The sequence below is a fragment of the Coregonus clupeaformis genome, unplaced genomic scaffold, assembly GCF_020615455.1.
Source record: "Coregonus clupeaformis isolate EN_2021a unplaced genomic scaffold, ASM2061545v1 scaf0124, whole genome shotgun sequence".
Taxonomy (NCBI): Eukaryota; Metazoa; Chordata; class Actinopteri; order Salmoniformes; family Salmonidae; genus Coregonus; species Coregonus clupeaformis.
In genome coordinates, this window is record NW_025533579.1 from 333,155 (window position 1) to 477,333 (window position 144,179).

Genomic DNA, 144,179 nt, shown 5'->3' on the forward strand with positions numbered 1-144,179 from the left:
CACATAGGCACACCTGCTTATGGCCTTGTCTGAAACCACAGCTCAGAAATCACGTGGGACCTCTTCAGCAGTTCACTGCAGTATAGCTAAAACAGATGGGTACTCAAAACATGGTTAGAATGATCAACTTTTCATAACGTTTTAGCTTTAATACCTTTTTAGCCTAAAGTACAGTGGGGAAAAAAAGTATTTAGTCAGCCACCAAATGTGCAAGTTCTCCCACTTAAAAAGATGAGAGAGGCCTGTAATTTTCATCATAGGTACACGTCAACTATGACAGACAAAATGAGAAAAGAAAATCCAGAAGATCACATTGTAGGATTTTTTATGAATTTATTTGCAAATTATGGTGGAAAATAAGTATTTGGTCAATAACAAAAGTTTCTCAATACTTTGTTATGTACCCTTTGTTGGCAATGACACAGGTCAAATGTTTTCTGTAAGTCTTCACAAGGTTTTCACACACTGTTGCTGGTATTTTGGCCCATTCCTCCATGCAGATCTCCTCTAGAGCAGTGATGTTTTGGGGCTGTCGCTGGGCAACACAGACTTTCAACTCCCTCCAAAGATTTTCTATGGGGTTGAGATCTGGAGACTGGCTAGGCCACTCCAGGACCTTGAAATGCTTCTTACGAAGCCACTCCTTCGTTGCCTTGGCGGTGTGTTTGGGATCATTGTCATGCTGAAAGACCCAGCAACGTTTCATCTTCAATGCCCTTGCTGATGGGAGGTTTTCACTCAAAATCTCACGATACATGGCCCCATTAATTCTTTCCTTTACACGGATCAGTTGTCCTGGTCCCTTTGCAGAAAAACAGCCCCAAAGCATGATGTTTCCACCCCCATGCTTCACAGTAGGTATGGTGTTCTTTGGATGCAACTCAGCATTCTTTGTCCTCCAAACACGACGAGTTGAGTTTTTACCAAAAAGTTCTATTTTGGTTTCATCTGACCATATGACATTCTCCCAATCATCTTCTGGATCATCCAAACTTCAGACGGGCCTGGACATGTACTGGCTTAAGCAGGGGGACACGTCTGGCACTGCAGGATTTGAGTCCCTGGCGGCGTAGTGTGTTACTGATGGTAGGCTTTGTTACTTTGGTCCCAGCTCTCTGCAGGTCATTCACTAGGTCCCCCCGTGTGGTTCTGGGATTTTTGCTCACCGTTCTTGTGATCATTTTGACCCCACGGGGTGAGATCTTGCGTGGAGCCCCAGATCGAGGGAGATTATCAGTGGTCTTGTATGTCTTCCATTTCCTAATAATTGCTCCCACAGTTGATTTCTTCAAACCAAGCTGCTTACCTATTGCAAATTCAGTCTTCCCAGCCTGGTGCAGGTCTACAATTTTGTTTCTGGTGTCCTTTGACAGCTCTTTGGTCTTGGCCATAGTGGAGTTTGGAGTGTGACTGTTTGAGGTTGTGGACAGGTGTCTTTTATACTGATAACAAGTTCAAACAGGTGCCATTAATACAGGTAACGAGTGGAGGACAGAGGAGCCTCTTAAAGAAGAAGTTACAGGTCTGTGAGAGCCAGAAATCTTGCTTGTTTGTAGGTGACCAAATACTTATTTTCCACCATAATTTGCAAATAAATTCATTAAAATCCTACAATGTGATTTTCAGGAAAAAAAAATCTCAATTTGTCTGTCATAGTTGACGTGTACCTATGATGAAAATTACAGGCCTCTCTCATCTTTTTAAGTTGGAGAACTTGCACAATTGGTGGCTGACTAAATACTTTTTTTCCCCACTGTACAAGCACCATCTAGCTAGTCCACCTAACACGTCATAAATTAAAAGTCAATAAGTCAGTATTTTCCAGAGAATTTATCCAAAAGGCCTCCGGCTGGGCGTCATCATCCAGACTTACAGTAAAACAGTCTGGTCTCGTCCAGTCTGAGAAAATATGCACATCTGTCTAGTCAGCCATACACACACACACACACACACACACACACACACACACACACACACACACACACACACACACACACACACACACACACACACACACACACACACACATGGACGTCCCAGAAGCACAGTGAGCGGCCAGATGACCCAACCATCTAGTTATATTTTCTAAAGGGAGTCCCCAGTCCAGTTCTACCCCACCCTGATACCTAATCTTACACAGTACTACTCCAGTTCAGTCAGTGAGGGTGAAGTCAGCAGTTTCTTCTTCCCAGACAAAGTCTCTCTCTTTCTTTTTCTAACTCTGTTTCTCTTTCTCTCTCCAATGACACATACGCCTGGTCAGCAGTAGTCAACTGGCCCAGACCCCAGACAGACAGACTGTCCTGGGCTAGCCCAGGGAGTGCAGGAGGACCCAGACAGACAAACTGTCCTGGGCTTGCCCAGGGAGCACAGGAGGACCCAGACAGACAGACTGTCCTAGGCTAGCCAAGGGAGCACAGGAGGACACAGACAGACTGTCCTGGGCTAGCCCAGGCAGCGCAGGAGGGCCCAGACAGACAGACTGTCCTGGGCTAGCACAGGCAGCACAGGAGGACCCAGACAGACTGTCCTGGGCTAGCCCAGGGAGCACAGGAGGACCCAGACAGACTGTCCTGTCCTGGGCTAGCCCAGGGAGCGCAGGAGGACCCAGACAGACAGACTGTCCTGGGCTAGCACAGGCAGCGCAGGAGGACCCAGACAGACAGACTGTCCTGGGCTAGCCCAGGGAGCGCAGGAGGACCCAGACAGACAGACTGTCCTGGGCTAGCCCAGGGAGCACAGGAGCACCCAGACAGACTGTCCTGTGCTAGCCCAGGCAGCACAGGAGGACCCAGACAGACTGTCATGGGCTAGCCCAGGCAGCGCAGGAGGGCCCAGACAGACAGACTGTCCTGGGCTAGCCCAGGGAGTACAGGAGGACCCGTACAGACTGTCCTGGGCTAGCCCAGGGAGCACAGGATGACCCAGACAGACTGTCCTGGGCTAGCCCAGGCAGCGCAGGAGGACCCAGACTTGCACTACGACTAGAAATGCAGGCAAAAAAGCACACACGCGTACACACACTTTCTTTTTCTCACAAACACTCATACACAGTCAGTGTTTGAACAGTCACTCTTCCCATATTCTTACACACACACTCTCTCCCCGTCTCTCCAATATCCCATTTTTCTTTGTAAACAAGTCTCAGTGTCTCGTGCTTCAAGCCTGCACTCTATTGAAAGATAAAGAAGAAAAGCTAAATGCTGATTGGATTGGTTTGTGAGCTCAGGGGCCTTTGGCAACAATAGTACAACAGCCATTTAAGAAAAAGCTGTGGGCTTTTTAAGAAGACAAAGCAGCAAATGTGGAACCGGTTATTTCCCTTCTCAGAGGCATTCAGCTTCATCTGCATGCGCGTTCACATGGTGCCTTTTGTCAAAACTATTGGCTATGGGTATTTGACACCTTAGGGGCAAAATTCACATGCACACCCGACATATACAGTGAGGGAAAAAAGTATTTGTTCCCCTGCTGATTTTGTTTGTTTGCCCACTGACAAAGAAATGATCAGTCTATAATTTTAATGGTAGGTTTATTTGAACAGTGAGAGACAGAATAACAACAAAAAAATGTTATAAATTGATTTGCATTTTAATGAGGGAAATAAGTATTTGACCCCTCTGCAAAACATGACTTAGTACTTGGTGGCAAAACCCTTTCAGACGTTTCTTGTAGTTGGCCACCAGGTTTGCACACATCTCAGGAGGGATTTTGTCCCACTCCTCTTTGCAGATCTTCTCCAAGTCATTAAGGTTTCAAGGCTGACGTTTGGCAACTCGAACCTTCAGCTCCCGCCACAGATTTTCTATGGGATTAAGGTCTGGAGACTGGCTAGGCCACTCCAGGACCTTAATGTGCTTCTTCTTGAGCCACTCCTTTGTTGCCTTGGCCGTGTGTTTTGGGTCATTGTCATGCTGGAATACCCATCCACAACCCATTTTCAATGCCCTGGCTGAGGAAAGGAGGTTCTCACCCAAGATTTGACGGTACATGGCCCCGTCCATCGTCCCTTTGATGCGGTGAAGTTGTCCTGTCCCCTTAGCAGAAAAACACCCCCAAAGCATAATGTTTCCACCTCCATGTTTGACGGTGGGGATGGTGTTCTTGGGGTCAGAGGCAGCATTCCTCCTCCTCCAAACACGGCGAGTTGAGTTGATGCCAAAGAGCTCGATTTTGGTCTCATCTGACCACAACACTTTCACCCAGTTCTCCTCTGAATCATTCAGATGTTCATTGGCAAACTTCAGACAGGCCTGTATATGTGCTTTCTTGAGCAGGGGGACCTTGCGGGCGCTGCAGGATTTCAGTCCTTCACGGCGTAGTGTGTTACCAATTGTTTTCTTGGTGACTATGGTCCCAGCTGCCTTGAGATCATTGACAAGATCCTCCCGTGTAGTTCTGGGCTGATTCCTCACCGTTCTCATGATCATTGCAACTCAACGAGGTGAGATCTTGCATGGAGCCCCAGGCTGAGGGAGATTGACAGTCCTTTTGTGTTTCTTCCATTTGCGAATAATCGCACCAACTGTTGTCACCTTCTCACCAAGCTACTTGGCGATGGTCTTGTAGCCCATTCCAGCCTTGTGTAGGTCTACAATTTTGTCCCTGACATTCTTGGAGAGCTCTTTGGTCTTGGCCATGGTGGAGAGTTTGGAATCTGATTGATTGATTGCTTCTGTGGACAGGTGTCTTTTATACAGGTAACAAACTGAGATTAGGAGCACTCCCTTTAAGAGTTCAATTTTAATTTCATCAGACCAGAGAGTCTTGTTTCTCATGTCTGAGAGTCCTTTAGGTGCCTTTTGGCAAACTCCAAGTGGGCTGTCATGTGCCTTTTACTGAGGAGTGGCTTCCGTCTGGCCACTCTACCATAAAAGCCTGATTGGTAGAGTGCTGCAGAGATGGTTGTCTTTCTGGAAGTTCTCCCATCTCCATAGAGGAGCTCTGGAGCTCTGTCAGAGTGACCATCGGGTTCTTGGTCACCTCCCTGACCAAGGCCCTGCTACACCGATTGCTCAGTTTGGTCGGGCGGCCAGCTCTAGGAAGTGTCTTGGTGGTTCCAAACTTCTTCCATTTAAGAATGATGGAGGCCACTGTGTTCTTGGGGACCTTCAATGCTGCAGACATTTTTTGGTACCCTTCCCCAGATCTGTGCCTTGACACAATCCTGTCTCAGAGCTCTACGGACAATTCCTTCGACCTCATCGCTTGGTTTTTGTTCTGACATGCACTGTCAACTGTGGGACCTTATATAGACAGGTGTGTGCCTTTCTAAATCATGTCCAATCAATTGAATTTACCACAGGGTGGACTCCAATCAAGTTGTAGAAACATTAAAGGATGATCAATGGAAACAGGATGCACCTGAGCTCAATTTCGAGTCTCATAGCAAAGGGTCTGAATACTTATGTAAAGGTATTTCTGTTTTTTATTTTTTATAAATGTTCCCAATTTCTAAAAACCTGTTTTCGCTTTGTCATTATGGGGTATTGTGTGTAGATTGATGAGTTTGAAAACTTTCCGAATGCAATGTACATCAGAAGTCAAGTATTTAAACTGGTCTGATTTCCTTTGTTCCTTTTCATGTGGTGCGCAATGTTCTTCGTGAGCAGTCGAACACATATTTGGGTGAAGGATGAAAATGATAGCTCACATTGTTTTATGTAACCCAAATATCCCTGTTGCATTTAGAAGGGAAACAATGGGGCTGGTTGTATGGTTATAGAATAATGTCCTGAAGCTACTGTCTCCTGCGATGGTTGGTGGAGGTGGCCAGAAAAACAATGTGATCCAGAACAGAATGTACTCCAGGTTGTTTCCCTTTTGCTAATAGGTTTGTTCTCTGTCTCACAACCATCAATTAGAAATGTTATCGCCCACAATAATGACAAGCCGCCAGCCAAACCTGGATTTAATACTTTGCTTTTCACTTAATGAAACACTTTTAATGCATGTTCTGCTCTGGCGGTTTGACCTTATTTAGACTAGGTAAGCGTTGCCAACTAGACTGGTTGTTCTCTGTACAGGTGAAATAACTATGTTAGTGGGGGAACGGGAGGAGGAGAAGGAGGGAGATGTGTATTTTTGGCTATAGAAGACTTTGCACAGTCAGACATTGTGTAGACCCTTATGTTCTTGTATGGTCTTGTTTATTACCTGTTGATAAATGCAGATGATCAAAATAGATTTCGGGGAAAATCTCTTGCTCAATATCTGTGCATCAGGACAGGTACTATATTACCCTGTCCTTCTTCACTGACCTAACTAAAGACCTTAATGATCAATGACAATACAATTAAACGGTCCTATAATTTCCACAGCAGTATGTATCAGTGAGCCAAGCTAGTGCATAGCGACAGAGGTAGGAGGGTAATAACCAAGTTTGAATCTGAACTTTCCCACTCTGATTTACAATGAGTTTGTTATTTCGGGGAAATAGGTGGATTAGAACACAGAACAATCATGCCTTAGTGCTTTATTGAGTGTGTGGGTGTTTGACAGGAAAAACATAAGAAAGAGTTGAGTAAGTGATTATGCGTCTGGTTTGTTTTCATGCGAGTGTGTGAGTGGTTTGGTCCATTGCATGGCGACGGCAGTAAAGAAAGTTTGATTCAACATAGCATTTTTCAGTGGCGTTAATTCACGGCTGTTGCTTTTTAAGGCTTGTTTATATGGAGATAAGATTAGCCACTAAGTAACAGTGTGGCGCCTGGAAGGTGCTGAGGGGAAATATTTACACCTGTGACTGAGTTTCTGTCTCAGTTTAGTTGTATCACATGGTTCTTCTATTTTGGGCTTAGTGCCGTGACTGGTGCTGCCGCCACTTCATTCAGGGCCTGTTTATTTTGAGTTGATTGTATTGGTTAGTGCTCAGATATTCAGGGATTGGAATTCCTGACGTTCTTCAGGCACATATCTCTCCTCTCAGTTCACCTTCCCTAGCTGGTTCAGAGGTATGTGGCTTATATCAAGAGTGATAGGAGGAAAATGGCTTTGTGTGTGTGTGTGCGTGTGTGTCCTTGTTAACGTATGTCTGTCTGATTTAACACGATGTCTCCCACGGGCTAACTGCCCCATACATCCTCCTAACTATGAGTTTTATGGCGTGGGTCTTGTGTTGTGTCCTCAGAGCCCTGACCTTTGACCTGGAGACCACAGAGACCAGCTCAGATCCTCTACCCTGGCACTGCTCAACCACGACCCCCAAGACAGGACAACCTTTACCTCATCTCTACTCCATCTGTGTGCCCCCCTCTCTCTTTCTCTCTGACTCACACTTGTTACCCGTACTAGAGACAGTTGAACAACTCAGTTGAAGATGCCCCATTTTCATATTTTCCATTTGGAAAGTCTACCTCATAACCTATTGCCCCTCTTACAACTGGAAAAGTGGTGCTGGTGACAATAGGTGGGGGGCTGATTCCTGGAACTGACTCTAGCTCCCCCAGACCCTAACCCCATTTCTGCCACAGTGACCCCCTCATGACCCCCAGAAGAGCTGTGTCCTAGGAGCCAGGGGTGAGGGGTCAGTAGGGGGTGCCTGCCGTGTGAGGCGGACTGAGTGAGGGCGGACTGAGTGAGAGGGTCACCCAGCTGCTCTAGTCATCAGTTGGGCACAGGACGGCCCTATGGGACATCTGCCGCATGCCTCACATTCCGATACACACGCACACTATCGACACACAAACACACACACACACAGGAAGGACAGGAAGGTAATAGTGAAATCATACTACCTGTTGCCTTTAAGACACACCCATATCCTGTATTGATAAACAGTGATGTTTTACATGCTTAAAATGTAATCATACATCCTATTATACAAGTCATTTACGATATTATATTGATACTTTGACTCCAAGTATGGACTAGTCAGCTGTACCTGTGCCAAAACTCTGGTATTTTTCCTCCTATAACTTGTTCTCCATCTTCTTTTTAAATAGTGAGCCAACATGTTTTCAGCACTTTTTATTTCCATGACTGATCAAAACTTGTTTTCTCATGGCTCACTGTTGTCTCTCTGCAGCAGACATATAGTGAGCAATATGTTTGGAACATCAAATCGCAATTAAATCGCAGTATCCGAATTGCAATACATTGTGAGAATTGTGAGAATCTCAATAAATATCGTAAATACCTAAGTATTGGGATAATATCGTATCGTGAGGTCTCTGACAATTCCAAGCCCTAGTCTATTGTGCTTCTTCATTCCTACACACTACAGGCAACTTTGGACCTTGGGAAGCCGACATCACATTTATACCACAGCCCCCCACACACACGTATCAGAGCGAAACTGTACCTTCCTTGCACAAATATTGACAAAAGTCTGTCCGCTACATCACACGTGTAGGATCGATAAGAACTCCTCCACACCTCCCTCTGGTGGTTTTAAACCCCCTACAACCTACACACACAAAAAAAGGTGCTATCTAGAACCTAAAAGGGTTATCCTATGGAGACAGCCAACAGCCAAATAACCCTTTTGGAAACCTTTTGTCTAAGAGTGTAGACCTGTAGGACTCAAACAGAGTATCGGCATGTCTATTAATCTTCAACATGTAGTCCCCAGGAACCATACAGGATATTGGGTAATGTCTGGATTCCTTACATGGTGGTTGACTCGAAAAATTGCAACCATGCAACCATGCAGTATAGGTTGTCTCAGTCTGGTAAGGCAATAGTCTTGGCAATGAGAGATATTGGAATCCCAGCCACCAAAAACATTAAAAAATAATAACTTAACCGTCCACAGTTTTCCGTTAAAGGCAACTTGCCTAATGTCTACTGCGGGTGTCTGAAAGCTCCAACACCGGCCAAGTGAAATAAGAGACTCTGCTATAAGTGTGTGTGTGCGTGTGCATGTGTGCGTGTGTGTGTGTGTGTGTGTGTGTGTGTGTTTGTGTTTGTGTGATCATTTTAACGTTTCAGCACGGCCAGCTAGTGGTCCTAAATGTTATTGTGATTTTATTGCTCAGTCTCAGTTTTCGGGAGGAAAACCCACTATGAATATTTTACAAGACAGTTAAAATACTTCAGACAGATCACAATGGTAGCAGCGTGAGTTTGATGCCGGACACATGCACACACACACACGGCCACGCACACATTCACCAATTCACACAGACACACACACAAACACTCACACGCAAACTGTTGAGAGACATATTCTGGAGTGTGTATATGTGTGCCATGATGAGGTGTAGGGGCCAGGGCTCTTAGTCAGAAGGGCAGGTGTGGGTCTTCAGGCTTTTTGAACCCAATGAACGAAAGGTCAAAGGTTAAATTCTTAAAAAGGAGGTCAGTGGCAGTTAGTTTCAACAGCTTGTCCAAGAGCTGCAAACATGGCACTTTTTCATAGATCATGCAAGTCGAGTGGTTTGTGTCAAAGGACTTAAAACATGAGTATCAATAACATGGATTTTTCAACACTTCCTGCTTAAAACTCCCTCAGATGGTAATATGTCTGAAAATATAGTGCTGATTGAAAGTGCTTTTTGGTTCTCAACAATATTTATTGAGTTTTCCAACTATCTTCACGTAACATATCACTTTATGACACTATGAATTTGAGATAAACGATGGAATAACCTCTCTTATGATTGTAATTGGACTGTTTTACATATGACCTTTCTTACATAATGAAACGACCACAGATAAGATGCACAGTAAGAGGTCCCTTTCTCTGTAGTTAGTCCATAATGTTTTTTTTAAAGTGCTGATATCAGTTTATGCCAGATCTTGGAATGACACACGTTGCTTTTTCCCTCCAACATCACTTTTGTTACTGTGGTTATGTAACCCTTTTCCAGACCCTCAGATGAAGCAACTCTCCAATGGTTTCAGTAAGAGAAGACCTTGGAGAGAATGTGTGGTGGGAGGAGCTATAGGAGGATGGGCTCATTGTAATGGTGGAATGGAATAAATGGAACAGTATCAAACATATGGAAACCACATGTTTGACTCCGTTCAAATTATTCCATTCCAGCCATTACAATGAGCCAGTCGTCCTATAGCTCTTCCCATCAGCCTTCTCTGACACACACAATCTCCAAGATCTTCTCTTACTGATTGCTTTGTCTGAGTGTCTGGAAAAGGGTTATACAAAATAGATGTTGTAGGGGATTAGTCTACCCCTATGTGACTCTCTCTCTCTCTCTCTCTCTCTCTTTCTTTTCATCACCCTATCCTTAGGATTTAAATGGAAAACATCTGGCCAATTCATGGGTCGTTCCAATCCAGGCCTCTTTTGGAAGACTCCCTTGTCTGTGGCTACACCTGCTGCTAGTTTATGGACCTTACCGTCTTGATGGAAACAGTGACACCAACACACACATACCCACTACTGTTCTCCTGGAGCCTTTGATCTGACGCTTGGACCAACTCTTTCCCAGGCCTCCCAACACCCATACATTGACATTGTACTTTCCCAGTCAAGGTTGTCAACTCGTTTACTACTTTCAGACAGCAGTCCACCTCCACCCAACCACCCTCTCCCTGCCCCCTCACATCTGCTTTGCTGGCTAGACATGTCATTTCACCTGTTACGTCATGCTCTTACACTCAGGCACTCCAGACACACATACAGACACAGCTGTTAGAACCGTATGCACTAGCAGACAAAGAGCCTTTTCATACAAAACGTCAGCCTCTCCAGTCCTTCCCAATACCAGCAAGGTCATCTCTACTTTATTGCTTGTTAACGTGTATGGTATATGGGGAGACTATTGAAAACAGGGGAAAGCGCACACATACAATTGAAGCACAAGATCTGGACAAAAGATGAAACACATTATCCATTATCAAAATGTCTTCTTTTTTTTTTTTACATGAGACATTTCTTATTATATTGGGACTAGTCCTCATTCACTCAAACAGCTGTACTGTTGCTGCCCTCTAAGAGGTGAGTCACCTACTTTAGACTACAGTGGCTTTGAAAGGGGACCTGACACCTGTAAGTGAACACCAGAGCAGGATGACAGTAAACCCTTTCAGAGGAACTAATGAGAGACCTGAGAGCCCTTCCTTAGTTCCTGCTGGTTCAGGTTGCTGCTGAAGGAGTGGTTCTGGAGAAGTTGGGACCATCCATGACTCACCAATGATAAGAGTTGTGTGACTGTCTGTTCACCATCTGTGCTGAACACAAGCACTGACTGCTACTATTATGTTATACTTCTACAATGGCCTTAAAGACAAACATTCACTTTCATAAGGACTTTTGGATCCAAAACAATGACTTCTCTTATTAGATATTCTTATGAGAAATAGATTGGCTAAGTACAATGTCAAACAAATCAAGTGCAAAATGAGCATTCCACTTAAGTAAAACACATTTTCATTACAGGTTGGCATCGTGTGAGGAAAATGCCCTGCACCGTTTAACTGATTTCATGGAGTGGATACACCTTGTTGCAGGGGGGACGTGAGACCCAGGAGGCCAGAACATCTGTGGGGCTCAAAGGGACAGACAGGCTGGGGTCAGAACGGCCTGGGATAAACGCTTCTGGGAAAGGGGAGGGCAAAGCGGTTAAGGGGAGGGCAAGAGAAGAGATGGAGGGAGAAGGTACAGTAAGTACACTCTTAGAAAGAAGGGTTCCAAAATGGTTCTTCGGCTGTCCCTATAGAAAAACTTTTTTGGTTCCAGGTAGAACTCAATACCTGGAACTAAAAGGGGTTCTTCAAAGGGTTATCCTATGGGGACAGCCGAAGAACCCTTTACGGTTCTAGATTGCACCTTTTTTTCTAAGAGTGTACAACCAAACCAAAGGGAGAGAAATGTAATAGAGGGTGAGAGAAAAGGATGGAAGATAAAGAAAGGGAGGAGGGGAGAGAAAGAGGGCATAAAGAACAGGGGGAGGAAGAAAGGGAAAGGAAAGTCATCACCAACCAGGACGGCAGGGAGTGAGCTGGCCAGTGTGTTTGAACTGCCAGAGCCCTGGGCCCATTAGCTGTACTAATGCAGCGTTTGGAGGGAGGGAAACCGAGCCCCCAGAAAACCTTTTAATGTCTGCCATAACTCCTTTACCATGTGGAACCACCAGAGCCTTTTTAACATGTCTGCTGTATGCATTTGAAACTGGGCCAGATAACCCCTCCGCCACCCCACCCCTCTCCTACTAGACCTGCTATTAGAGGGAGTGTGTGTGTGTGTGTGTGTGTGTGTGTGTGTGTGTGTGTGTGTGTGTGTGTGTGTGTGTGTGTGTGTGTGTGTGTACATGCATGTGAGCACGCTTTAGGAAATGAGGCCCAATTAAACTGGGCAGTGTCTGCCTTATTAGAAAAACGGTGTTTGTACAGGGAGCACTGGAGAGAAAGAATAACAGCCAGGTTGGTAAAAAAAAAGCACTGATCAGCAGCATGGACACAAACATATGTACACCCACACACACAAAGACAAGACAGAGTCAATCATTCAGGGAAACTCCCAGCCTCCCACACCTACAGATATAGGATCTTAATTTGACCTATATTGTCACAGAAAAATAATCCTGCAGCAACAGGATTTTAATGTTTAGTCCATAATGTTACTTGATCGGTGGTTAGGCTATGAGCTGGCCTAAAGTAGGCTACATGAAAAGTGCAATACTGTTAAAGGGATACTTTGGGATTTTGAAGCCCTTTATTACTGATATAGGGATATTTTGGGATTTTGAAGCCCTTTATCTACTTGCCCAGAGTTAGATGAACTCACGGATACCATTTTTATGTCTCTGCATCCAGTATGAAGGAAGCAAGAGGTAGTTTCGCGAGCCAATGCTAGCTAACATTAGCGCAATGACTGGAAGTCTATGGTATCTACTGGAATGCTAACAATTACCATAGACTTCCAGTTATTGCGCTAACTCTAGTTAGCAATTGCGCTAAAGCTAGTTGGGTCATTCCAATTCTGCGGTACCTTTACTGTCCCCAGCAAATATCACTGTCCTTTACATTAAAAACACAAAAATATGGGAATTGTATGTATTTTGAACACTTTTTGTCAGTGGATGTAGGCATTTTTGCTATGTCCCTGGGAGTTATTCATTAACTTCTACAAGAAATATTAGCCATAAAATAATCAAATATTTTAAATGTTTTTTTATTATTTTATAGACCTAGTTAAAATCTTTCATCAAAAACGTTTTGTTCATGATTGTTGTATTATTATTGTATTTATAATTTTCTGTGGTCCCCGATTTCACTTTCCACCCTGTTAGTTTGTAGTAATTCCCCTTTTAAAAAAACAGCCCCTTCCCACAATGACATCACATTCAGCAAGTGTCATAATTTTTTTGGTGGGAAAACAACGGTGCAAAGATGAATAAATATAAACACTTGGCATCTATTATTCCATGTTTCATGATGTTAATCTGTCTCATTCCTGCATTTCCACCCTGTTAGGCTGAATTATAGAGAAAATTAATCCCATTTCAAAATGTTAAAATAAGTTTATATAGAATGTAAAATCCTCTTCAAGTGTTAACCATTATGCTAGCTCAATCTCAATCACCCACAGAGCTATGGCTAATTAGGTTCCACCCTGTTAGGATTATTTCACAGTGGTGAATTATATAGTTTTTTTTTAGGTGACCAATATGTTTGACCAATATGTTGTTCTGAAAGTCAAATGTCCTTTTTCTGATAGAATACATTGTTTTTTTATGTTATGAGGTCCAGAAGGCACCGGACCGTAGGAATGACCCAGCTAGCAACTTCCTTCAAACTGCACGCAGAGAGATAAAAATGGTATCCATGAGTTCATCTGACTCTGGGGAAGTAGATAAAGGGCTTTATTGCCAAAATCCTGAAGTATCCCTTTAATATAACCTTGTGTTAGTGTGAGTTTTCAGTGAATTTATGTACATCACGAAGCTCATCTGCAGGAAATTTTCTCAGCAACAAAAGAGTGTTCAATTTAAGATCCTTCATCTGTAAGGGCAGGGTTTAACAAGAGGAGCTGATAAACAGGAAAGATAATGGAAAAGGTGTGAAAATATGTGTGGGATGTTTTTGTGTGTGTGTGTGTGTGTGTGTGTGTGTGTGTGTGTGTGTGTGTATGAGTGTGTGAGAGAGAAAGAAAGGCAAAAAAATAAATATGAAGGTAAGTAATGAGAGAGAGGGTTACGCCGAAAGAAAAGACGGATAAATACAAATTGTCTATCCAACAGGTACAAAGTATTAATGTAATGAAGCTTGGCGTCTTCTTGTTTGAATGGCATGTTCAGCACGCTCCGCCTCCACTCGTATAATATCCAAACCCTGGGTTGTCTGCTTCCACTCCAACACACTAGAGTGCACAAACAAACACCCAGACTCCAATCTCCTCTGCTGTTATTAACGACTACTGTTAGACAAGCCCGTGGACAGGGGAGACCATAAATTCCAGGCCAGCGCACTCATTTGTGCGGTTGTTCGCATTCACGAGACACGTTGACCTCAAGCTACCAGAGCAGCAGCAGTCAAATGCAACAGAGGGGATACAGTAATGATCTCAAACACCCACGCATGTTAACAAGCCAACACACACATACGAGTATGCTAGCACACAACCATACACATGCATACACACGTGTATAGTGAGTCCACACACACACCAACACACACACTCTGTGTAACCCTCTCTGGGGATCACTTCATCCTGTGATTATGACTGATCAACGTGAGGCAGCAGCCAGGGAGGGGCGGACGGACGCCAGCCATTGTTCTTTCTTCCATTAAGGTATGTCTGTCTGTCTGTCTGTCTGAGTGCCAGGCCTCACTACCAGCTCAGCACGGTGTTGCATGGCCAGGAGTACAGGACTACTAAGGGGTTTGTAATGGATAAGGGAGGTTGGAGTGGACTACCTGCATTAAGTTGGATCGAAAAGAAGTGGGACAGGGTGAGATGAGGGGTTCGGGTGGGACACATGGCCAAGAAGAGGGATTTAGAGGGTACCCCTACCTACACCCCTTGGGTGGGCTGGGGGGGATGAGTGGGTTTGGAATGAAACATGGGAGGAAGGAGGGGAGTTGGAAATGAGGTACAGGATTTGTGTAACCCCCCATGCAGTAGGAACTAGGAACTCTGGGGTACTATAAAGCAGGTACATGGGGTTTCTTTCTCCAATCCACCTGGCCTGCACCTCTCATACAGTACATACCCCTGTAACCTCTCATACAGTACATACCCCTGTAACCTCTCATACAGTACATACCCCTGTAACCTCTCATACAGTACATACCCCTGTAACCTCTCATACAGTACATACCCCTGTAACCTCTCATACAGTACATACCCTTGTAACCTCTCATACAGTACATACCCTTGTAACCTCTCATACAGTACATACCCCTGTAACCTCTCATACAGTACATACCCCTGTAACCTCTCATACAGTACATACCCCTGTAACTGAGCCACCATGTTTTATCTAGACTTTTTCCTCAAGTTCAGTCCCAGTCTGAAGGAGGCCATTGTTGCAGAGAGGCACAGAGGTATTTTTGGCAGGCTCCTATCTCTCCAACGGAGGACAGACAAATTGTACCTTTGGCCAGTGGTGGAAAAAGTACCCAATTGTCATACTTGAGTAAAAGTAAAGATACCTTCATAGAAAATGACTCAAGTAAATGTGAAAGTCACCCAGTAAAATACTACTTGAGTAAAAGTCTAAAAGTAGTTGGTTTTAAATATACTTAAGTATCAAAAGTAAATGTAATTGCTAAAATCTACTTAAGTATAAAAAATTACAAGTACAAGTATAAATAATTTAAAATTCCTACATTTAGTATTTTATTTATTTACAGATAGCCAGGGGCACACTCCAACACTCAGACATAATTTACAAACAAAACATGTGTTTAATGAGTCCTCCAGATCAGAGGCAGTATGGACGACCAGGGATGTTCTCTTGATAAGTGTGTGAATTAGACAATTTTCCTGTCCTGCTAAGCATTCAAAATGTAACGAAGTACTTTTGGGTGTCAGGGAAAATGTATGGAGTAAAAAGTACATTACTTTGTTTAGGAATGTAGTGAAGTAAAAGTAAAAGTTGTCAAAATATAAATAGTAAAGTAAAGTACAGATACCCCCAAAAATGACTTAAGTAGTACTTTAAAGTATTTTTACTTAAGTACTTTACACCACTGCCTTTGGCTGCCCTGGTTCATATACTCACAAAGAGATGATTTAAAGTTCAGTTGATTGCTTGGTGTACTGGCCACAATGAGAAGGAGAGAGAGAGGGAATAGGAGAAGACTATGGTGAAATGAAGCTCTATCTTATCTGGTCAGGCCATCTAGCCTACACCTTAAGCTTGCCAAGCCATTATACAACAGGCAGACACACACGCCTGCAGGCACGCATGTCTTACAGAACGTTTGTAGCCTTTCTGTGAGAACAGACGAGAGAACATATCTGTAGTTCTTAGAGGCATAGCTATAATTGAACATCCAAAATGCCCTATGTCAACTAAAGGTCGGCCATAGAAATTGAATTACTAATTATAGTTCTATGAGGTCAAGATTCTTGCTAGGTTGTGACTTTTTCACCACAGACACACCTTGTTTACTAACTCTAATCCACCAGAGGAGACAGAGAGATCCCCCGGCATCACATGACAGATAATAATTACGCTATTACTCAACACAGAGAAGCCCAGACAGGGTTCTACAGTACTTCTTCCTCAACTCTGCCCAGCTATTGCCTGCTCTGCAGTCCTGTTTAGCAGGTATGATTAAGGCATGGTGAAGGCACAGCTCAGCAGCAGGGTTGCGTGCTAGGGGTAAATCTAACCTAACTGCCCGTCATTAGGCTATATCCCACTTCATCACCCAGTCACCGAGAGGTGAATCAGGGTGCCAGGATGCCGGAATCTGGGCCAACGACCTGTCACTCATACACCCCCGGAAGCTCATTGGATGACACGGGAGCCTGAAATACACACAACGAGAGGTCATGACCCCTGATGAGGAAACAAAGGACACACATGCGATGTTGTGACCCTGTTGGGTAAAAAACAAACATGCATGGGGGTTTGTGTGACCAGGTCAGGTCAGAGAAGTTGAGAGAACACTGTGGCACGTAGCAGTAGCACAGGCCTGTTAGGCTGCTGTAGTGATGGAGAATCGAGGGAGGATGCAAACATAGTTATCCCACCACCAACCCTCCATAGAGTTAAAAGGGGAGTGAAACACACACACACTCTCTCTCTTACCTCTCTCTCTCTCTCTCTCTCTCTCTCTCTCTTTCCTCTCTCTCTCATACTCTCTCTCTCTTTCCTCTTTCACTCACTCACTCACTCACTCACTCACTCACTCACTCACTCACTCACTCACTCACTCACTCACTCTCTCTCTCTCGCTCTCTCTCTCTCTCTCGCTCTCTCTCTTTCCCTTTCTCTCTCCAGGTGACTATGAGGTGTCCATTAAGTTGAAGCACATCCCAGACAGTTGAAGTCCCCATCGCCACTCTGTCTGATAATGCACGCCGCCTTACAGTCACCAGCCTACACTCTAAAAAGTAAAGGTTCCTGGAGGATCCTTTAGGGGATCTTCAAATTGAAACTGTGGGGGAACCCCTATAAGTTCTTTGAAGAACTCTTTAAAAGGGTTCTTCAAAGAACCCCTTTCAATGGATCCTCAAAGAACCTTTTGAAGAACCTTTTGAGGTTACTTTTTTTTATTCTTACCTCTTTGTTGATTGATATCCATTGAATTGTATCCATTTTCTGTTTTAGACAGATTTGCATATGAAAAGATAGATGGTATCATCATAAAACAATATTAATTTCGATCATACAAGGGACAAACCTTACCTTAAATTGTGGAGATCTTAACATTTTTCTGTTAAGTGCCTGCACCTGCTGTCCTTTCAAATTCAAATCCAAATGTTTCAGTTGGGCAGTTAGGTTCCTGCAAGAACCCCCACCAACTAATGAGGTTCCTCGATGAACCCCACCTCAGTGCCAAGAACCCTAAGATTCTTCGAAGAACCCCTAATTTTTGTGTCCAGGTTAGAACACACACACACATAAAATATAGAGCGAGACAGATCGCGAGATCAAAACAAAGTGATGATATATGAGCCTGCGATGAATAAAACAACAAGCCAACTCTTATGATGAGAGAGATCAAAGTGGGAGTGGAGAAGAGAGAGAGAGGAAGAGTGAGAGAGGATCTGGACAACATCAGTGTAGTAGACAGGGTCCAGCTCAGTAATCACTACAAATCACTGCCAAAAGAACCCAGGAGTGCTGTGAGGGTGTGTAAATATGTCTGCAGTGTGTCTGTGTTGAGTGTGTGTGTCAGCAACTTGTTCCTACAATCATTTGTGTTAAAGTTAGACGTTCCGGCGCCTAGAGAAACATCAGACGGTGGAGAAACAGAGCAGCACCTTTGAACAAAAGCAATAACCACACAGAGAGATATATAGATAGAGGAGAGAGGCGGACACAGAGAGGAAGAGAGATAGAGAAGGGAAGTTAGAGAGAGGGGGAGAAAGATGTGAGTCGTGGGGAGAGAGAGAGAGAGAAAGACAGATAGAGAGAGGGAGAATGGGAGGGAGGGAACGAGGGAGGGAGGGGGAGAGAAAAAAAGTGGAGAAGTACAGCTGTTTGGCCAGTAGCAGTAGCCCCTGTCTGGAGCTGGGGAACCTGAGAAGGTCCAAAGTGTGCCAGAGAGGAAATGGGAGAGAAGACCCAAACCACTGGTCTGCACGCTCTTCCCACTTCAGCATCTCCTCAGGAAACATCAGAGGGGAGGGGAAGTGAACTGGGACCCGGTCAACCAGCCAAAGATGAGGTGCTAATTGAGTTCATGGTAGATGAGTTTCAAAAGTACAGGTCCCTCGCTTTTTTCAAAGCGTCTCTTCAAAGGCTTCCTGGTCCCAGGTTTCAGCAGAGCGTGCATGTTGTCGAAGCAGCGGCCGGTGATACTGAGTTGAAAGGTTGTACAGCAGCTTTCGAGGTTCGGGATGGGGACGGAGCCAGGGAGGTTTTACAAGGTCTAAGCGCTGGAAAAATGCTGAGGGAGAGCTTTTCCTAAAGCCCTGTGTTGAACTAGTTCCAAATTCAGCAAGATAATTATTTATTTCACTTGTGTAAGCCGTTTTACCACCGGGCCGGCAATATCCGAGGTCTAGAATTACTGCATAAGGATAAGGTGAGGTGCAAGACAAGCCATTGAATTTTAACGATATACTGCAACGTTTTTATAATGTTGCAATAGACTGCAAAATCAACACAAATTTCTCTTAAGTTATTTTAGTGAACGATACAGCAGCAATTCTTTCATGACAGCATCTGTAAAATAAATTCATAGCCCTTTCTATTGGAAAAAGCTACTGCCCCACATCATCGTGCTGGTAATTTCAAATGTGTAGCATGTGCAGCTCTCTTTTCCTCTGCAAACAGAGGTATACCAGAGGTATACAACTGAAAAGTATAACCCCTTGTATTTCCCATTCTGACTAATTGAGGACATTAGTTAACCTGACAGTGTGTGTTTAAAATCAGCCGTGTTTGCCGTGGGCCTTTAGAAGACACTGTATCAAAAGCTTTAAAGAGCCCATCTCTCTTCTCCACTCTGTTTATAACTCTCGGATGTGTATTTGCAGGCGGATAAAGAATGACCCCTGAGCAGGTCTAAAAGCAGGGCTCACAGATCTGACTGCTGCCTGCCTGTGTGGCTCTATCTATGTTTGACTGGCTCACACAGGTGTTTGAACGGCCTTGACAACAACCCAGGTTTGATGAGTTTCAGAAGAGAACTCCTGGCCCAGGTTAAGAGCGCTGTGGCACGCAGGTCTGTTGTCTGGTGAAGATTAGATTTCAGCATCAAACTCTTTTGGCTTTTAGCTAGTTACTCCTCCTCTCTTCCCTTCTCTCCATCACCCCCGCCTTCCTTACCCTACGTTACACTCTTATAAAAAAAGGTGCTATCTAGAACCTAAAAGGGTTCTTCGGCTGTCCCCATAGGAAACCCCTTTGAAGAACCCTTCTTCAGGTGGAACCCTTTCCACAGAGCATTCTGCATGGAACCCAAAAGAGTTCTAGCTGGAACCAAAAAGGGTTCTACCTGGAACCAAAAAGTGTAGTCAGTATTCCCCCCAGTTTGTTTTCTACCAAAACTGTGCAACCACTCCTAACCCTCCCTCCCTCTCTCCCTTCATCTTGCATTTTGACCCATTTTGACTGGGGAATCAAAGGCAGGCTTTGCTGGGTAAACAACAGAAGCAGGGAGGCTGGAGGATCATTTAAGCAGAGAGTGGACATGGAAAGAATGAGTGAGTGTGATAACAGAGGGGATCCTGTATCACGGCCATCAGTTTAAAGAGAAAGACAGTCAGTCTGGTGATTAGAGCGTGCATCACGGATCACAGACCTTACTGGTGCTCATCTTCATAGAAAACTGCATGGCCAGGAGTTGATTCACAAAGCCTGACTTACGGCTCATCACAGAGAATTGGCAAAGGAGTTGATTCTTGAATCTTGATTTAAATGGGTTTGCATACAAGCGATTATGCGTTAGTAACGGTTCACATAACTAACTGCTCGGACTCATCATATAGAGAACTGGCAAAGTAGTTGACCCTTGATTTTAAAGGTGTTTGCATGCGAGCATTTGACTATGCTTTAATGCTTTTGGCCAACTCTCAAAATACAATGCATGCATTGTATGATATCCTATACACTGACTGCATCTCAAACTGCTGTACTGTCATGTGTTGTATGGAATAATAATGTCGGAAAAAGGTATAAATGTATGCTACTATACTGTACAGGAAAACAAGGCTAATGAATGATTCTTTCATTCTGCCCTTCTCTACCTCCCACTCTCCCTCACTCTCTCTCTCTCTCTCTCTCTCTCTCTCTCTCTCTCTCTCTCTCTCTCTCTCTTCTCCTCTTCACACTGGGGTGATAAGGGGCCTGGCTGTGTCGATCTCCTCTGGATTAGGCAGGAATGCAGCTTCACATTGAGGCTTCAACTGGACTTTTCTTTTCTAAAGCGGCTCCACTGACTGCGACGGACCCAATGGCTGAAAACAAACTGGCTGACTTAGTCTAGGCTTATCACTGCAGTGGCTGGCTACTGTATTTAGAAACCTCCCCTACAACACAGTTGGCTAAAAAAGTCCACACATACATATAAACACAGAACCACAAAGACAGATATTTCTGTAGTGCCAGACTTAGAATACGATCTATCACCCTATTTATCACACATATCACATGGCTAATGCAGTTATGACCTAATTTGGCCTCCTTTTGAATCCAGATTCCCAAACTAAGCGGTGCAGCTCTACTTATTTAAAGTATTGTGAAGCCTAAGGCTGCAGTGCAGCACTACACTGACATACAATGGGGTTGAAACTATGGGTTGAGCTATGAGTAAGTGAAGTAAGAAAAGGTTGTTCATCTATCAATCGTCGTCACTCAAACATTTTATCATTCCACTCTTCATCTCACTTCACAGCAGTAGGACGCCCTTCATTAGCCAATAAATTCCCTCAATCTCAGCTGTAATCTTTAGCTGTCTGCTAGAGAGTTGGTTATCGCCCATGAGGGTCGAAACCACCATGTTACATGACTACATCAGAGGGCCAAGGTGTTGTGCTGAAGCACACATCCATCCAATCTCCAGTGGCAGCCTGTGTGTTCTCTTCCTTAGGGACAATGAGAATCGCCTCTCTCTGTTGACTCTCCTGCTCTGTGGGACCAATTACCCTTTAACCCAATGAGATAAGACTAGAACTGAGTTTCTCAAGGACACAGTCAGTTTACCTAAGATAATTAATCATTTCCTCATTCTGCACCAGGGCAACTTCATGTTTCAAAAAATGCTTTGGTCTTTATCAGAGTCACAGGAAGAGAGCAACCACTCGCAATCCACTTTCAGGTAGAAATGGCTGTTGACTCTGTTCTTCTTGAACTCACCTGCCCCACCCCGGTTTAACCCAGAGCTAAACAACTTACATGTTCGTGAGAGTCATATTAGTGTGTAGCACAAACTGTTCGGACGCTACAGACAGAAATTGGCAGATCGGCTGTACCGACAGTCGTAGAGCAAATCAGAGAACACCATCGTGTTTGTGAGATTGTCATCTTTCCATAGAGGGGTCATAGGCGGATGCGGTGGATTGAGAAGCATCCAATGCAAAAAAACAGATATCTCTAGTTTAAACTGACAGATTGTTTTATTATGCTAATTAGATTTCCACGGAGGCGCGGACATCGACTTCAGTTTTTTTTTAAACAAGCGGAAGAAAGATATCTAAAACATAAAGACCTTGTCACGATCGTCGGAAGGAGTGGACCAAGGCGCAGCGTGATATGCGTACATCTCTTTAATATAGTGTACTAGCAACACGATAACAAAATACAAAACAACAAAACGATACGTGAAGTCCTCGGTCAATAACACAAACCAACACGGAACAAGATCCCACCAAAGACAATTGCACAATAGGCTGCCTAAGTATGGTTCCCAATCAGAGACAACAAGCAACAGCTGTTTCACGTTGCCTCTTATTGAGAACCACCCCGGCCAACATAGAAACACATAAACTAGATCGTGAACATAGAACACAACACATAGAGGAGGAATGCCCCCCCCCAAAGGCGCGGACTGCGACCGCGCCAACATAAACCCAACAGGGGAGGGGCCGGGTGGGCATTCCTCCTCGGAGGCGGATCCGGCTCCGGGCGTGACCACCACCCTCTAACAACCCCCCCGTAGCGCCCCTGGTCTGGTCCCGCTGGCTGGAGCTGGACTGGACATCGGTGGAGCGGATTGCTTAGGCTCCGGTGTGGAGCAGCTGACCGGTACCTGACCAGGCACCGGTGAAACGGGCACGGGCTGTGCCGGACTGACGACGCACACCACAGGCTTGGTGCGGGGAGCAGGAACGGGCCGGACCGGGCTGACGATGCGCACCACAGGCTTGGTGCGGGGAGCAGGAATGGACCGGACTGGGCTGACGAAGCGCACCACTGGCTTGGTGCGGGGAGCAGGAACGGGCCGGGCTGGGCTGGCGACGCGCACCACAGGCTTGGTGCGGGGAGCAGGAACAGGCCGGGCCGGGCTGGCGACGCGCACCATTGGCTTGGTGCGGGGAGCAGGGACGGGCCGGACCGGGCTGACGATGCGCACCACAGGCTTGGTGCGGGGAGCAGGAGTGGACCGGACCGGGCTGACGAAGCGCACCACTGGCTTGGTGCGGGGAGCAGGAACGGGCCGGGCTGGCGACGCGCACCACAGGCTTGGTGCGGGGAGCAGGAACAGGCCGGGCCGGGCTGGCGACGCGCACCATTGGCTTGGTGCGGGGAGCAGGGACGGACCGGACTGGGCTGACGAAGCGCACCATTGGCTTGGTGCGGGGAGCAGGAACAGGCCGGGCCGGGCTGGCGACGCGCACCATAGGCTTGGTGCGGGGAGCAGGAACAGGCCGGATCGCACTGGGAACACACACCACTGGCCTTATACGGGGGTCAGGAACGGGCCGGACCGGACTGGTAACACACTTCAGTACCTCTCGCCGTGCCTCTACACTTTCCTTCCCTCTAATGACCAATGGCCCCCGTAACCTGGTGGCCTTCTCTCCATGTCCACAAACTCGCCCTTTATCTGCCTCCAGCAGCCCCGTCATCCATGCCATGTGCCCCCCCAAAAAAATGTATTGGGGGTGCCTCTCGCCTGTCCGACGACGACCCGGTTGGCGCCGCTTCTCCTCTCCTGCCTGGGTCTCCCCTTTCATCGCCCTCCGGTAACGGACGGCCTCCTCCTCCGTAATCTGCCCCCAACCGAGGAGGACATCCACTAACGTTACCTCCTGTGTGTGCTCCTGGACACGCTGCTTGGTCCAGTATTGGTGGGATCTTCTGTCACGATCGTCGAAAGGAGTGGACCAAGGCGCAGCGTGATATGCGTACATCTCTTTAATATAGTGTACTAGCAACACGATAACAAAATACAAAACGATACGTGAAGTCCTCGGTCAATAACACAAACCAACTCGGAACAAGATCCCAATCAGAGACAACAAGCAACAGCTGATTCACGTTGCCTCTGATTGAGAACCACCCCGGCCAACATAGAAACACATAAACTAGATCGTGAACATAGAACACAACACATAGACACTACACATCCTGGCTCAACATAAAAGAGTCCCTAGAGCCAGGGCGTGACAGACCTAATCTCTGGAATCTTAACCTAAAAAAATTAGCCACTTTGAAAAGTCTAGAAACTAGAGTGGGCAGCCAATAACTGTGTTTTAATGAGGGCATTGAGAAAAGTTTAAAGAGGGAACTGTGAAGAGTTGTGCACAGTCCAACAAAAAAGAAACAACAACCAATGAATGAGCTCATATCCAAGGATAGTGTAGTGACATCAGCAGAGTATCGTCAAGGTTTAAAAAAGGGCCAATAAACTTTCTGTGACAGTCAGACCGTACTTTGGTCAAAACACTACTGTCCAAACTATAAAACCCTAGCCTTCTCCTTCATGGGAAGGCTTCACTTCACACAGATGATATCTCTCTAAAAAAGGTCAGATGAGCTTTTCATTGTTTGCATTAGCCCACTAGCCCCTTACTCCGCCTCTCTTGTCTCCCCCACCATGTGTAATATAACATGCAGGCCTGACATCAACCCTCCAGATTAAAGTTAATGACCACTTACACATTATGGGAATTTAATATGTTACTTTGGATGCTCAGCTTTTTTATTTATTGTTAGCATATTATGTTTTTTAGTGTTAACTTCATTGTGTTGTAGTTGTAAAGATATCATTCAATAACACTGTAAAAAATAACTTTATAGAACTGTCTTTGGTCCATGAGTTCATTGCTGGTTCAAGACACTGGTGACTAGTCCAATATTCAATATGGCAAAGAAACACGCTATCAAAAAATTAAGTCAGAAAATAGCATTCCAAAGGCCTCACATTATTCTTACAGTTAGCTACCCGTACTAAGTGAGAGGTGATTTCTTGACATACAACACTGTTCTTCATTCTTCAGCGATTCACACTGGTTCACATGGGATCAATGGTTGATGACGAATGGGACAGATAATGAATGATAAATGTCCCGGTTCGCTCTGCTAAGGGAAACCACATGTGCTCTCTCTCTGGCCTGATCTGAGTCACTCACTTCAGCCAGAGAAAGGGAGGGGGAAAAAAGTGTGTGTTTTCAGAAGCACAAAGGGTTCTTTGTTGTCACCCTAGCAACCACAGGTGAATGACATCACCCCCCCCCCCTCTCTGTGACTGCGGCAAATTGGAATTAAGCGGTCCGGTATGTGTGACTCTGTGTGTGTGTGTGTGACCTTGGTGATTGAAGCCATATCTCAGTGTGTGTGTGTGTGTGTGTGTGTGTGTGTGTGTGTGTGTGTGTGTGTGTGTGTGTGTGTGTGTGTGTGTGTGTGTGTGTGTGTGTGTGTGTGTGTGTGTGTGTGTGTGTGTGTGTGTGTGTTTTCCCATGAGCGAGAAACTGTGAAGACCCACACATAACCAGGTAGATACTGACACCCTACCCTAACCATTGCCCCAGCTACATTCAAATATTTGACCTAGAGCTAAAACAGGACAGTTGATATTAAAACACAGACACAGACCTTTAATGGAGATGAGGAGACATGAATACACCACATACATTCATGACATCATGCACACAGGCAAGCAGCTACGACCATGAGGTTGGGTTACACACTGCAACCATAGACCATTCTCACAATGTCACCAGGATTGTTTAACACACAAGCTACACACATGATAAACACACTACACAGAAGCACTGGGGTTAAGTTAGCATGTTAGCTAAACACACAGACTGACAGATGAGTGTGAGAGAGACGTTTGCAGCGGTGGAGGTATATAGGGTTACTCCCACCAACAGAAGCCAGTGTTTGCGAGCTTAAACCGCATACATGTGACACAGAGACACGTGTATATCGTTCATACACACACACACATTGAGGGACAGAGTGCTCTTTCTCACAAAAGTAATTTTAGAAGTGGAAGCAGAATGACTTTGCATGACAAAGATTTGAATAATGTAAATGCATTGGTTGGTAGAGTGTCTTGATGTAAAGGGGAGTATGCTTTTTCCAGGCCTTTATACTGTATATGGGAAAGACAGAGAGAGTCAGTGTCTCTCTCAGCATCAGATGTTCTAATCAAATAATTAGCCAATGAATTGTTTAATTCACAGAACAATAGGCAGTTGGCTCTTAATTAAAAATGAAAAGCTGAAATGTCTTGAGTTAAGTATTCAACTCCTTTGTTAGGGCAAGCCTAAATAAGTTCAGGAGTAAAAATCTGCTTAACAAGTCACATAATACGTTGCATGGACTCACTCTGTGTGCAATAATATTGTTTAACATGATTTTTTGAATGACTACCTCATCTCTATACCCCACACATACAATTATCTGTAAGGTCCCTCAGTCGAGCAGTGAATTTCAAACACAGATTCAACCCCTTCACCTTGCAAAGAAGGGCACCTATTGGTACATTTACATTTACATTTTAGTCATTTAGCAGACTAAAGATGGTAGATGGGTAAAAATAAAAAAGCAGAGGTTATTAGTTACACTTTGGATGGTGCATCAATACACCCAGTCACTACAAAGATACAGGCATCCTTACTAACTCAGTTGCCGTTTCTTTTTTTTTTAACCACTCAGCAGTGGTGTAAAGTACCTAAGTAAAAATACTTTCAAGTACTACTTAAGTCGTTTTTTTTTATGTCTGTAATGTCTTTTACTTTTACTTCACTACATTCCTAAAGAAAATTATGTAGTTTTTAATCCATACATTTTCCCTAACACCCAAAAGTACTCGTTACATTTTGAATGCTTAGCAGGACAGGAAAATTGTCCAATTCACACACTTATCAAGAGAACATCCCTGGTCATCCCTACTACCTGATCTGGCGGATTCACTAAACACAAATGCTTTGTTTGTAAATTATGTCTGAGTGTTGGAGTGTGCCCTGGCTATCCGTAAATTTAAAAAACAAGAAAATGGTGCCGTCTGGTTTGCTTAATTTGAAATGATTTATACTTTTACTTTTACTTTTGATGCTTAAGTACATTCGATCAATTACATTTTCTTTTGATACTTAAGTATATTTAAAACCAAATACTTTTAGACTTTTACTCAAGTAGTATTTGACTGGGTGACTTTCACTTTTACTTTAGTAATTTTCTATTAACGGATCTTTACTTTTACTCAAGTATGACAATTGGATACTTTTTCCACCACTGCCGCTCAGGGATTTCACCATGAGGCCAATGGTGACTTTAAAACAGTTACAGAGTTTAATGGCTGTGATAGAAGAAAACTGAGGATGGATCAACAACATTGTAGTTACTCCACAATACTAACCTAATAGACAGAGCGAAAATAAGGAAGCCTATATAGAATCAAAATATTTCAAAACATGCATCCTGTTTGCAACAAGGCATTAAACTAATACTACAAAAACCTTGGTAAAGCAATTAACTTTTTGTCCTGAATACAAAGTATTATATTTGGGGTAAATCCAATCCAACACATTACTGAGTACCACTCTCCATATATTCAAGCATAGTGGTGGCTGCATCATGTTATTGGTATGCTTGTAATCGTTAAGGACTGCAGAGTTTTTCAGGATAAAAAAGAAATGGAATGGAGCTAAGCACAGGCTAAATAATGGAGGAAAACCTGGCTCAGTCTGCTTTCCACCAGACACTGGGACATTAATTTAATGTAATTTTCACATGTGATTATTTTTCATGGTTTTCTCCTCACATGAGAAAAGGTGGTGTTAACATGTGAACTCTAATTCTAATACATGTGAAAATATGGTTTCACATGTGACATTTTAGCTCAACATGTAAAAATGTGAAATTTGCAGTTTCACATGTTAAAAACACATTTTCACATGTGAAACTGCAAATGTCATGTTGTTTCTTTTTAAGGGTGATGCCACCAGCCGAGATTGTACTTGAACTACTATAGGCAGAAAGCCAATACGGTCCAAGAATGCAGCAGGAATCAGATTAGTGTCACCTGAACAATGCTTCATCAAAGGAGCCTTTCTCAGTGGGTCTGAGGTCGAGATTATCGCAGGTGACAAACGGCATTTCTTCATTCATTATGTCCTCTCAGACTGGGTCTATTGTTCATAATCTACCTGCCTAGAGGCTGAAGGTCAAAGCTATGAGGGATGGAAGGCAGTGGCAGTTTCAACAATGGTGGTACAGTAGGTTTAGAAGTACACAAACAGAAGCGGGTTAATTGTAGTCTGCCAGACAGCAGAGAGATGAGAGGAAAGGATAAGAGTCGACAGACAGAGTCAACAAGGGGAAACTCCAACTACACATCCTGCCTGGTGACCGAGGAGTGTCAGAGGACATCTTGGTTGCATTTATTAACACTGATGTCATGTTAGGGCTGTTTGTGGCTGTGTCTGAAATGGCATCCTATTCTAGTCTATAAAGTACACTACTTTTGATCAGAGCCCATAAGGCTCTGGTGAAAAGTATTGCACTATACATAGAATAGGGTGCCATAGGGCTCTGGTCAAAAGTAGTGCACTAGAGTGTCATTTCGGACTCATCCTGTGTCACAGATTTAAAGAAAGCATACTCTCCTTTGGGACTCCATTGTTCTAAACACAATTTTAATAGAATTGGAGGGGTTCTAAAGAAAGAATGAAAGTATTTTTCATTGCGATGTATCTACTTTTGTCAAGGTGCCCCTTGCTGACATCACTAAAACAGGTTTATGAGGCATATGCTCTATTTTGAAGAGACACATTTTGGATTTATCCCCTGTGTCACGCTGAGCTGAGGGAATGATTCCAGAATAATGCTGTAACTTTTGTTTCAGGGCACCTGTAATATAAAAACTGAAAAGAGCTGCTGGGCTCGACTACAAATAGTCACACAAGGTACAGTGGTAAAAGCTTCACCCCGTAACAGAGGCATAAAAATAACAATATATGCTTTAATATCTGCTCCAGCAGTGCTCAATACATCACTAAACAGACGCAGGTTAGCATTTATTGTCATGAATCTTTCCCTGAGGCAGATCTGCAGAGTGGTCACTAGCTGGCACAGCCACAAAGTCATAAAATTTGAATTTAAACCACAGTGCTAAACATAATGCCTAACCCTAAACTTAAATTAAGACCAAAAAGCACATTTTTGTTTTCATGAATTTTTACGAGATAGCAAATGTTAACTTTGCTGCTGGCCCATCTAGCGGAAATCGCTCAGTTCTGCCTCGATGACAATAAACGTCAACTTGCTAAACAGACAGCCAATCTGGCGACCCGCTGAGCCAATGTGACTGTGGGTTTAGAACAGTATGCAGCAGTCCCCCGGGATACAATCAATTTTCTAACCGCACCACAGATGGAGTAATACGATCAGCAAATGACACTAATAATAACGATGTATGAAAGACTGTGGGCTCTTGGACACACAGGCGGTGGTGTTCTTTCTGAGGGAACAGACACAACCTAAAGTAATGCCAATATTTAGGTTGGCTGTGTTCTGTCGCAGTCACCCACCTCACCATTCCTCCCTGCTGCTATAGAGGCTAATTATGGAATAAGTTAGCGGGAGAGAGTGAGATATATTGGTGTAGAGTACAGCGCATCACTCCAGGAGAGCAATGCTTTCTCTCGTGATGCCACGGCTCGTACACACACACACAACTCCCATGAGCAAGACTGACAGAGGTTGGTGGACACAGAGACACAAACAGAGCTTCCTGGTCTGTAGACAGCGGACCTCCTCAGTAGAGGGAGTACTGGAGAGTAAAAGGAGTACTGGTGACCCTCTGATATGACTCAGACTTATAATGAGTGAAAGTACATTTATACACAGACTAACTACTACATATAGTAACTACTACCCAGACTAACTAAATATAGTAACTACTACCCAGACTAACTACTACATATAGTAACTACTACCCAGACTATCTACTACCCAGACTAACTACTACCCATACTAACTACTACACATACTAACTACTACACATACTAACTACTACCCATACTAAATACTACACATACTAACTACTACCCATACTAACTACTACCCATACTAACTACTACCCATACTAACTACTACACATACTAACTACTACACATACAGTGCATTCGGAAAGTATTCAGACCCCTTGACTTTTTCCACATTTTGTTACATTACAGACTTATTCTAAAATTGATGAAATAGTTGTTTTCCCTCATGAATCTACACACAATACCCAAAATGACAAAGCAAAAACACGTTTTTAGAAATTTTTGCAAATGTATTAACAATACAAAAAGGAAATATCACATTGACATAAGTATTCAGACCTTTTACTCAGTACTTTGTTGGAGTACCTTTGGCAGCGATTACAGCCTTGAGTCTTCTTGGGTATGATGCTACAAGCTTGGCACAGTTGGATGGGGAGCGTCGCTGCACAGCTATTTTCAGGTCTCTCCAGAGATGTTTGATCGGGTTCAAGTCCGGGCTCTGGCTGGGCCACTCAAGGACATTCAGAGACTTGTCCCAAAGCCACTTCTGCGTTGTCTTGGCTGTGTGCTTAGTGTCGTTGTCTTGTTGGAAGGTGAACCTTCGCCCCAGTCTGAGGTCCTGAGCGCTCTGGAGCAGGTTTTCAACAAGTGTCTCTCTGTCTCTTTGCTCCATTCAGCTTTCCCTCGATCCAGACTAGTCTCCCAGTCCCTGCTGCTGAAAAACAACCCCACAACATGATGCTTCCACCACCATGCTTCACCGTAGGGATGGTATTGGCCAGGTGATGAGCGGTGCCTGGTTTCCTCCAGACGTGACACTTGCCATTCAGGCCTAAGAGTTCAATCTTGGTTTCATCAGACCAGAGAATCTTGTTTCTCATGGTCTGAGAGTCCTTTAAGTGCCTTTTGGCAAACTCCAAGCGGGCTGTCATGTGCCTTTTACTGAGGAGTGGCTTCTGTCTGGCCACTCTACCATAAAGGCCTGATTTGTGGAGTGCTGCAGAGATGGTTGTCCTTCTGGAAAGTTCTCCCATCTCCACAGAGGAACTCTGGAGCTCTGTCAGAGTGACCATTGGGTTCTTGGTCACCTCCCTGACCAAGGCCCTTCTACCCCGATTGCTCAGTTTGGCCGGGCGGCCAGCTCTAGGAAGAGTCTTGGGGGTTCCAAACTTCTTCAGTTTAAGAATGATGGAGGCCACTGTGTTCTTGGGGACCTTCAATGCTGCAGACATTTTTTGGTACCCTTCCCCAGATCTGTGCCGTGAGACAATCCTGTCTCAGAGCTCTACGGACAATTCCTTCAACCTCATGGCTTGGTTTTTGCTCTGACATGCACTGTCAACTGTGGGATCTTATATAGACAGGTGTGTGCCTTTCCAAATCAAGTCAAGTGGACTCCAATCAAGTTGTAGAAACATCTCAAGGATGATCAATGGAAACAGGATGCACCTGAGCTCAATTTCGAGTCTCATAGCAAAGGGTCTGAATACTTATGTAAATAAGGTTTTTTATTTTTTATTTTTTTTAAACATTTGTAAAAAAATCTAAAAACCTGTTTTTGCTTTGTCATTATGGGGTATTGTGTGTAGATTGATGAGGAAAACAATTAATTTAATCAATTTTAGAATAAGGCTGTAATGTAACAAAATGTGGAAATCTGAATACTTTCAGAATGCACTGTAGTAACTACTACACATACTAACTTCTACACATACTAACTACTACACATACTAACTACTACACATTCTAACTACTACCCTTAGTAACTACTACCCATACTAACTACTACACATACTAACTACTACCCAGACTAACTACTACACATACTAATCACTCACAGTGACCCTCCTCCACATAGATTAAAAGGCAACAATGGAAACAAGTCAAATACTCAAGAAAATAAACTGGCTGAATGAATATAGTATGTGATAACACAATGACAAAGTACAATTTCCCAAAAAATTAGAATCTAACTAATGTATCACAGCGATATGTTTGTTACTGTATAAAGACACTGGCCACATCATTAGTTTTCACAACCAAATCCACGATGTGTATGATGTATGCATGGAGTATCACATCTGGGGAGTATTAATTACCTCATGATACCTATTATTATATAGGATGATAGGATCACACAGAAACTGATACGCAGTACACGTGACTTAAGCAGACAGGCTGCTGATAGACACAGATATAGACACAGCTTCCTGTTTAGTAGACTCTCAGAGGGAGTATACCGATGTCCCCCTCTGATGAATCACAGTGTTTAGAGTGAGAGCCAGAGGAATACAAATCCAGACTTTTGCAGTCTTATCCCCGCCACTCACCCAGACAGCGACAAACAGTCTCAGCATCATCCTACCACTCCTCCGCATACTTGAATGAAAACAGCAGTTCAATAAAGATTGACACAGCTGTTACACAACTGTTACATAAGCTGCTATAAGTAATGAGCCGAGTGGAGACACGACCGTCCCATTAAAACCTAATTGTGACTAACGTGGAAAAGAGAAGGGGACAAACATTAGGTAACTGTATTCAAATGATAAAGTGCATTCGCTAACTAACATACGAAGACCTCACACTCATATCAAGTTGAAAAAATGACTGTTTAACAAGAGATGAATAAAGTGCGATACCCAAGTCAAGGAAAAGTCAGATTTTCCTATATGGGTCCAGTTTATCTCAATGTACACCCAAAAACCCTCAGCTGTAGGGAGTTAAGCACCATAGAGAACCAATTTCACCTCCCACCCCTTTCCCTGCACTCCTCCCCTCGCCCCCCTGTCCCTCCTTGTACACAACCCTCCCTGTATTCCTTGATTAACTGAGCTCTGCGGTCGACAGCGGCTTCTTATATTTCGGTAATAAACTTCATCAAGGGGTAATCAGGCGACCTCGCTCGGTGCTGTAGGGAGTAAAATAATACCGTGACCGCCACCTCGCTCCTGGCAGGCAGTCAGACAGGAAGTGCTTTAATCAGGGCTTCCTGTGCAGCTCGCTGCAAGAGGGCCTTGTTTTGTCTGAGAAAGGGAGAGTAATGCATCCAGCAGCTGTTGCTAGGACCCATGGCTGCAGCTGGAGGCTTAGGGCTTAGGACCGGGGACAAAGACTGAGAGAGAAGTTCAGCACTGGCGAATAAGGGGAGTATCAGAAGTGATATATTACTTTTTGTTAGCCCAAATCCCGTCATGTATCACTTCCAAGTAGTGGGCCTAGTCAATCTTTAGCATTATGTTGACAAGGATTGACACTACACAGTTTGTCATGTTTGAATGGGGCCTCATTTAGATTCTCACATCCTCTTTCTGTAGCCTCATTCAGTGTGTTGGTTGGCCATACTGCAACCCTTAACACCCATTCAACAACAACAACAAAAACATAATAAGCAAGTTACGGATGAGTTACAAGGCATACCCAGCTGGACAAAAGATGCATTGAGGACGAAACATGAGCTCACTAACAGTCACATCTATGTCTACAAACCGGTTTTCAGGCACAAACAGTTCTGTCAATGTCCCTGGAACATTAAAGGAACCATTTTGGAATGTGATGCGTCACCTTGTCTTCAATGTCAATCAGGCATGGATATCGATAGCAACCGTCAGGAGTTGTTTGTTCGGTAGCACAACACAAACCTTTTAAGGACAGCCAAAAGGACAGATTATACAGTTCAGCATTGTTTCAGCGTGAACTAAGTGATACTCAGACAGGGTATGAACACAACACAGGAAGGCCACGGTTTGTTATCTCTCTGTGTACTGATACCAAACCTTGTGCCTTTAGGTGTCTTTATCTTTTCATCTGATGAGGTGGCCACGTCCTTGTCATGTCTCGTTCTCTCCCTCTCTCTCTCTCTCTCTCTCTCTCTCTCTCTCTCTCTCTCGCTCAATCTCTCTCCCTTTCTCTGCATCCTGAGTCACAGTCGATAATGTGAAGGTTGTCCCACACATTTGTGCTGCTGCATTGGAAAAATGTGGTTGACTGTATGTACCCAATTGTGGAGTATTGTCAACAAAGAACAGCAAATGCCTGTGTATCTGAAATCACATACACTGCAATACATGAGTACAAGTAAAAGCACATGAACAAGGAAGACTAATCTTGCACATCAATTATTTTCTCTGTGGGGATTTTCCTAACACCCCATTGCGACATTAAAGAGTTAAATAATATGATTTCTTTCTTTCACTTAGACGTTCTTACTTAGTTGTTTATATTCAAGCAGGGGCATTTGGTTTTCTCCGAAAATCACCTACCTGGTGCTTAAATTTTCTCCGAATTCACAGCAGGAAAAACAGAGTGCCATGTCTCGCTGTTGACAGACAACATGCCATGCAGGCGTTGCTGCTGGCTCGCCTGGCGCTGCCACACGTGGTAGGTCTTCTCTTCGTTGTCATAGGACCCTGCCAACCAACGACACAGCACAGACCAGATAAACAAACCCCTTCCATCAGCACTGAGGAAACATGGGGTCATCTTGTCTCAAATCAGCCTTTAAAAAGACCACAGAGGATCAAAAACAAATGTATAAGTGACAAGTTGACTGCAATTTGAAGATTATCACACATTTGACACGGTATCTCTACCGGTCCAGTTTTGCCCCTGCCCTGCCACGTCTGAAGCATGTTCTGACCTGCTTTGGGAGTTTAACCCTACCTCACCCCACCTTGCCACCGACACACAAGCAATCAATCTCTAATCAATTCAACATAAGCTTGATGTTTTCCCCAAGTGTTCTGTCATTGCTTGAGGGGTGAACCAACCTGCTCTCAAGTTCTCATGCTGTAATATTGTGTCTGATAAACCAGATTGAGAAGGGGAGTTTTCCCTTTGCCTTTCTCACGACGGTCATACTGTATGTATCCAAAGCCCAGCGGATCAGCTTACCACTGAACTGTAAACTCAAGTGGAGTTGGGTGTGTGCAGTACTGTGTTGTCCATACCAGCCTATCATCCCTCAAATGAGTGCAGTTGTGTTTTACAGATGTAGAACAATGTAAAGGGGTGTTCGCCCATAGGTATGGGTTACAACATGCAGTAAACAAAAGGCTAGATATAGATTACTTATTGGAATACAATAGCTGTTGTTCCGGGAGCCTTCTGTTTAGCTTTAGGCAGCTAACAGGTCTTACTAGGGGTTGGTCATCTCAAATGTTGTTGTTTTTTGATTGATTAAAACAAAATGTAAACAGATCAGGATACTGTTGCCAAGGCTCCACTTTGGAAAGCCTTTTTTTTCAGTTAGTGGAAAACAGAGAGGAAACAACTCCCTCTTTAAAATGAAAGATAATAAAACCTAACAACCATGACTTCATGTAATGACCCTTTAATGAAAAATAATAGCATACGAAGATAAATGTAAATCCTCCACATCCACTCCTGTGTTTTTATGGTAGTACTTTAGGGCCCTCTGAAAAATACCCCCCGCTTTACCCCCACTGGATAATGTATTACTATTAATGTGTGAGTGGTCATTGTTACTAGACTGATGAGGGTTTCGTGCTTATTGCAGTGGAATGTTTCCATTTCATTTTGCCCTTTGGCTCACTTAAATAGACTCTTCTCACAAACAGCTTGATTTCACTGTTCTGGTTGACTGCCTGCCTCTGACATTTTGAACTCACATGGATTATTGCTTTAGATGAAAAGGATTATTGAACTTTGGATAGATGAAAAATTATGTCATTTATATTGATAGTTTATATATTTTAATTTATTTTGAAGCTATGTGATCTCTCCTCTACACTCTTAGAAAAATAGGTTCTTTCTAGAACCTAAAATAATTATTTGGCTGTCCCCATTGGAAAACCATTTTTGGTTCCAGGAAGAACCCTTTTCACACATGGTTCTACATGGAACCCAAAAGGGTTCTACCTGGAACCAAAAAGGGTTCTCCTATGGGGACAGCCGAAGAACCATTTTGGAACCCTTTTTTCTAAGAGTGTCCTATTGTTCCTACACTGGGTCTTTTTTCGTACTCACCTGTTTACGTCCTCTGTCCCATACTTACAAGAGGTAGCAGGCAGAGTCATGTAGGCATGTAAAGACAAAGGAGACATTGTCTAAATCTGTCCTAGAAACACCTCAGTAAGCTTCTGAACAAGAGGCTTTTGGGCCCCAAATCCTAGTAAGCCAAACCTTAACAGTGTGATCCAGGTGTAAACCTGATAGCTTTGGAGTCGAGACATTCGACACCTTGGAACAGGTTGGAGAGTGCATGGTTCTGCCAGGTGTTCTGGTTCACGTTCTCTGCTCCTAGGGCCTTCATTGTAAATGATTGAGTGTTCCCAAACAACTTACCTGGTCAAATAAAGGTAAGTATTACAACAACTTTGAAGACCATACCAAAGTCAATATTACACCTAGATAAAACCCGCAGCAGTTAGGCCTATAATACACTGGGATGGACATCCTAAAAACCTCCTTCCCTCCAGGGAATTTGAAAAGGGGACATTGCCCTATCCTCCGCAGTGATGAGGCTCTGTCAACCAAGTCAGTCTGCAAGAGGGCCAGACAAGGACTGGTATGCACAGACAGTACAGTGGGCCCTCCGTCATGCTCAAATGTTTTGACCACCAGGACTAAACCCAGACGGTTGCTATTGTCGCTGGGGGGGCTGAAGAGAGTACAAGAGACGAGGGCCAGTGTTTTCATAGGAATACTCCTGTGGAGAAAGACAATATTGTCATGTTTGAGCTTCTTAGCCTGCTGAGGGATATACTACTGTACTGCGTTGCAGCTGTTTGATGTTTCAGCTTGTCGGCCATGATTATATTTGGGGTGAAGTGTTTTGTTAATGAAGGCGTTATGTAACCTGTGTTGTTGAAATTCAACTTTAAGTGCTCTGTTAAGGCGTGCTGTCTGACGTGTCGCCTGTAGCCTAATGGATGGCACAGCTCTGTACTTGCTCTTTGTTTGTCTCCGTAGCTAAGTTGACTGTTGGCAAGGGGTGACTCCACCAGTGTTGGCAAAGGAAGGCCCGCCCACAGAAAGGTGCCGCGCCAAAGTGTGAACTGGAGAGTGTACTATAGGCCAAGGTAGTGAGTGAGTGAATGAGTAACACAGTGAATAACACCTTGAACAACACAGCGTGTTCCCTGAGGACATGGATGAGATCCAGATGGCAGGCCTCTCACACGCGATCGGCTGCAGGGAACGGGTTGACCTGACCCAGGTAAGGACAGACCACCAGACCAGGCCCAGTGACAATCTGGAAGGGGTTTCCCAGCTCCAGAGAATGTAGAGAAAGAAAGGGAGTGTGTTTGCGAATCGTGTGCAGAAACTTTCAGAGCAGAGAGTTCACATACTGGACACCCCTCAGTGCCCAGACGGATGACTGACAACATTGTGTCTGTCATCGGTGGTTAAGAAATCCAGCACTCCACCCAAACGTGCACTCACACGCGCGCACCCACAAACAGACACACACACAAACACTCATTGTTAATCACTAACTTAGAAACACATTGTTACTCAATCTCTTTCTTATTGACACACAAAAACAGGCTTCTACCACATATTGTGTAAAAAAGAAACACACACTTACTCTATCTTTCTTACGAACACACTCACTCTCACCTTTCAACCTCTCAGTTTACAGTGACTGTGCTGCTGCATTGCAGTAATACTATAGGACATTCATGGCTTCTGGCTTGGTTTTGTGAAACTCTTATGAAGCACCTCACATGTAGAGAGCATTTATGTGTACCAGTATGTTCTTTTAGGCTACAGGTGCAAGTCGAAGTCAATCGACCTGCTGTCTAATTTGACAGGTACAGATCTAAGTAGTTATGTTCTCCATGCTACCGTTTCAGGGACACAAAGTAAAGAACATGGGTTATTAACTGCAGACTGACATGATCATTAGTAATTTGCCCTTATGTAAATATTGATTATGAAATATAATTACAGTCACATTAGCATTTCATAAGAGCACACTCCATTATTTTAACATTGCATGTGAATGTCATTTCTAAGCAATATGGATGATAGTTTAGAAGGATGACGTTGATGCTAGTAAATCCTTTCTGGCATCAAAGGTGGGGTAAACTGAGCGTCGACTTTAACAAGATGTTCCCTGTCCGGATGACCCTTTTGAGACAAGAAAGACATGAGAAACAGACAGAGGTGGGAAAAAAACAGACTAGAAGAAAGACATGAGCGGGAAAGAGAGACATAGAGGAGATTAAAAAACAACCTGCTGTGTTGGAATCAAAGACATTACGTTTCCCAACAGTCAGAAAAGGGAACACATCATTCAAGCATGAGGACACTGTTTTCTCGCTTTGATCAACGTCTTGACTTTACATAACTCGCTCACCTTGTTTAACAGGCAGAGGAAAAGATCGGGAGGAGGGCGGGTGGGCGGGCGAGGATGGCGGAGATGTTTGTACAATGATGAGCTACGAGGATGGCGGAGATGTTTGTACAATGATGGGCTGTGGGTTGGTGTTTGTATATTCTAGCTGTTTGACGATACAGAGTTGGATGTTGTTCAGAACACTATCAGAATACTTTACATGACGGGAGACATTGATTCTCAGAAATCAGAAGGTAAAACCTACATAAAACGGGCATTCAGAATTACTTCATTTAAATGATTTTTTTTTTACTATGGAATATTATTCAAATTGAACCAAACTAGATTATAGTGTTCCTGTACAAAAGCAATGGTTGTCCAGTGTTTCCCCTACATTCATGTAGCAGCGGCGGGCCGTGGCCTCCACTCCAAAAAATATGATTTTGAAAATAATCTTTGGGATGGTAAAATGTTTTCAGTGTAAACTTATGTAGAATGTATGTAGAAAAGATAATGGAGCTATATTTTTTAAATAAGATAATCTTTGAGAACTAACAACCACCAGAATAAAAACCATACAGTCAGGGAGAATCTAAAATGTCCAAAATGGCATTGTAACATATACACAGGGAGTCAGGAAGCAGAAGGTGTTTAATAATAATAATCATGAAGAAAATACAAAACAGGAGACGCGTACTGAACGTAACCAAAACCAACACTGCCTGATGACTGAGGCTACTGAGGGCTATATGAAGGGAGAGTAATCAGGGTCGTGATGAAGTCCAGGTGTGCTTAACGATGGGAAGCAAGTGTGCGCAATGATGGTTGCCAGGTGTGCACAATGTGGGTTGCCAGGACCGGTGGTTAGTAGACCGGCGACGTCGAGCGCCGGAGGGAGGGAGCAGGAGTAGGCGTGACAGTCATGGCATGTGACCCCCATTGATTTTGTTATAAGGTTTGAGTCACAGATAGCATAAGAACACAGCATAAGCTATGGTAACATTTGTAGAATGTAGGAAAATTGTCTCTGCTGCCATTGGCCACGCTCACTACCTCGCCCACTACACCGCTGCTAACTTTGCCACCGCTGCTTTAAAAAATCCTAGGGGAAACACTTATCTCTGTGACTGCTCCTCATCCACCATGCTAAGCCCAGTGTGAAGACATGACAAATTGGAGTTAACCTGTTAGAAACCCACCGGGCGGAGACAGGGGCCACACAGGTTCAACAATGGACCAGTAGTTCAATGCTGCCTCCTCTGCCGCTCGCTAAAGCTTCTAAATCTGGTTTACCAGGAACACAGAGGGGAGATGGGGGATTTTTCAACAAGGCTAAATAACTCAAGCTAACCCTATATCCTCAGGGAAGGATTTGAGTTTACACCCAACCATCCACATAACCCACAACCCACCTATTCCCCAGCTCTAAGAGGGTTAACGTTGATTTGTTTTCCTTTTTATCTCTGACGCTGGTTTGGAAGACTGACAATTCAGAAGGGGATCAGTCTCTACGATCCTGAACTTGGCTCATAAATATCCCTATTTTTGTAAGAGATATTTCGTCCTAGACCACACAGCTAGGAGGAAAGGCCTCAGGGATACACTCCTACAGATTTCCTAGCAGGTCAACCATTCACAAATGGGACTGTGTGGTCCTCCTGATTGAGAGACTCAAGATCTCCAAAAGACCTGAGTGGAGTACTCCTATATACCATACTTTCTTATACAGATGCTATTCCAAAGTCAGTATATCAGTTTTAGAAGAGTAAATGTTTTTCAAAAGAACCATTACATTATCCTGAAAACAGAGAACAGGGGACTGAAGGTTGGATACTGGGGAACGGGTGGCCTGGTGTATGTATGGAGGAGGGGTAGAGTTGCCTAAAGCCTTCTGTATGCTTCGGTTCGGCTGGTACCTAGCCAAACTTGGCTAGGCAAAGCGAGCGAGCGTTAAAAGACCCCTTGAGGCCGTAGCCAGTATACTTCCTCAAAATAGTCCGAATTAATCTAAAATAACTCATACATTTTTACGTTTTTTGCAGAGGAGATCTTAGTTGCGCAAACTAAGATGTTATTGCAGTATTTCTGACGTGAACAAAATGTGCAAGAAAACGATTTGTCTCTCGCTGAATGACAACAAACATTGACCAATCATTGACGATGGGGCGTAGACTTTGACTACCAACTTCGGCGCCAACTAAAAACCCCTTGCCGTAGACCTCAAATATACTACAAGTTTTAAATGTCCTGCATTGCAGGGAAGTTCTCCTGCGACTGAGTGATCAAATTAAGTTCCTACATCTGTCACAAAAGACTGGTAATTCAAACTCAGTTGAGTTTTTTAAGTAGAATTCCAGAGAGGAACGCAGAGACTAAAGCCTTAAGGCAGTACGTCAGGAGGTTGGTTGTGCCAAGTCTTCATTTAAAGGTCCGTGTTGTGTACAGAAAGAGAACTGTGTAACTCAGGACACCTATAAATCACTATCCCATTCCTCTGTTTATGAGGCATTGTTCTCTAGCCCTGATCTGTTGTACATATAGAGTATCCTAACATACACACACATATTGGCAATACATACTTGGAATACACGCAGGTGAGCAAAAATGAAACAGAACAGACATACAAATTTGTACAGTATGCAAACAAGCAATAAAAGCTAGTATAAAAGCTAGTATTGCACACACACACATATACAATCAATCAATTGTCACGATCGTTGAGAGACGGGTCAGACCAAGGTGCAGCGTGGTATGCAAACATGTTTATTAAACTGAATACACACTGACAAAACAACAAAAGGCAACGAAACGTGACGTCAGAAGGCAATACCCAAACAAGATCCCACAACCAGGCAGAGACAACGAGCGACAGCTGCCTCTGATTAGGAATCACACCCGGCCAAACATAGAAATACAAATACTAGACTCTAAACATAGAATCTAAACAGAAAACTCACACCCTGACCCAACCAACAAGAGTTCTCTCGATCAGGGCGTGACATCAATAAAAAATTATAATAAACCCATGCTTCGTAAACAACATATGTAGACTAACAGTGAAATGCTTACTTACAGGCCCTTCCCAACAATGCAGAGAGACAAATAGAAAAATAATAGAAAGATAATAACACGAGGAATAAATACACAATGAGTAAAATACACACACACACACACACACACAGAGACACACACAGACGCACACACACACACACAGACACACACACACACACACACACACAGAGACACACACAGACGCACACACACACACACAGACACACACACACACAAAGACGCACACACACACACACACACACACACACACACACACACATACACGACTCCCTCCCCCCTTCTCCTTATCTGGCGACAGTAGCAGAGCATGTGATATGGAGAACCAACCTTACATGATACAGTAATGAAGTAGGATTTACATTGACACACTAACACTGGGCCACAGCTCTGGCGTAGTCTCTCCGGTCCAACATCAAACCTGTCAACAGAAATCTGTAATGAATCAGTGATCTTTACACACTTTTCATAAGGTTTGGTCATTAAAATGTTGTATGCTGCTTAGACATGCACCACCTTCTACACAAAACACCCTAATGCCATGTTACAAAATGGACAGCAGCAGCTCCCGGTGCCAACTGACAGACACCAGGCACCACACACAGTGTACACACACACATCCTTCCCTTACCTGTCTCATTCTCGCACACCAGCCTGCTATAATACCAGCCAACTGGGCCTACGAGGTGTGCAGTTGTGTATACATTGAACAGGCCCCTCCATTAGCAATGCAGGCCAGTGATATAGTAGGATGTAGCATACTACTGGCCTACGACCACACTGCCACAGATTTGAGTTAACCTCCAATAGTAGATACAGTGGGGGAAAAAAGTATTTAGTCAGCCACCAATTGTGCAAGTTCTCCCACTTAAAAAGATGAGAGCGGCCTGTAATTTTCATCATAGGTACACGTCAACTATGACAGACAAATTGAGGAAAAAAAATCCAGAAAATCACATTGTAGGATTTTTAATGAATTTATTTGCAAATTATGGTGGAAAATAAGTATTTGGTCACCTACAAACAAGCAAGATTTCTGGCTCTCACAGACCTGTAACTTCTTCTTTAAGAGGCTCCTCTGTCCTCTACTCGTTACCTGTATTAATGGCACCTGTTTGAACTTGTTATCAGTATAAAAGACACCTGTCCACAACCTCAAACAGTCACACTCCAAACTCCACTATGGCCAAGACCAAAGAGCTGTCAAAGGACACCAGAAACAAAATTGTAGACCTGCACCAGGCTGGGAAGACTGAATCTGCAATAGGTAAGCAGCTTGGTTTGAAGAAATCAACTGTGGGAGCAATTATTAGGAAATGGAAGACATACAAGACCACTGATAATCTCCCTCAATCTGGGGCTCCACGCAAGATCTCACCCCGTGGGGTCAAAATGATCACAAGAACGGTGAGCAAAAATCCCAGAACCACACGGGGGGACCTAGTGAATGACCTGCAGAGAGCTGGGACCAAAGTAACAAAGCCTACCATCAGTAACACACTACGCCGCCAGGGACTCAAATCCTGCAGTGCCAGATGTGTCCCCCTGCTTAAGCCAGTACATGTCCAGGCCCATCTGAAGTTTACCAGCAACAGTGTGTGAAAACCTTGTGAAGACTTACAGAAAACGTTTGACCTGTGTCATTGCCAACAAAGGGTATACAGTGGGGAAAAAAAGTATTTAGTCAGCCACCAATTGTGCAAGTTCTCCCACTTAAAAAGATGAGAGAGGCCTGTAATTTTCATCATAGGTACACGTCAACTATGACAGACAAAATGAGAAAAAAAAATCCAGAAAATCACATTGTAGAATTTTTTATGAATTTATTGGCATATGATGGTGGAAAATAAGTATTTGGTCAATAACAAAAGTTTCTCAATACTTTGTTATATACCCTTTGTTGGCAATGACACAGGTCAAACGTTTTCTGTAAGTCTTCACAAGGTTTTCACACACTGTTGCTGGTATTTTGGCCCATTCCTCCATGCAGATCTCCTCTAGAGCAGTGATGTTTTGGGGCTGTCGCTGGGCAACACAGACTTTCAACTCCCTCCAAAGATTTTCTATGGGGTTGAGATCTGGAGACTGGCTAGGCCACTCCTGGACCTTGAAATGCTTCTTACGAAGCCACTCCTTCGTTGCCCGGGCGGTGTGTTTGGGATCATTGTCATGCTGAAAGACCCAGCCACGTTTCATCTTCAATGCCCTTGCTGATGGAAGGAGGGTTTCACTCAAAATCTCACAATACATGGCCCCATTCATTCTTTCCTTTACACGGATCAGTCGTCCTGGTCCCTTTGCAGAAAAACAGCCCCAAAGCATGATGTTTCCACCCCCATGCTTCACAGTAGGTATGGTGTTCTTTGGATGCAACTCAGCATTCTTTGTCCTCCAAACATGACGAGTTGAGTTTTTACCAAAAAGTTATATTTTGGTTTCATCTGACCATATGACATTCTCCCAATCCTCTTCTGGATCATCCAAATGCACTTCAGACGGGCCTGGACATGTACTGGCTTAAGCAGGGGGACACGTCTCGCACTGCAGGATTTGAGTCCCTGGCGGCGTAGTGTGTTACTGATGGTTGGCTTTGTTACTTTGGTCCCAGCTCTCTGCAGGTCATTCACTAGGTCCCCCCGTGTGGTTCTGGGATTTTTGCTCACCGTTCTTGTGATCATTTTGACCCCCACGGGGTGAGATCTTGCGTGGAGCCCCAGATTGAGGGAGATTATCAGTGGTCTTGTATGTCTTCCATTTCCTAATAATTGCTCCCACAGTTGATTTCTTCAAACCAAGCTGCTTACCTATTGCAGATTCAGTCTTCCCAGCCTGGTGCAGGTCTACAATTTTGTTTTTGGTGTCCTTTGACAGCTCTTTGGTCTTGGCCATTGTGAAGTTTGGAGTGTGACTGTTTGAGGTTGTGGACAGGTGTCTTTTATACTGATAACAAGTTCAAACAGGTGCCATTAATACAGGTAGCGAGTGGAGGACAGAGGAGCCTCTTAAAGAAGAAGTTACAGGTCTGTGAGAGCCAGAAATCTTGCTTGTTTGTAGGTGACCAAATACTTATTTTCCACCATAATTTGCAAATAAATTCATTAGAAATCCTACAATGGGATTTTCTGGAATTTTTTTCTCAATTTGTCTGTCATAGTTGACGTGTACCTATGATGAAAATGACAGGCCTCTCTCATCTTTTTAAGTGGGAGAACTTGCACAATTGGTGGCTGACTAAATACTTTTTTTCCTCACTGTATAACAAAGTATTGAGAAACTTTTGTTATTGACCAAATACTTATTTTCCACCATAATTTGCAAATAAATTCATAAAAAATCCTACAATGTGATTTTCTGGATTTTTTTCTTTCATTTTGTCTGTCATAGTTGACGTGTACCTATGATGAAAATTACAGGCCTCTCTCATCTTTTTAAGTGGGAGAACTTGCACAATTGGTGGCTGACTAAATACTTTTTTCCCCCACTGTAGGTTACTGGTTTCAAACGGCTCTTTTATGTTAAAAAAATACTCCTGGATGAAATTAGCATATATCCATGGTACATTCATTCTCCAGAGTTTGACAAAACGTTTTGTTCTTGTTTAGTCACTGAACACATGCTCATCCCGTTCAGCAGTCACATAACTGCTTCAAATTGTGTTTTTTCTGTGTGGTGTGAATGTGTTTTTCAGCTGGTGTCTGTTTCTTTAGACAGGCGGAGGATTAGACGGGTTAAGGGAACAGTAAACATGCCGACGACAGACAGACGAAAACATGTTCACTGAACACTCATATAAGAACCTGCTGAGAGGGCCAAGGCAAAGCCAATACACCATTAGTCAAGCCCAATCTAGGCCTATACATATTGAAGGAAATGTAGATTCCTTTTCGGGGTCAGTTAAATGAAGCGGTGGAATTTTTTGTATCACTTCTCACAGATCATAAAAATAACTTATTTGTAGTGTGCGTGCCTCTAAATAGTATGATGTGAATCTAGATTGATGTATGTGTGTGTGTGTGTGCGTGTGCGTGTGTGTGTGATAACCATCTATGAAGTTGTTTGTGTGCATTTATGAACATAGCTCCTCTCCTTGCTGGCCTCAATATCTCGGCATATAAGGTCCGGTCGATTACTCACTCACTACCACAGCGACAATGTTACAAATGGCTAGGAAAGGGGAATGCTTAGCGTAGCTGTGCAGGCATCCAAGATAAACTCCACTTCAGCCTGAGCCGAGTGAGTGGTTTAGACCCCTAAAGCCACAGGCTTTCACAGAGGAAATGAAAGGACTGCTTCAAGAGCAATATGTAGCCTACCTGGTTTTCACACTAGAAATGGGCAGAATACTTGGGGAATTAATACAGATTTGAACTGTAAGGCACTGCATCGCAGTGCTAGCTGTGCCACTAGAGATCCTGGTTCGATTCCAGGCTCTGTCGTAGCCGGCCGTGACCGGGAGACCCATGGGGCGGCGCACAATTGGCCCAGCGTCGTCCAGGGTAGGGGAGGGAATGGCCGGCAGGGATGTAGCTCAGGGATGTAGCTCAGTTGGTAGAGCATGGTGTTTGCAACGCCAGGGTTGTGGGTTCGATTCCCACGGGGGGCCAGTATGAAAAAAAAAAAATGTATGCACTCACTAACTGTAAGTCGCTCTGGATAAGAGCGTCTGCTAAATTACTAAAATGTAAAATGTAAATGTAATAAAGTTCTGCCTCAAAATGTATGTACTGTATGTACAGTGGCTTGCGAAAGTATTCACCCCACTTGGCATTTTTCCTATTTTGTTGCCTTACAACCTGGAATTAAAATGGATTTTTGGGGGGGTTGTATCATTTGATTTACACATGTCTATCACGTTGAAGATGCAAAATATTTTTTGCATTGTGAAACAATCAAGAAATAAGACAAAGAAACGTACAACTTGAGCGTGCATAACTATTCACCCCCCCCCCAAAGTCAATACTTTGTAGAGCCACGTTTTTCAGCAATTACAGCTGCAAGTCTCTTGGGGTATGTCTCTATAAGTTTGGCACATCTAGCCACCGGGATTTCTGCCCATTCTTCAAGGCAAAACTGCTCCAGCTCCTTCAAGTTGGATGGGTTCCGCTGGTGTACAGCAATCTTTAAGTCATACCACAGATTCTCAATTGGATTGAGATCTGGGCTTTGACTAGGCCATTCCAAGACATTTAAATGTTTCCCATTAAACCACTTGAGTGTTGCTTTAGCAGTATGCTTAGGGACATTGTCCTGCTGGAAGGTGAACCTCCATCCCAGTCTAAAATCTCTGGAAGACTGAAAGAGGTTTCCCTCAAGAATCTCCCTGTATTTTGCGCCATCCATCATTCCTTCAATTCTGACCAGTTTCCCAGTCTCTGCTGATTAAAAACATCCCCACAGCATGATGCTGCCACCACCACGCTTCACTGTGGGGATGGTGTTCTCGGGGTGATGAGAGGTGTTGGGTTTGCGCCAGACATAGCGTTTTCCTTGATGGTCAAAAAGCTCAAATGTAGTCTCATCTGACCAGAGTACCTTCTTCCATAGGTTTGGGAAGTCTCCCACATGGCTTTTGGCGAACACCAAACATGTTTGCTTATTTTTTTCTTTAAGCAATGGTTTTTTTCTGGCCACTCTTCCGTAAAGCCCAGCTCTGTGGAGTGTACGGCTTAAAGTGGTCCTATGGACAGATACTCCAATCTCCACTGTGGAGCTTTGCAGCTCCTTCAGGGTTATCTTTGGTCTATTTGTTGCCTCTCTGATTAATGCCCTCCTTGCCTGGTCCGTGAGTTTTGGTGGGCGGCCCTCTCTTGGCAGGTTTGTTGTGGTGCCATATTCTTTCCATTTTTTAATAATATATTTAATGGTGCTCCGTGGGATGTTCAAAGTTTCTGATATTTTTTTATAACCCAACCCTGATCTGTACTTCTCCACAACCTTGTCCCTGACCTGTTTGGAGAGCTCCTTGGTCTTCATGGTGCCGCTTGCTTGGTGGTGCCCCTTGCTTAGTGGTGTTGCAGACTCTGGGGCCTTTCAGAACAGGTGTATATATACTGAGATCATGTGACAGATCATGTGACACTTAGATTGCACACAGGTGGACTTTATTTAACTAATTATGTGACTTCTGAAGGTAATTGGTTGCACCAGATGTTATTTAGGGGCTTCATAGCAAAGGGGGTGAATACATGTGCACGCACCACTTTTCAGTTTTTTTGTAAAATAATTGTTTTCATTTCACTTCACCAATTTGGACTATTTTGTGTATGTCCATTACATGAAATCCAAATAAAAATCAATTTAATTACAGGTTGTAATGCAACAAAATAGGAAAAAACACCAAGGGGGATGAATACTTTTGCAAGGCACTGTACTAATTGGCTGCACTTACTAGTACATTCTCAAGATGCAGTAGGCCGGCAATACATTTACATTACATTTACGTCATTTAGCAGACGCTCTTATCCAGAGCGACTTACAAATTGGTGCATTCACCCTATAGCCAGTGGGTTAACCCCTTTACCTTGTTTTTTTTGTGGGGGGGGTAGAAGGATTACTTTATCCTATCCCAGGTATTCCTTAAAGAGGTGGGGTTTCAAATGTCTCCGGAAGGTGGTGAGTGACTCCGCTGTCCTGCGTCGTGAGGGAGCTTGTTCCACCATTGGGGTGCCAGAGCAGCGAACAGTTTTGACTGGGCTGAGCGGGAACTATGCTTCCGCAGAGGAAGGGAGCCAGCAGGCCAGAGGTGGATGAACGCAATGCCCTCGTTTGGGTGTAGGGACTGATCAGAGCCTGAAGGTACGGAGGTGCCGTTCCCCTCACTGCTCCATAGGCAAGCACCATGGTCTTGTAATGGATGCGAGCTTCAACTGGAAGCCAGTGGAGTGTGCGGAGGAGGGGGGTGACGTGAGAGAACTTGGGAAGGTTGAACACCAGACGGGCTGCGGCATTCTGGATGAGTTGTAGGGGTTTAATGGCACAGGCAGGGAGCCCAGCCAACAGCGAGTTGCAGTAATCCAGACGGGAGATGACAAGTGCCTGGATTAGGACCTGTGCCGCTTCCTGTGTAAGGCAGGGTCGTACTCTCGAATGTTGTAGAGCATGAACCTGCAGGATCGGGTCACCGCCTTGATGTTAGCGGAGAACGACAGGGTGTTGTCCAGGGTCACGCCAAGGCTCTTCGCACTCTGGGAGGAGGACACAACGGAGTTGTCAACCGTGATGGCGAGATCATGGAACGGGCAGTCCTTCCCCGGGAGGAAGAGCAGCTCCGTCTTGCCAGGGTTCAGCTTGAGGTGGTGATCCGTCATCCATACTGATATGTCTGCCAGACATGCAGAGATGCGATTCGCCACCTGGTTATCAGAAGGGGGGAAATGAGAAGATTAGTTGTGTATCGTCAGCGTAGCAATGATAGGAGAGGCCATGTGAGGATATGACAGAGCCAAGTGACTTGGTGTATAGGGAGAAAAGGAGAGGGCCTAGAACTGAGCCCTAGGGGACACCAGTGGTGAGAGCACGTGGTGCGGAGACAGCTTCTCGCCACGCCACTTGGTAGGAGCGACCGGTCAGGTAGGACGCAATCCAGGAGTGAGCCGTGCCGGAGATGCCCAGCTCGGAGAGGGTGGAGAGGAGGATCTGATGGTTCACAGTATCAAAGGCAATACTGTACCAAACTGTATCCCACCTCAAAAATAAAATGGTCTACATACAGACGTAGGATCTTAATTTGATCACCCTGTTGCAGTATAACTTTCCTGCCATGACGGACATTTTAAACTTGAGGTTTAAAAAGTATTCTGAAGCTCGTAATTTCCACTTCGAAATTTCAGATTTGATTTTCCCTTAAGAAAAATGTATCAACCGCCACAAAAATGTCCATGAAATATAATACACATAATAATTCACACTACGTCATATGTGCAAATAATGTGCAGTACGTCATTGCTCTCTCTCTCTCTCGCTCTCTCTCTCTCGCTCTCTCTCTCTCTCGCTGTGTCACTGAGCCATTGGGCTCACCCTGCAACCTAATTTTACACTGAGTATACAAAACATTAAGAACACTCTTTCCATGACATAGACTGACCAGGTGAATCCAGGTGAAAGCTACAGTATGATCCCTTATTCATGGCACTTGTTAAATCCACTTCAATCAGTGTAGATGAAGGGGAGGATACAGGTTAAAGAAGGATTTTTAAGCCTTGAGACAACTGATACATGGATTGTGTATGTGTGCCATTCAGAGGGTGAATGAGCAAGACAAAATATTTAAGTGCCTTTGAAGGGGGTATGGTTTGTGTCAAGAACTGCAGCGCTCAACAGTTTCCTGTGTGTATCAATAATGGTCCAGCATCCAAAGGACATCCAGCCAACTTGTCACAACTGTTGGAAGCATTGCTTTTGACACATTGTAGAGTCCATGCCCCAACGAATTGAGGCTAATGGCGGGGGGGTGTACCTAATGTTTGGTATACTCAGAGTATAACACTGGGCAGGTCTGGGCCAGCATTCTTTTTTCACTGTGCAACTAGTCAATGTGCATCTTGCTAGCTGTCACTCAAATGGCGAGGGGCTGAAGCTCGTTGGGTCTGAAGCTCATTGAATTGCTAGGGGGCTGGCCCACGTGGGCCAAGCTTGCAGTACTCAAAATGGCGCCACACAGCTTAAACAGTCGCTATCAAACTAGGGATTTTGTGGCAAATAGCGGAGCTGCATAAGGATGGCGGCCCCCATGCACTCACTACAAATGCCCGGTTTGCTAAGTTCGCTGTATTGTACATTTCTCTCCTTTAGACCTACTCTTTTTTTGTGTTGTCATTAACGCAGTGTATGCCGGCAATATGAAAAAACTAAAAAGTATATTGTGCTGATTTATTGGCACATTGAACCATGTCGCTCACCGTTAAAAAACTGTTTAAAAAAACTTTGTGGATAGTGGTAAAACAATGACAGTCTGAATTCTACATATTTTTGCATTGAGGTAAATCAGTAATTGTGCTCATAGATTATGCATGTATGAACTACACATTGACACATCCAACCTAAAGAGAGAGGTTTAAAAATACTTACTGTAGTCGCCAAAATAGCCTAACGGAACGTTTCTTTAAATGCAGAAGACACATTTCAATTGAATGCATTCAGTTGTGCAACTGACTAGGTATCCCCCTTTCCGTTCCCCATATTCCACAAACATATTCCAGACATATTGAAAATCATTAGATATGGCCTAACTGTGGGGGGAAAACAACTCAACCCCTGCATAACACCATAGATGTATGCTCAATACACTTGTATAACACAGCATTAGTACAATTCCATGTGTGTAAATAGGCCAGACATGAACCAGGATAGGAGTGTTGTGACTGGTATGAAAAATGGCATTGGCACAAAGGCAACCAGGAGGAGACAACAAGGGTCATGATCCTGCCACGCACCGCCCATTAGGCACTTGTGATGAAGGCAAACTAATCCCTTTGGTTTTGTGAGTTAACCAAGGTGTGGCGTATCTGGGTTACTCGCCTAAACCCACACCTGCATGTTTATACCCTTCTATACATCTTCTATTTAAACATTTTATATTTAAATATTTGAGAAGTGGGTGTGAGTGATTACACAGAAGTATCATGTTTCAAAAACTAGGTTGGAAAGATAATGGTGAGCATCAGATTGATATGAACCAGACATTTTTATATCTGTCAAGATGACAATTGGTTACATATTAAGTTAGTAGAATACCACACATGACCCAGTCACAATTAAGTTTATCCCATTGTCAATAGAGATTTATCCACCCATTCTAGTAAACTAGTGACCTTCTGCACTTAAAGTGTCACGATCGTCGACAGATGAAGCGGACCAAGGCGCAGCGTGATAAGCGTACATTCTTTATTTCAGTACACAACACGAACCAAAACAATAAACAAACGATACGTGAAGTCCTAGGTTATACACAAAACCTTACGGAACAAGATCCCACAAACACTGTGGCAAAACAGGCTACCTAAGTATGGTTCCCAATCAGAGACAACAAGCAACCGCTGATTCACGTTGCCTCTGATTGAGAACCACACCGGCCAACATAGAAACAAATGAACTAGATAAACAACCTAGCACACAAAACACATAGAAACAACCCACCCTGGCTCAACATAACAGAGTCCCAGAGCCAGGGCGTGACATAAAGGCATGATTAAGGACTTCTAAATGTCAGTGGCGTTGAATTGTATTTGGTGGTATTCTGCACTGTATATTTTGGAGCTTAAGAAATGAAGGATTGATAACTGCCATTACAGCAAGACAAAGTTGAAGTAAAATCTCAGACTGAAACAGGTTAATCTTATTTTGGGTCCATTTTGAGCTGTCTTCCAGGGTGAATTCACTCACCTGAGGCGACTGTCTATGGCGGAAATCGCTGAGACTGTTTGTCTTAGAGGAAAATGTATTTAGCTGACAGGTCCTTTTGACACGGTGTTAGTGGTGACTGAACATGCCTTTTCATTCCACACTCTGGTGCCCTGGTGTGTCAGGGTGAGGACGCAGGACTGTCTCTGTGACAGAAATATGAAGGCTGGCTTTCAAATGGGGCGTCTGTGTACCCATGTGACCTGGAGTCCATAGAAGTTGCCTTAAGCACTGGTCTCAAGTCATATGTTATATTTATCTCCACATTAGTTCAGTTTGAGATGTAATTTGGGAAAACTGTTCCTAGGTCTGTGCAAGGTGGGTAATTTCTACCTTGAGAGTCTGACCCACGGACATAACAAAGAGTTTAGCAGGTTCACTCTGTTCAGACTCGCAGGCACTATAAGGGAGGCAACGCTGTTGAGGGCTTTTCATCAAAACATGTCTGTCACTACATAACATCTATCACATGATAATACTTGTTCTGTAATATGTAGGAGAGGCTGACCTTTTGGCTATTCATGGGCCTCACTTATTACGATTCAGAACCAATTTGATTTCAAAAGACTCTTTGATAGTGCGTGCATATGTTTTACATTTTCACTGGGGGTGGTGAGAATTGACTTGGGAAGCTTGTCCAAAGCATTGGAGTGTCTGGTTGCACTATTAGGGAAATACAAAACTGTTGGGTCATTGAGCTAGCCCGGGGGGTAGTGCACTGATATGGGAGTGGGAGTGTGTATAGTGGAGAGAGTGTTATCGCCTTTCCCCATTGTAGTCATTGTCAAGTTGGTTCGATTCCAGAATAGAGTAACAGTGTCACTTCCATGGAACCGTTACTGTAATATGTGTATGTAACTGAGTCACTTACTAGAAAAGTTGCTGCTTCCCTACTTGGTCTGAATCATATCCCTGTGTATCTTTGTCACCTCAGGGGTAATAGAGAAGTAGTCTATCCAGAGGAGTTAGGATGGTGGGGGGTTTAGGATGAGTGTTACCGGATGGAGGGGTGATGAGTTACTGCAACGAGCCACAGCTGTCTATCTCAATCAGCTCCCCCAAGCTCTTTCAACTACAGTGAGGGAAAAAAGTATTTGATCCCCTGCTGATTTTGTACGTTTGCCCACTGACAAAGAAATGATCAGTCTATAATTTTAATGGTAGGTTTATTTGAACAGTGAGAGACAGAATAACAACAACAAAAATCCAGAAAAACGCATGTAAAAGTTTTTATAAATTTATTTGCATTTTAATGAGGGAAATAAGTATTTGACCCCCTCTCAATCAGAAAGATTTCTGGCTCCCAGGTGTCTTTTATACAGGTAACGAGCTGAGATTAGGAGCACACACTTAAAGGGAGTGCTCCTAATCTCAGTTTGTTACCTGTATAAAAGACACCTGTCCACAGAAGCAATCAATCAATCAGATTCCAAACTCTCCACCATGGCCAAGACCAAAGAGCTCTCCAAGGATGACAGGGACAAGATTGTAGACCTACACAAGGCTGGAATGGGCTACAAGACCATCGCCAAGCAGCTTGGTGAGAAGGTGACAACAGTTGGTGCGATTATTCGCAAATGGAAGAAACACAAAAGGACTGTCAATCTCCCTTGGCCTTGGGCTCCATGCAAGATCTCACCTCATGGAGTTGCAATGATCATGAGAACGGTGAGGAATCAGCCCAGAACTACACGGGAGGATCTTGTCAATGATCTCAAGGCAGCTGGGACCATAGTCACCAAGAAAACAATTGGTAACACACTACGCCGTGAAGGACTGAAATCCTGCAGCACCCGCAAGGTCCCCCTGCTCAAGAAAGCACATATACAGGCCTGTCTGAAGTTTGCCAATGAACATCTGAATGATTCAGAGGAGAACTGGGTGAAAGTGTTGTGGTCAGATGAGACCAAAATCGAGCTCTTTGGCATCAACTCAACTTGCCGTGTTTGGAGGAGGAGGAATGCTGCCTATGACCCCAAGAACACCATCCCCACCGTCAAACATGGAGGTGGAAACATAATGCTTTGGGGGTGTTTTCCTGCTAAGGGGACAGGACAACTTCACCGCATCAAAGGGACGATGGACGGGGCCATGTACCGTCAAATCTTGGGTGAGAACCTCCTTCCCTCAGCCAGGGCATTGAAAATGGGTTGTGGATGGGTATTCCAGCATGACAATGACCCAAAACACACGGCCAAGGCAACAAAGGAGTGGCTCAAGAAGAAGCACATTAAGGTCCTGGAGTGGCCTAGCCAGTCTCCAGACCTTAATCCCATAGAAAATCTGTGGAGGGAGCTGAAGGTTTGAGTTGCCAAACGTCAGCCTCGAAACCTTAATGACTTGGAGAAGATCTGCAAAGAGAAGTGGGACAAAATCCCTCCTGAGATGTGTGCCAACCTGGTGGCCAACTACAAGAAACGTCTGACCTCTGTGATTGCCAACAAGGGTTTTGCCACCAAGTACTAAGTCATGTTTTGCAGAGGGGTCAAATACTTATTTCCCTCATTCAAATGCAAATCAATTTATAACATTTTTGACATGCGTTTTTCTGGATGTTTTTGTTGTTATTCTGTCTCTCACTGTTCAAATAAACCTACCATTAAAATTATAGACTGATCATGTCTTTGTCAGTGGGCAAACCTACAAAATCAGCAGGGGATCAAATACTTTTTTCGCTCACTGTACATGTCCCCATGAGCTGCTGAGAGGAATATTTTGTAGGGTGGATGAGAGTTTTGATATGTGTTTGTGCATTTTTCAGGGTTCACATATCAACATTTAGTAACGATTACATGGTATCATGCAATACGGGATTTTGGCCATGGTTTGCAGAGGGGTACTTTTATAGATTGTTAGGGCACTGGGTAGCTTCAACCACATAGCCTAAAGAGACAGCTTCCTGCCATGCTGGATACAAGCCAGCTTTGTTGAATGCTCCCCGACCCAATGACTTTCTGATATGCTCTCTGCATATCGCTCCATATCAATATCTACAGGTATAACAATATCCAGAGCAGTGCTTTGACCCTGTAGTCTCATAAAGAATAATATGGTGTGAATGTCTGTTTGAAAGACCATGTACTGAATCACATACATCCACACCTCAAAAGTACAGAATTGAGACATAGACCTGTTACGCAACCGCAGTTGTTAGTATTAATGGCGTGCTTGGCAGTTTTATCGACCACTTTAAGCCAAACGTTCCCATGTTTGTTTAGAAACACCTTAGGCACAAAAGACAACAGCGAACGCCTGGGGGTTTTCTCCCGAGTGACTCCCCTCCTCCCTTCCGCTCCAAAGAGGAAGTAAGATTGTGTATAATAGTGTAGCACAACGATGGATGTAACCAGTTCTCCTTATTGGGGGTCAAAGGAAAACACAAGAAAACAATACATGAGTTTAACACAGTGATGAGGGTGTTGTAATACTTTCATAGGCCTTGGAGCCTAACAACCCCTCAAGCAGTGACCTGACACTAGTTAATGTTTAGTCTCAGTCAAGGTTGTTAAATGAAAATCATTTCTCATTTTGACTTTCTTTGTATGAATCCAACCAAAAAGCACAAAATATCCCTTTCCTCAAGCAGATAAAAACAATGTACATAAATGTTTTAGTTTCTACTGACTGCAGACCCTTGATAAGACCCTTCTTAAATTACCTCACTGGCCAATAAAGTTAAGTGTCCATTTGTTGAATTGTGACACTTATGTACTTGTGTATATCAGGCCTGGGTTAAAGTAAATATGCAAAAGCAGGTTTGCTTTGTGGAAAGTGAGTGAATGCTCTGAGAATTCTCCTATTACTGAAAAGCAGACATGAGGCCATTTCGCCATAAAAGCTGAACCCCAGCCGGGCCCTGCCAAGCGGCACTGGCTGCACAGAGACCAATTAAAATGGCTGGAAATTAAACCAGTCTAACAAATGACTTTATGCTGCTGGACATGAATGTGTTTACAGTGATGTCTGCAATGGACTCCCTATCTCTTTCTCTCTCTCGCCCATAGCCCATAACTTAACCCCATACTTATGTTGGCACTATATTACCAGTCACATTCTTGGACACACACATTATACACTGAATATACCAAACATTAGGAACACCTTCCTAATATTGAGTTGTACCACCCCCTTTTGCCATCAGAACAGCCTCAATTCGTCGGGTCATGGACTCTACAAGGTGTCGAAAGCGTTCCACAGAGTGTTGCTGCCCCATGTTGACTCCAATGCTTCCCACAGTTGTGTCAAGTTGGCTGGATGTCCTTTGGGTGGTGGACCATTCTTGATACACACGGAAACTGTTGAGTGTGAAAAACCCAGCAGATTTGCAGTTCTTGACATTGTCTCAAGGCTTAAAAATCCTTCTTTAACCGGTCTCCTCCCCTTCATCTACACTGATTGAAGTGGATTTAACAAGTGACATCAATAAGGGATCATAGCTTTCACCTGGATTGTGTCGAGGCACAGATCTGGGGAAGGGTCCAAAAAATGTCTGCAGCTTTGAAGGTCCCCAAGAACACAGTGGCCTCCATCATTCTTAAATGGAAGAAGTTTGGAACCACCAAGACTCTTCCTAGAGCTGGCCGCCCGGCCAAACTGAGCAATTGGGGGAGAAGGGCCTTGGTCAGGGAGGTGACCAAGAACCCAATGGTCACTCTGACAGAGCTCTACAGTTCCTCTGTGGAGATGGGAGAACCTTCTAGAAGGACAACAATCTCTGCAGCACTCCACCAATCAGGCCTTTTTGGTAGAGTGGCCAGACGGAAGCCACTCCTCAGTAAAAGGCACATGACAGCCCACTTGGAGTTTGCCAGAAGGCACCTAAAAGACTCTCAGATCATGAGAAACAAGATTCTCTGGTCTGATGAAACCAAGATTGAACTCTTTGGCCTGAATGCCAAGCGTCACGTCTGGAGGAAACCTGGCACCATCCCTACAGTGAAGCATGGTGATGGCAGCATCATGCTGTGGGGATGTTTTTCAGCAGCAGGGACTGGGAGATTAACAGAGCAAAGTACAGAGAGATCCTTGATGAAAACCTGCTCCAGACCTCAGACTTGGGCGAAGGTTCACCTTCCAACAAGACAACTACCCTAAGCACACAGCCAAGACAATGCAGGAGTGGCTTCGGAACAAGTCTCTGAATGTCCTTGAGTTGCCCAGCCAGAGCCCGGACTTGAACCCGATCGAACATCTCTGGAGAGACCTGAAAATAGCTGTGCAGCAACGCTCCCCATCCAACCTAACAGCGCTTGAGAGGATCTGCAGAGAAGAATGGGAGAAACTCCACAAATACAGGGGTGCCAAGCTTGTAGTCATACCCAAGAAGACTCAAGGCTGTAATCGCTGCCAAAGGTGCTTCAACAAAGTACTGAGTAAAGGTTCTGAATACTTATGCAAATGTAATATTGATGTTTATTTTATAAATTTGCTAACATTTCTAAGAAACTGTTTTTGCTTTGTCATTATGGGGTATTGTGTGTAGATTGATGAGGGGAAAAAACTATTTAATCAATTTTAGAATAAGGATGTAATGTAACAAAATGTGGAAAAAGTCAAGCTGTCTGAATACTTTCCGAATGCACTGTATTTCCTTGAGATCGAGGGAGGAGGGCTGGTTGGGGCGGCAGGTAGCTTAGTGGGTAAGAGCGTTGTGCCAGTAACCGAAAGGTCGCTGGTTCTAATCCCCGAGCCGACTAGATGAAAAATCTGTCGATGTGCCCTTAAGCAAGGCACTTAACCCTTATTGCTCCTGTAAGTCGCTCTGGATAAGAGCGTCTGCTAAATGACTAAAATGTAAATGTAATGTTTGTTTGGGAAGAGGATTTCATCGTAACTCTGAAAGTGGAAACATGTTTTGCTTGTAGTTGCTCACGTGAGGAACTGTGGGCGAATGTTAAAACAATATTAGATTTCCAAATTATGAGCTCTGCTTTGTTTAGTGGTTTCATCACAATGCCATGGAAAGTTGAGTAATTTGCCTGTTATAACCAAGACTAAGAGATGACATAATGGTGTAATCATTGTCGTCACCCCATCAACTATCTATAAACAATTCAGAGAACTCTAAAACAGTTACCAAGACAGCAATCAACAGCCAATGATGATGATTGTGTGTTTATTTATGACACGTTCAGTTATTCGGGTCAGATCATTCAGTCTACTTAGTGGAAGAAAATAGAAAGAAAGATAGTAACTCAGGTCAGATGCAAATCTTACACAGATCTTTATTATAGATTTTTGTGTTGTTTTTACACCACATACATGCAGGCCATGGCAGTCATATCACATAGCCCTTTACTTTTCAGTACAGTCAAACATCTACACTCATATTTTCCTTCTTCAACACTTTCAAAACACCTTCATCTGTTTTCTCCCTCCAACATACATAGTCTTTCTTTAAAATTTCTCTCACTGGCTTTTGACCAGTGCCTCAAACCTCCATTTTTGACAAGGCACCACATCACAGCTCACTCAGAACTATCATTGCGTGGCTAGACACACCTTGAAACAAAAACCCCAACTTCTCAGTTCCAACACATTCAACATTTCCCTATTTTTTTCCACATCTCTCAAGCCTTCTGCTAACATACTCTTGCTTTTTTCAACCCATCTTTGTGGTTTCTTTCAGCTATAGATCATCTCCTCAGTAGATCCCAACCCATCAGATAAGCATGTATATGCTGCTGCCACTACTGTGGCCGGGCAGTGGTAGTGTCAACAACTAAAGCTCCGTGCAAGATTGCTACATTGAAAAGTGATCAATTTTCATTTGGAAGAGTCAGCTTTTTAAACCAACATGGCTCAGTTTAAATTGTTTTTACATTGTAGTAAAACAAAATACCTCATTTGATATGCGTTGACATCAAATTACATGGCATTACTACATTCTGTAGCAATGTGTTTTGTTCAATTTAAAAAAAATACATACAATTGAATGCGATTTGATTAAAATGAATGCCTTTAACTGCAGTAGATGCAAAAAGGTGGGCGGATCATAAAAAATCTGTTATTAGGAATGTACAAAAATAAGACCTGTCCTCCATTACAGCTATGAATCGGACTTACAGAGACAATTATAGTTTTCAGTTTCGTATGCATCTCATCTTTTGTGGGAACTCTTCCCTTCTATCCACCTCCACATCCCCAAAAACATTTAAATAACTTCAGCTAAAAGCTATAAACAGTGCTGTTTTAAAACATAGAGCTACAGTAAGATTCAGATTGAGAAAATAAAATAAAAGGAGTTAAAGTTTAATTTTTTTAAATGATTCTAAAATAATGTTTTAATACAAATCAAACAGTAAACAGGACTAGATGCACGACTTCTCTCCAACACATGAGTGTGTTTGCTTCTTGTCATGCTTCCCTTATATAATTAGTGAAAGCCAAGCAGGCCTCTCCAGAATACTGAATGGTATGCACTTAGCCCCTTTGTGGACAGAACCAAACAGTGGAGGGATGGAAGGGTAAAGTAAATAGCTGCCAATGGGGACAGTAACACAAAACACTGTTGTAATAATAAACAGACACATAAATAAAAGTCCCACGGGAGGGGGACACCCAGCCCCCCTTATGTACAAACATATTGTCCGCTCGCCCATATTGTCCGCTCGGAGTCCATTTTCTCCCCTCCTCTAATTACACCATGGTCTCCTTCCTCTTCCCTAAGGCACAGAGGGAGCGCTTGTCCTTTTTGGTTTTGTGTTTGGGCGACGGGGAGGATAGTGGTGATGAAGAGGAGGATGAGGAGCGGGAGGAGGGAGACGTTGAGGTGGGGCTGGGGGTCTCGTCCCCGCATGGCGAACTGGGGGTGGACGTTGGACCTGCGGGCATCAGAGGGCAGTTCTCATCGGCCTCCTCCATGTGGATGATGGCGGAGATTTTGGAGGAGCGCCGCTTGGAGTGGGCGTCGGCTGCCGGGGAGGAGGCGGGTGTGGTGACAGCGGCGTCCGCGGGGTGGTGGACGGAGATGGCGCTGCGCAGGCAGTTGAGCCACTGCTGCTTGTGGAAGACGTCATTGACTTGTAGCGTGTGGGACTGGCCCTGAGACGGGTCATGGAAACGCACACGGAAGATGTTCTTGGCTGAAGAGATGAACAGAGAACGAGAGGTTAGATTAACCATCAGTTTCAGTTACAGGCTTTAACCTCCAGCTAGACATGGAAGGTCATAGGTGAGGGGTCAGGGGCTCACCTTTGTCTGAGTTACTGAATGCTCCTCTGAAGGAGCCACCCATCTTGACGTCTCCATCCTGTAGGTCCTCCAGCACCAAGTCCTGCACCGGGATTGGCTGCCGGTACACCTGGAAACAGTGGTGCTCGTTCCTCGTCACAGACCTGGTCATCACCAACAGCTCTGTGAACAGGAACACGTGCAGCTTCTGGAGGGAGGGAGGACAAAAGGAAGGAGAGACGATTTTAAAAAATATATTAAAATCAGATCATTGCCAACGTTTTGTTTAATTTCAGGCATAGTTTCTCACATTCTCATCTGCCAACAGTTTTTTTTCCTGAGGACTTGTTATCATTGGTAGAGATTCTCAGGTGGTTATGTAATTCATGTGTTATGCGGTCCGTTTGAAATGAAAAAGGTCCATGTTTTGGCCCCAACTGCCTTATTTGGGGGTGCAGAGCTCATGTTGGTGCACATGAGGGTTAGGAGGAGCCAGGGAAGAACCATTGCTTTAGGTGGATTGGGGTGCGAGTGTGTGCCTTTTAGCATTATAATGTGTGTGTGTATGCGTGTGTTCTAAACTCACTGTTCCGCTCTTGTTGCGTAGCTCGCCGTGACACAACAGACTCTTGCACTGGTCGATGCGCGGGTCTCTTTGCCTGTCGTCCAGATACTCCAGTTTGTCTATGTAGTACTGGCTCTCTGACTCCCCCTTCTTCATGTTGATGTCAGACAACACACCCTGGATGATGGTGATCTGGAGACACACACATATACACATTGTTATAGTCACAACCTGATAGGATACAATTATATATTTGATGTTTTCAGAATGCTGTATTCATAAATCTTTGTGTGTCCTTCGCTCCACTCACTGCTTGCTCCAGGCGGGGCGTGTCGGGGTGCTCGGGCGCTGTGTGTTTGAGGATCTCTCTGAGCAGGAGGGGGTATTTGAACAGACGGGAGCGGGGGATGTCCAGGAAGCTCCACAGGTCCAGCTTCCTGCTGAAGGGAGACTCCAGGCAGCGCTGCAGGAAGTCCTGCACCCTCCGGTCCTGTTTCTTCTGGTCCAACAGGGCCTTGGCCGCCACCTGGTTACTGCAGTAATCTCGGTATGCATTCAGCCCTGGCAACTGGAGGGGAGAGAGATGTACCGTACCGTTAGCACTTCGGCCATTCACTGCAAGATAAACATACAGACATGTCATAAAGGGGCATCTTTATGACATCTTCAACACTTTGGTCCCTGCTAGATAAACACTTATACAGGTAGAGAGATAGAGAGGTCAAAGTTGAGTGGGCACAGGCCCTGGTACGTACCCAGCTGACGACGATCTGTCCTATCTGTCCCACGGTGCCGTCAGGGCCGGTGGCTCTGGCCAGCTGGGCCAGCAGGTCCTCGTGGAGGGGGATGTAGGCATCCAGGTCCCCGAAGATATGGGTCAGCTCCTCCTCCGACATGATACTCAGCTTCAGCATGGGGTCGTGGTACGCCTGGAGGAGAGAGAAAATAGAGCCAAGCAGTCATTCAACGGCTTATTTAGAAAAAGAGAGGGAGGCTAAGTATAGCACTGGAGGAAAGGTTTTAGTGAGAGAGAAATGGAATGGAATCATTCCTTTCTTTTTATAGCTAATGGGTAATGGTCGGTCATGTTTAGAGGAGAGTTTCCAACTAGTCTCTGATTTAATCTGTTTACTTAATATGTACTTTCGGAGGGTTTTAAATAAAGTACGAACCTTGCGTGCGAGCTGGAGGTCCTCAATCAGGTCCTGTTCTCCACGAGTCAACTCAAATATGGCCTGAGGAGGAAGGAGATGTATATTTAAAAACATAATGGAACAGGATGTCATGCTAAATTAAAAAACACTGAGTACATATTAAACCGCATCAAACTAAAGAGGACACCAAATTACTGAGTACACATTGAGTTGCCAAATTCTTGGGTCCCTTCTCTCTCCATTACCCTCTAGTTCTCTGTCTCTCTCTGTACTGAGCGTTGTTTATGGTTTTTGAGTATTCTGACTGTTGGTTGAGAGGTCTGTCAGGCCAGGGGTACATTAGTGACGTCAGACACCAGCTCTGGAACAGACTGGTGACAAACTGGTCCCTGACCGCTTTCTAAACCCATTTAGCTCACTCAGCACAAATACCGAGGGGACCTTCCAAACAAACAAAAGTCTGAACTCTTGTCTGAGAATCAAAGGAGAAAAACAGAGAAAGAGAGGGGGGGTAAAGGAGGGCAGGAAAACCACCCTCTGGCTTTAATACCTCTGTCCCAGGCTAGGTTGAATACCGTGGCGTCTGGCTTTGTGACCTGGAGCGCACTCAGTCATCTGGAGCGCTTTAGCAGGGCCAGCCGAACTAGACATCAGGTATGTGGTTCAGTCTCTTACCTCACACTGTTCTAAGCTAAGCTCATCACACCATCTATTGTTGCATCCGAGTTCCCATTCCCTCTCTATTGCGATTTGTTTGAAAAGAGAGATTTGAGAATCTATGGTGACGGTGCTGATTCTCACCTCCTGTCTCTTGATCTCCTTGGTGGAGAAGGTGCCCTTCTGGTGGACGTCTAATGTCTCCGACCACAGCGTGCTGTTGCGTCTCTTGGGCGGCGTGGGCACCGCCGCCTTGCTGCATGGCTTCTGGGGCACGCCCGGCGTCTTGCCACCATTGCCATCGCCCCGGAAGGACATGGACTGGATGGTCTGGCCGAAGCGCCAGACGGCCCCATTCTTCACGGGGGAGATGAGGTTAGCCAGCGAGGTCACCCTGCCGAGAGGACGGACACGCTTGTTGCTGGGTTCCTGGAGAGAAGAGAGAGAGGGGGGGGAAACACAGATAAGGCCTCGGATTCTCAACTTCCTTTATCATTTACCATAAACCCATAAACTCTTTTAGCAGAAGCCTCACCAGGAAACAGCTAGAAGCGTCGCTATGACTGATATTACATGGCCCTCATGATGCAAGCCATGAATCACTATCGGTGACACTACCTCCACAAGGGACTTTGTCATGAGACTGTTACTAGGGAGGAGGGGGTTAGAGCCGAGGTCATGCCATAGAGACAGTGGGCAGGAGGAAGCAGCAGCCCCAGCAGCTGTTACCTCCATCATGTGAGGACTGAGGAGCCCAGGGCAGGCTGGGGGAGCACAAAGACCCTCTTTCTGACTGCAGCCCAGAGGCGCCGACCAGAGAAGGGGCCTGGAGGCATGCCAGGAATGCACGGGACCCCTGCTTTCAGCTGTCCAACACACTCACAATACACACACACACACACCCACTTACTCTCTGTCACACACACACACACACAACTACTCAGCATTATGGCCTGACTAAAGCAAAAGGGCCGTGAGACAGGGGCTGTTCAGTCACTCAAACATGGGAAGACAAAAGGCCTCATCGATTAACTCCCGTCTCCCAGAGTTCAGTGAGGTACGGGACAGGACGGTGCTGTGTTTGGACAGCTACAGTAAAACTGATGTGTGACTCTGGACGGAAGACCACCAGTGAGAGAGAGAGGAACTAACAGGCCTCGTCCTAAACAGGAACTAGAATACTGGAATTCTCCGTCTTTTTGTTAGGAGTCACAGGGGGTGGCGTGGGGGGTTTGTGGGTGCGAGTCGGAACAGGCCCTTGAGCTCTCGTCGCGTGAGAGAAGCACCACACCTGTGCCAGGTAATCCCGCTTCACCCCCCTGTACTGAGCCCTGAGGCAGGGAGAGGGAGACCGCAACACTCCCCTGCCAACATCAACAAACATCAGATATCAAAGCACTGCAGATCTGAGGTGATGAATTCATAGACAGAGAGAGACCTCTTCAAAAACAGCCAAAACCAGAATCATCATGCTCTTAGACATGTTTTGGGAAGAAATAAATCTGTCTTATGAAATCTATGCTGCATGCTCTATTTGAACCCCCAAACTCTTAAACTCTCAGAGCCTTCTCCTGACTCAGGATGAATGGGGTTTTGCCTTGGCTCAGCGAAACTGGGGGAACAGAGAGCCATTCAGGCTCCTCCTGGCCCCAGAAGCAGACCACAGCTGCAGAACAGATCTACCACAGAGTCTGGCGTAAAAGACACCGTGACTGCGGCCAGCTAGGGTCATGGTCCAAATGTGGTCGGGTCTTTGACCAGGACCGCCAGACAGTCCAGGAACTTATCTAAACCACTCTATCCCAGAGCCAATAAACCGAGAGGACTAGTGCTGACCACAACCGCTCTGACGGTGATCGAGAAATGGTATGGTCAGAAAGGAATCCCAATCCTAAACACAGGACTGGTTTGAACCTCTTTAGACTTTATTTTAATTGGCCTCATTACTGAGTGGAGAGAGGACCATAACAGGCACACTGTGTCCAACTAGTGTGCTGTAAACCCCATTGGACAATGGAAACTTAGAGGGTAAATTTGCTTTGGAAATCAAGGGGTCTTCCAATGTAAACTTTGGAAACGTGTTGCCCATTGTGCCTTTCCTGTCATCTGGAGACCGGCCCTGGAATAACAAAGGCCATTGGTGCTGTTCTTTGTACGCCCACCCAGTGTTACTATCAGCTGGAGAGAGCAACATGCAGACTGATAGGACTAGGAGTAGTTTCTATTCCTGGCAGTTTGACTCCCTGGAACACTGTCCAGTCTCGCTCCCTTCAGGAAGCCAGACATATCCGGGATTTGTGCTGCTGGACTGTTTCGTTCTGTACGGTCTTTGGAACAACCAACAACCAACAACCGACCCCCCACCCCCTAATACAACGCAGATTGAGGGACCATGGGTACTCACTCAAATCTTCCCTAATGTCCTAAATTGGCCTCTGGTGGTATTTTAATAACAACCCCCCTTCCTCCTCTCTTACCCACAATTCTCTTCTACCTCGTTATATCCAACCAGAGAGCCAAAGGCTCATCAACTAACTTTATCCACTTTTTCAGCCAGCCCCCCCAAAAGCCCCTTCCTGTGCCCCTGGCGTCCCTTTGATGTAACCCCACATGTGTTAATCCCTGCTGGCTTGGCTGTCCCTCCCTGCTGCTGCAGCTCTCTCTCTCCCACTGATTACAGCATAGCTGATAGCAGGGCTGGGCTCTGAGGGAGTGGAACACCACTAATATTTACCCTGGACTCCAACGAAAGAGCTCATCACAAAGTAACTAAAAATGGGTGTCACAGTCATGAATATCTGTTGAGAAACGAGACTACTCACTTCATTGACGAACTCAACTTCTCCTTTCTAATTTATCGACAATGTAGCCGCTGGCTTCCCCCTGAACCCCCTTCCGAAATCTAACCACAAAGACCTTGAATGGGGGAAGGAAGGAGACTAGAGAAGTGAGTATAAAAGGATTCTGCTAACCAGTGGCTCTGTTTGAATCAGAGAATAGGCACACCTGGGTTTCTACCCCCTGTCCCTTTAATTGTGTGTGAGGAATGCTCTCAGCCTGCTGTGTGAGCACTCACACCTGAGAGACGCTTCACTGCACTCACTGCCAGGGCTCTGAGAAAAGGAGGGGGGTTGGGGCAACTGGCAAACTAAAATGTGCAATAATGTTGCCATTAAAAGTTCCAACTTCAAACCACATAAATTCCAAGTTAGAATGTTATTGCAATGAAAGTTTAGGTGAGAAGTCAAAAACATGGTGCTGATCTCAGTATGGCTATTTGTCCCCTGCTGCTACACTGCTGGTGTTGTACTAGTCATCCCCCAGGGCTAGGCTGCATTACCTGTCTGGGCATATAGATTCACACAAAAACCAGCAAAGCTAAAGGGATGGATAGTTTTATGACCTCTGCTCAACAGGTCGTCAGTCCGACAGCATCATAGAACAAAAATCTCTAAAAGTTTGAATTGAACAAGGTTCTGCCAGAGACTAAACACACACACCTTACTAAGGTGCAGAGTTCAAGTGAGATATGAAGCATGTGACAAATATGCTTGTGATGAAGCTGTTGTTTTTTACGAAGCATGTGACAAATAAAATGTGATTTGATAGCAGGGCAATGTGCTGATTCACTCACAGATCTGATAAGAGAGATTAGTGGCTATCGCAGCAGAGAACAAGTTCCTGTCCAACTGATACCAAATGACAGAGCCAGCAGAAAGAACATATTAGATCAATCACTTCTTCTCCCAGTATCTCACCTCGGACTCTTTGTTGGCTTGGTTCTGACCGTCTATAGCTTGTAGAGTCCGTTTGATAGTCACCAAGCTACCCAGTTCATCGTAAGCCACCATAGCTTTGAGTTTAAAAAATCCAACAAGGTTTCTGCTATATCCAGTTAGTCTTCAAATGATGTCCCCCTCTATTCCTCTTCTTCTTGCTCCGCTATGGGAATTCAGAAAACTCCACACACTACTGCTCTCTCATTCTAGACTTTGGTCTGAGGTGGAGTTAGGGAGGGAGGGTTTAAATACTCAGGGCTGGTAAAGGGAGGAGCAAGCTCTCCAAACCCCTACCACCGTTAAGGGGGGTTACCATTAGAGGAATCAGACTCTCTTCTTGGACGTGTGAAGAGCTATACAGGCGAAGAACCCTGTTTGCTTTTTGTTGGCGATTCACGCACACAAAATATTTTATTAAAGAATGTACAGATCATGAGCATGGCTCCACACAAAGAGAGTTTACAGTGATCACAAACCATACAGGACACCTGTAGTACTGGGGAAATTCCATGAAGTGAGGCTTCTGTTGTTAAAGTGAATGGAAAAGTTATGCACCATGTGCAGACAGTATTACAGAACAATGATCTCTAAAAGTTTGGCTTGAACAAGGTAGTAACCTGCTAGAGACTAACACACACACACACCCTGCTAAGGTACAGTGTTCAGGGGAGATAGAGAGAACAGGGCTAGTTGCTGATTCACTCACAGATCTGATAAGAGAGATCTGTGGCTATCGCAGCAGAGACGTTACAGTCCAACTGATACCAGTTGAGGCAGAAGTATCCGAAAGGTCTAAACATAGTTAATTACTCAATTTAGGGCTGCACAATATGCATAAATAATCTAATTGCAAAAAAAAAAATCACCCAATATTATGATTGCGATTTTACTTCCGAAGTTCGATCAAAACACGTCGGTGAACTATTCAGAGTCTATGGTTGGTGTTGTTTGGCATGACAACTAATGAAAAAGCCAGGTACAGTAGACGTTGTTGTGACAGGGTAGGAACCAGTGTTGGTCAGTTTCCCAGGAGACCCTTATTACATTTGAATGTTACATTCATAGCATAAAAAAATATGGATGTCAATATTGCGATTGCGATTAAAATGAGATTAATTGAGCAGCCTTAACTGAGATAAAAGAGAAACTTGCTTAATGTTTTTAAATGTGTTTTATAACTAAAAATAGAGAAACACCTTCTGAGCTCAGATACTGATGCATCATGTGAAAAAGTAGGCCTAGAGGAATTCTACTTCAGATCATTAATCAAGTCAATTCCTTGGAAACAGCAGTTGTAAATATCCACCTATAGAATCTAGTTCAAACACAACCTATAAGTAGAGTGAACCATCATGTAATAAATATCACATCTCATTATTGAGTGAGTAAATATGGAACACTTCTTTGTCCCCTGGCTTTCTGCTGTGAAGGGTGTAAAGTGCACCACTGTTTGTTGTCTGCTTTAGCTAACGACAGAGAGCTGTTACCAGGCTCTGATCAGCAGGGGATGGGGGCGATCAATTAGAATATCAATAAGGGGGGCCCACTCACTCCCCTCCTTATTATATCATACTCCTCACGACACACACGGTCTGCACTGGACCCTGTTTATTGAGGGCAGAAGTGTAGTGTGTGGGGTGGGTTTAAATTAAGGTTTAGTTCGTTATTATCCAGAATGCTAGTAGATACTATAGACTTCCAGTCATTGTGCTAAAGCTAGTTAGCAACTTCCTTCAAACTGCACACAGAGACATAAAAATGGTATCCACAAGTTCATCAGACTCTGGGGTAGTAGATAAAGGGCTTCATTGCCAAAATCCTGACGTATCCCTTTAAAGGGGGGGGGGCGGGGTAACTGCACCCAGTTTAACAGTAAAAGGAAGTGAGAAACTAAACTAAGTTCATTCTGAAACAGAGTTTTAAAGTAAAACACAAGCTTGCTTCCTTTTCCTGCACACCAACTCTCATTTCACAGCCAGACACAATCATGCTCCATTTGACTAAAAGTGAACTGAGACGGTGATTAGAGAAGTGAAAACACCTGAAGCTAGGCACTAAACCCTGCACATGTTGCTACATACCCATATAACTGCTGCGCAAATGGACTGCAGAATGCAAGGTGTTGACTGTGTGATGGACTGGATAATGTGCTGAGGTGCTATGTGGTGGAAGGGCTGTAAAACCTTGCTAGTCAATTAGCCACAGTCTGTGTGTGTGTGAATATATATATATATATATATATATATATATATATATATATATATATATATATGTCTGTGTTTTGAGCAAATTAATTAGACCAATGTGAAGGCAAAAATTCACCCTCCTGTGTAAATACTGAGGTGTGAAACAGGACATACGCAACTAAGCATGTGTGAGAGTGGAAAGTGTGTGTGTGTGTGTGTGTGTGTGTGTGCGTGCGCTGAGAGAAAACCCAGATGGGTTATTGTTGCTAAACTACATGAGGATTGGCACCATGGTTGGGAATGAGTTCTAAACTACATGAGGACTGTCTGTTTACTCTGAGGTAAAACTGATCATGTTATACAGACCAACAGGGCTCTGAAAGTCTGGTCTACATCACTCCACAAGCAGAGTCCACTCCACAAACTGGCCCAACTAGTGGCTAGTCAGGATTCACACCTCAGGGCAAGGTGTCAAATGGTAAATAATAGCCCAGGGGGCAAAGTCTCACTACATGATGATTTGGGTGATGATTGGATTACTTGTGAAAAAGGGGACAGCAGTTGGCCAGAAGGGAGGATGGTGTGAATGATTATTCAGGTGAGACTGAATAATAATATTTACAAAATGTCTGTTTGCTGGAATATGAATCAGGATACGGACAGTCCGGAGGAGATAGACTATAACCACACCACTGCCCCAGCGTACATTTCCAGTGCAGAAGGTCATGATTGATTGTATGCGAGTGTCTGTGTATACAGGAAAAGAGGCTGTTTCGTGCAATCATCCAGACACAGGGAGGACAACGCGGTGTATCCCCGTGTTAGTCACTCCGTGTGGGGATACCTGAGGCTCAGCCACCCCTCTGTCTGGGCCATTACCCGTGAGCGAACCACCGCATTTAACCATGGGAAGGTGACTGGGAATATGGCAGAATACAAACAGTAACTACTCACTCCGCAAGGCAATTAAAACAAACAGGTAAAACATCAGTATAGAGACAAAGTGGAGTCTCAATTCAACGGCTCAGACATGAGACGTATGTGGCAGGGTCTACAGACAATCACGGACTACAAAAGGAAAAGCAGCCATAGCATTACACTCCAGTCTACTGCAGTACCTCCCTGACAGGAACAAACAGAGCCCTGGGGCTTACATCCCCTCCACATCAGCAGTACAGGACAATGCTAGTGTTTCATTAGAGCTCTGGAGAAGGCATAACAGCCAACACTATCTAAAGGCACTCATTCACTCAACAAGTGGTGGAACCATTGCCCCCTGGTGGTGGGAGTTTGGTGCAAGAATTCAGGTACAATAGATGGCAGATGTGATCTAGTATGAATCTAATATTATTGGATTATTTCTCCCTATATACATTCGGTCTGAGAGTCCTTATTTGAGCAGGCAGGAAGAGAATAGGCCTACGGGTGTTTATATACTATAATGAACCACGGCTTTAGTGTGATCGTCTCAAACAAGCCCAGGCACTCCAAGATTGAGTGGGCCAAGAGAAAGAAAGATAGTTTCGTTTCTGATACACCAACTGCTGTATTGTCCCATTTCTCACTATTTGGAATTTGCCTCATGTTCTTTCTCTCCATTCTTCCCCAACTTCCACCTCTACCTGTTTCCCAACTTCCTGTGGTCTCATTCCTCCCTCTGTCCCTCATCCCTCTGCCTTACTGCCAATCAACCTATAAAAACTAAAGTAGTCTGTCTCTTCAGCAGCTATTGGAGGGGAGATGAGGACAGGGCTTCTTATCCAGCAGTGGCCCACTAAAACCCATCACAGAGTAGCCATTAAAAACAATACCAGCGATAGCTTTCACACCAGACAAACATCCCCCGTTTACTCAATAGTTTACTTAAGTGTGTTTTACTCATTGCATACACCCAGGGCTTCTCTGGTTGCTACCAAACAGTGTGGAGGCAACCAAGAACCAAAGGTTTGTCATGACACTGATCAATGCCACATTCATAGAGAGCACACACACACACACACACACACACAGTCTAGCTAACCCACCAAGCAAACATGCAGAAGACAAAAAGAGGGGTGGTCAAAGGAGCTGGAAAGTTACAACTTGTTGCTTCAGGTTTTTCAAGGAACCCTGATTCCAGCCAGGACTGGCGATACTCAATACAAGTGTGCAGCATTTACAGCAAACACCTTCTAGTCAGCTACTCAACCCTCCTACCCTGTATTTATTGTGGCAACATTTTGGCTCTCTGGGCGAGCGTGCAGGTGGATCTGGTCTGGTGCTTCTGGTTTGGTGCAACAGGTTTGCGAATAGGCCGACTGCGAATCCGTAGGCAACCGCCCCGTCCCCTCCTGGATCCCTTTTCCCCAGAGCTGAAGATCCAAATCACATTCTGCGCATATGGGAGGATTTACACACACATTTCTGTGGTACCCTCCCTGCACATTTCTCACTTTCAATCGTCAATAATAATTCTTCAAGTTTTACAGGTGAAACGTCCATGCAGCGTCTGCATGCCACCTCCCGAGTGGCGCAGTGGTCTAAGGCACTGCATCGCAGTGCTAGCTGTGCCACTAGAGATCCTGGTTCGAATCCAGGCTCTGTCGTAGCCGGCCGCGACCGGGAGACCCATGGGGCGGCGCACAATTGGCCCAGCGTCGTCCAGGGTAGGGGAGGGAATGGCCGGCAGGGATGTAGCTCAGTTGGTAGAGCATGGCGTTTGCAACGCCAGGGTTGTGTGTACGATTCCCACGGGGGGCTAGTATGATTTTTATTTTTTACAATTTAAAAATAATGTATGCACTCACTAACTGTAAGTCGCTCTGGATAAGAGCGTCTGCTAAATGACTAAAATGTAAAAAAATGTAAAATGTAACTATTGGATCTCAATCAGTTTCATGGGGAGATGCATTTAGATCTTCTTGAGTTATACAGCGTTGTTCTGAAGTAGCCTACATACAATGTGGTTTTGAATTATGTACAGTGGGCAAATTTTAGAGCAGATGGGTTAACAAACTGTAGTTTGCCTGTGTTTAGTTTAACCAAAGCACATATTTTGCCTATTGGAGCACGCTGTTAAGGTCTGGCCACATGAGTGGAAAAATGTGACCAATCGCACAATCATCCTAAATTCTCATAAGAAATTAGGTGGTGTTTTTTGTCTTACAGTAAAACTATAATATGCTATTATATTCAGTTATGTTATGTAGAATACCATCATTATGTGATCTTGTATGCAGACATTGATTCAACTTTGATCTAACTTTATTAAACAAGCACCATTCGCCAGAGTAGACCATTCTCCTAGCAGCCGAATGGGTCCATTTTACATTTTAGTCTTTTAGCAGACGCTCTTATCCAGAGCGACTTACAGCAGCAATTAGGGTTAAGAGACTTGCTCAAGGGCACAACAGATTTTTCTAATCAGATGAATAATAGTACCCGGTTCAATTTCTCACAAACCTCTATGACAGGCCACATTTCTAGGAAACACTTCTTATGCAGGCCATGGAAGAAGTGGGACATTTTCAGCTTCCAGGAATTGTGTACAGATCCTTGCGACATGGGGCTGTGCATTATCAGGCTGAAACATGAGGTGACTACCAGTGGAAATGGCTCAAATCTGATTGAGCGTAATGATGTAGGGTTGTTTATAAACTGTGATGGGTATATCTTTTTAATGCACTACTATCAAGTCTCATCAGGTCACCCTCAGCTTTCGAGTATTTTCAGACCCAAACATTTCACTGAAGAAATATGAAGCGATCCAAAAAGCAAAATTAGGCTCTGCTGGGGAGCAACGGACTAATTACAATAAACCTGCCAGGCGATATTTCACTAGAAGTCATAGCTGGGCAACAATGGAGAGAGGGATGATTCACTAGCCCTCTCCTCTGGCATCAAAAGTATAAGGGTTTCCTAGAAATGTGGCCTGTCATAGTGGTTTGTGAGAAATTGAACCGGGTACTATTATTCATCTGATTAGACAGAAAAGAAAGAAGAGTGCTTGTTATGTTTTGAGTGTGATAATTATACCCCGATTTATCCTGTATATAACCTCGTTATTGTTATTTTATTGTGTTACTTTATTTGTTTTTTTATTTTATTTAGTAAATATTTTCTTAACTATTTATTGAACTGCATTGTTAGTTAAGGGCTTGTAAGTAAGAATTTCACGGGAAAGTCTACACCGTTGTATTCGGCGTATGTGACAAATAAGATTTGATTTGATGAAGACAGCTTGTCTGTCCAAACGTTGGTTATTAAATTATTGTATCTGAGCTCCTAGAGTGTGCGGCTCTCCTTTTCTTTTCAAGTGTTCTACACCGCTAGCCAGCACCTTGCTTAAAACAGGTGTGCCTTTCTTTCGCCTCCAGATTGAGTGTGATAATGAAACATCGGTGAAAACAGAGAGCATTGCTATGGGTGATTATTGAGAAAATCCTTTTACGTTGGAATACTGGTGACAGGCCTAGGCAACAACAGACCCACATTCTAAAGGACATTTTCCAACCATCGAGTCCTGATCGTCAACTTACTAAAAATAAGAATCATAGTTAACTACAGTAGATTTGGTGGTAAAATTCCCCAAACATGAGTTGATGAGTGTTGTGATGGTTGCTGTAAACAAACATGGTCCTTATCTGGATGGTTTTCAGTGATATGCTCAAGTATCACAAACAAACAGGACGGGGCTAGACTTTGGATCGGCTATAGGCCTAGCTTCTTCAGACCTCAGCCAAAGATATACTGAGGTCAGGAAACCGTCCTCCATGATGGCACCAAACAAATCCAATGCAATAACATTCTACATCTAGAATGCAATTTCCCATACATTCATGAATGTCAACAACTCTTGGGGACAACAACAGTTTACAGAGCTGTGTGCATCACTTTGACAAACGGATCTAGGACCAGTAATGCTGGTTCAGGGTATCTATATTGTGTACTCAGATCTGTGATATGGGCCGGTTCATTGTGTTTTACCTTCAAGTCAAAGCTGCACAGGCTGACTGCATCAGAGACATCCTTCTCTCTGCGCCTCCGCTTCTGGGGACAGATGGAAATGAGATTGTTTTTATTCAAATTTAGACAGATATAAACTTACCCATATCTATTATATACACAGGTAGACACACCAATACTCCCACAGATACTCTTAAGGCAGATACCCAAATAGCTTCACACAAAACAACTACACATAGTCTGGACTCCTGCTGTTCTCTGATGTTAGAAATAGTTAGATAAGAACAGACAACCACCACCACTCTGCCCCATTACCCTGTCCCATCCTGGTCTCATTGGTTTGAGAATAGCCCCAGTGAAGTGAAGAACTGCCCTATTGCTAAGCCCTATTGCCCCAGGGACAATGTTCACCCCTGGAGGTTCCATTGGGAACAGGAAAGGGTTTTAATGAAGCACAAGCGCACTTTAACACCTGGAGAGAAGACCAGCTGGCAGGTGAGATGAGTTCTGGCCCTGAGTTTGTGTGTATGTGACTAGGGCTGTAAAGCAGAAGGAGCGCTGGGCTTGCCTGACCGCCGGGGCTCTTAGGGCTCTGTCATTATGGCACATTAACAATGGAGTGAGTAGAGGCCATCACGGGGCATTCAGGAAGCCGAGAAGTGACCACCGGTGTGCAGAGAGACAGAATGGACAGGGTAGGACAGTTTGTTGAGGTAGTTGTTTGTTTTGAATAATTTGTTTTGAAGGGGGTAAATGGGCATTTCTTCCTCAAACCTGTTAGCTTTCCCACTCGTCTCCCGAGTGGCGCAGTGGTCTAAGGCACTGCATCGCAGTGCTAGCTGTGCCACTAGAGATCCTGGTTCGAATCCAGGCTCTGTCGTAGCCGGCCGCGACCGGGAGACCCATGGGGCGGCGCACAATTGGCCCAGCGTCGTCCAGGGTAGGGGAGGGAATGGCCGGCAGGGATGTAGCTCAGTTGGTAGAGCATGGCGTTTGCAACGCCAGGGTTGTTGGTTCGATTCCCATGGGGGGCCAGTATGAAAAAAAATAATGTATGCACTAACTGTAAGTCGCTCTGGATAAGAGCGTCTGCTAAATGACTAAAATGTAAATGTAAATGTAAAAATAACTCCTTGTGCAATATCTGATCACACAAGGTGAGAAAATTGTCACTTTGCATGGTTCATACATTTCAAGGGGACACAAGGGGCCTACATATGCAATGCTCCAGATAAGAGAACAAAGCTAGATGATAAGCTAACCTACTGAGGGGAGTGAACAGTGCTTTGGCTAACAGAGAGTTGCACAATACTACAGTACAGCTCCTAATCAAGAGATTCTCATTTAGTGCTACAGCTGTTGAATACAGTAGTTTCACGCTCAGTCAGTTTTTTAAAGGTAGACTAATTGAGGCAGTTAGGTCCTTTGCTGAAGCTAATGAGGGAAGTGGGATCATGGATCAATCAATTCAACTCTTGTTTATAGTAGAGCTGATGGTAAAAGGAGAAGCTGAAACTGGCAATCTGATCAAAAGGCTACAGTGCAGCCAGTAATCATCATCTAGCTATAAAAGGCTCATTAGCCAGTAGCCACTAGCTTTAGACTTGTGTCTTTAATCAGCTAGTGACTGTGAACGACTAATCATTAAGCTGATCCCCATTCAAAAGGAATCAAAGTGACCAGAGAAACCCCCATTAATGCCTTGTTATTATCATCAGAGGGCTTAACTGTTTGAGAGCCTTAACTGTAATTGTGCTAGGCTAGCTTTTAAAATAACGATTGGTTTTGGGTCCGTTTGTGATTAAATCATCAAAAGGGTGGGCCAGGTTAGAGGGAAAGTTTACACTGGCCTAGAGACAACGTAGCAGCACCTCGGCTCATGAACCTAACAACCTAGTGGCTATGCAATGCAAGTCTGGGCTAGAGGGGTCTTCTCTTCAGAGCCTCCCCCAGACAACAAGGCTTGTTTGAGGGCAGTTTGCTGAGTCTCTGTTGACTGCTGCTGCCCATGCAAATTATACAGTTTCACATTACCATGACATCATGGGCTAGGCTAGACTGACCTTTTAAACAAACCCAGCTTAGGCCTGAGATAAAAGGGCATTCATGTCATGTGGATGTGGAATTCGATATAAAGAACTAGGTGATATTTGTTAAGCATGTTCTGCTTGATAGAAAGGTAGAGGAGATACACATTGATTACACAGAGAGGGGGAAACAGTGAGAAGGAGAGAGTGGTAGATGGAGGAAGGGGAGAGGTGTAGAAAGGGTCGAGTGGGGGTTGGGACTGAGGCAACAGCAGAGTTCCTTCTTTTCTCCCTTTCTCTCTCCCTCTCTCTAGGGCACAACAGTAACCCTGGTCTATTATTGTGGTGGCCTATTATTGTGTGTGTCACATGGAAATGGCTCAATAAAACCATGACCTGGTCAGCTGCTAGAATACACAACCTGGCTGGCTCTATGTAATTACCAGCACAAAGCAAAGCTAGGAGGTAGGTAGGCCTAGAAAAAGGTGGGGGCAGTGGGGCCGTCACAGTCGACACTGTGTCAAGGAATGCCATTGACTCAAGAGATTCTAGAACAGAGACTATGATAATCAGTGGGCATACTTAGCACCCCACCTCAGTCTTTTGGTATGTGCTGGGTTGGTTAATGGTGACATCATTTAATTAGGGCGCTTGCACTTAAACACAGGGACACGCACATAGGCACATCAAAATACAATCTCAATTCCTAGGCACACACTTTGACACACATACACATGCCTGTTTGAAGTGGGAATGTTTGCATGGAAAGCGACGCTGACTGACATTCTGGCCGTCTGAACACGTCGCTGGGAGAGACCCTATCCTATTAATTACCTGCCTACATTCATACAACAGCAGTTGGGTTTGATCTGTTGCTTTTCTTGCACAGAGCTGGAAACCTAAATCACATTCTCAACATTAAAGAACTGCCCTGAGGCCTTGCTAATGTAGTCTGAGACACTATGATAAACACTGCAGTCTCCTTCCTCCCCAAGGCCCACCCTGCCTAAACACTCCTACCTGTACTGTACTATACCAGCCTCCAGAAAGTCCCGTACCTACCCACATCAAAGCACAGGATCCTCCTGACCTTATTCAGGTTACAAGGTGGAGATAAGAGAGGATGAGAGACGATGGAGAAGAAAGGAGCACACTGTTGCTTTTCTATATTTCTCTCTTTGGGTAGATTTATAAAGGTGAGATAATAGGGGAGTCATGGGAGGGAGGGGGGTAGCCTAGGTAACAAGGGCCATATGCTTTTAGAGGTTGAACTAAGCGTGCCAGTTAAATAAAATTAGGGGAATCAAAGGCAATGTTTGGCACGAGATGAAGAGCCTCTGGCCTCCTCTCCTCTATCCCTCCCTCTTTCCTTCTCCTCCTCCTCCTCTCCCCGGCTCAGATGAGCAATGGATAGGGTTTCAGCTGGGGTTCACTCATAAACCCTGGAATGTTCCAGGCCTTGTCGTTCCATTCCTTTCTCTAATCTCTCAACTCTGTTTCCAATCACCAATCGTATTTAGGTCTAGGTTTTACTGTAAACAGCAGGCCGGCCAATCTGAGAGGAACGAGAGCTATGTTGATTCCATTATGTTGAAGGAGAAATAGGAACAGAAAGATTTTCTGGTTTGTTCACTGTTGGGTCACTGGGTAGTGTGAGGAGTCTGTCCTGTGCCTGGCATCAGCTGTGAGGGAGTCATGCAATTAAAAAGTTCCTTAATGGAGGATTAGATGGACCTGCAGAGTGCTTACATCACCTCTCACTCAGAGGTGATTGCGAGTTGCCAAAAGAAACTGCACTGGCATGTATACATACTTAGCATCAGTTTACAGGGTTTCTGATGCTGCATGAGCGATTCAAGGTTTATTTTGAATGCCTTTATTTTGGGGATCAAGGCTATCATGAACTATACGGACTCCAGATGAGTAATACGTGTGTAATAGTGACGCCATCATCCACTATGGAGTAATGGGTGAAGACTGGGTTAGAATGAACTTTGTTCTGAATACTGATATACAGGTGATGTCGGATGCATCCAAGTTGCAGTCCAAACCTCCCCTCAAAACCTTAAGACATTTTAGTCATTTAGCAGACGCTCTTATCCAGAGCGACTTACAGTTAGTGAGTGCATACATTTAATTTTTTTCCCATACTGGCCCCCCGTGGGAATCGAACCCACAACCCTGGCGTTGCAAGCGCCATGCTCTACCAACTGAGCTACACGGGGCCAAAATGGATCAGTCATTTGTCTTTATCATTTACCTAAACCTAATGCACAGAGTCAGTATCTGTGGTCCAAGTCAGAGGAACTTTATAGCTTTGAATGTCCTATGAGAATGAACAGGTCCACTTGCTTCCGTGCCTGTTTAAAAACACCAAGGCCAGATTTGAAGCCAAAACAGACAGTTATGACAGGGACAGGCACTCTCTGTCCGCACAAACAGGCAGACAGCCATAATCATCCCAAACAATGCCAGGACAAAATGTGGATGATAATGGAATGACCCGAGGTACCGGTCCTGTGAGGGAACAGGGAGACACAAAAACAAGTGGAGCTGGATGGAGGCTGTACTCACTAGACTGAAGTCCCACTGAGGTCCAGGGGTGAGGAAGGTGAAGGAACTCCCTCTTCTCAGTCCAGGCCTACAAGATGAAGATGGAAATGATTGCATGTTCAACTAGTACAACATTAATAACACCATACCCTACACCATAATTCAAAAGGTGACACTACTAATATCTTTACATCTCAGGGTACGAGGTGACATCACACGCCACAACTCCACCAGGTAACAACCACACAATCCCACAATGTCCAATGCCGCATGCAAGAATGCAAGCTCACCCCTGCCTTGTGAACGTTCAATCATGGTAGTGCAGGAAGTGCCTCAGAAACACATTTACTCCTTCAGTCATTCAATGCCTTCCCCGAAGACCCATTCAGACAGAGAGCCATGCTCAGGTGCCACCGTATAAGTCTGTGGCACACGGTGTATGGGAGTATTGGCTCTGGTACATACCACAGCCTGGTGTAGCCATAGCGATGTCCCCGTCGCTGCATCCTCAGACAGCCAGCTAGGATAGACACCCAGGAGAGTAGACCCAGTCAGAGAGCTGTCTTTCACCCCTCACTCGCTGTGCAGCACCCACAGGGTTACCAGGTCTCCAAGATGTCATCACACTACTATTTTCTTGCTCTTTCTATCTATAGGACAGACCGTCTACCCCTCAAAACACGTGTAGGAGGAGCCCCCTACCTACCCCTTTCTTAAATGGGGAAAGAAAGCAACTGTTCTGCCTCCTGTCAGACGTTTGTTTGTTGAGGGCCTAAGCAGGGAGTGCTTTTTATGAAATACGCAGATGAAGCAGGCCTACTGCTCTATTTCGGTCACCCCAAACCTCATGTAACCCCTCAAAAATACAGTTCTCACCCTTATCAGGTTATCTTCAATCTTTAATCATTGACGATAACCTGATGAGGGCAAGAACTGTATTTTAGGTATTTGAGGGGTTACATCAGTCTGGCCATTAGAGTGGGCTAGATTAGGCCAGATCAGGACGAATTGAGGTCTCTTAGACAAAGCACAAGCTTGTCCCTCTGTCTGACTAGATGATTACCCTTCAGACAGGTGCCCTGTCAGCACACCTAAAAAGTATTGAGAGACAGAAGGATTGGATTTCTATTATGGCCCTGTTACACGCTGAGAACAACCCACATTAGTGATGATGAAGCCAATTGGATGGCTTTCAAAAGACCAGAGTGAGTTAAAGTCAAGGTGTTACTTAGATGACCACTCATCTTCTGAAACCGTAAACAATATTTTCCAATATAAACAAGATCATATCTGAAAACAGAGTGGCGATAATGGTCTTACTATATCGAGAGACCTCAAAAGGAAATCAACCTCTACAATCCTGACATTCTTTCCTTGATTCCTCTGAACCACTTGTCTCTAGCATGTGTTCCTGTGGTACTGCTGTTACTGGGCCAAGTCATTCCAGTCATTCTGTTGGCCTGCCTGCCCCTTATTGTGGTTGCTACAGGTGGCATTGTCCACAGTGACACAGCACTTATCTATAGTGTAGGGCACCGCCCTCCACTCTACCTCTTCCTAAGTGGTCTGCACTCAGAATCGGTACTGAATGACTAGTAGTGGAGGCCTAGAGGACAGTGGAGGAGCAGAGAGAATGAGACTGATGAGTGTGTGACAGAGAGAGAGAGTGAGATAGAGAGAGAGAGAGAGAAAGAATGAGTGTGAGAGCCAAAAGAAACATAGGGCGTTCAGACAAGACAAACAGGAAGAAAAATAAGACTAAAAAGGTGGAAAGTAGATTACAGGGAATAAGGGCATGGATACAGAGAGGGGAGATAGATGGGAGAGCAAAGTCAACAAGAAAAAAAAAAGATTCTAAAGAAGGAGAGAGAAATGAAGGAAAGCTTTGACTATGTACAGACTCAGTGAGCACAGCCTTGCTATTGAGAAAGGCCGCCGTAGGCAGACCTGGCTCTCAAGAGAAGACAGGCTATGTGCACACTGCCCACAAAACTAAGCTGCACTTCCATACCTCCTGCCAAATGTATGACCATATTAGAGACACATATTTCCTTCAGATTACACAGACCCACAAATAATTTGAAAACAAATCCAATTTTGATAAACTCCCTTATCTACTGGGTGAAAAACCACAGTGTGCCATCACAGCAGCAAGATGTGTGACCTGTTGTCACAAGAAAAGGGCAACCAGTGAAGAACAAACACCATTGTAAATACAACCCATATTTATGTTTATTTATTTTCCCATTTGCACATCGTTACAACACTGTATATAGCCATATTACATTTGAAATGTCTCTATTCCTTTGGAACTTGTGTACTGTTCATTATTTATTTCACTTGCTTTGGCAATGTAAACATATGTTTCCCATGCCAATAAAGCCCTAGGGGGGGAGGGGGAGAGAGAGAGAGAGAGAGAGAGAGAGAGAGAGAGAGAGAGAGAGAGAGAGAGAGAGAGAGAGAGAGAGAGAGAGAGAGAGAGAGAGAGAGAGAGAGAGAGAGAGAGAGAGAGAGAGAGAGAGAGAGAGAGAGAGAGAGAGAGAGAGAGAGAGAGAGAGAGAGAGAGAGAGAGAGAGAGAGAGAGAGAGAGAGAGAGAGAGAGAGAGAGAGAGAGAGAGAGAGAGAGAGAGAGAGAGAGAGAGAGAGAGAGAGACTGACTGTGTGGCACTGGAGGTGCTATAGGTGGTCAGTAGACACCACACTCCTCCACCATTCTACCCCTTTACATCATGAGGACTGTGGTCAGTGACATTCATGGGAGAGACCATACAGCCATTGTGAGAGACAGACCTACGCGCGAGCAGTGCTGCTCCTGCATGAGTCAAGCAGTAAAAACATGTTATTTCTGTTATTCTATGTTAGGGGAACCGGTGTGTTCTTTAGACACCAGGAAGCTATGCTGCTACGCTGTGACAACCTGGGTGGTTCACTGGTGTCTGCCAGGTGGTGGTGCGACTTCAAGTTCACTTTGAGGAATGCAATGGGGCTTCACAGGAACACCAATCACACTGGGGCAGGGCTGACTACTGTCACTAAACAATGACAGGCGTGGGCCCTAGGAACTATGCGAAACTAGCAGCATATGACAATGGTTCCATCAGAAGAAGCCAAGGGACGGCCAGGGCAGGGCTATTTCTAAGACAGTGGTCAAAACATGCAGGGAATGAGGCTTGAGCCCAACACTGGTGTGTGTACAACAACGCACATATTACCACCACTCCTGTCTCTCCTTCTCCCCCTCTGTCTCATCATTCTAAACAAACACAGTAAAGGGTACAGGATGAAATAATGCCTGTAGAGCTCCTTTAAAGCAGAAAATAATTCCACCCAGACTGGGAAAGGCGTTTCCTAAAAGGATTTAGGCCTAAATCATGTGATGTTTTTGAAGGTTCTTCCTCTGATGCACACTTTGTACAGTAAATTATATCAAAGTGATATCATCCTAGAGTGATTCGGCCAGTGTTGCTTTTACTCACATTTCTGACCCACACACCAGATAACAGTCACACCTGATCATTGCCTAAATCGATTATTTCAGATGCTGTAATGTTGATGGGACGTAATGTTGTGTAGAGGGTTCTGGGTCATTCAACTGACAAAACATCCCAATGACAAAACTAATGATTATTTTAGACAGGATTTCCTTTTATTTGACCTTTACCTGTGTGGACCGGATGTTTACAGATGCTGACCTGCTTAAAAACTGAGATAGCCTAGCAATGTGGTTCCCCTGAGAGACTTCGCGATCATAAAATCCCCTCTGAGAGTGACTGTGCATGCCTGAAGGTAGTTTACTCTGAAATCTTTCCCTGAGGCAAGAGAAAGTGCTTCCAGGTGAGGTAAGCTAATGAGAAATACTGGTAGAGTGGAGGCCGGGGGAGCGGGAGGTGGGGTGGTTTAATTAGCATCAGTTTCACATAACATAACATAACCTGACAAACAAAGGCAGGGCCTAGAATGATGCCTTTCCACTGACTCATAGCACATACAGCTCTCACACACTCTGGCACAGTAAAAACGGCCTTTGTCCCCGGGTTGACTGCTATGACCAAGTGAATACGACGTGACATCAATCACGTATGCATAAAAAGGCCCCACACACCAGCACAATGGCTGATATTAGCTTTCAAAACAGCTCATCGTACGGGAAATTTGACATTGGATACATTACTCAGCCGGTGCACACCTGAATGCTATTGTTAAGGGTCTAAAAATGATAGATGTTTTACAATCTAGGTTTGTATGACACTATAGAGTTAGTTGTTTATTTTTGTAGAACATTACTGACAATTCTGCTCCCATGACATTGAAAAAAGGGACAAAGGTCGGTCGCTGGGGCTTGTGATTGGACGTCACAGGCAGGGGTATGATTCTTAGTCAGAGGTAGGCCTATATGTTACACACTTCTGTGGGTGAATAACACCTGAATAGGCTGGAAGCAAGCGCAAATAACAGTCAGAAAATGTTGACAGAATTGAGTCTGAAGGACAGTGAATAACGATAGAGATGCAGCTCAATAATCACAATCTACAAAGGTAACATTCAATCACACACCGATCACCTAGTAGTCCAAAGTCCACTGAGCAACACTCTCCTTGTTTTCCTGCGGGGTTGGCTATTAGGATCATATTTATGGTCACAGTTTTCCATGTTTTCCCCAACAGTGGGCAGGGGCCTTTTGGCACAAAGCATGGAAAGCCTACCAGTGTGCTACGTGCCAACAGAAACTTTCTCAGTACTGATTACCCCAAAATAAAAATGGACTTTTGGCTCTATCAGTCTGCTGTCTGACTAAAACTGAAATTATAAAAGTTTGATTTAAAAGCCTGGGGAAATTCATACTGACTATTTGTGTCATAAAGTGTATACTCAAACAGGAAAGGTTAAAAAAGTATAAAAAGTATTTATGAGACTTTGAAGAAGAAGTGCAAAGTCCCTTCAGGAGACATCACATGTTGTTCTGTAGGCCAGAGAGATATGCAGAATTCTGCAAAAATATCCTCTGTGTACAACGTAAAACACCAAATTAATGCATGCAGAGCAGAATTAGACAGATACACGTTAATTATCAAAATCCAGAAAAGAGCCGTTAAATTCGACAACCACCTAAATGGAAATCAATTCCCAAACCTTCCATAACAAAGCCATCACCTACAGAGAGATGAACCCGGAGAAGAGTCCCCTAAGCAAGCTGGTCCTGGGGCTCTGTTCACAAGCACAAACAGAGCAACACAATTAGACCCAACCAAATCACGAGAACACAAAACGATAATTAGCCTACTTGACACATTGGAAAGCACTAACAAATAAACAGAGCAAACTTTATGCTATGTGGCCCTAAACAGAGAGTACACAGTGGCAGAATACCTGACCACTGTGACTGACCCAAAATGAAGGAAAGCTTTGACTATGAACAGACTCAGTGAGCATAGCCTTGCTATTGAGAGAGGCCACAGTAGGCAGACCTGGCTCTCAAGAGAACACTATGTGCACACTGCCCACAAAATTAGGTGGAAACTGAGCTGCACTTCCCAACCTCCTGCCAAATGTATGACCATATTAGAGACATATTTCCTTAAGTTTACACAGACCCACAGAAAATTAGAAAACAAATCCAATTTTGATAAACTCCCTTATCTACTGGGTGAAAAACCACAGTGTGCCATCACAGCAGCAAGATTTGTGACCTGTTGCCACAAGAAAAGGGCAACCAGTGAAGAACAAACACCATTGTAGGGGCGGCAGGTAGCTTAGTGGTTAAGAGCGTTGTGCCAGTAACCGAAAGGTCGCTGGTTCTAATCCCCGAGCCGACTAGGTGAAAAATCTGTCGTTGTGCCCTTGAGCAAGGCACTTAACCCTAATTGCTCCTGTAAGTCGCTCTGGATAAGAGCGTCTGCTAAATGACTAAAATGTAAATGTAAATTGTAAATACAACCCATATTTATTTTCCCCTTTGTACTTTAACTATTTGCACATCATTACAACACTGTATATATACATAATATGACATTTGAAATGTCTCTATGCCTTTGGAACTTTTGTGAGAGTAATGTTTACTGTTCATTTTTTGTTTATTTCACTTTTGTTTATTATCTATTTCACTTGCTTTGGCAATGTAAACATATGTTTCCCATGCCAATAAAGCCCTTTGAATTGAGATAGGGAAGGTCTAAACAGTTAATAATAATAATAATATGCCATTTAGCAGACGCTTTTATCCAAAGCGACTTACAGTCATGCGTGCATACATTTTTGTATATGGGTGGTCCCGGGGATCGAACCCACTACCTTGGCGTTACAAGCGCCGTGCTCTACCAGCTGAGCTACAGAGGACCACAGTTACTTGGGACATCCCAACTCTGACAAAAACTGTAAGACTGGCCAATAGCTTGTACCCCCAGACCATCAGGCTGCTGAACAGCCACTAGGCAGCTACCTGCTACCCCTTTTTTTTTTTTTTTTGTCATTTAGCAGACGCTCTTATCCAGAGCGACTTACAGTTAGTGAGTGCAAACATTTTTTTTTTTTTTTTTTTTTTTATATATATTTTTCATACTGGCCCCCCGTGGGAATCGAACCCACAACCCTGGCGTTGCAAACGCCATGACCTACCAACTGAGCTACATCCCTGCCGGCCATTCCCTCCCCTACCCTGGACGACGCTGGCCCAATTGTGCACCGCCCCATGGTTCTCCCGGTCACGGCCGGCTACCCCTGTCCCCCTCCTGTCCCCCGGACTTCCTTCCCCCTTATGGATATTCTACCCCCCCATGAACATTTAACCTCCCCCACCACCAATGTACAGTATATAGTATTCTTTTTTATTATTATTACCGTTTCATTCACTCTTATCCTGCCCCCACAGTTTTAAATGTGGATATATTATCATCATCTTAATTGTCTCACTCACTTCTTTTGATTTATTGTATTTTTCATTTGACCTGCACTGTTGAAGCACGGCGCATAAGATTTTCACTGTACCCCGCAATTACATCTGCGTCCCTAATCATGTGACTAATAGAATCCATCTATCTATCTATATCATCCATCAAACACCCACACCAACTGTTATTCATGATCATGATTAGTTTGTTGGTATTTACTGCCACCTTGTGGTCAACTAGTGTGTATTACAGTATTACAGCAAACTGTCCAGTAGTACACAATGATTTGCAGTACAGTACTAGCTATCTGTAGCCGACTGTGTCTGTGTGAAAGTTTACAATTATGGCATGTGCTGACGCAAATTGATAATTAGATCCTGACCTGAACATGCAAAAGTAATCAGCTAAAACAGTTTTCCAAGGACTTGGAATATGCAACCAGCACTCCATTCTAGTTGCAATATATGTTTTTTTGTTTGCTTGTTTAACAGGCTATAATAAGTATAGCCAAAATAACTAGCAAGGTAGCCATTTACCTAATAATATATTCTTAGAAATTATCTAGCTAACTATGACATAGCTACCCAGCTAACAACAAACTTTTGAGAACTTTCACTTAAAAGAGTCTCATTAAGTCATTACCTAACGTTTTCATAGGAATATTCCAATGGTGTACAAGGACTGTTTCCAAGAGACTATTCCCTTAATGTCAAAAATAACTTACCCAGAACGTGGTTACCATGTTCTCAGAATGTTCAATATTGATGTTCTTGACATGTTTCATTGGAACATTGCAAAAATATTCCAGTGTCCAGTTTTCTGAGGGTTAGGAGAATATTACGTCAACCAAACACACAGAAAATGGTTGCCAGAATATAAGAGAAATATAATATAAGATAAAACGCCCACACCAGTAGAAATGTGCTTTTTCGAGCTGAAAGACTGGCTAGAGCTTACCGATGTTGATGCAACGATTTAAAAAAGGTGCAATATGCAGAAACCGCTCCGCCATTTCGTGGTTGCTAAAATTCTAAGGTTTGCCTAATTTCAGTTTATGTGACAAAACAAGCAATATATACTGAAATACAGTATATTTTCAATTACCAAAAATATTGTATTTTCAGCTGTTTGAAGCTGGTGTACAAAACCTAAAGTAAAAGATGCAAAATTGAAACTTAAGAACGGGAAGCATAGAAATAACACATAAAACATATCTACAGCTTTTAAAACTTGCTTTCAATGAGAATGACAGATCTATAACTCACATTTCTGTGAATTTGGTCAGGTCCCCAATACAAGTTACATATTGCAGCTTTAAGTCAGTGAGTCATAGTTTTAGTCAAAGTATGATACATTTGTGCTTGAAGTGACAAATCCGAACTGCACACTTCGTGCAAATCCATGTGAATGCGTTGTCTTTTCCCGTGATACAACATACAAATTATTTTCTGCCTGCTTTCGTTTCACCAGTGGCGACCCGTCACTACCACTACCAGTCAAAAGTTTGGACACACCTACTCATTCAAGGGTTTTTCTTTATTTTTACATTGTAGAATAATAGTGAAGACATCAAAACTATGAAATAATACATATGGAATCATGTAGTAACCAAAAAAGTGTTAAACAAATCAAAATATATTTTATATTTGAGATTCTTCAAAGTGGCCACCCTTTGCCTTGATGACAGCTTTGCACATTCTTGGCATTATCTCAACCAGCTTCACCAGGTAGTCACCTGGAATGCATTTCAATTAACAGGTGTGCCTTCTTAAAAGTTAATTTCTGGAATTTCTTTCCTTCTTAATGCATTTGAGCCAATCAGTTGTGTTGTGACAAGGTAGGTGTGGTATACAGAATATAACCCTATTTGGTGAAAGACGAAGTCCATATGATGGCAAGAACAGCTTAAATATGCAAAGAGAAACGACAGTCCATCATTACTTTAAGACATGAAAGTTAGTCAATACGGAAAATGTGTAACAGCAAGGGGGCGATGCTGCGGAGGTTTGATTCAGCGGCGTACTAATGGACTGGCCAAGAGGCGCAGGATGGTGGAGAGACATTGCAGATTCTCCTTCACAAGCTCTGGCAACTTCTCATTCTCCTTGTACCTGGTGGTCCGTCCCTCTGGGGACGTGTAGATAATACAGGAGACCCCTGCCTGCACCACTAGCTGGGAACCATCGTTGAACTGCACCCACACCTCTCCACTGTTCAGCTGTGAGGCCCAACCAATATTTGGCACAAAGACGTGTGGTCCTGTTTGACCAAAAGTGCATTCGCAAAAACCATCAAGCGCTATGATCAGGGGTGCACATAACTTTTTCAGTGAGTTACTCAGGTGAGTACCAGCAGATGGTGTCTGGTACTCACCCCATATGTAGCGTGGTCTTAATAAGTGCAGTCTTCCTCACTGTCCTCCTCAGTGCCACCACCACTGTCCTCTTCAGTGCCGCCACCACTGTCCTCTGCTTCAGCTTCCTGCATGGTAGATGATGAAGATGCACCTCCCTGTCCTTGGTTGAGCCTCCGATTAGCTGTCTCCATCCACAGGTCAACAGCAGGCTTTGGGTCAAATGTCTCTGTGGTCTGCTTTGACAGGTGAATGTGCATCAGGGCTGAGAGACGAGCATGTGACAGACGATATCTGTACTAGGTTTTTATTATGTTGAGATGTGAGAATCCCCTCTCACAAGCTGCACTGCTTAAAGGCAGTGTAAGAGACAGCTTAACCACCTTGTTGATGTTGGAGTAAGCATCTGGGTTACTTGTACACTGCTCAAAAAAATTAAAGGGAACACTAAAATAACACATCCTAGATCTGAATGAATGAAATAATCTTATGAAATACTTTTTTCTTTACATAGTTGAATGTGCTGACAACAAAATCACACAAAAATTATCAATGGAAATCAAATTTATCAACCCATGGAGGTCTGGATTTGGAGTCACCCTCAAAATTAAAGTGGAAAACCACATTACAGGCTGATCCAACTTTGATGTAATGTCCTTAAAACAAGTCAAAATTAGGCTCAGTAGTGTGTGTGGCCTCCACGTGCCTGTATGAGCTCCCTACAATGCCTGGGCATGCTCCTGATGAGGTGGCGGATGGTCTCCTGAGGGATCTCCTCCCAGACCTGGACTAAAGCATCCGCCAACTCCTGGACAGTCTGTGGTGCAACATGGCGTTGGTGGATGGAGCGAGACATGATGTCCCAGATGTGCTCAATTGGATTCAGGTCTGGGGAACGGGCGGGCCAGTCCATAGCATCAATGCCTTCCTCTTGCAGGAACTGCTGACACACTCCAGCCACATGAGGTCTAGCATTGTCTTGCATTAGGAGGAACCCAGGGGCCAACCGCACAAGCATATGGTCTCACAAGGGGTCTGAGGATCTCATCTTGGTACCTAATGGCAGTCAGGCTACCTCTGGCGAGCACATGGTGGGCTGTGCGGCCCCCCAAAGAAATGCCACCCCACACCATGACTGACCCACCGCCAAACCGGTCATGCTGGAGGATGTTGCAGGCAGCAGAACGTTCTCCACGGCGTCTCCAGACTCTGTCACGTCTGTCACATGTGCTCAGTGTGAACCTGCTTTCATCTGTGAAGAGCACAGGGCGCCAGTGGCGAATTTGCCAATCTTGGTGTTCTCTGGCAAATGCCAAACGTCCTGCACAGTGTTGGGCTGTAAGCACAACCCCCACCTGTGGACGTCGGGCCCTCATACCACCCTCATGGAGTCTGTTTCTGACCGTTTGAGCAGACACATGCACATTTGTGGCCTGCTGGAGGTCATTTTGCAGGGCTCTGGCAGTGCTCCTCCTGCTCCTTCTTGCACAAAGGCGGAGGTAGCAGTCCTACTGCTGGGTTGTTGCCCTCCTACGGCCTCCTCCACGTCTCCTGATGTACTGGCCTGTCACCTGGTAGCGCCTCCATGCTCTGGACACTACGCTGACAGACATAGCAAACCTTCTTGCCACAGCTCGCATTGATGTGCCATCCTGGATGAGCTGCACTACCTGAGCTACTTGTGTGGGTTGTAGACTCTGTCTCATGCTACCACTAGAGTGAAAGCACCGCCAGCATTCAAAAGTGACCAAAACATCAGCCAGGAAGCATAGGAACTGAGAAGTGGTCTGTGGTTACCAACTGCAAAACCAGTCCTTTATTGGGGGTGTCTTGCTAATTGCCTATAATTTCCACCTGTTGTCTATTCCATTTGCACAACAGCATGTGAAATTTATTGTCAATCAGTGTTGCTTCCTAAGTGGACAGTTTGATTTCACAGAAGAGTGATTGACTTGGAGTTACATTGTGTTGTTTAAGTGTTCCCTTTATTTTTTTGAGCAGTGTATTTACTATTTGGACCAAGTCATACACAGAAGAGGCTCCCAGGCGTTTTCCTGCCTGCTTTAAGCGCATCCATTCTGTCACAGTGGTATCTTTGTCAAGTTGCAAGGTGGCCTCATATTTCTTGAGAATGCTGCAAACTGTTGTGTTTCCAAAACTGTGGAGGTCTTGCATTTCCTGAGGCCATGTTGAAGGATCAAATACTAAGAAATGATCACATGACTTGAGGGAGTCATATCTGATTTCAAACTCTTCAATTAACCCCCTGAGTAAGTGTGTCTTGTCTCTGTCAGCATCAGCATTGGAAACAGTGTGTGCCCTGTGGCTTTCACCATCAAGCAGAAGTGTGAACTGTCCAATGGCCACCATGAGTTCATCCTTACATTCTCCAAATGGTCAGCTTTTCTTTCTGAAACCTAATGGATGTGGTCTTCAAAATGTTGCAAATGTCAAGCATGTTTGACAGAAAGCACTGAAAACGCTCTGTGCAGATATGCTGCAAGTCACTGTTATCACTCGTAACCAGTTGCATTTTAATGGCTGGCAATAGTCTTGATATTTTTAACAGTGTTTCATGCCTCCATGCAGACCATCTGATATTATGAAACTTACCCAGTTTCATAAAGGAGATCCCATTTTCTTCACATAGCTTATTCAGTGCAGCAGTTTTTTTTGCTCCACCTTTTTGTAAATAAAACTGCAGCAGCTTGACCACAGAGCGATTAAATGTCTCACAGTAAGGAACGTTGCGATCAGCTGATTTCGCGCAGTTCTCCAGTGTGTGTGCGGTGCACAGAATGTGCACAAGGGAGTCTCCAACCGCAGCAAGTTGCCGGAGTTTTGGCACAACGCCATTGTAGATACCTACGTTGACAGCAGCCCTGTCTGTGCACACAGCGACCAACTTTGTTGTCCAGTCATCCAAGCCTGTGTCCTGGAAAAGTCTCACAAGTCTGTCTGTTATGGCCTGCGCGGTTCGGTCAGCACCCAATTCAATCAGTCCAATAAAGTCCGAAGTAAACTATCCGTTGCTGGACACAGACACAATGTAAACGATTTCCTGCTCAGTTTTTCTGATGTTCTCAGATCCATCAAAAAGCAGCCCCCAAAATTCAGCAGACTACAACTTGGCTCATAACTCCCCGCTGATGGTGTGAGCGATGCTCTGCATGATCCGTGTGCCCCCTTCACGTGAATGATATGCACCTCCGACATTTACTCCTAGCCGCTTCAGTAAAGGAACATCCTCAGAATAGGAAGACATGGGACGTGCGTGTTTAGCTTTATGGAAGGCGAGGAGAAAAATATTAAACAGAGCTTGCCGCTGTTCTTCATTCAGTTTGTCTCGCCATCTGGCAAGTGGGCGACTGGACATTTCTTCTCGGCTAGCTTAGCAATGGCTTGCGCCACATTCGTGTGCTCCTTGCTCTTTTCATGTTTGTCAAATAAAGGATGGTTGAAATTCTTTGAGCCTTTATAAAATGCACCTGTTTTGTCTGCTAGATGTGGATTTGAGCGGCAAATCTTGCACCACATTTCAGTGCGCTCATCGTTAGCTTCAAGCCACTGCACATCTTGGAGCCACTTTTCCGAAAAAAGTATTTTCTTCGGCTCTGGCTCCAGTTGGCGTTTCTTTGTAGGTGGCGAAACGCCAAAGAAGCTGCTTAATGTCTGTTGCTTTTTGGACATCCCTGACAGTAGTTGACAAGCAACATGTCATGTGTAAGGTTAGATGAGAAGATTGGTCAAGTACGCAAAGTCGCGTAGTAACACAAGTGGCATTACGCATTCCTGATTTTTGTCCCGCTTGCGTACCTGCGTACCAGTTATGTGCACCCCTGGCTATGATGAAACTGGCTGTCATGAGGACTGCCACAGGAATGGAAGACCCAGAGTTACCTCTGCTGCAGAGGATAAATTAATTAGAGTTACCAGCCTCAGAAATTGCAGCACAAATAAATGCTTCACAGAGTTCAAGTCACAGACACATTTCAACATCAACTGTTTAGAGTGTGTGAATCAGGCCTTCATGGTCAAATTTCTGCAAAGCAACCACTACTAAAGGACACCATAAGAAGAAGAGACCTGCTTGGGCCAAGAAACACAAGCATTGGACATTAGACCGGTGGAAATTTGTCCTATGGTCTGGAGTCCAAATTGGAGATTTTTGGTTCCAACCGTCCTGTCTTTGTGAGACGCGGTGTGGGTGAACGGATGATCTCCGCATTTGTGGTTCCCACCGTAAAGCATGGAGGAGGTGTTATGGTTGTGGGAGTGCTTTGCTGGTGACACTGTCTGTGATATATTTAGAATTCAAGGCACACTTAACCAGCATGCCTACCACAGCATTCTGCAGCAATACGCCATCCCATCTGGTTTGGGCTTAGTAGGACTATTATTTGTTTTTCAACAGGACAATGACCCAACACACCTCCAGGCTGTGTAAGGGCTATTTTACCAAGAAGGAGAGTGATTGAGTACTGCATCAGATGACCTGGCCTCCACAATCCCCCAACCCAATTGAGATGGTTTGGGATATGTCGGACGGCAGAGTGAAGGAAAAGCAGCCTACAAGTGCTCAGCATGTGGGAACTCCTTCAAGACTGTTGGAAAAGCATTCCAAGTGAAGCTGGTTGAGAGAATGCCAAGTGTGTGCAAAGCTGTCATTAAGGCAAAGGGTGGCTATTTGAAGAATCTCAAATATAAAATATGTTTAACACTTTTTTGGTTACTACATGATTCCATATGTGTAGCTCATTTGGTAGAGCATGGCGCTTGCAACGCCAGGGTTGTGGGTTCGATTCCCATGGGGGGCCAGTATGAAAACATGTATGCACTCACTAACTGTAAGTCGCTCTGGATAAGAGTGTCTGCTAAATCCATAGTTTTGATGTCTTCAATATCATTCTACAATGTAAAAAATTGTAAAAATTAAGAAAAACCCTTGAATGAGTAGGTGTGTCCAAACTTTTGACTGGTAGTGTATATTAGCTATCTTTCAATAGTTATCCATATTCCCTGAGCTTCATCTTATTCTTTGTTATTATTTCTATGGCGGATTCACGGGCGCAATTTATCAAAGATGACAAAATATTGGAGTTAACACTAGATGGCGAAGTCAAAGACAGGCCAGTGGTTTCCATCTGTGGCGAAGTTTTCCATTAATTAATACTTGTGACAAATCCAACAGAACCAGCCAAAGAGCCAGCTGGCTGGCGGTCGTTTTTTTGTTGTAGACACGTTTCATTGGACGTTGCAAGAACATTAATGTGTCTAGTGTTCTAAGTGTTAGCTGATTATTCCATCGTCACACCAAACATACACAGAACATGGTTGTCATGTTCTCAGAATATAATATATTAATGTTCTAGACACGTTTCAATAAGGGAATGTTCTACTAACTCGAACACCAAAACAGGTTAAGGAGGTTTTTGCAAACATACGTAGAATGTTCCTGTAACTAACGAAAACTGAACACTTAAACATCAGGGGAACATTACAAGTAACATAACGTCCCCTCTCCCTAGATTTGTTAGCTGGGAGGATGTGTAACAATGACAACGTGCTCGAACTGTAACGTCAGCCAGCCACATGCTAGGTAGCTAGCCATCGAAACAAACATTCAACTGACGTTACAGAATGTAACATTAGCTAGCTAAATAATGTTAGCGAGAGTGTGTTAGTAATACGGTGTTAACACCATATAAATAGTTTACACATTTCTATTCGTTTAATCGCGTGCACTCAATAGTTCAGGCAGCGTTTGTTTCACCTTGAATTGGTATTGTTATTGCTCTCGGGGGACGTCTCATCATCATCGAACTTCCTCTTCTTGTTTGCCTTTCTCTTCGGTCTGTCATTCTGCGTCTCTGGTATCGAACTTCGGACCAGTGCTTCACCGGTTTCCTCCATTTGAAATGCAGAACCAGAAATCAATGTTAAAGGTGAGAATAATAGCTAACTATTTCTGGAAAAGAATAACAGTATACGGATGTTTGAAATTCTTTGAATATGGCGGAAATCTGAACAATGGACCAATAAGGAAAGACCTGAGGTTCTAGATGCTAGGATATATGGTTAAATAGGCGGGGTCATACCATAAGCAGACGACTCTGGGCGGGGCCAGCACTAATAACAATTGGTAATGCTGTAGTACAATGAACTTGCTTCTGTTGTCTGCACAAAACAACCCTTTAACACAATTAAATGTCAATGCACTCTACAGTGTTTTTGTATTGCAATAGACTAATGTTGTACATTTCTCCCCTCTTCGATATTTCAGTACAACAAACAGTTGTGTTCTACAAGGATTTAAAAGATTACATTATTGTTATGCAACTGCAAAAGGCAGTTGGGACCATCTGGTGTAAGATTAACTATTCTGGATAGACACACACACACACACACACACACACACACACACACACACGCACACGCAAACACACGCACACACACAGTAGCTTGATATGTAAGAATACACATCCCCAAAATAATTTCAACCATAAAGTATTTATTGGTAAATTTCAACACATAGTTGACAAACAGCTCCAAATATAGAGGGCAAACAGCTATTGCATGCATGCATTGAAAGGTCCAGGCTTCAGAAGTCATGGCGGCAGTTCCCAGCTGCTGGTCCCGTTCCAGTAGGCGGTCTGTCCATAGCGGAACGCCCCCTGTCCTGGTGCTGTTACTGTGACTGCAGTCTCCAGCAGGGCCGAGAGAGTGAGGGGCTCACACAGTTCAGTGCACTGATCTTTGACCTCAGTGCTCTGGGTCAGATCTAGGGGCAGCACCTAGATACAGACACACACACACACACACAAATATTAATATCATCGTAATCATCATCATCATCTAAAATAATGTCCCGTCGCGTGTGATGAAATACCTTCTTGCCCGTTGTCCCTGTCTGAATCCGTTGACCTATCCTCAGAGAACTGCACACAGAGACTTGTTCGCACCCATGATTGAGCTCTGTGGGACCAGAAAGTATTGCCATTCATTAACATCCCTAACTGTACATGGTAATGGAGAGAAATATGATGTTTCAAATTATTTGTGACAACAACTCAAGACCACTCAACTCTTTCCCAGCACACCCACCGCTGCTCCGCTTGCTGCCCGCTCTTCTCATCCCAGATGGCAATTTAAGAGGATGTTTTAGAGGAAGCAAACCACTCTGACGACCCCGAATTGCTTCAAGCCTCTGAGGAAACAGCGAATTTACCAATTTAAGTGCATTCAATATTCAAGATATCCACATTACTCTGGCTTTTTGCGCAGTTAGGCTTTGGGATTTTGCTCAACATCACATGATTTTTGAAATTACCTCTTACCTTGGTGGGGGCGGGGGCGGGTGCAAGGGGGTTGCCTGCCAGGTATTTGGTGGGGCTGTCACCCTCCTTCAGGTTATGGAGGTCAGGCAGGGGGTTGTTGGCTATGAGCAGGGCTGTCCTGTCCAGGTTGGCCTCCGAGGCCTTGAACATGAGCGCCACTCGATTCTTATGGCGGCTAGACTTCCCTTGCCCCTGAACCTCCAGCAGCTTCTGACACTCCAGTCTGTCATTAAACGCCTGAGAGAGGGAGAAAGGGAGAGAGAAAGAAAGAGAGTGCAAATCTAATCTAAGCAAGTATCTAAAAATCGACTTGTTGGTTTTTCATTCATGACTGTTTTTATTGGTTGAATGTCTTATAAAGATGACACAGGTCATGGTTGGTAACGGTGTGTGACATTGTGACAGGATGTGTTCTCTGTGTAGTATCAGGGAAACCTTGATCACTGACGGCCCGTCAATGGCCGTCTCCATCTGAGCCAGTTTGGACTCAGACTCCTCCCTAAGAATGTTCCAGATCTCTTTGGAATCCAGGACTGTTACAGACATGTTGAAAATATGTCAAATGTCATCCACTTCAACACACAATACTACTCATTAGTACTGTAGTCTGCCTACTGTATCAAGCACACTTTTTTGAGGATAGCAGCAATGTAGCCAAACCCAGATACAGATAAAAAAGTGATGTTTGTATTGTGTTTCAGTGCATGAACCTGGTCATATATTTGCATTATCAAAATGACTCTCTCACCTTTTTCTTTCTGATAGATCTCACGGGCCTTTGGAGCAATAATCTCATCCTTGCTCACTGGCTGGAGGAAAGCCTTATTCCCTAAAGCCCTGTAAGTCAATGCATGGATAATCTCACTACAGCCAATTTATATTGCAGTCAATAAGCATTATTATAACATCTAATAATTTATCAAATCAAACCGTACTTTTTAGCCTGCATGGAGGCTTCAAAAACAAGTTGCTACAATGAGAATACTGACATTGTGATTCAAAGGCTAAAGTGAAGGCACAGTTCCATCATATTTAGAGTGCAACAGTGCATTCTACAGTTCTTTGGGTGATGTCATAGTGTACTGTAGAACTGTAATGTAGAACTTTGCACTGTTGCTGAAACACCCCCAAAGTTGTATGTTGTGACATCGAACCAATAACATGCTAGGAAGAAGATACCCAGGTTAGGAGGATTTCTAATATCCCATAACTCTTTGCATAAATGCGGAAGAATTCTAAACAAACAGACCAGCGATGCTAGTTATCAACTAGAATAAACACGAATCTGTTTAATTTCGAAAGCTTGCGCACATGAATACAACTTGTCCTTACCTCTTTTGTCTTCAACCTAGCCAATACGGGCTCCACAGGAGGCTGGTGAGGGAGGACGGCTCATAATACCACATGTTTGATGTGTTTCATACCATTCATTCCATTCCAGCAATTACAATGAGCCTGTCCTCCCCAATTAGGGTACCACCAGCCACCTGTGAAAAGTTCACCTATGGGGGTTGAAACACCCATACAGTCAGGAGATAGGTAACACACTGGGAGCATTGATGTCTGTTTACATTTGAGTCATACAAGGCCATCAAGGTGAAAGGAAAAGATAACTACTGCAGTGCCCTAGGCCTAGGGCAATGGGAGAGATGCTAGGACAACTAGGCTCCATTAAAACCCCATTGATTTGAGGGAAATAGCTCAGTACGCTAAAGTGCAATAATGGCAGGTTCTAAAATAATGATATGAGTTGAAGGATCTAAATTACATAGTATCTCAGCTAATAATCATGTACACAGAATGACCTCTGGTCAAAGTTGTACCTCTGTAACGCTTGAATGTGGAGAGGCACTTATTTTTCTTCCTCCGCCTCCTCCTCTTCCTCTCCCAGTTCAACTTCATTCTCTGGGATGGTCTCCAAGTTGAACTCCATGATCATGTTCATACTACCATGCTAACCACCATCAACGCAATCCCCTATCCACAACACATTTATATACACCTAACACTCTATATGAATAGATACCAGTTGTGCGCTGCATGTTTTGTCAGACCCGGAGAGTGACATGGTAACACAGGCGACAGGGACACTGAGCAGAGATAAGATAAACTGCCACAACTTTAAAATGTTATTGAGGGTTTCAGCTCAGACAAAAGTCAGATCGATAGAGGGGGCGCTGTTGGAAGCCAAGGATGTAGCACGCGTCTCCCTATCGCTCCTGAGTTAGTGACCAAATTTATATATTTAACTTTGCAAAATTGCATACATTTCTGTTTGCCCAGGCGTCTGAAGAGACCCATAAACAACTCAGTTCAAGTTTAATAAATTCAAATTCGTAATGACATCAACCCGGCCAAAAACAGAGTCTGCAAGAGCAGGCCGCAACAAGCCTGCAACTTCTCCCGACTCACCCCCGCCACCGAACGCTGCCAATGCCGGCCCCACGGAAACACTGACTGTGGAGATGCTGCAATCCGTGATAGGCACCCTCAAAACCGACATTTTCGGAAAAATTGACTGTCTCTCTACCAATCTCAGGTCAGAGATATCAACGATCAAAGACGAGCTTAAAAAATCTATCGAGAGTATACAGAATAAGCTCGACGCACATGGGGTGACTTTATCGGATTTGGAGCGAGGTGCTACAGACCACAGCACTCGCATTAGCGAGCTAGAGGCTAACGTCGGCTCATTGACAACTAGGGTGGCATTCCTCGATAATAGATGCGAAGATATGGAAAGTAGAATGCGGAGGAACAACATTTGTCTACTGGGAATACCGGAGGGAGTGGAGGGCCCAAGGCCCACGGAGTACATGGCCCAGCTACTTCAGGAGCTGCTCGGGCTAGAGGAGAAGCCATTGCTAGACCGGGCTCACCGCACTCTGCGTAGCCGACCCAGGGATGGAGAACCCCCACGACCATTTGTCATCAGGGTGCATTTCTTTCACGTCCGCAACGACATACTGAGAAGATCGGGAGAAGCATCCCCTCTTCTACATAAAGGTAAAAGAGTCTCGATATTTGCGGACTACACAACAGCTGTGGCTAAGAGGCGGGCTAGCTTTGGAGCTGTGAAACGCCAACTACACGCCTGCCCGGGCGTGAAGTTCGGCCTCATCTACCCTGCGGTTTTGAGACTGACTTTACCGGACGGCTCCATGCACAGATTCGAGGACCCGGCTATAGCGGCAGATTTCATCAACAAGAACGTGAAAGCGGCTGTTGTACCGCATGGTGTGTAACAAATGGTTGGCTGGCTGGTCTTCCTAGCAGGCTAGTTAGCAGGCCGAATGGGTGACTAACGAAGCCATCTTTGCTGGGTTCATCGACATATGAATGTCATTCTCTTTTTTATCTCTTTATTTCCAGCCCAGGTTTGCCGCCTCTAATGCCAATATCTGGGGGTCTGCATGGCTGTTTCAGTTTGTTCATTTACCATCTGCGTCGAGGTTAAACCTCTCTTAATCGAGGATAATTTTCCTTAAACTCTGTTGGGGACCATTCTATCCATGTTTGGCTTACTCTAGTTAAATGGTCACTAATCTTAGGTAGCACAGAGTAAGAGTTATCATGCTTAGCTCTAAACTTTCTTTGTATTTAGGGTTTTGCTTGCATCTCATTTGGGGAGATGCTTCGGCAAGGGCGGGTGTGAGGGAAGGGTTTGTTCACTCTCTATTTGTATATAGTTTGTATATGTTTTTTGTGCCTCTTCGCTTGTTTTTGTTTTTTTACATTTGCGCTTTTAGGTTCAACTAAGATCTTCAGTTTACATTGTACCTTGTCCTTTACACATCCTCTCTCTCTCTTAAGATATGACTCAGCCTAGTGTAGCCCATACTGCTGGAGGGAATGGCTTTAATTTTCTTACTTGGAACTGCAGGGGCATAAATAACCCAGTTAAACGTAGTAAGGTGCTACACCATCTTCATCATTTGAAAGCTCACATCATCTTTCTCCAAGAAACTCATCTGAAGGTATCACAACACTCAAGTCTTAGGTGCAGATGGGTGGGTCAGGTGTTCCATTCCTCATTTCAGAGTAAGGCGAGAGGGGTGGCTATTTTACTTCACAGATCGGTACCTTTTACATGTTCTAAGGTGATCGCAGATCCCCATGGTAGATATATAATTGTCAGTGGTAGGCTGCTCAATACAAAGGTTCTTCTTGTTAATATCTATGCTCCTAATTGGGACAATGGTGATTTTTTCAAATCGGTTTTCTCTACACTCCCAGATATGTCCACCCATATGTTGATTTTAGGAGGTGACTTTAACTGTTGGTTAGACCCACAATTGGATCGATCCTCCACTAAACCTACCACCTTATCAACCTCAGCTAGAGTTGTTCGAACCTTTATGTCTGAATTCGCAATCTCAGATCCTTGGAGAATGGTTAATCCAGCTGGGAAAGCATACTCTTTTTTTCTCATCGGTTCACCACACTTTTACGCGCATAGACTACTTCCTTGTTGATGACCGGCTCCTCCACTCCATATCTTCATGTTCATATAACCCAATTGTTGTATCTGACCACGCCCCTGTTACTATGGAAGTAGCTTTTCAAAATGTAGACAATCAGCGACCGCCTTGGCGACTAAAAACTCAACTGCTCAGTAATGAACACTTTGTCAATTTTGTTTTGAGTCAAATCGACTTCTTCATGATTACAAATAGAACCCCAAACATCTCTGCGTCTACTCTCTGGGAAACTTTGAAAGCTTATATCAGAGGTGAAATTATCTCCTACACCGCACATGAGAACAAATTGAAAAGGAATAGGTTATCTATGTTAACACGCTGTATTGCCCAATTAGATGACATTTATGCCGTTTCACCATCCCCGGATATTTATAAGGAACGTTTAACTCTGCAAGCAGAATTTGACACACTATTAACAGACCAGGTTACTGAAATGCTTGTCAAGTCTAGGAGCACTTACTATGAACAAGGAGATAAAGCCAGTAAATTATTAGCTCACAAGTTACGTCAACTATCATCATCATCTCAGATTACAAAAATTCGTACATCATCTGGGATATCATTAGATCCTGGGGGGATCAATGAGGAGTTCAAGAGATTTTACCAGTCTCTATATACCTCTGAAAGTAAAGCGGATACACTGGAATTGGATGATTTCTTCCACTCACTTTCTGTGCCTTCGGTCGGCCGGGATTTGGTTAAAAAATTAGAGCAGCCGATCACTGTTGAAGAACTGTCTAACGCTGTCAAATCCCTTCAATCTGGGAGAAGCCCAGGGCCTGATGGCTACCCGACAGAGTTTTATAAAAAGTTTATCACCAAAATAGCCCCTATTCTAATTGAAATGTACAATGATGCATTTGTAAATGGTGCTCTCCCACATACTCTCACTCAAGCAACCATTTGTGTTATTCTTAAAAAAAACAAAGACCCTCTTGACTGTGCATCATACCGTCCAATTAGCTTGCTAAATGTGGACTATAAAATTCTAGCCAAAATTCTGGCAACGCGGCTAGAAACAGTCCTCCCATCAATTATCTCTCCGGATCAAACAGGATTTATAAAAAATAGACACTCATTCTTCAATCTCCGAAGATTATTTAATATTATATACAATCCTTCTATCGACAATACCTCTGAAGCCATTATATCCCTGGACGCGGAGAAAGCGTTTGATCGGGTGGAATGGAAATACCTTTTTTACACTCTAAATAAATTTGGCTTTGGCTCCAAATTCATGACCTGGATAAAACTTCTGTACTCATCCCCCAAGCCTCTGTCAGGACTAATAACACTCAATCAGATCGCTTCCCTTTGCAAAGATCGACACGTCAGGGTTGCCCTTTAAGTCCCTTACTGTTTGCCCTCGCCATAGAGCCACTTGCAATAGCACTTCGCTCCAACCCCCCTCATCAAAGGCATAGTCAGATACGGGCACGAACACAAACTGTCTTTATATGCAGATGATTTATTAATATACACATCCAATCTTTCTGTCTCTGTCCCTGCTGCCCTTGCCACTTTCGCATCCTTCGGTCACTTATCAGGGTATAAACTAAATCTCAGTAAAAGTGAATTGATGCCACTTAACATGGCTGCAAAAAAATCCCCTTTACATAACTTGCCATTTAAAATAGCTCACAGTAGTTTTATTTATCTCGGGGTACATGTCACAATTAGGTTTGAAAACCTTTTTCAAGCCAACTTTGCTCCTCTCTTAACCCGTACTAAGGACGATTTGGAACGGTGGTCTTTGCTACACCTCTCCTTAGTTGCTAGAATTAACTCTATTAAAATGAATACTCTCCCTAAATTCTTATACCTCTATCAGTGCCTTCCAATATTTCTACCCAATACATTTTTCAAAAAAGATCGACGGCCTAATTCTACCCTTTATATGGGACAAAAAACCTCCTAGGATGCGAAAACAGCTCTTACAGAGGCCCAAACCAGACGGCGGTCTAGCTCTACCAGATTTCAGATTCTATTATTGGGCCGCTAACCTTAGGATCATTCAGTACTGGTTGCAGAGCAGAGTGATATTCCCACCCCCAACTTGGCTGGAGATGGAGGCTGCCTCGTCTACACCGGCATCATTGTCTTCCCTCGCTCACTCCTCTATTACAGGCCCTTACTCCTCCTTCACCAATAATATATGTGTCAAAACAACATTGAAGATCTGGAATCAATTTAGACGCCACTTTGGGTTTCAAACAACCTCTTCCTTGGCTCCGGTAGCCTCAAACCCAGCTTTTCCCCCATCTATGATTGATGGTGCTTTCTCAACATGGTCTAATCTCGGTATTAAAAGATTCAGAGACCTGTATACTAACAATACATTTAGTACGTTTCAACAATTATCAGCTAAATTTGGTCTCCCCAGACATCATTTTTTTAGGTTCTTACAAGTCCGGAGTTATGTCCGCAGCATAGATCCAGGATTCCCCAACCTTTCTGGTGGAACACAGTTCGACACATTTCTCACCCCACTTCCTAATCAGAAAGGCACATTGTCAATAATCTATAGACAAATTTGCTCACTACAAGCCATCTCATTAAACAATATCAAATCCTCTTGGGAGGAGGAACTGGGTGAGGAAATATCTGATGAACTATGGGAAGGGGCACTCAAAAGGGTACATAGCTCTTCTATTTGCGCTCGACACGGCCTCATCCAATGCAAACTCATTCATAGGGCCCACTGGACCAAAGCAAGACTATCAAAAATTTACAAGGATGTGAACCCTAATTGTGTTCGATGTAACCAGTCCCCTGCTAATCATGTGCACATGTTTTGGTGCTGCCCATCTCTTGTTGGTTTCTGGAAAGACATCTTCAACACACTCTCAGAATTAAGCGGCACACAGATCGAGCCAGACCCTCTCATTGCATTATTTGGAGTTTCCTTACCCACAATACAATTGACCAAAATGAATAAGGATGTAATTGCCTTTGTCACGTTGTTAGCGAGACGATTAATTTTACTTAGATGGAAATCCTCTGCAGCCCCTTCTCATGCTCTTTGGATTAAATCTATTTTGAATTGCATAAAGTTGGAGAAAATAAAACAGACACTCAATGGGTCTGTAGACAAATTCTATGCAAAGTGGGCTCCCTTCTTTTCTTATGTTAAAAGAATACATTTCCCTGCAGTTCCAGAGTGATGTATATTTATATATTGGTGATGTAAGAAGCCTGGTATGTGCATATACGACATCTCGGATGTTAAGGACGGTAATAACTGTGCTAGCTGACCTATAACAACTGGATCAAAACAGATATTTTTCCTTTTTTCTTGTGTTTTATCTTATTTATGTATTTAATGTCTATTTTTTCTTTCATGTCTGTCTCTCTATGTTTTGCTGTATCGTTGTCTTCAAATTGTTGTTCCATATTCATACCAAATAACTTTCAAGTGCAATTATTTACTAAATGCTGGTACTGAAAATTCAATAAACAAAGTATAAAAAAAATAAAAAAATGTTATTGAGAACATCAGGCTTCCTTGGAACTCATTCATCTACATTATAGAACAGGAACTTTCCCGAATTCTGTACATACTAGATGCTATCTTCTGTGGTTCTGTGCAGTGTCAGGTACAAGTCCTGCAATAAAAGGCCTTTCCTGTTTCTATTATCATGTTATAAAGTAAGTGTTGGATTGTGTTGAGTGCTTCTAGATATAACAGTGATTCAATCTGTTATGAGTGAGGGTAATGTGTTATGATCTCTTGAGCTCTGATAAGTTACTTGAATTGAGTGAGTTTTAAACATAGCAGAGCAGGGTTTTATAGTTCACACACATGTTTATAACCACGGACACAAATATAATAACATACACACAGGAAAAAGTAAGATAAGTATGCAATATCAATTCAGTTTTATTGAACATTTATTCAATAAGAAACTTTTAAACTGTCAAACTGGAAATTAGCTCCCGTCCAACTCATTTCGATTCCAGGATCTGTAGAGCAGACCCTGTGACACGTTCAATATGAACATCCATCCCATTCACTTCCTCTCTGCTTGATTGTAGAGTTGACATGTAGACATCGTGAAGACATTGAGGCATTGATCCCCAGTCATTATAACCGATTTCAAATGGTGCTAGAAGGCTGTAAGGGGCTCTAAACACCAGAGGAAATCAGTCATCCTTTAAAGGGGAGAGAGAGAGAGAGAGAGAGGATGGTTCCAATAGACTCACTGACACTCCCAGAGGCCTAGAGCTGTTCTCCTGTCCCCAAGAACACTGATTTCAAATGGTGCTAGACACTGGGAACATTCATCTAAACCACCATGTGAAACCAGCCTCTGGGGGAAGACTTTCCCTGCCGGACAGTGCAGTGGATGAGCAGCAGTAGCAAAGATTTTGGAGTATACTTTCCTTATTTCTCTCTGGCAGTAATGTCAAGTAGAAACTCTGTGCAGCAGTTGTGACGTGGATGACAAGTAGATTTACAAAGACAGTGCACTCATTTGGCTTAGCATTTCTATGATTAACCTTAGCAACACACAACCACAGTAAGTATCAGTATTAAGTAATCTGTCAGTACAGAAAGTGATCGTGACAGTGCTTTGTTTTGGAGGAAGTCATTCTGATGAATGTCATTGCCATGGTAGCCCAGCTATGAGGACAGCTGATGTGTGACATCATCCTCCACACTTCAGACACTACCACTCTTAACAGTAGAGCTGTGAAGAATAACTACAGTAACGTTATACAAATAATATCTTTAGATACTCATCTCTTCACGTCAACATAAAGAAAACATAACACATTACAATATTAGACAGTATAGGACAATATTACAATTTTGTATGCACAATTCATTACAGTAATCATTATCTATCAACAATAACTTACTGTAAGAAATACGTAACAACTATTTGGTTGTGACATCATCTAACCAGTCTACTAGTCTCCTATTCGAGCACTCATCCAACAAACACGAACACAATGTTACTCACCCACCCACCTAACTGTTGTTCTCAGAGCTCAGCGATCTCTCTGCCTGCCAAGGATCCTGGGAAAACCACATAGAAACACCACATGACCACAGAGTTTGTGTGTGTGTGTAAGTGTGTGTGTGGGCAAACACTCCACATCCATGAGTGACCAAACCAACTACGCTCAGAGCCACTAAACAATAGCCATGTTATCTTACCTTTACAGTGGTTGACTCATAGCCTTACAATAGCTTCCTTATTGTGTCCTGCTCACTGTACTGTCCTGCAGGTATCTATGGACATGGTAGGGCACATGCTGCACCTCCCCAAACCCTACTTCTATTTACAATGGGGCTAGTGTTGACGATGACATCATGACCACCCACCACACACACACACGTGTTTCACGTAGGGCGTGGCAGGCAGCACACACACCTGTGTATCCCACCTGATCTTCATCATATCACATTCAGGTGGAGGAATGTACAGTGAGTGAACAGATCGCAGCTGGGGTGTCCAGTGTCGGAAAAAACGACCGGGACACAAAGAGCTGCGTGATTATGAGAACCGGGCCAAAACACTTACGTAACCATGGCGTCACCATGACAACACAGCTTAATAGCAGTTGGTCCCAGAGGTTCTCACAGTCAATCACAGGTGTCTGAAGGCTGGGTGTTGGATGACCTATAATGGCCATATAGCATAGTGTATGTCAGAGCATTGTGTAAAGAGCGGAGACGCAGTTGGATGGAACAGTATCATCACAACGTGACACTTTTCTACAATCCTGCCTTTGGACACCAGGGGGCAGCATAACATCTCAAAAACCACACCACAAAGTCACCCACCAGCACCAGCCCGTGGCATGGTAGGGGAGAGGAAAGAGAGAAGCCAACCTCAAACCTAACCACAACAACATCCTGTGGGATGAATTAATATGTAAGAGACTCATTTCATCTCTACCGCTCTCTTTCTCTCTCTCCTCCCCCTCCCCCATGTGAAAGGAGACTTGTGAAGGTGCAACAGTGTTGGCCGTTGCGCTTTCTGTTCTATTCTTTCCCAGGAAGTGACATACAGAGACAGAGACTCCCACACACCGGCCCGGCAGGCCTTAGCTGCCGCGGGTGACGGTGATGTCACCCTTCCTGCTGCTGCTCCTCCATTCCTTCTCCCGGGTTTCAAAAAGATCAAGAGAGAGCGGAAGAAAGAGAGAGTGAGGGTGGTGTGTTTATATAAGAGCCTGGATGGTGGTGGTGGTGGTGGGGGGGGGGTCATAGTGCAGAGTCATAGTGAGATGAAATCCACAGTGCCAGCTGAGCTCTTTTAACCGTTCCTCTCACGCTTGGATTTGATAAGAAACTAAAGTTCAAGGTTTTCCTGAACATTCTATGAGATTCCTTTCTTCAGGGAGAGGCCGGCCTACTCCTATGCTGGGTAGAGTAGCATCTTTCTTTAGTCCAAACTTGTATGGGCACATCTGCCTTGCGGCGCACCTATTTAGTGAGATTAGACTGTGACAGAAGGTTATTCATTTGTTAGTTTCAGGAAAGAGTGGAAACGGTGTGTGCTGCAAGTCGTCCACTCTCAGTTTCAAACACACATACAGTGGGGAAAAAAAGACCCAGCCACGTTTCATCTTCAATGCCCTTGCTGATGGAAGGAGGTTTTCACTCAAAATCTCACGATACATGGCCCCATTCATTCTTTCCTTTACACGGATCAGTCGTCCTGGTCCCTTTGCAGAAAAACAGCCCCAAAGCATGATGTTTCCACCCCCATGCTTCACAGTAGGTATGGTGTTCTTTGGATGCAACTCAGCATTCTTTGTCCTCCAAACACGACGAGTTGAGTTTTTACCAAAAAGTTATATTTTGGTTTCATCTGACCATATGACATTCTCCCAATCCTCTTCTGGATCATCCAAATGCACTCTAGCAAACTTCAGACGGGCCTGGACATGTACTGGCTTAAGCAGGGGGACACGTCTGGCACTGCAGGATTTGAGTCCCTGGCGGCGTAGTGTGTTACTGATGTTAGGCTTTGTTACTTTGGTCCCAGCTCTCTGCAGGTCATTCACTAGGTCCCCCCCGTGTGGTTCTGGGATTTTTTCTCACCGTTCTTGTGATCATTTTGACCCCACGGGGTGAGATCTTGCGTGGAGCCCCAGATCGAGGGAGATTATCAGTGGTCTTGTATGTCTTCCATTTCCTAATAATTGCTCCCACAGTTGATTTCTTCAAACCAAGCTGCTTACCTATTGCAGATTCAGTCTTCCCAGCCTGGTGCAGGTCTACAATTTTGTTTCTGGTGTCCTTTGACAGCTCTTTGGTCTTGGCCATAGTGGAGTTTGGAGTGTGACTGTTTGAGGTTGTGGACAGGTGTCTTTTATACTGATAACAAGTTCAAACAGGTGCCATTAATACAGGTAACGAGTGGAGGACAGAGGAGCCTCTTAAAGAAGAAGTTACAGGTCTGTGAGAGCCAGAAATCTTGCTTGTTTGTAGGTGACCAAATACTTATTTTCCACCATAATTTGCAAATAAATTCATTAAAAATCGTACAATGTGATTTTCTGGATTTTTCCCCCCCCAATTTGTCTGTCATAGTTGACGTGTACCTATGATGAAAATTACAGGTGTGTGCACGTGTTAATGTGCGTAGGATGTTACAAAGCAAGAGTGCCAACTGAGTAATGATAATGAAGGAGACTGCCGGCCCATCAAAGCCCCTGTGCTGTACAGAATGTGAACCGTGACAGATGACTCCACACGTTCAGTACAGAAGAACCAGCTCCTATGTGGCGATAAGGCATTACACTGGATGATGGGGCCATTCTCGGAGGGCCATTCCAGGAGTTAACCAATAAAGACACTCCATTACTGGATAAGTGTCTCTGTCCATATAATGCGGTTAAGCCTAGCGTGTATCGCTGGGTTCATGTGTGTGTTAATGTGCATTAGCGCACGAGCGCTAGCTGCGCTATGGGTTCATGCATGGGCCATGCAGAGTAATAGGCTGTACTGATGGCAGGTATTAGCCCCCTGTGTGTGGAGCTATGCTAATGGTGGATCAGTCTGATGGAGGGAGAACAGAACATCCATCATGGTTGTGGAGTAAGTGGGGGCTTTTAATCAAATACTATCTAACGAGCATCTGTGCAGTAAGATAGGAATACAGTACAGTGCCACACAGCACTTGAATGCCACACACAGACACACACACACACACACACACACACACACACACACACACACACACACACACACACACACACACACACACACACACACACAGGAAAATAAGCCGACATCATAAGATAAGATTTAAGAGTTCCTGGCTTTTCAGAACACACACAAGGCAGGCTGACGTTTCTCCATAACCCTCCAAAGTATTTTTCCACTGTCAGAGAAAAAGAGGACAATAACAAGTACCTCTCCTCGCTTTCTAGAGAATGTTAAATCTGGCTTTGTTTGGATCCAGTTCTGGGAACGGGACAAACTTTGGTCCACTTTCTGTGCCACTACAAGCCGGGAGGACACGTCTGTCGCGAAAACAGATAAACAATCTTAACAGCCTAATTGGAGGAGGGTTAAAAAATAGCCCTTGTTTTGCTGTGTATGAGACTGAAAGGCTCTGGAAAAACAGAGACTCTCTTCACCTCCGGCTCAGGAGCAGGCTGCCAGGAAGCCAGGCAGAGGGGGTGTGTTGTGGGGCTCTGGGTGACGTGTGTGACCCCCGGAAGGGCTGGATGACGGCAGGGTGAGTCACTAAACCCGGATGACGGGTGGTAGCAGAGATTATGTGGTATTCAGGGCTGCTGTGAACACCCTCCTATCTCCACACCTCCCAACTGACAGAATGTGTGTGTGTGTGTGTGTGTGTGTGTGTGTGTGTGTGTGTGTGTGTGTGTGTGTGTGTGTGTGTGTATTGCAAGAGAGGGAAAGGGGGAGCCATCCCCCTCCTTGGAATTAAGCTGAGACAAAACTCACACATCTTGACAAAGTGGTTAATCGTTTACAGTAAACCAATTATATACAGATGTGCTATCTTAATTTGATCACTGTGTTGTCACAGAGAATTTTGCTGTGCAACAGGAAATGCAAATTGTACTGTAGGTTTAAAAAGGCTTCTAAAGTTTGTAATTTCTACTTTAAAATGTCAGACTTTATTTTTTTTAAATGAATCAACCCCTACAAAAATGTCAATTAATTACAATCCACATAATAATTCACATGTCCTGTTGCTGCAGGATTATTTTCCTGCAGTGCGAAACTGGTCAAATTAAGATAATATCTGTACAGTACATTTTTAGTCTGACAAACATCTACCGCAGCAAACTGAGGACTGTTTCATACTAAAGGCCTAAAACCCATTTGAGATGGGACACATTTGCTTTTAATTTTGACACATTTCTCTGCAGCCCACAAACACTGAGTCACAACAACACTCAAATGACAGGAAGCAGAATGTCTGTCAACATGGTTGCAAATACATCAACCACACGAGCCACGGCCTGTTCACCCCGCTATCATCCAGAAGGCGAGGTCAGTATAGGTGCATCTGAAAAACAGTGTCTACCTCAAGGCCATCAGACTGTTAAATAGCCATCACTAGCCGGCTACCACACTCAACCCTGCACCATAGAGGCTGCTGCCTTATATACATAGACATGGAATCACTGGTCACTTTAATAATGGAACACTAGTCACTTTAATAATGTTTACATACTGCTTTACTCATCTCATATGTATATACTGTATTCTATTCTACTGTATTTTAGTCAATGCCACTCCGACATTGCTCGTCCTAATATTTATATATTTCTTAATTCCATTCTTTTACTTTTAGATTTGTGTATTGTTGTGAATTGTTAGATACTACTGCACTGTTGGAGCTAGGAACACAAGCATTTCGCTACACCCGCAATAACAGCTGCTAAATATGTGTATGTGACCAATACAATTTGATTTGATTTGAAATAATTATAATTCCACACACACACACACACACTCACACACTCACACACTCACACACTCACACACTCACACACTCACACACTCACACACTCACACTCACACACACACAGACACACACAACCCAAAAAAATGACCGCAGGCGGACTCCCTGTTGGCCCATCGCCAAGGCAACTTCCCAAAAAGAGAGCTCTTTTTTACGGTAAACTAATTTTCCAGGAAACCCCAGCCAGCTTCAACAGCAGCCACGCTATGACTGTACAACATTGTTTATCGAGAGAAACCTTCAAGTTCAGACATTTGATAGTACTGTGTAGGCGTATGTTTGAGTGAGTGGGGAATTTTTTCAAATAATGGTTGACTTCATGTCATGTCTCCAGAGAATAATATATAATTTCTCTATCGTTGGATATGCAGATGGCAAACTTCCATACAAATCATTCCTAAGGCACCTCTCCTTCCCTACAAATCATTCCTCAGGCACCTCTCATTCCCTACAAATCATTCCTAAGGCACCCCTCCTTCCCTACAAATCATTCCTAATGCACCTCTCCTTCCCTACGAATCCTTCTTAAGGCACCTCTCCTTCCCTACAAATCAATAACTACAGGAAGTTTTTGATCTCCGCCCGCCTCAATATCTCAAGTTTCAATCACTCTGTGTCGCAGTGCCACTCCAGAGAGAGAAAGAGAGAGAGAGTACTAGCCATAGGTGCAAGCATATCCACATAATGCTGTTTTCCCAGCGTATATGTATGTGGTTCCCAGTATATGATAAGCTTTATCATAATAATTCAGTTTATAGTGCACTATAAGGACTATCTAGGGCCACTCCTCTACCAGTCGTTTGACTACACAGGTAGTGTGACGGAGGTAGTACATGAAGCACAGGTACATGGCAGCACAACCTGGTGGTGTCATAAATGTACACTCATACTTTTAAAGTACTATAGTAATTTATTTAATTGTATTTATTTAACCTTTATTTAACTAGGCAAGTCAGTTAAGAACAAATTCTTATTTACAATCACTGCTATTTACCTTGTCAAAAACATTTGTTTCTGTGAATAACTATCACACTGCTTGTATCGATCACCACCTCTTGTGTTTACAGTGTGCTGTCTGATCAGAGAGGGATTAAGGAAAGAGGCAGCCTACTGTAAGACATGGCAGCGAGCCAGCAGGAGGGCAGCGAGCCAGCAGGAGGGCAGCGAGCCAGCAGGAGGGCAGCGAGCCAGCAGGAGGGGAGACTGAGACACTCCATCATGCTCAGTGTCATGTAGAACATCACATCTGCTTCCTCATATCATAGAAGGACATACTGTAGATTCTCTAAGTATACATTAACGTATGTCATCAGCTGTGGTGACGTCATCTGACTACCATTGAAGGGTGTGTTATCACTTTGAGGAGGAAAACACTGTGGAAATATTAAAGCCCATATCTATTTCTAGATTTGAGGCTATGTTCTGGAACAAAAGGCCAGAAGCACTGAGCTCCAGTCTTCCTCACAGGAATTGTCCTCAACATTCTGCCGTTGCTAAGTGACCCCTGACTCCGTTGTCGCCAAGGGAACAATGATGGTAATGGGAGCTCTGACAGAGTGATAGCTACGGAGGTGTGTGTGTGTGTGTGTGTGTGTGTGTGTGTGTATGAGCGTATGTGTGAGCGTGTATTTGTCTATGCGTGCGTGCATGTGGGTCGGGTGGCCTGGTTTCTCGCAACACTCAGGCGTGTAGACACCCTTGGGGCCAGTCAAACAGTGACCGTGCTCCAGCATGTGTTGGCGTGAGCTTCAACGCTTCAGAACTGTGTTTGTTCTGCTTCAACTGAGAAGTAGGGCGGCAGGTAGCTTAGTGGTTAAGAGCGTTGTGCCAGTAACCGAAAGGTCGCTGGTTCTAATCCCCGAGCCGACTAGGTGAAAAATCTGTTGATGTGCCCTTGAGCAAGGCACTTAACCCTAATTGCTCCTGTAAGTCGCTCTGGATAAGAGCGTCTGCTAAATGACTAATTATTATTATTATTAAGTCGTCACAGGTGAATTTGACACGTAAACATGGACGACCACACATAAACACACCCGATGACATTAGTAAAACTTTTGTTCCAACTGAAACAACCTATTCTGGACAACCCCACACGGAAGTGATGTCATAGTCAAATCAAGTCACTTCCTGTGCTAGTCTGAGAACACTCAATTGACGCCCATTGATGCTCTGTGTCTTTGTGTAAGGCCCACAAAAAACACGTTTTCAGAAATCCTCCCCAGGAAGTGTATTTGTCAGAGGGGATTAACAGGTATCAGAAAAGGGAATTCCTTGTGTTATACTGAGTTCCAGACACCAGTATAGGAGATGAGGGGAGGGACACATAACTCATATTTACTATTCTGTTTACCTACCCTTTACCCTAACCACAGTGCTAGACCCACATCCATCCATCACAACTAAACAATCACCCCTCATTCTCTCTAACACCCACTCCCACTGCTCTCCATCTCATTCATTCTCTTTTTCTTTCTTTCATTCTCCCTCCCTCCCTCCCTCCCTCCCTCCCTCCGAGATGTAACAGGTATTCATTCCACTACAACAAAGCTGTGAGACGTGGCAGAGTGTGTGTGTGTGCATCACCAGAGGGATGGGTCAGAGCAGGCCCGATTCGGTTACCATCCACTGACGCACATTTACACAGGGACACACAAAGATGTAAACAAATACACACACACACACACACACAAAAACGCAAACACACATATTCTGAACAATACTAACATACAATGAAGAAACGCAGGCACTGACAGACACACACAAAAAAACATTCAGAATGGAAATACACACACCCACTAATCAGTCATTTACAGGACCATGACAAACAGCTCACGGCTTGTCCTTAGTAAATAAATAGGTTTACTCACTGTCCCCTGTGGCGTACCCTAGAGCTGTCCAGTTAGTCTGCTGACTGAATGAGAGCTGTTTGTCATATCCTCCTCCTCGTGACATCCAACCACAGCCTCCCATTTCCCAGGAAAGCACAAGGATACCAGCCAAGTCATCAAAGTGTCAGTAGCTTCAATTTTTGCGAATGCAAGAATACGATGTCTGGCTACGCAAGACAAGGGGGTCAGTAGTGGGGAATATCAGACTGACCTTCCTCCATGGGTGTCCCCTTCCATCCACTCCTACCTCTGTCCACGTGGGTGAGTCTGGCCCCTCTCCTGTCCTCTCCTCGCTCTCCTCTGAATTCTGCTCTACCAAACACAGAGGGTGTGTCTTTCTCAGTGGCCAACAAAAACTAGTAGAGAAAAGGAAGCCCACACCTAGTATGGCACTGCTAAGTAGTGTGTGTGTGTGTGTGTGTGTGTGTGTGTTTGAGAGAGAGAGACAGTACCTTTACCCCACCCCTCTGGCACTCCCTCTCTCTCCCCCACACGCACACTCCATGCCCACAGGCATGACTGCAGTGTGTGTTCCTGGGCACGGCATGATGCCAACCACTCCACTACAGGAAGCTGGAGAGGAGCCCAGCCAAGCCAAGAGGAGGGCTGGGAATACCAGGAGAAATGGGAATAGCCACTGGCTTGGGCACGCCACAGGGCTGTTGACAAGCAAACAATAGAGACACCAACCAAACAGTGAAGAGGAAGTTTAAACATCCACAGATTCTTTTCAATCCCACCTTTCAGTTCCCAAGTGTTAGCTTTTCCTTAAAGAGCATAATCCCTCATAGTAGGGTGGGCAATTGTTGGTCAAGTGAGGCAATTCCAATGTAGCCACAATTGAGTCTGTCTGTGATAACAAAATGAGAGCCCTGTTTCCGTGGTGATGTAGGAACAGAGGAGGATTCCACCTGAGTGACCACCTCTCATATCTCTGTACACACTTGGCATTGTGGGAAACCAGACCCAGTTCACATGCTCTCCGTGGTACTCCACTTTCTCTCTCTTTCTTTCTCTCTCTCTCTCATACACACACTCATCACCCACAAACACCAATGCAAACACAAAACACACATACACACTCTCACACATTTCACACTCACAAAGATGTCTTATATCAACACATTACACATACGTAAACAACCATGCCATTGACCCTGACCTGTCTACCAACCCTGAAGTGGAGACCCAAGCTGACCTGACTGAATCTGGGCCACTCTAGTGGGGCACAAAGACAACCCCAGCCCCCTCAGCCCCCATACATCCAGAGCCAGAGCCATGAGAACAGGAGCTGCATTTTCAATTAGAGAGACATGATCTATGGCCATGATTATGCCCTACAAACACAATGCTAAGTCTGACCAGCAGAGATAAGAGTGTGTGTGTGTGTATATATATGTGTATGTGTGTCACCTGAGAGATGAGCAGGCTTTAAGCTCCCCCGGCCTCCCCCTACAGTGAATCAGCCATACTGACAGAATGAGGCCTCTGTATTACAGCAGACACACACACAGTAGAACAATCCAGGTGTGTTCCTCTATCATCCGAAGGATAGGGAGAAAGAAGTAGCCCCTACCTGAATTAGTCTAATATAAATCACAAACTTTACCATGCCCTTACCTTGTATTTAAGAGTGTGCTTGTGTAGATAAAGGTTTACGAGTGTGTGGGCGTTGCGGGTTTTAGGTCAAGGTACAGTGGTGCGTGCCACACCCACCCCTCCCAGCCATTCACACGCTGATTCCAAGAACATATGGAGGCGTGGGGAGGAGCCTCACAAAAACACCAAACAAGATGAGTCAACAGCTATAGTTACCTCGGGTGTAGGTGTGTGTGTGTGTGTGTGTGTGTGTCTCTGTGAGATTGGTCTCAGAAACCGGAATGTTGCACAATAAATCTGATTCAAACACACCCCATTTCTAATTGATATTGGCTCCTATTTGAGTTGACCCATTCACAACCATACAGTAGGTAGGCTAACTCCCTCTCTAGCCTCTCTCCTATTTCACAGCAATCAACCAGCACAATCAGAGTTGGAAGAGATATAATGGAGATATAATACCTCAGTCATTATCAGTGAATATATAGACTACATCATAGTTCCCTACTAAGGACTAAGCACAGAGCTGTACCATGTCATCACTAACGTAGCCAAAGGGTAGCCTAAAGCCAAGCTCTGGCAGTATATGAACAATGAGTTCTGAGAATAAGTGGCAGCAATTGAATAATCACACAATTGAATAATCACACAATCAACTTATTAAGTTCATGATTTGAATCTCCTCTGAATCTGTCCTGACTTGCAGTAATACGTTCCAATATGACTCCATGTCCTTGAAACAAAAACACACTAACAAACTCCCTGATATATATTATAAACACAGAAAAATGAAAATAGAAAAAGTAACCTACTGTTGCTGTGAGACTCTGTCAGCCACCTGATCTCTTCACATCCTGTGTCCATCCTGAGAAAGAGGGAGAGATAGAGAGATCGAGAGAGAGAGAGAGAAGGCGAGGGAAAGAGACGGAAGGAGAGAGTAGAAATAGAGAGATAATGGGAGAGAAAGGGGAGATAGAGAACGAGGGAGAGAAAAACAGAGTAAGTTCCAGTGAGCTCCAGAGGGGGGGTCTCTGCCTGTCTCTCTTCACCGGTAGAGTGCCTCTAAGTCCCTGAGGCTGTGCTGGAGCTCTCCCCTCAGCGGGTGAGTGTGTCTGTGGTGAGAGATAGAGAGATAGAGAGAGAGAGAGAGAGAGAGAGAGAGAGAGAGAGAGAGAGAGAGAGAGAGAGAGAGAGAGAGAGAGAGCGCGTGTGTGAAAGAGAAAGCGTGCGCGCTGCTCAGTCATACAGAGCACGACCAGTCAAGTCATTCCTGCTCAGTGAGTAAACAGGCAGTGAGCCTCTCTTTCTCTCTCTTCCTCTCCCCCTCTTCCACTTATCCTATTTCTTCTCCCTTTCCTTCTTTCTCTACCACTCTCCAAAACACTTTCTAAGAATCCCCCTCAACTCCTCTCTGTATATAGATTGGTTGTCTTCCTCAGTTGCAGTTCTTCTAACGCACATCAGTCGGTACTGTTTCCGAGTGAAAACATCCTCTGACTGCCATGATTCACATTTGTAATGGTTAGTGTGATTGTTGTGTTGGGATTGTGTTATTGTGCTTGTGGTTATGATGGGCTGCCATTGTGTTGGAAAGCTGTGATATTAGAAGGGGGCAATGGAATCCTCAGACTACAATCAAAAACAACTTGTTGAAAATATGAAACAGATGTTTTTTTGCAGGACTTCAAAGGTTGTAATCATGGTGTGAGAGGGCGATAGCGAGAGAGACATCTGCCCAAACTAGATGTTAGATAAACACCACCATTTCACTGGAATGGAACACATGGAGGCACTACCTCTACATGCAAATATATACACAAACACGCATACACACACACCAGTGGAATGATGTGGAGAATGCTAGGAAGTTGCCTGTGGTCCTTTCTCGTGGAGTATGCGTGGTATGTGGCATGCGGTGTGTGGGTGTGTGTGTTGTGAGTGTGTGTGTGTGTCTATGTGTATAATATAATAATATGCCATTTAGCAGACGCTTTTATCCAAAGCGACTTACAGTCATGTGTGTGTGTGTGTGTGTGTGTGTGTGTGTGTGTGTGTGTGTGTGTGTGTGTGTGTGTGTGTGTGTGAGACAGGTGTTCCTGCATAGTAGGAAGTAAGTCAGAAATGAGGAATCCACCAGTGGGGGTTAATTTATTTTGGCGGGAAACAGAGAGGTACCCCTCAACACACACACATACATTAACATATACGGTGCTCTGGATTTATGGTTCCATGACTGGACTATGAGTCACTGAGGTTTTCACCCTTGATGTCCATCATCAGGCGCCAGCAGCCAGCGTCTGTGTGTGTGTTTCAGTGTCTGTGTGTGTGTTTCAGTGTGTGTGTTTCAGTGTGTGTGTGTGTGTTTCAGTGTGTGTGTGTGTGTGTGTGTGTGTTTCAGTGTGTGTGTGTGTGTGTTTCAGTGTGTGTGTGTGTGTGTTTCAGTGTTTGTGTTTCAGTGTCTGTGTGTGTGTTTCATTGTGTGTGTTTGTTTCAGTGTGTGTGTTTCAGTGTGTGTGCCACCACAGCCCGTTACAGCCCCCATCTTCCAGACCATAACCCTTCACCTAGTTCTGCATCCCATCACAAGTCACGTGATACTCTGATCCTGTCCCTCTCACTACCCACAACCCCCAGCAGCTATCTGCCTCATACCACCTCCTTCCTCCACCTGTCTTCAATCTATCCTATCATCATACAGTACATCCTAGAACGAATAGTTTGGTATGGGAGGCAGAGTTCATAGTGAAAGAAGTGGTGTGGTGTGGATGGCCAGTCCAAAACACACACACACAACACGACCATGCAAGTTGCCCACACATGTTCCCTTGCCAGGTAAACAATTATGTAAAGAAAGAGAGGGGTTAGAATGTGCTCTCACACACACAAAACACAAACACACAGTTTACAAATGCATGCAAGCACACACACACACACACACACACACACACACACACACCAGCCAGATTGCCCAAGATTGACTTAGAAAGTGGACGTCTGTCCATCTCCTGACAACGTTGGGAAATGCCTTCAAAACCAGCCACTAGTGGAAACAGTGAGTGCTATTACCATCAAGTAGGCTTGGGTTTTGCTAGGGCGTTGCGGATGGCGGTGGTGAATGAGTGTATTCCCATGACTGTGGAAATCGGGGTCAATTAGGCTCAGTAGCGGTGCGTGGGTAAAATCACTGGGGAAGCCAAGCAACAACAAAAAAGCCATATTACAACCTGTGTTGTGATAATTTAGTTGTTTGCTCTATAACCTGTTAGTTCATATGCCTTGACACAATGATATATAGGCCTAAGGCCGAGACAGTAAGAAGACACAGTGCCAGAATAAATTCAACCACACCTTTGTTTCATCACAAAACTGGAGAGCAACATCTGTCCGGTGAAGTCTACAAAGCATATTGCATGTAACAAACAGCTACATGACCTTCAGCATGGTCAAGCAAGTTAATGTTTCTGACATTTTTCGACTACTAAACAACTATTGATTTTGAACCACGGAGAGTTACCGCAAGTCGCAAAGAAAACAGGAGCTGCCTCCACTATTCCAGCACCATTTCAACTTTAACATTTCAACACCATCAAATCACCTATGCTTAGTCTAATTACAGTGACAACTAAAAGATACCAAAAACTATTCAATCCAATCAACGTAAGCTAAATATGATGTGGCTGTCCATGGTACTGATTTGTGTGTGTGTTTACAAGTAGATATGTTTTTGACTCATCCTACTTGTAGAGAAAAGCCAACGCCATGCTCCTCTCTTTCATGTTGCCAAAACAGTCTATGACTCTGTCAGACAATCCACACTTTTAGTTTTTGTTGTCCTAAGCTACCTAAAATGCTTGCTCGCTAACCTAACTTCCTTTCATGGGCAACATTAGCTAGGTAACATTAGCCTACTATATCTAACTACATATTGAACTTCCATCCTCTCAGGCAAGGGGCACAATGTATGAATTTATGGTTGGATCAGAATCGCTGTTATAATCATTGGCCAGTACGGAGAATGAAGTCCAAATCCCTATCTCCATCCATGAATAATTTAGGAAAGGGCCAATTTTAGCCACCAGAAGACAACAACACAACGAGATGCAACAATTCAAGGTTTTTCTGTCAATGACGTTTGGCTTTTGATGTGATGCCAAATCCAAACTGGCTTCCCTTTACACTTTTTTTTGGTGCGCCAGGACCATTCACAGTTGAGCTCGCTCAGTTTAGCTCAATGCTGATTGGCTATCATTTAATACTTTTTTTTTTAGTAAATAATATTCAGGGAGGCCAAATGCTCGCTGGCTTCCTTTGCATTCAGTGCTACGGGCGGCAACAATGTCATACTCTTTTTGACCAGACAGCTTCAGATAGATGGGCTACACATACAGAGGCAGAGGGGCGCTGTTTCCCTCGGATGCTTTCACCGGTGAGATGCATTCAGCCTCCTCCGAATTGAAGGAAAATTATGAAACACAGAGACTAAATATATTTTTTTCAAAAAACATTTGTGGTCAATTTTGGGGGGAAGCCTGGCTTCCCTTGGCATCCATGAATACATGCCACTGAGTAGGCTTGGGTTTTGCTAGGGAGTTGCGGACGGGGGTGGTGAATGGGTGTAATTCCATGACTCCAGATCCGACCCTATCCCAAACCTTAACCCTTAACTTTAAAATGTGAGGTTTGAAGCAACTTAGAAATGTGACATTTGGAGAAACGGAACGATACTGAGCAGAAGGAGGAACCCAGGGTGTCAAAAACACTTAGAAATTTGAGGTTTGGAGCAACTTCGAAATTTGACAAATGGAGAAATGTATATAAACCTCAGAATCTGAAGTCAAATCGGTAAAACCATGAGATCTTGTTGCACACACACACACACACACACACACACACACACAAACACACACAGTATACACACACACACACCACATCACCAGTGACCAAAAATACCCTCCGTCAACACCCACCCCACAAACATAAAACCTTCAACTTTGATCTTTTCAACATGTATCACCATACAACACTGTAGACAGGATCAAGAGGAAAACTACTGCCTTTATGATATACAGTACATCTCCAATATATATGATATATGATATACAGTACATCTCCAATATATATGATATACAGTACACCTCCAATATATTTACATTTTCATTTTAGTCATTTAGCAGACGCTCTTATCCAGAGCGACTTACAGTTAGTGAGTGCATACTTTATTTTTCATACTGGCCCCCCGTGGGAATCGAACCCACAACCCTGGCGTTGCAAACGCCATGCTCTACCAACTGAGCTACATCCCTGCAGGCCATTCCCTCCCCTACCCTGGACGACGCTGGGCCAATTGTGCGCCGCCCCATGGGTCTATATATGATATACAGTACATCTCCAATATAACCTTTGACTGCATGGACGTTATCTGATCTCTGTCTATATATTCTACTGAAGGCCATAGAGGGAGAGGGAGAGATAGGTAGAGACAAACCGAGAGAGAAAGACAGATAGAAAGAGAGCTCCTTATATAAGGTCCCTGTTATAAGGACATCGTCTCTTTATTGCCTGCATGTCCTTGGTGATAAATCGTCATCAAGCCTCTCACTCCCAGTGAAGAGCCGGGTAGAGATCTTACATAAACATCACTTCACAGTAAACACACACAATGACAGACCGACACACACCACACACACACACACACACACACACACACACACACACTCTTTCCCTCTCTCTCTCGGAGTCTGGACTGGGTGAGAGGGGCTAAACACTCTTGGTTTCGTAATGCCAGCTAGAGCGCATCTCACACATTGTTAGCAGCACACACATACCGATGAGTCACATACAGCCTTGTTAGAGCTGCTGGGTCCAACAGTCCAATGAGTACCTTTCTATGCCCAGTCCCTCCATTTCCCTCCACTTCCCCCTCTCATGTGGCGGAAATGACCCCCTATGGATAGCTTCCACACTCATGTGGAAGTGACACACAAATACACACACAGAGCCACATCCCGTGGTATATCACTACCAGGAGATCCTGGATCAATAACCAAGCAGAGGACAGGAATTGATCTTGTATACATTGATCTTCAATTGGGCACACACTGCTCTCTAGTGGACAAACAATACACCTGCATGCAAATACAGTTCTACCTGCCTCTTCACAAGACATCTGAATAAACTAATTACATTTACATTTTAGTCATTTAGCAGACGCTCTTATCCAGAGCGACTTACAGTTAGTAATGGAAGGCTATTGGAAGTCTGTCAAATGTCCATTTAATAAGACATATGGATGCTCAGATGCTATAATGATGGCCATTTTACATAATTATCTGACAGCACATCAGAGGAGCTGGCTGGATATCTCAGCCACTTGGTTCTCCACTACCACACCCAGGGGGCACATCACCCGACTGAGGGTGAGGGGAGCTTGGCCATGGATGGCGAGAGAGGCCCCTAGACTGGCACAGACCCTGGAAGCCAGATACAGTGGTGGCATTGTTCTCGTTGCCCATGGCATTGCAGGCAGAATAACTCTTATCTCCCCTCTGTTGGGCCAGGACCACGGCCAGTAGATTGAGCGGCCTATTGGCTGGAGGAAGTGTCAATCAATCACTCTGTAAAGTGAACCAAAAAAAGAGGACCACAAGTCGAGCATCGGCAAGTGACTGTTCCTGTAATGTTACGGTAATGTTTCATCAGTGTTGTAGTAATGCTTCGACTGTGTTGTTTTCCATTAGAGCTCAGAAGTTATCGCATTGGTCTTGTTAAAACTAAGGGTGCCTCTTTGCTGCGTCCCGAACATTGTGTTCCTGAGTAGTGCTTTACAGCAGCCCTGCGCCCTGCCAAAGAATGTGATTTTTGGCACCAGCCGGAGACACTGCCGGCCCTATTCACAGATCCAGGTCCCTCCACCTCTCCACCTCTCTCTCCCTCTCTCTCCCTCTTCCTCCCTCCATCCCCTTTCCCTCCCTCTCTCCATCCCCCGTTCCCTCCCTCTCTCTCTCCCTCCCTCTTTCTCTCCCTCCCCCTCTCCCCCTTCTTCCCTCTCCTTCAGGGTCTCTCTGCCCCCCTCTCAGGCACTCTTTCCTTCATGGGGGATGGCTCTGCAGTGGATAGCAGCCGTCTTACGGGCTCCTGACCAATTCTCCTATGACCTAAAACAATTTCTGGACATCAGAACAGTGATCACCAACCTTGATTTGGACAAAAATGTCTACTTCAACGAGTCGACAGCTCTGGACGTTCTGTTTACTCCGGACCAGGTCCTAATCCCCGGGACTAGAAAGAGGAAGCGTTACCCTGACAAGACTATGTCGGCGAGCAAACAGACCCCATTGCCCTCTGTTCTATTGGCAAACTTGCAATCACTGGAGAACAAACTGGATGATATCCAATCGAGACGTTCTTATCAACGAGACCTGAAAAACTGCAATATCCTATGTTTCTCAGAGTCGTGGCTGAACGAGGACATGGATATCCATCTTGCAGGTTTTTCTATGCATCGTCTAGACCGGACGGCAAACTCGGTTAAGACAAAGGGAAGAGGGGTGTGTCTCTTTGTTAACAACAGCTGGTGCGCAATCTCTAATGTTAAAGAAGTCTCAAGTTTTTAGAATACCTAATGATAAGCTGCAGACCATACTATTTACCAAGAGAGTTTTAATCTATATTTTTCATAGCTGTCTATTTACCACCAGAAACCGATGCTGGCACTAAGACCACACTAAACGAGCTGTAAAGGGCCATAAGCAAACAAGAAAATGCACATTCAGAGGCGATTTTAATCCAGGGAAACTGAAATCTGTTTTGCCAAATTTTTAGCAGCATGTCACCTGTGCAACTATTTCTATTTTTATTTGATCTGTATCTTTAACTCTACACTGTTGGAAAAGGACCCGTAAGTAAGCATTTCACAAATTTGATTTTTCTTTTCTCTGACCTTCCTTGAGAGGGTGAAAGCATCTCAATCGAAGACTGAAGTACTCCCAACCTGCATACATATAGAATTCTAATCCCCACAGCGTATTCCATTTCCCACCAAATTCTCTTTTATATCCCCACTCATACTCAAGTTAAATGTCATTGCCCTCTCCTGGGGGGAAATATAGTCCTTACAGGGTTTTAAAGAGGGCTTTTCAAGTGAGTGAAGTGTAAATGGTGAAAATGTCTGTTTGACAACCATGTCACTTTTTGCTCTGTGAAAATGAGATGTTACAGTCATTCCTGCCCACAGCTCTGAAAGGCCTGGTTACAGTGACAATGTCAGTGTGATTCTCACAAAGAGAGAGAGTGAGAGAACACACATATTTTTCAAACAGACTCCATAGCCCTGTGGTGTGTGTGTCCGGATATGTATGTGTGTGTTTGTGCTTGAGAAAAGAGCACTGGCCTAAAGCCTTAAATAAGCACATCGCTACTTTCAGGTGAAGTCCCCACAGGTGGTTGGAATCACTGGTTGGAATAAAGCCAGGCAGCCATACCCCTTTCTCTGACTGACACATCATCCAACCAATCGGTGGCAAGTCATTTCAGAAACCAGCCATTCGCGACTGAGTCATTTCACAACTGCCCTATCATAGTAGAGTAATCTGGGTAGTTCCTTCTTCACTACAGATTAGCGTACCTTGCTGTCCCGTAGTGACTGTGAGGTCTATAACACAGAGAAACTAGACACCTTGAAGAAAGATCCAACAAGATCTCACGGTTTGACCAATTTGACTTCAGGTTCGGACGTTTTGCCATGTTTCTCTAAACGTAAAATGTCTACGTTTTGGACACCCTGGGTTGCTCCTCCTGCAGCAGCTGCATCTCCGGTTGCGCCACTGCCGTCTCTCATTCTGAATGGTTAAGTTAAGAGTTAATGGTTGGGATAGGGTTAAAACAAAAACAACGGTTAAAGGTTCAAATTCTAATAGATTGCCTAATTTCAGTTTATGTGACAAAACAAGCAATTTAGCATAAACTGAAATTAGATGAACTATTAGAATTTTTGCAACCAGCAAATGGTGGCGCGATTTCTACATATTGCACCTTTCACCGTTTAGTGTAGAGAATCATTGTACCATCTAAACCGCTGTGAAATATATTTTCAATAACCAAAAATATTGTATTTTCATCTGTTTGAAGTTGGTGTACAAAACCGAAAGTAAAAGAAACAAAAATGAAACTTAAGAACGGGAAGCATAGAAATAGTGCACATATGACAGATCTACTACTTCTTTGACTTGCTTTCAATGAGAATGACAGATCTAGAACTAACATTTTTATGTGAATTTGGTTGAGTCACCCAAAAAGTGACATATTGCAGCTTTAAGTTTAGGCATTCATTCCGATTGGTTAAGTTAAGGGTTAAGGTTTGGGATAGGGTTAAAACAAATAAATGTAAAACGACTGTCTAGCACTGGGATTCAACACGTGAGCAGAGGCCGGGGCTTGTGGCTTACACCCATCCAACATCTCCATCCACAATGCCCTAGCAGGGTTTTGAAGGCATCTCCCGATGTCCTCGGGACATGGATGGACGTCCAATTTCGAAGTGAATCTGGCTGCTAGATCTCAGTACACAGCATGGCTGTCCTGTACTGAAGCATGGCTGTACCTTGAGTTACAATAACCCTGATCGTGAAGTGGTCATTCTGACAGTTTGACAACTCCTTATGCTGACAAATAACCAATAACACAGTGGAAAAAATACATCTGTATCCACACTTCCATTCCACTATAGTCCATCCCATCATAATACCTTGAGGTGACTGAAATCAGTTCAACCATGAAAGTGTTGTAAGCTCAGTCAAGGATCATGGAATGAATGAAGCAACAACAGAGGCTTATTATATTTCTGATGCAATTCACTGATATAAATGGTTGCAAACACCCCCGGATCATCCCTGACCTCTGAACCATCCCCTCTCTCTGTCACACAAATACAACTACACTGGGAAGAGGTCAGAACAAAATCCACCAAGCACCAGCCAAGTCACTTTGGTCTGAAAAACAGTCTGAAAGAACAGCCTGAATAATCCTCTGAAAAACATAAGATAATAGCATTCACAAGCTCAGTTTGTACTCACCTCTCTGTATGTCTCTCCAGCATGCTGTAGATCTCTCTCTCTCTCTCTCTCTCTCTCTCTCTCTCTCTCTCTCTCTCTCTCTCTCTCTCTCTCTCTCTCTCTCTCTCTCTCTCTCTCTCTCTCTCTCTCTCTCTCTCTCTCTCTCTCTCTCTCTCTCTCTCTCTCTCTCTCTCTCTCTCTCTCTCTCTCTCTCTCTCTCTCTCTCTCTCTCTCTCTCTCTCTCTCTCTCTCTCTCTCTCTCTCTCTGCGAGCAGGCAAACAGTGTGGTGAGTATATCTGTAGTGTCTCTGTAATAGTCATTTGAACTGCAGCATTTTATGACCTGGGTGACTGCATGACTCATCTAACACAACACACCCAAGGCAGAGTTCACGGCTCAGGGCAGGCACACGCACCTGCATGTGCGCGCACACACTCACACACACGGACAGCAGGACAAAGACAAATCCTCTGCTCACTCCCACACAGACAAAGGGGAGGAAGGAGGAAGAGAGAGATACGAATAATGCAATGTCTCAATTACCTGTTCATTCTGTCTTGATATCTAAGTCCATCCAAAGAGTAAGAAACCATCTATGTCAACAGACTCATAAGCAGTAAGATTCCAATGAATATAAACTAAATTGCAACTCATGTTAGTAATCTTAAATGTGCTGATGTTTGATGACTAACAACAACTACACAACCAATGGGGACACAGGGCAGTGTCTCTGTGACCTGTCAATTATGTTACCCAACATGTTGTGCTTCGTAGAGGGATCGAGGTTGATGCAATCTAACATCATATCTGAACAACAACAACAACAAAGCAGGAAAATGAGTGAGTGATAGAGGTCAAGCCATGAGTATGTGAAATCAGAAACTAATTTTAGAACCTTCTAGAACGCCAAGAGTGTGCAAAGCTGTCATCAAGGCAAAGGGTGGCTATTTGAAGAATATCAAATATCAAATATATTTTGATTTGTTTAACACTTTTTTTGGTTACTACATGATTCCATATGTGTTATTTCATAGTTTTTATGTCTTCACTATTATTCTACAATGTAGAAAATAGTCAAAATAAAGAAAAACCCTTGAATGAGTAGATTTGTCCAAACTTTTGACTGGTAGTGTATGTGCATGGCTGAGTGTGCCTGCCCTGCAATAAACCTCTCAACGCTAAGGGTTAACAACCACCCATTCCCCCTGCCCCCCACACACACACATCACAACTGCAGAGTAATCATGGCTGTACATGAATCATCGTTTTTTCAACACATATTGTACTTAATCTGCCCTGATGGCATCGTCTCGTCTCCTTTTCTCTCCTCTCCTCCTTCTCCTTTCCTTACTAATTTCTCCTTCCCTTTCTTGATCTCTCCATCTGTGCTCTGCCATGATGAATTGATCCACATCTAGCGCTCCACAGGCACAACATGCAGACCATGCTATATTACCGACCCCTACAGCACGCCATACATACAAAGTATGAAGATACAACATAAAGCATAAATGCTTCATGCTATAGCAAGACCTTAATGAAGGGCTTTCTATACTACAGTGTACAGTAGTAGTCTATCCTATAGCCTTATTAGTATGTGAAATGGTAATAGTTGCTATATTGCAGTGCAGTGCAGACGGTAACCATACAGTGACCCTAAGATTCAACACCAGTACTGACCCACACTTATGACCTCCTCAAAGTGCAAAACCTCATTGTTGAACTGACCCTATCAGGGTGGGGTCGCACAACCGTCTGAGGGTTTGGTGAGTTTCATTTCGGAGGAAATGAAATGTTCACTTAAAGGGGAGGCAACAGGAAACATTATGACATCATCAGGAGATCATACTGATAATAAATGGTTTGTATTCCAAGTATTTCCTGAGAAATGCCTTCATCTAATAACAAACAGAAATGATGTATAAAATGGCAGACATTTTTTATAACACAACATACTAAGACATCACCAATGACCAATGAGGGAGGTTTGTTTGAAACTAATGGTGCTGATCTGTGATTCAAATCTCAACAGTTGATGACGTGATTTGATCTGAAAGAACAGCCAAATAAGGCTGTCTCAGTTCCACTCCATTGAGTGCTTTTGGTTGGCACACTAATTTCACCCTGTCAAAGACAGCAGGTACTTTTCCTATTGAATGAATAAACTGTCATTAACTGTGCTGGTGTGGTTTGATGGTTAATTACCAACTGTGAGATGAGTGTATCGTATGAGAAATGTTTGGTTTCTGATTGAGTGGCCCCATAAGAGACACACTGAGACTAGGCCACAAACAGCCTGACAAGGCTTAGTGATCCGATATCTTGTGATTAATTGCAAAATGTACGTAACTGTGTGTGTGTGTGTGTGTGTGTGTGCATTATAAATGACCTGACTTCTGGCGATTCTGGTAATACAGGGCCCTTGCCTCTGAAGAAGCCTAATTAGTTTTTTTATCTGATCAGGATTTAAGGAGAAGGGATAGAGGAGGATACCTAGTCAGTTGCACAACTGAATGCATTCAACCGAAATGTGTCTTCCGCATTTAACCCAACCCCTCTGAATCAGAGAGGTGCGGGGCGCTGCCTTAATCGACGTCCACGGCGCCCGGAGAGCAGTTGTTGTTGGGGGTTAACTGCCTTGCTCAAGGGCAGAACAGCAAAGGGTGGCTATTTGAAGAATCTCAAATATAAAATATATTTTGATTTGTTGAACACTTTTTTGGTTACTACATGATTCCATATGTGTTATTTCATAGTTTTGATGTCTTCACTATTATTCTACAATGTAAAAAATAGTAAAAAATAAAGAAAAACCCTTGAATGAGTAGGTGTGTCCAAACTTTTGACTGGTAGTGTACTTTTGTATATATAGTGTATATATGGTTTATGGCACAAACCAACACATGGAAAAGAGGATCACCGCACGCACACACGCACACACACACACACACACGCACACAATCATCCAAAAGTCCTTGTATTACCATAGTGAACATAGTCACCTCTGTCCATTCATACCAGTCATTACAGTACTCCAGTTATGATTCACTATGTCACAGTGTCTCTATTAATAATTAGAATTGGATTATGCGACGGCTGCTTGTTGTGTGGAGAAAATCCCCCCTTTCCTGACATAAGCCTCTCTTCCAGGAAATAGAATGGATGACTGGCTCTCAGCGCAATTGGTCATTCTGAAACAGAGACTAAGTGACAAACAGACAAACAAGAAACTGACCACAGAGAGCGAGAGAAAGAGAGAGAGAGGCAGAGAAAGGAGATAGGCAGAGAGAGGAGGAACGTCTCTTTAAGAGGCAGAGTGAAAGGGGGAAGAGAGAGGAGGGACATCTCTTTAAGAGGCAGAGTGAAAGGGGGAAGAGAGAGGAGGGACATCTCTTTAAGAGGCAGAGTGAAAGGGGGAAAAGAGAGGAGGGACGTCTCTTTAAGAGGCAGAGTGAAAGGGGGAAAAGAGAGGAGGGACATCTCTTTAAGAGGCAGAGTGAAAAGGGGAAAAGAGAGGAGGGACGTCTCTTTAAGAGGCAGAGTGAAAGGGGGAAAAGAGAGGAGGAACGTCTCTTTAAGAGGCAGAGTGAAAGGGGGAAGAGAGAGGAGGAACGTCTCTTTAAGAGGCAGAGTGAAATGGGGAAGAGAGAGGAGGGACAACTCTTTAAGAGGCAGAGTGAAAGGGGGAAGAGAGAGGAGGAACGTCTCTTTAAGAGGCAGAGTGAAAGGGGGAAAAGAGAGGAGGGACGTCTCTTTAAGAGGCAGAGTGAAAGGGGGAAGAGAGAGGAGGGACGTCTCTTTAAGAGGCAGAGTGAAAGGGGGAAGAGAGAGGAGGGACGTCTCTTTAAGAGGCAGAGTGAAAGGGGGAAGAGAGAGGAGGGACAACTCTTTAAGAGGCAGAGTGAAAGGGGGAAGAGAGAGGAGGGACATCTCTTTAAGAGGCAGAGTGAAAGGGGGAAAAGAGAGGAGGGACGTCTCTTTAAGAGGCAGAGTGAAAGGGGGAAAAGAGAGGAGGGACGTCTCTTTAAGAGGCAGAGTGAAAGGGGGAAAAGAGAGGAGGAACGTCTCTTTAAGAGGCAGAGTGAAAGGGGGAAGAGAGAGGAGGAACGTCTCTTTAAGAGGCAGAGTGAAAGGGGGAAGAGAGAGGAGGAACGTCTCTTTAAGAGGCAGAGTGAAAGGGGGAAGAGAGAGGAGGGACGTCTCTTTAAGAGGCAGAGTGAAAGGGGGAAAAGAGAGGAGGAACGTCTCTTTAAGAGGCAGAGTGAAAGGGGGAAGAGAGAGGAGGGTCGTCTCTTTAAGAGGCAGAGTGAAAGGGGGAAAAGAGAGGAGGAACGTCTCTTTAAGAGGCAGAGTGAAAGGGGAAGAGAGAGGAGGAACGTCTCTTTAAGAGGCAGAGTGAAAGGGGGAAGAGAGAGGAGGAACGTCTCTTTAAGAGGCAGAGTGAAAGGGGGAAGAGAGGAGGGACGTCTCTTTAAGAGGCAGAGTGAAAGGGGGAAGAGAGAGGAGGAACGTCTCTTTAAGAGGCAGAGTGAAAGGGGGAAGAGAGAGGAGGGACGTCTCTTTAAGAGGCAGAGTGAAAGGGGGAAGAGAGAGGAGGGACAACTCTTTAAGAGGCAGAGGGAAAGGGGGAAGAGAGAGGAGGGACATCTCTTTAAGAGGCAGAGTGAAAGGGGGGAGAGAGAGGAGGCATAGAGCAAAAGAATGGTCTATTGATGACACAAGCAGTACAATAACAAGCTTGAGCAATGATCTTGCATAGTGGTGAGTGGGGGCGGAGGAGGCGGGGCGGTATATTGGTGAATAAGATGAGGTTACATTTGCTCCCTTTGACAATAACAGAACACGTCTAAAGACCTTCTACACACTACCCACCGAACACTAGAGACAGGAAACACGGCTACCGAAATAGTCAACATGTCAGCATCTGTGTGTCTGTCACGCAGGTTCTTTTCTAGACATTACTTGCATGTAGTCATTGAAAACATCCCCACCTGGCCTTTGCAAAGTAGAAGGAATCGGTTGTGGTGTAAGACTATGTAAAAGAATACTGTTTAGGAAAAACGATCACTAATGGTTAAATCGAATACAGCTGTCACGACTTCCTCTGAAGCTGCCTCCTCTCCTTGTTCGGGCAGGCTTTGGCGTTTGTCATCACCGGCCTTCTAGCCACTGCCGCTTCTCATCTCATCGTTCCATTTAGGAGGGACGTCTCTTTAAGAGGCAGAGTGAAAGGGGGAAGAGAGAGGAGGGACAACTCTTTAAGAGGCAGAGTGAAAGGGGGAAGAGAGAGGAGGGACATCTCTTTAAGAGGCAGAGTGAAAGGGGGAAAAGAGAGGGACGTCTCTTTAAGAGGCAGAGTGAAAGGGGGAAAAGAGAGGAGGGACATCTCTTTAAGAGGCAGAGTGAAAAGGGGAAAAGAGAGGAGGGACGTCTCTTTAAGAGGCAGAGTGAAAGGGGGAAAGAGAGGAGGAACGTTTCTTTAAGAGGCAGAGTGAAAGGGGGAAGAGAGAGGAGGAACGTCTCTTTAAGAGGCAGAGTGAAAGGGGGAAGAGAGAGGAGGGACGTCTCTTTAAGAGGCAGAGTGAAAGGGGGAAGAGAGAGGAGGGACAACTCTTTAAGAGGCAGAGTGAAAGGGGGAAGAGAGAGGAGGAACGTCTCTTTAAGAGGCAGAGTGAAAGGGGGAAGAGAGAGGAGGGACGTCTCTTTAAGAGGCAGAGTGAAAGGGGGAAGAGAGAGGAGGGACGTCTCTTTAAGAGGCAGAGTGAAAGGGGGAAGAGAGAGGAGGGACAACTCTTTAAGAGGCAGAGTGAAAGGGGGAAGAGAGAGGAGGGACATCTCTTTAAGAGGCAGAGTGAAAGGGGGAAAAGAGAGGAGGGACGTCTCTTTAAGAGGCAGAGTGAAAGGGGGAAAAGAGAGGAGGGACGTCTCTTTAAGAGGCAGAGTGAAAGGGGGAAAAGAGAGGAGGAACGTCTCTTTAAGAGGCAGAGTGAAAGGGGGAAAAGAGAGGAGGAACGTCTCTTTAAGAGGCAGAGTGAAAGGGGGAAGAGAGAGGAGGGACGTCTCTTTAAGAGGCAGAGTGAAAGGGGGAAAAGAGAGGAGGGACGTCTCTTTAAGAGGCAGAGTGAAAGAGGGAAGAGAGAGGAGGGTCGTCTCTTTAAGAGGCAGAGTGAAAGGGGGAAAAGAGAGGAGGAACGTCTCTTTAAGAGGCAGAGTGAAAGGGGAAGAGAGAGGAGGAACGTCTCTTTAAGAGGCAGAGTGAAAGGGGGAAGAGAGAGGAGGAACGTCTCTTTAAGAGGCAGAGTGAAAGGGGGAAGAGAGGAGGGACATCTCTTTAAGAGGCAGAGTGAAAGGGGGAAGAGAGAGGAGGAACGTCTCTTTAAGAGGCAGAGTGAAAGGGGGAAGAGAGAGGAGGGACGTCTCTTTAAGAGGCAGAGTGAAAGGGGGAAGAGAGAGGAGGGACAACTCTTTAAGAGGCAGAGGGAAAGGGGGAAGAGAGAGGAGGGACATATCTTTAAGAGGCAGAGTGAAAGTGGGGAGAGAGAGGAGGGATAGAGCAAAAGAATGGTCTATTGATGACACAAGCAGTACAATAACAAGCTTGAGCAATGATCTTGCATAGTGGTGAGTGGGGGCGGAGGAGGCGGGGCGGTATATTGGTGAATAAGATGAGGTTACATTTGCTCCCTTTGACAATAACAGAACACGTCTAAAGACCTTCTACACACTACACACCGAACACTAGAGACAGGAAACACGGCTACCGAAATAGTCAACATGTCAGCATCTGTGTGTCTGTCACGCTGGTTCTTTTCTAGACATTACTTGCATGTAGTCATTGAAAACATCCCCACCTGGCCTTTGCAAAGTAGAAGGAATCGGTTGTGGTGTAAGACTATGTAAAAGCATACTGTTTAGGAAAAACGATCACTAATGGTTAAATCGAACACAGCTGTCACGACTTCCTCTGAAGCTGCCTCCTCTCCTTGTTCGGGCAGGCTTTGGCGTTTGTCGTCACCGGCCTTCTAGCCACTGCCGCTCCTCATCTCATCGTTCCATTTGTTTTGTCTTGTTTATTACACACACCTGGTTCATATCCCCTCATCAGTACCTGTATAAGTATTCCCTCTGCCCCCCATGTCTTTGTGTGTGATTGTTTATTGTGGAGGATAGAGAAGCTTGGTGGAGCTATATTGTATTTTGTATCGCCAGGATATTCACCCGTGTGCCTTGTTGTCTCCAGTGCACCGTAATACTGCACTGGAGTGTTTTATGCATTGCTGCGTACTGCTGTCTTACCGAATAAACCATTTATTCTGTGATTTACCCACCTGCGCCTGACTCCGTCCAAATCACCCGCCACAACCGCAGCAGACGCATAGAGTCGCGGTCTGTTCCGACCCAAGCAGTTCTTCCTCAGGCAGGCGGCACACATCTCTTACTCCCCTGAGATGCAGTATCATCCCCACCCATTTGAGTGTTTATTTCAAGCGACCACCTCAAACACAGACGACAATTAATAATTTAAAGGTTAAATAATTATCACAAGGCGCAAATATATGCAAATACCAACCTACCACTTTTTCCATTCCCTCTCTCCTTATCTCCCTATCTCTCTCTCCAGAGTTTCCCTGTTTGAAAACTTTCCATTACTTTATCATAGCCAGGAACTAAACTGTGAACACAGTGGAAACAAATGCTTTGTCTTGCCATAGTAAGTTCCAGAAAATGGTCTACACTAACAAATAGGTATTAATGGTTATTCTGGCTTAGGAGGTCACAGTGCAGTCCAAAGTGTCAGCCCACTGCACTGCTACTATTTTGTGACCTGGTTTTACTTCCAGTGCTTAAATATTCCCACTGTACAATGGGTCAAGGACACAATAATAGGCCATAAAGACCAGGTCAAGGTAAACAAAGCAGGGATCAAGCTAGTAAAATGGAGAAGGCCATCATTTTGGAATCCCTCTTTTAAAGCCTCCCCTCTTCACTCTGCTAACCCTGGCTCCTTGCTCTTTTTCTGTCATCTCTCTTTCCCGCCCTCTTTTTGGTTCTCCCACTCTCCTTTTCACTCAGTCACTCTCTCAGTCTCCCGCTCAGGGAGATTCTCAATTGGTTTAGTTAACTCCTCCGTCCTCCGTTCTCTTCTCGCCTCTTTTTGAAAAAGTTCAAAGGTAATCAAGGAGAAGATAGGAGGGGAGGAGAGGAAATGTGGAAACAAATGTGCTTGCATGAAATGAGACACTCCTCCACTCGCGCGTCATCAGGCAAATTACATTTACAGGGGTGGAATTCCAAAATAAATGTGTAAAGTGATAAAACAAAATGTTTGCTAGTTGTGCAAGACATTTTATAGATAAAAGGATAAGTAGCATATCATTTTTAAATGTGTGCATGCTTTTCTCCTTCTAGAAAACAACAGCTGATTCAAAGGGGGTGTGACGAATTATAAAACACTCCCACACTACCTGCCACGAGGATACTCTTGTGCATCCTCTGTCGAAGTAGGTAATCAGGGAGGGAAGCAGCCTCCTTTGTTCGCCTACTAACAAATTGACATTCTCCTCGACCACTCAACCACTTATCAGTTTCCGGGTCACAGAGGTGAGAGGACGGAGGAGTCAAGGAGAGGACGGTCTTTTTCCCAAATGAGAATCTCCCTCAGTCTTTCTCTTTCTTCCTCTTCCTCTTGTTTGACTGTATTAGTTTAGGCATGTTCGCCGTTGCTCTGAGGACATAGAAGGAGAGGGAAATAAATAGTGAGTGAGAAGAGAGATAGAAAAATAAAAAATAAAGAGAGTTTATTACAAGAGGAGTCATGCATGTTTTACCAGCAACTGACCTCCATGTGGTTGCTATGGAAACACGTTGTGCAACGTTCAGTCCCTCCCTGTTAGAATGGATGACCTGTGGCTCTCAGCCAATCACAGGCTTCCATCAGAAGACCATCGGCATTGATGCAGCTGAAGACAGTCTTAGAACCAATCAGAGAGTGAGACCTGAAGCAATCAGCCAATGACGCACGCGATACCCAACAGAAATATGTTCCTCAGCAAATCATACACGTATCAAGTATGACAGGAAAATACATGGCTTTTCAAATCTATAATGTTCCACAGCAACGGGAGTCTGCAGGAGTCTGCAACCCCCCTCCTCACACACTACATTAATACACACTTGTGTAAAATAGGACAAATATAAGCACCCATACACAGACGCAGTGTCATAATGACCAAGGTTTATACCTCGACAGCGTGAATCTTCAGCTAATAGGTTACTCCTCTACTCTGATTGTATGAGGAAGTGATTGCATTTTGAACCTACTGTAACTGTGTCACACCAGGAAGGTTACAATATGGCAGCTTTCCCCCAACTCCATCCCCATCCTAATATACAGCACTATGAGCAGAAAACAACAACACTGTCCCTGGATCAGTTATGAAACCCAACACCAGGTAACAGAGTGGGTAGGGAAAAAGCAACTCCATATTTACATATTATCCACCGCAATGCCTCCCCAGTGTTGGGTCTGGGCTGTATTTATATAGCAGGGGTTGGTGGTGTACTATAGCAACAGGCCTAGTCACAGTGGGAGCAGCAGCAGAGCACAGCACAGCACCGGTCGTAAAGATAAGAGAGCTAGAAGCTTTATTACAGTACATTGTCTCATTGTTGCATTACATATGCTGCTGTTCTATCGCGTGTGCAATGATGTCAGAGGGAAACAAACAGGGTTGGATGTTTGCAGTAATTTCTTTGTTGTTGTAATATTGCAAATGGACGTGGCAGTTTCACCATTAAGGATTCCAGCTTTAAACACTGGTCCTGACACTATTTTGATGAGCTCTCCAACTCAAATGTTACGGGATTGTGTCCAGTCAGAGAGGAAGAGACGAAGCGAGAGACTCCACTTCCATCAATCTGTCTAAGTGAGAATACAGCGATAAGCAGACCATGTGGGGATTTTTTGTATGGAGGTCTATGAGAGAGTGTTGGATTTGGTCAATAAAATGTTGTTGTATGGAGGTCTATGAGAGGGGTATTGGATTTGGTCAATAAAATGTTGTATTGCTAATTTGCTAAGTGAGGCTTATTTAATCGAATAGAAGTTTCGTAATGTTAAGGTTGTTCCGAATGTATTGATATACATTGAGTGTACAAAACATTAGGAACACCTTCCTAATATTGAGTTGCACACCTTTTTGCCATCAGAACAGTCTCAATTCGTCGGGGCATGGACTCTACAAGGTGTCGAACGCGTTCCACAGAGATTCTGGCCCATGTTGACTCTAATGCTTCCCACAGTTGTGTCAAGTTGGCTGGATGTCCTTTGGGTGGTGGACCATTCTTGATACACACGGGAAACTGTTGAGCGTGAAAAACCCAGCAGCGTTGCAGTTCTTGACACACTCAAACCGGTGCGCCTGGTTCCTACTACCATACCCCGTTCAAAGGCACTTCAATCTTTTGTCTTGCCCATTCAGCCTCTGAATGGCACACATACACAATCCATGTCTCAATTGTCTCAAGGCTTAAAAATCTTTCTTTAACCTGTCTCCTCCCCTTTATCTACACTGATTGAAGTGGCTTTAACAAGTGACATCAGTAAAGGATCATAGCTTTAACCTGGATTCACCTGGTCAGTCTATGTCATGGAAAGAGCAGGTGTTCCTGATGTTTTGTACACATGTAAATGGACGCATGTTGCATCTTAGCAACTTTGAGAAAAAATATGTGTCTGTTGTTCACATGCATATCTGCCCTAACAATGTGCTAGTCTAGTGCTAGAATGTTCCCATCTGATCTCACCTCCTCCCACCTGCCTTTCCGCCTTTACGACAACGACTCCATTGTTAAGGCAGAGACAAGACCATTTCGTTATTATATAGATTATCTCTGGTCCAGTTCTTATCTGAAGTCACAGGAAATGGGTCATCCCTTCACACTAGTCTGGTGGTGAAACAGCGTCTGCTGCTCCCTGAGTCCCTGCTCTAATTCTCAGCTATCTCTCACCACCCTGACACTCTCACCCATCACCAAGTCACACCACTACTGTAAGGAAGATAGCACTATCCCTCTCTTGTGAGGATCTAATATCCAGAGAGAGAGAGAGAGAGAGAGAGTGTGAGAGAGAGAGAGAGAGAGAGAGAGAGAGAGAGAGAGAGAGAGAGAGAGAGAGAGAGAGAGAGAGAGAGAGAGAGAGAGAGAGAGAGAGAGAGAGAGAGAGAGAGAGAGAGAGAGAGAGAGAGAGAGAGCACAGAGTGTTTATGCATTACTTGCATTTCTCTCTCATAAATAAGAAATGAGCTCAATTAGGCAGAGCTCACTCCAGCGCTGTGTGGGACTTGGTCTTGACATGCTCTTAATTTAAATGAACAGCAGCCGTGTCCCTTTGGTGAGGCCTGACTAATGGCATTAGAGGGGATCTGAGGACAGCACTCTCCACGTGTGTGTGTTTGGTTTTACTATCCTTGTGGGGACCAGAAGTCCTCACAAGGATAGTAAATCAAGGAACATTCGGACAAGTGGGGACATTTTAGGCTTAGGAGCTAGGTTTAGGGTTAGGGTTACAATTCGGGTTAGGCGTTAGGAGTTAGGGTTAGGATTAGGGGTTAAGGTTAGGTTTAGGAGTTAGGGAAAATATGATTTTGAATGGGAATCAACTGTTTGGTCCCCACAAGGATAGTAAAACAAACATGTGTGTGTGTGTGTGTGTGTGTGTGTGTGTGTGTGTGTGTGTGTGTGTGTGTGTGTAAGAGAGAGGATGCAATGTATCACTCCCACAGATGCACTTTGCACTGATTTCAATGCAGGACCTCGGGGGGCAAGGAAAAACACTCATCCCCATTTATCATCACAGCAAGACAGTGGGGACACACACGCACACACACACACACAACACACACAAAACAGTAGAGTTCCAGGTAACACTGCATGTGTATAGAGTACCACAGTATGAGTCATAATACCCATAAAACCTAGTGGTCAAACAGGGAAATGGTTCCAATAGTTTTTCCACCATTAATTTTTCCCATTGGTAATTTTAGAAACACTTAAAATAAGGGCTGTGTTTCGTGTAGGCTTACTCTGGCATGACGTTTTGATAACCATGTAAATCTCCCTAGGACAAGGTGACCCTGTTTGACCGCTAGGTTTTTTAAGTATTATGACACCTCCACTGTGGGGCTCTATGCTGAGTGTCTGTGTAGTGCTCCTTTGAATGCACACAGTGCAGTAGGAAACCTGAAGAAAGTGAGACCGTGTGATATTGCATCAGTAGCACTGACCTCTTTAACTCACTATTTAAAACCATGTTTTGTTATGAGCAACAGAGACGGTATTTCGGAGCAAACTAGATGAACAGAAAGTGCATCAGTGCTGAGGTGGTAAGGACATCTAGTGGAGATAAAGTGTACAGCTGCCAAATGGACTGATTCATATTACATTTACATTTTAGTCATTTAGCAGACGCTCTTATCCAGAGCGACTTACAGTTAGTGAATACATATTTTTTTTTATACTACAGTACGCATGATGCAGTAACACATACACACTTGAGGAAAAACTAGAGTCAACATTACTGATAAATAATAACAGTGTCTCTTAAGTGTGATCAGTGCAACAATGTGTGTCGTGTTTTATTCTTCCGCTCAATAGTAACCATGACACCACTATTACTGCCAGTGTCAAGCATGATGAATTTTTATAACATAACTGTATACATTCAACAACCAGACATCCCTTTGGGAAAGTGTGAAAGAGAAGAGGGGAAAGTATGAGAGTGAGAGAGATAGAGAGGAACAGAGTGTGTCAGTTTGTGTTTATGCATGTGTAATACTCACATCTATTGGATGATGCACACACACGGATGCACACACACACACACACACACACACACACACACACACACACACACACACACACACACACACACACACGTGGGTAGATGGATGACATTGTTAAGTGATGAGTCTGGAACAGAGTGCCTCCCTGCCCCCAGCTTTATCAAGTTCCAGCTTTGTGGAGGCCAGTGGGGCATGACAAGGGCATGACAACACCAGGAACAAAGTCACAAATAACTTCCTCCTCCACCCACACAGATACAGACACAGTGTAAACATAGCGTGTGACATGACTTTGCGCGTGACATGACATGTGACATGTTTTTGTCCACACATACTGTTATACATAGGTAGTATAATGTGTATTGCATATACACGTGTGTATGTACGTGTGTGTGTGTGTGGGTGTGTTTGACGTTGAGCTGCTCTGACTCTGTGTGTGTTCCAGCCAGCTGCCTACGTGTCTGGCGCTGGTTGCCGTGGCGTCAAAGCAAAGGCTTCTGTGCCTTGAGCTAAAGAAAGGTCTGGAAGCAGCACAGTCAGCGCCATAGAGATACAACCTATAGAATATAATCAGCTCTTCATTCCACATAAAACCTATATAAAATGTATATACACAAAAGTTATTATTTATCCCACATTATATATTTGGCATAAAACATCAAACAACTTTGTAAAGCTAAGCCAAATATTATTTCATAGACTCGATGCACTACAAAAGGGTCAGACTCAGTGGGACTTTTGGGGGAAAACATTGCTCAGGTAGAAGCAGAGAAAAGTCTTAAAACGGCAAGTGTTCCAGGTCCATTTTCATCAATCTAGGCCAGTCACTCCGACGCAGGAGAAGTGTGGAAGAGAGGAGTTCAAGTAATGCTTGTCGGCCTGGAAATGGGTGGGACGAACATAATGATCCTGGATCTGAGGACCTGTGTGTTTGTGTGTGCTTGTGTGTGAGACCCACTGTCACCATAATTTAGCCCAGAACAAGAGTTTAACATCTTCCTGGGAACCCTAATCTTCAGTGTACCAATTTCTATTCCCATATAACCCTGTTTCCATCTCGTTCTGGGAACCAAAGTCCTCCCCAGTCATCACATTTCATGTAGTCACTGGGAGACGACACAGCTTCGTGGAGAGAGAAACAGAGAGAGTGAGAGTGAGAGCATGCAGGAGAGAGAGAAGCAGAGAGAGAGAGAAGCAGAGAGAGACAGAGAGAGAGACAGAGAGAGAGAGAGAGGCCTCTTCCAGTCGGACAAAGACACATGACAGGCTAGGGGTAAATCTCCCAGCAGCAGCAGTAGCACTCAGCGACGGGTGTTCACAGAGACAGAACAGCGAATAAATCCAAATGCAAATACAAGCCCTGTCTGTTGACAGCTAGGGCCCCATAATGGGCTCCCATCGATCTGTTGCTTTATTTGTTTGTGCTCTGTCTCTTTCCTGTTCCCTTTCTCTCCCTCTGTGTATGTGTGTGTGTGTGGTTCTCTCTCTCGCTCTCTCTCGCTCTCTCGCTCTACCTCTCGCTCTCTCTGGATGTTAGATCCTCACACAAGAGAGGGATAGTGCTATCTTCCTTACAGTAGTGGTGTGATGGTGATGGGTGAGAGTGTCAGGGTGGTGAGAGATAGCTGAGAATTAGAGCAGGGACTCAGGGAGCAGCAGACGCTGTTTCACCACCAGACTAGTGTGAAGGGACGACCCATTTCCTGTGACTTCAGATAAGAACTGGACCAGAGATAATCTATATAATAACAAAATGGTCTTGTCTCTGCCTTAACAATGGGAGTCGTTGTCGTAAAGGCGGAAAGGCAGGTGGGAGGAGGTGAGATCAGATGGGAACATTCTAGCACTAGACTAGCACATTGTTAGGGCAGATATGCATGTGAACAACAGACAACTCCGATATAAAATATTTTTTCTCAAAGTTTGTAAAAAACAAACAATAACAACACCTGCTCTTTCCATGACATAGACTGACCAGGTGAATCCAGGTGAAAGCTATGATCCCTTACTGATGTCACTTGTTAACACTTCAAAATCAGTGTAGATAAAGGGGAGGAGACAGGTTAAAGAAAGATTTTTAAACCTTGAGACAATTGAGACATGGATTGTGTATGTGTGCCACTCAGCAGGTGAATGGGCAAGACAAAAGATTGAAGTGCCTTTGAACGGGGTATGTAGTAGGTGCCAGGTGCACCGGTTTGAGTGTGTCAAGAACTGCAACACTGCTGGGTTTTTCACGCTCAACTGTTTCCTGTGTGTATCAAGAGTGGTCCACCACCCGAAAGACATCCAGCCAACTTGACACAACTGTGGGAAGCATTAGAGTCAACATGGGCCAGAATTCCTGTGGAACGCTTGACATCTTGTAGAGTCCATGCCCCAACGAATTGTGGGGGCTAAAGGGGGTGCAATTGAGGGCAAAAGGGGGTGCAACTCAATATTAGTGTTTTGTACACTCAGTGTATATCAATACATTCGGAACAACCTTAACATTACGACATTTCTATTCGATTAAATAAGCCTCACTTAGCAAATTAGTAATACAACATTTTATTGACCAAATCCAATACTCTCTCATAGACCTCCATACAAAAAATCCCCACTTGGTCTGCTTATCGCTGTATTCTCTCGTAGACAGATGTTGATGGGAATGGAGCCTCTCGCTTCGCCTCTTCCTCTCTGACTGGACATTTGATTTTGATTTGATCCCTTAACATTTGATCCCTTAACATTTGATCCCTTAACATTTGATTTCTTCTCAGGGTTTTTTCTGTATCTTAACTAGGTGAGTTAGAGAGATCATCAACTTCTGTTTAAAGCTGGAATCCTTCATGTGAAACTGCCACGTCCATTTGCGATATTACAACAACAAAGAAGTTACTGCAAAAACTGCCACTGACATCATTGCACACGTGATAGAACAGCAGCATATGTAATGCAACTTTTTTTTACCATGATGCATGACGCTTCCCAGCTCTGCTTTTTTAACGGAACAAAAACAATAACAACGGCCGCGGGCGGGGCGGGGCGGGGCGGACAGTGGCACCGTTTCCCCTACTGCGGATTCCATCTTTAAGGGAACAATAGTACTTCCACTTCTGTGTACTGGTTCTTGAGATCCAGGTAATGTGATCATGGGGGGGTCATCAAGAAGACATCTGAATTTCCATTACAAAAAAATCTAAGTAACCAAAGTTTGACTGTCGATATTTGTCTTTCACAGGATATAGGAAGCTCTGACGTAGCTAGTCACTGCACTGCTTTACCTAAAGCACTGTCTTTCTCCATAGATAGCCAACCCCATTAGCTCTAATGTACTGTAAATGATGAACTCTCTCTTCCACTCTGTGGTAACACGTACACTAGAGAATGTCTAACGCTGCAGCAGCGTTCATGTGACAGTCGCTGTGCCTGTGGCCTACTTAGCTAGCCGTAGCATTCTGCACTTCCCCTCTAACTCTCACTCTGGGTTGGCTGAGGCTCCATGCTTTCTCGCTCTCTCTCTTTTGACGGCTGCTCCACTTCCTCATGGCAGGCCAGGGTCCGGGATAGGTTCCGGAATGAGAATGTCTTGTTCTCCCTGGCTGGACGGAATCAAAGCAAATGGCAGCTGCCAAGTACAGCTCATGTAACTGCTGTGTGAAAATGCATCCGCTCCCCACCCAACCCACCCCTCTGCCTGGTCAGCTTGACAACCAACCCTCTCACTCATTCGCTCGCTCTTTCTTTCACCTCTCTTTATTCATCTCTCGGTCTCTTTCTCCCTCTCTCACATTCTCTCTCTCCCCTCAGTCTCTCATCCAAATTCCAGTATGCTTAATTGGTGGGCCCACAAATTTAGACAGCCTTGCCAGAGTTGTTTTATAGTTTTCACATAACATTTACCCCGCTGACAAAGACCCTAATGCAACCGCAGTTATTGTCAGAATGATAAATAACTGATACGGAAATTAAAAAAGGTTGAAAACCTTTGTTACGTAAGGGAGATCTATACAGGCAATTTGTAGACATCTCATTTTTAATTAAATAAAAGGGGTGGGCAGGAGTTTTCTCCTCGTTTGCCAGTACCCTACTGAGGCTTCATTTCACACCCTCCCCAGGCCAGCCCTGTGCCAACTCCGCCAGCCCAGACACACGGACACGGCATACCCATCCACCAGACTCCTCTGTTCTGGAATCAACCTGCTCTAGACTAGAGCCAGCAGATCACCTCTGGGCTAAAACCCTTCCATTCTAGAACAGTCTAGATTAGAAGTGTTCTAGAGCAGCTGACTTAGCACTGTGTTTGAGCTGTTGTAGCTTTGGCAACAGTAGAGGTTTGCTGAGAGTAGGAACAGGGAGTGCTCTGGATAAACAAATGCCATGCCATGTTAGGGTTAACATCTTGTTATCAAACGCATACACACGCACAGACACACACTAAACAGTCACACACTCAAACAGTCACACACTCAAACAGACACACACTCAAACAGACACACACTAAACTTGGCTACGTCTGTTTCTTGTGAGCAGAGGCAAATGATGGAGCATTTCAGGACTGCTGCGCGTACAGCCAGTTTCTTTCTCCTCTCTCTCTCCATCTGTCTCCCTCCGTTTCTCTGCAGCAGTGTAGCCTAATGTCTGCAACTCTGGTTCTTCTGCTGCTTCCTGCGTCACTTCCCCTCCTAGTCCACTATGAGATGTAAGCACAAGTGCACCCATGCTCGTTTGCATGAGCACACACACACACACACACACACATACACATAGTCGCACACACACACGTCACAAGGGAGTTGTTAATCATAACCACAAGCACCAAGCGGAAATAAAACTTGAACAGCTGGGTTAAAAACCAGCTGTCTCCCACTCACAAGCACACAGACACATACAGAGACAAATGTATAACTAGAAACACACACCAACACTCTGAGTACAACACACCTGCCTGAGGAAATGCAATAATTCAACACATCCCACACACAGTGAAACCACCAACCTCTGTGATCTCTGTACTCAAATCAGTCTGCAATCCAAGTGTTTTTCAAGTAACATTTGCATTTTCTGAGCTACTGTTGACTCACCAGTAGTGACGGCTTATGGAGAGCGGGAGGAAGAGAGGGATGGAGAAAGGGAGGGAGGGTAAAGAGGACAGGAATAAAATTGCAGTCTGCTGCAAATTACACAGACACAGGAGCTGTCTGCGTGCTTCAACTTTATAGACAGCCGTGGTTTTGATAGAAAACACAACATATAATTAGATTAAATGGTCTGTTTGTTGTAATAGACAAGAACAGACCCATTTGGTCTGTAACAGGGAGACCGTCAACACTGGACTTCATACATGGCCTGTGACGCGGACTGTGATGTCTGTTTCAGCATGGACGTACACCAGACACACACACACACACTCACACACACACTCACCCCAAAACACCCACAAACACCCACAAACACTTCAGTACTTGAGTGACACTCTAGCCATTTTAAACATGTCACTAATCTCACTGTTTCCTCTGTAGTGATGTGCAGCGCATAGCTTTGCTAAGTCATGCACCCTCCAGAGGAAACAACTGCTTATATCCCTGAACCTCTCCTTTGAAAAGGGTGTTAGAATATCCCCACTAATAAGAACTATAGTAACCTGAGTAATGTTGACACACTCTCAATCTCACTCAACGCTTAGGAATGTCAATCCTGCTCAAACTCAAACACGCTTCATTCACATTTCTTCTGCTTGTTGTTGACCACTGTTTATTTGGGGTATTTTATTAGGATTCCCATTAGCTGTTGCGATAGCAGCAAATACTCTTCCTGGGGTCCATACAAAACATGAAACCTGACATAATACAGAACATTAATAGACAAGAACAGCTCAAGAACAGCTCAAGGACAGAACTACATAAATGTAAACATCACACATAGCCTACATATCAGTACATCTCTCTCCTCTGCTCTTGTCCTTCTAGACCTGTCTGCTGCCTTTGATACTGTGAACCATCAGATCCTCCTCTCCACCCTCTCCGAGCTGGGCATCTCCGGCGCGGCTCACTCCTGGATTGCGTCCTACCTGACCGGTCGCTCCTACCAAGTGGCGTGGCGAGAAGCTGTCTCCGCACCACGTGCTCTCACCACTGGTGTCCCCCAGGGCTCAGTTCTAGGCCCTCTCCTTTTCTCCCTATACACCAAGTCACTTGGCTCTGTCATATCCTCACACGGCCTCTCCTATCATTGCTACGCTGACGATACACAACTAATCTTCTCCTTTCCCCCTTCTGATAACCAGGTGGCGAATCGCATCTCTGCATGTCTGGCAGACATATCAGTATGGATGACGGATCACCACCTCAAGCTGAACCCTGGCAAGACGGAGCTGCTCTTCCTCCCGGGGAAGGACTGCCCGTTCCATGATCTCGCCATCACGGTTGACAACTCCGTTGTGTCCTCCTCCCAGAGTGCGAAGAGCCTTGGCGTGACCCTGGACAACACCCTGTCGTTCTCCGCTAACATCAAGGCGGTGACCCGCTCCTGCAGGTTCATGCTCTACAACATTCGGAGAGTACGACCCTGCCTCACACAGGAAGCGGCACAGGTCCTAATCCAGGCACTTGTCATCTCCCGTCTGGATTACTGCAACTCGCTGTTGGCTGGCCTCCCTGCATGTGCCATTAAACCCCTACAACTCATCCAGAATGCCGCAGCCCGTCTGGTGTTCAACCTTCCCAAGTTCTCTCACGTCACCCCCTCCTCCGCACACTCCACTGGCTTCCAGTTGAAGCTCGCATCCGTTACAAGACCATGGTGCTTGCCTTTGGAGCAGCGAGGGAACGGCACCTCTGTACCTTCGGGCTCTGATCAGTCCCTACACCCAAACGAGGGCATTGCGTTCATCCACCTCTGGCCTGCTGGCTCCCTTCCTCTGCGGAAGCATAGTTCCCGCTCAGCCCAGTCAAAACTGTTCGCTGCTCTGGCACCCCAATGGTGGAACAAGCTCCCTCACGACGCCAGGACAGCGGAGTCACTCACCACCTTCCGGAGACATTTGAAACCCCACCTCTTTAAGGAATACCTGGGATAGGGATAAAGCAATCCTTCTACCCCCCCCACACACACAGCGGAGTCGCTCACCACCTTCCGGAGACATTTGAAACCCCACCTCTTTAAGGAATACCTGGGATAGGATAAAGTAATCCTTCTACCCCCCCACAGCGGAGTCACTCACCACCTTCCGGAGACATTTGAAACCCCACCTCTTTAAGGAATACCTGGGATAGGATAAAGTAATCCTTCTACCCCCCCCCCAAAAAAAATGGTAAAGTGGTTATCCCACTGGCTATAGGGTGAATGCATCAATTTGTGAGTCGCTCTGGACTAGAGCGTCTGCTAAATGACGTAAATGTGCCCTTGAGCAAGGCACTTAACCCTAATTGCTCCTGTAAGTCACTCTGGATAAGAGCGTCTGCTAAATGACTTAAATGTAAATGTAAATGTACATCAGTGGAGGCTGCTGAGGGGAGGATGGCTCATAATAACGGCTGGAATGGTACAGTACAGTACAGTACAGAAACATAATAATAATATAATAATAATATGCCATTTAGCAGACGCTTTTATCCAAAGCGACTTAGTCATGTGTGCATAAATTTTTACGTATGGGTGGTCCCGGTGATCGAACCCACTACCCTGGCGTTACAAGTGCCATGCTCTACCAATTGAGCTACAGAGGACCACTTACATAAGCAATAAGATGTTATGAATGAACACTCACTATTCCACTTCTCCACTTTCTATTAACTAGGCCCTTGTAATATAATTTCAAAACATTTTTATAACATATTGCATAGCAAACCATAATCAAAAGATGAATCATAGTGACTTGCCAAATCCACATCTATATAAAAACCTAGATGGAAATCTAGATAAGACCAACATATAATACAGCCAATTCATAGAAAAAAGGAAAAGGAGAATTAGTAACCCTAACCTATAGCACATGTATTGATGAATACCTT

General features: G+C 44.4%; 2 protein-coding genes across 5 annotated transcripts; both read right to left on the bottom strand.

The window, feature by feature from the left end:
* Window positions 1-57,948: 57,948 nt before the first annotated feature.
* Window positions 57,949-93,022, bottom strand: LOC121548549 (neuroepithelial cell-transforming gene 1 protein-like). Of its 3 annotated transcripts, none has more exons than XM_041860020.2 (10): window positions 92,797-93,022; window positions 77,808-77,874; window positions 73,228-73,290; window positions 62,442-62,726; window positions 61,659-61,721; window positions 61,242-61,415; window positions 60,797-61,054; window positions 60,508-60,678; window positions 59,943-60,129; window positions 57,949-59,833 (listed from the first exon to the last, which is right to left on the bottom strand). In XM_041860020.2, the coding sequence occupies exons 1-10, from the start codon at window positions 92,934-92,936 to the stop codon at window positions 59,388-59,390; spliced, it is 1,854 nt and encodes a 617-aa protein (XP_041715954.2). In that variant the 5' UTR covers window positions 92,937-93,022; the 3' UTR covers window positions 57,949-59,387. The 3 variants fall into 3 exon arrangements, with proteins under 3 accessions (XP_041715954.2, XP_045069489.1, XP_045069490.1); XM_045213554.1 differs by lacking the exon at window positions 92,797-93,022 and adding an exon at window positions 78,252-78,307; XM_045213555.1 differs by lacking the exons at window positions 73,228-73,290; window positions 77,808-77,874; window positions 92,797-93,022 and adding an exon at window positions 66,056-66,303.
* Window positions 93,023-93,526: 504 nt separating this feature from the next.
* LOC123483465 (testis-specific gene 13 protein-like) lies at window positions 93,527-96,565 on the bottom strand. 2 transcript variants are annotated; one of them, XM_045213556.1, is made up of 7 exons: window positions 95,296-96,565; window positions 95,109-95,197; window positions 94,796-94,893; window positions 94,361-94,597; window positions 94,128-94,230; window positions 93,913-93,998; window positions 93,527-93,817 (listed from the first exon to the last, which is right to left on the bottom strand). In XM_045213556.1, exons 1-7 carry the CDS (start codon window positions 95,307-95,309, stop codon window positions 93,632-93,634), a joined length of 813 nt encoding a protein of 270 aa, XP_045069491.1. In that variant the 5' UTR covers window positions 95,310-96,565; the 3' UTR covers window positions 93,527-93,631. The 2 variants fall into 2 exon arrangements, with proteins under 2 accessions (XP_045069491.1, XP_045069492.1); XM_045213557.1 differs by having other exon boundaries at window positions 93,692-93,817; window positions 94,109-94,230.
* Between the last annotated feature and the right edge of the window lie 47,614 nt (window positions 96,566-144,179).

Coding starts and splice junctions, on each gene's coding strand:
- LOC121548549 (XM_041860020.2), bottom strand. CDS start 92,936: ATGGAGGAAACCGGTGAAGCACTGGTCCGAAGTTCGATACCAGAGACG. Junction 77,875..92,796: donor AATAACAATACCAATTCAAG/GTGAAACAAACG, acceptor TTCATCTTGTAG/GCCTGGACTGAGAAGAGGGA. Junction 62,727..73,227: donor TGTGCAGCTTTGACTTGAAG/GTAAAACACAAT, acceptor TCTTCTCTCCAG/GAACCCAGCAACAAGCGTGT.
- LOC123483465 (XM_045213556.1), bottom strand. Junction 93,999..94,127: donor GGGCAGCAAGCGGAGCAGCG/GTGGGTGTGCTG, acceptor CTGGTCCCACAG/AGCTCAATCATGGGTGCGAA. Junction 93,818..93,912: donor CAGGGACAACGGGCAAGAAG/GTATTTCATCAC, acceptor GTCTGTATCTAG/GTGCTGCCCCTAGATCTGAC.